Source organism: Typopeltis vanoorti, chromosome 19, assembly GCF_054136105.1.
Source record: "Typopeltis vanoorti isolate ZY-2024b chromosome 19, IOZ_Tvanoo_1.0, whole genome shotgun sequence".
NCBI classification, from domain to species: Eukaryota; Metazoa; Arthropoda; class Arachnida; order Uropygi; family Thelyphonidae; genus Typopeltis; species Typopeltis vanoorti.
Window position 1 is genome coordinate 60,707,481 of NC_143567.1, and position 144,179 is coordinate 60,851,659.

The 144,179-nt window shown below is 35.4% G+C and overlaps 1 protein-coding gene across 2 annotated transcripts; it reads right to left on the reverse strand.

The window, feature by feature from the left end:
* Nucleotides 1-12,500: 12,500 nt before the first annotated feature.
* On the reverse strand, nt 12,501-113,061 carry LOC150096162 (rhodopsin, GQ-coupled). 2 transcript variants are annotated; one of them, XM_090408927.1, is made up of 4 exons: nt 112,242-113,061; nt 56,695-57,108; nt 22,524-22,740; nt 12,501-17,186 (listed from the first exon to the last, which is right to left on the reverse strand). In XM_090408927.1, the coding sequence occupies exons 1-4, from the start codon at nt 112,761-112,763 to the stop codon at nt 17,047-17,049; spliced, it is 1,293 nt and encodes a 430-aa protein (XP_090265053.1). In that variant the 5' UTR covers nt 112,764-113,061; the 3' UTR covers nt 12,501-17,046. The 2 variants fall into 2 exon arrangements, with proteins under 2 accessions (XP_090265053.1, XP_090265054.1); XM_090408928.1 differs by lacking the exon at nt 22,524-22,740.
* Nucleotides 113,062-144,179: the final 31,118 nt, after the last annotated feature.

Sequence of the window (144,179 nt, forward strand, 5' to 3'; positions counted from 1 at the left end):
GAACGGGACTGCAAGGAATTAATGAGGCTAAAGATTTGGAGATTCTGGTGGATTGTAAGGTAAAATTCGGAGGTCATGTTGCAGAAGTGGCTAAAATAGCTGATAAGATTAATTACCTAGTTATTGAAGAACATGCTGACAAGCAAAGAAGCAGGTTATTGTACCGCTTTATAAGGCTTTAATGCTGCCCCAACTGAACAACTGTGCACAGATCTGGTCACCTGTGTTTCTTAAAGATGTGGAAGGGTACAGAAGATCCAGAAGCCAGTGATCAAGATGGTTATGGTTACAGATTATGCGTGGCTTTGACATGGAGATAAATTGAATATTTGTAAATTACCGAAATTGGTTGATAAGTGGAAAGTGTGGGGGATGTGATACAGACATAAGTTATGTAAAGTGTTTTATAGAACTGATACATGGACATTTTTTCAGTATGTGGCTGGTGTGGAGAGAACTAGAGAACTCGTTTTTTGTTAAGCACACACAACTACAGAACTAGTTGTGTGTGTGTACTTGTTCAAAGCGAAATATGACAGGTATTGTGAGAATGATGGTTGGGGCGATGAGTCTGTGTACTTCACGAAGATATCCATAAAATTAAATTAAAAAATGATGAAACCTCTTATTCCACAACCAGAGTAAGCCTGGTCGATTAGCTCTAACTAAGGTTTTGAAGACTGGTTTACAGCCAATTTCTATCCTTAGGCATTACAGATAGCTGGTTCAAGTGTTTCGATGATTTTCATAGGCATTCGGAAAGGAGGAAAGTGCTGCAGACAGTGTTGCAGAAAGTATCTGCTACCATCTCATAGTCCATGGCCTAACACCGTATTATTGTCTGAAATAGTGTGAGTACGACAGTCGATTGTCTTGTGTTGCGGAGTCAAAAACCGAGTTTCTGGAGGAAAAATCCTACTTGCCTGCGCCAAAGATCGACTATGTTATAATAAAATAAATTAATATGCTTTAGTGTTTCTTTTATTTTAATCGTGTTTTATATAATATAATATAATAATAAATAAACATGTTTTACTAATCGTGTTTCTTTTATAGACGCACAAGTAACTGAATGACTTCGATAATTTGTATCAACAAAACGGTTATGAACATATAATAAACTCTAAAATTATAACGAATTTTATTAAATATTATGCTCACATAACATATAATTTATATTTCAAAACAGAGCACACAAAAATAGTGTGCCTGTTGGCGCCTCCTATAACGTATAACGCAAATCAGAAACTTGCGGTGTGAGTAGTTAGTGGCGTAATTGAAACGTAAATGCCCTAATTATCTGTAATTATGTAGGCCATTTATACTTTATATATGTACTTATTTTTTATTGAAGGTAATTCTGTGCTTGGTAATAACGTCATATGTTTGCTCATTTTCAGTTAGCATATTTGTCTTGATTTTATAGCTTGAATGTTACAAGGATTATATTACATCAAAACGAACGGTGTTAACTGTGTTTAAAGTTGTTTGTTTATATGTAATGTGATATGCGTGAATTGTGTAAAATAAGTTTCGTATGATTAACTGGTTTTTGTTTTTTTTTTGCTGGTGGAAAAGGAAAGTTGGAATTTTGAAGATTATTGAACAACAACGAAAGAAAGTAGTGTATTATGCATCGAATGTGTAACTTATTTTCTCCCTAAAGTTATCAACGGTTTAATGAGCAGACGACTGTGTCAGATTTGTCTTCTATATTTCAGTGAACTGGGAATGATTTGACGCTCACTCTGGTAGTAAAGAAAGGTATTATTATTATTATTATTATTATTAGTTCGAAGTTTTATGAATTATTATATTATTACGAATTATTATTAATAAGTTTGTTTGCACATCTTTCATTAATTAGTTCTCTGTAAACATAAGATAACATATTTTGAATATATGACAATGGATATCTTCATAAAGGAAATAGTTTAGCAAAGTGTTTCTCAACGTGGGGCGTACGTCCCACAGGGGGGGGGGGGAGGGATAAAGGTTAAAAAACGAAATAGCGTAAGAAATTAGTGTTAATAACTTTTGTAGGTCTTGCAATTATTATGTTATGGATATCAAAGTGTTCTTTATAATAGTGGTTGTTTATATCTTTAATTTTGTATTAGTACAATGAGATTATAATGACAAGTTTGAATATGAAGGTAAATCAAAGAGTAATGGCAATTATATTTTTAATTAACCTGAAAATTTAAATGTCCAGATTTTTAGCATTATTTCTCATGATAGCCCTTATTTTTCGATCGCTTGTTATCCCGCTTCCGTAGAGCAGCTGAAAGAACGACAGGATATGCATCCTTCCACTGGAAAAGACCTCCACCTTCTCTCGATTCTTTTCATAACGAAAGGAATTTTTATATGTAGTTTTTCAAATAAAGGTGAGGTATTCAATCTTATATGGAGATAGTAGGGATTTTCTTCCAGAAACTCGTGTTTTTCTTCACACAAATAAACAAACAAATCGTCCAGAAACGACACATGATTAACAGACAAAACTACTGGCAGTATATGACAGGTTGCCCATGGTGTAGTGCAGACAATGGATAGTGTAGTGTTGTGTAGCGTAGCGTAGAGTAGCATCCCGTGATGAGTCCTTGGACTCCATGGGATATCATGTCAGTTATTATCGTTATTATTTCACTATGAGTCTCCGTGGCCCAGTCGGATTTAACAACTTGTTCTGAAACATCTGGGTTCTAATCCCGTCTAGCACAAGAAACCTTTATCAGAGCTTTTTAATGGGATGCGAGTTAGTCTGTCTCATACGGGGAGTGGAAGGGTTTCCTCCCCAAATCCCAGTTCTTCCCGCACGCAAACTGACCAGGAAAACATGCAATTTGTACACATGAATATATATTTATACATACGCCTAACCACCTTAACCAAAAATTATGGTTACGTAAACCAGTCCGGGGAGATGTGGGCGTTAAGGGCCTATAATTACCATTGATTGTTATTATTATTCCAATAGGCTAAGAATAACCTCTGAGAGAAATCTGAATTTACTACGAATTACATTTACTCTCATGGAGAATGTGACACCTTCTGATGACAGCATATTACTTACCAGGGGTATAAGCAGAAAGCGGGGTTGACGTGTGTGTGTGTGTCATGCGAATTGCAGTTCTATAATTTTGAGTTTTGAGTAGGATTATGCTTCTTTTATAGATTATATATTTTAAAAAAATATTAAAATAGATTTCTTAAAATTGTCTTCAGAAATGTACAGTACTGTATATTTATAGGAACCTTCCCCATGCAAATCATTCAAAGCAACAAAGTACTAGTAGTTTGTTATTTTAGTTATATTTTCTTTGCAGCTTTATCGCTCTCTCTCTCTCTCTCTCTCTCTCTCTCTCTCTCTCTCTCTCTCTCTGTGTGTGTGTGTGTGTGTGCGTGTGTGCGTGCGTGCGTGCGTGCGTGCTGGCGCGCACGCGCATGTGTCAAATTTTTCCTGAAAGTCTCTCTCTCTCTCTCTCTCTCTCTCTCTCTCTCACACACACACACACACACACACACACACACACACACACACACACACACACACACAACGCGTTTTCACTTAAATGCAAGAAGAAAATGTTTGATTCAGGAAAATAAACATTGAAACGTCCCCTTGAGGACACATGTCTCGTATATTTGTCAGCAGGTGATTGCTACACGACCGAAGGCTGTTAGTATTTGAAAAGTACTCTGTTGGTCATATTCGTCTCTCTAGAATCGTCCGAAAGAAGTAAAGTCGTCTGTCGCCAACAATCGATTAGAAAATTCCTGACAATCTGGTCAAGGTTTTTACTTCCACCGTTTATTGAAAGGCGACAATTTTCGCCTATTTCCGTGTTGTGTAGGTGTGACTACGGTGTGATTTGTGAAGGCGATGGCAGCTTTAAATGAGTAAGCATGGAGAAAAACTCCACAGTATTCGTGGATGACCTGCTTACTTTGTTCTCTTTGGGAGTTCTTTCTTTTTTCATTCGTTCACTTGGATTTCATGGATTTATTTCTTATTTCAGTTTGGAAATTTCATTTCTGTGTTCCATTTAGGAATAAGTTTGATCAAAATGTAATATTATCTTAGTGCCTCTCATCTGTCAACTGAGCTGCGTAATATTTTTAAATTTCGGGTTTGTTTATTTATTTATTTATTTTTGCATAGAATTATGAAATAAACCTAAATATTCTAATTTAAAATACGGATTTTACAATTCTGCATCGACTTATGTCATTGATAACAAATGATTTTAATCTTTTTCTAAGTGTTGTAATCTTGAAAGTAATATATCATAGTTCTAAGATGGGATGTTTGGAGAGGAGACGTGTTTCCTCTAGCTGCATGTACTTCTTTGGTGAATAAACGTGGGAACTTAGGTCTGTCAAAGCGAACTCTCAATATAGTAACAAGAAAGATATATTACGGACTGTTATAATAGTAGTATTAAGAACTAAATTAATGATTAGCATCGGTGGCGGCTCGTGGTTTGAAATCGTGGGGGTGCTGCAACTTTCGAAATATACATACACACTGCGAGTACAGTGTATACGTGTTTGGATAAAATATCAAAATTATGGTAAAAATTAAAAAAAATATATCAAACATGAAAAATATTGTTTATTATCGATAAAATTATACGGTTTAGTATAATTCAAAATTACTAGATATGTGAAGAGCCAAAGGCTTCAATTCGGCGACATATAACTTGTTTAAGTTAAGGGATATTACATCCCATATAGTTTCTTAGCCGAATAAGAAACTCAAAGAGTTTCATGCCGAATATAGTAGAAACTATATAAAGTTCGGCGATTCCAAGCGTAAGCAAATACCTGGATACTGCAGCACTGATCCCAAAGGGTAGTGCAAGCTGGGGCAACTCGTGGTAGAAGTGGAGCGAGCTCCGATCACTATTCTTGATATTTGCCCAGTTCACATTATGGGCAAATATCAAGAATAGTGATCGGAGCTCGCTCCACTTCTACCACGAGTTGCCCCAGCTTGCACTACCCTTTGGGATCAGTGCTGCAGTATCCAGGTATTTGCTTACGCTTGGAATCGCCGAACTTTATATAGTTTCTACTGTATTCGGCATGAAACTCTTTGAGTTTCTTATTCGGCTAAGAAACTATATGGGATGTAATATCCCTTAACTTAATCAAAATTACTTAAAAATAAAATCCATTATCATAACCCCAGTAATGTTCTAAAATTAAAAACTATAACAAATGTTATGTCTTTAATTGTAATGTCCAAATATTTAAAGAGACGGAGTAAACAATAATGATAAGCACTACGAACACTCTACTACTGGCGCAAACTGCATATAAACAACAGTGGAACTGCGCGACGGATAGTGGCGCATTACTCTAATAGCTCGCATCTCACCATGACGTGCATATGCTTGCGCGAGTAGCAATATGGCACTGTGGTAAACACAGTGCTGCTAGCGTCCTTCGCCCTCCTAAGTGCTACAAGATGGATTTTTATTATTTTTTATAAACATAAGAGAATTGTATAGGATTGTTAATGATAAAATTAAATATTACAAGCAAATATAAATAAATTAATAAATATATTTATATATCGAGAAAAATTGGGGGTGCTAAAGTTCCGCAGTGATTATGCACGAGCCGCCCCTGATTAGCATAAATTATTTCTGGTAGTTATTTATCATATTTAATGTTTATCAACCTAAGTGTAACTCTGTGGTCGGGAGAGAAGTAATGTTGATTAGTTCATGTATTTTGATCCTATTCTTCTTCTTCTGCAGCTTTTCCCACTTAAGTAGGGTCGGTGTTTGTGGTGAGTCTTCTCCACAACCTCCTGACTTGGGCTGTAGCCACATCTAACTTCTTCATCCTCAAGTCCTAATCCACCATCTCCCTCCACCTCTTCTTTGGACGTCCGCGTTTCCTCCTCCCCTGCACATCCATCTGCATGACCTTTCTTCCCACATACTCTTCCTCCCTCCTCATCACATGACCAAACCATCTCAATCTCGCCTTCTGTATCTTTGCTCCTAAGTTCGTAACTTTCACCGTTCCCCTTACATAGTCATTTCTCAGACGATCCTTTCTGGTCACACCGCACATCCACCTAAGCATTCTCATCTCCGCTACCTCCATCCTACTGATGTTATTTTTCCTCAGGGCCACAATATCCATAGCTGGTCTCAGTACTGTAGATTTTGCCTTTTAGATTGATCGGCATCCTCTTATCGCATAGTACTCCAGCCATCTCTCTCTCCAATTCTTCCATCCTGCTTGTATCCTGCTTCCCACTTCCTTCTCAGCCTCACCATCCCTCTTTCATTGTTGAACCTAAGTATCTAAAGTCACTGACCTATTTTGATCCTATCCTTAAAATAATTTGACCCTAATAAAATTACTATGTGCTTTTTGTACCAGCTGGAAATTGTAATAATTAAAACCATAACAAATTGTTTTTATAGAGACTTAATATGCTTCATCTTAAAATCGATACCACAGTGTTTTGATTTTAAGGAAATAAATTTGTTCTTTTTTATGAAAATAAAAGGTTGTTAAATAAATAATTCGTTTTAGTTTTCATAATTGAAGTGAAAATAGTTACTTTTAGTGTATTAACTAGTTACATGCATACAACTTTTACTATTTTTATCACCTATTTCGCTTTGATTAATATACTTATTGAAAACTGTCATCTATTCTTGTTTGGCAGACGCGATGCTGAAACGGCAAAGATTTTTTTCTAGAAACTTGATTTTTCAAGAATAGCTGTATAGGAGCTTGTTGCAATATTCTTTTTATAGTGGTTGACTTTTTTGCTTTTGAAAAATAATTGCAGAGCTGTTTTTTTTTTGTTGTTGTTTTTGTTTTTTTTTTCGTTCTGTTTTAATTGTTTAAGAGGGATGTTGCAGCACCTTATTTACTAGAGTCAGTATCCTCCCTCCCTCATTTCTCGATTCTACATTGTGAACAATATGTAAAGAGTAACTTGCAGATGGTCGATCAACTCATGCCGATCGGACTGTTGTTAAGATTTTTGTAATTAGGATTTTAGCGAACAAAAACTTCATACATATGTATGAAGTTTTTGTTCGCTAGTTCCCGTCATCATACACACCGGCCACTGAATTAGAAATATTTATGCAGATATACGAAAACGTCGCTTACTCAGCACATATGCAAAATACTTGGTCATGTGCGTCACCACGCGTTCTTCGCAACTATTTAAGAATGCTGCTGATCAGTAATCATCAATAGTGTTAATCACACTGGGAAAAACACAGGATCTTTCGGAGTTCGATAAAGTGCTTATTGTAGGTACCTGTCTGGCTGGAGTCACAATTTTAAAGACAGCGGGGCTGACTGGTTTTTCAAAAGGCAAGATATCCTGGGTGTTTAATCATTGGAAAAATAACCCACATTGCTTGTATAAGAGGCATAACTGTGGTCCTAAGACAGTCTGTTAGGAACTAGATCGACGTTGTCTAAGAAGGCTTGCACGGACAAACAGAACTTCCTTCAGTCATTGCTGTGTAGCTGAAGCATTTGACGAAATCTGTTCCCGCCCAGTATTTCACTGAACTATGCCCAGGGAATTGAAGAGGATTCGGTAATGGCAGTCTACTGCTTATACGAAAACGACTGATTTCTGCAAAGTTTCTAATTCAGTTGCCGGTATGTCTAGCAGTTAGTTGTAAAGAATTGTTCTGTTCTGTTCTGAAATAAACTTCATTTATGTACAATAAGTTTACTATTTTTCGTGGGTGGGATTTGAATATAAAAGAAAAATTAGGTTACCATTTAATTTAGTTCAGATGGTAAAGGTCCTTCAGTTATTCATTGCATAAAGTCATTTGATAAATATTAAATGAAAGAGTTGTTTATAATTCGTTTAAACCAAATGGAAATTCTTACATCTAATTCCAAATCATTGTTTTTATATATCTTTTTATTAATCTATTTCTAAATCTATCGTTAACACTTCGTTGAATTAGCTACCTTAGACAGCCATAGAGAGATAAATTAATCTTTTAATCTATTTAATAACATTTAATTATCTTATCTTTTTTTTTAATCTGAATTCTGCTCATCGTGAATAACACAAGTTGATGTTGAGCATATTGTTTGAATTTTCCATTCCTTGGACGATATACTCTGCTGATTACAAGTTAATTAAAAGAAGCACATACTGCTTTATTTCGATCATTCTCTCCATATTTTCATCACACAGCACTCGTTAGAAATATTTTTATTTAAATAAGAACTCCTATACCGATATGTTTTGTTGTCAGTAATCTGAGAATACATTTCCTTCAAAAAAGTAGCAATGTGTTTATAGTTAAAGACTAATCTAGTAATTTCAGTTGAAATTCAAAATTTAACTTTACATTATTATTAATCTCATATCAACAATTTTCCTCCAAATCAGTCTGTTACTTGTACGCACTCCGATATTGTCTTATCTAATATTTCGGTCTTTTAAAGCACTTTTTACTGTATCAACCCATCTACATACTGGTCTTCCTCTGAATCTCTTTCCTGCCATCTTGGCATCAAACACCTGTTTTGCGAACTTTTCTTCACCCATTCTATTCAAGCGCCGTACTACCTTTGCTGACACATTCTCGAATGCTAATAATGTGAAGTTACTTTCTAATATCATAATTTTTAATATGATTGTGCCATTGATACCATCCGTTCACTCCCCTAATTTTTATCAGAACCCTCATATCTGCGGTCGCTAGTCTTTGATCAAGTACTTTATTTCTAAACCAACTCTCAAATCCATAACTTAAAACTGGTTTGAACACGGTCTTATATACTGCTAGTTTGGTGTTCTACCCACCATACCAGCTTTGCTTATTCTGTTGTCTATTTCCTTGCCAGATTTAACTTGCCATCTTCACTAAAAACTATACCTAAATAGCTGAAATATTTTGCTTCTTCTATAGGATCTCCATTTAGAATGTAGCTGAAGTTTTCTATGCTTCTGCCTATTTTCATAGTTTGGTCTTTTTATTGCTTATTTTCATGCCATATTTGTTACAGTTGTTATTCAATTTAGTTAGTGAATCCTGGAGACTTGCACTAGATGTGTTTAGGAGTACAACGTCATCCGCATAAAGCAAAGAGCTAAGTTTGACACCACTTTCTTTCATAATGTGATCCATATAGATGACGAATAAAAGTGGAGATAATGCGCATCCTTCTCTTACCCCTGATTTTACACCATTCAATTCTAACTGCTGACTGACAAGTTAAATATAGACTATGTATTGTTCTGTATAATTTTCCATCCATATAATTGTAGTGCTTTTGAAAAGCTTTTCTCTGGGCACCTTGTCGTATGCTGCCTTTACCAGATCTACGAAACTTACGTAGATCTTGAAAATTACGCAGATCCTTGTCAAATTCCCACGATTTCTCAACTATTTATCTTAAAGTGAAAATCTGATCTTGACAACTTCTATTTGGCTTGAATCCAGCTTGTTCTTCTCCATGTTTCTCTTGGACTAGTTTTCTCAACCTCTTTTCAATTATACTTGCATAAATCCTGACTGAAACACTTAGTCGAGAAATTTCTCTGTAATTCTCACATCCAGCTTTATTACTTTTTATAAATGGGTACTATGAGAGATCTCCTCTAATCATCGGAAATATGACCTTCAGAACAGGCCCTCTGAATTATGCAGTGTACCCACTGCAAAACTTCCATACTACCTCCATACTTTCTTCTCCTCTATTTCTCGTCAAATATCATCTATTCCAGCTGCCTTTCCACATTTCAAGTTTTTGACAGCTTTTTCTATCTCAAGTATTCATATGTATTCCTCTCTTTGTATTCCTCTTGAAAATTTTCTAGCACAGTTCTGTCACTGCTTGGTTCTCTTAACAGTCTTTCAAAATAATTATTCCAAACATCTAGGATATCCTTATCTTTAGTTTTCATGTCACCTTTATCATCTTTGATTCCTTTTACCGTACCCTTTCCTCCATTTCTAAGATTCTTCAATAGCATCTAGAACATTTTGCCACATTCCTGATATTTATTTTCTATATTCTTACCAAAGTTTCCCCATAACTTTTGTTTAGCTACTTTTACGCACAACTTAACTCTTACATTTTACATTTTTCTCTGTATTCTTTTAGGGCATCTGCCTATTTATTTGCTAGGAATTGTTATACTTTCTTCTTTTCTAGAACTGCTTCTTTAACTTATTATGTCCACCATATGTTCTTATTCTTTTATCCTTGCAGACAATATCACCATCTACCTCCCTAGCTGATTCGCTCAATGTCTTCTTCGGAGTTTTCCACTGAGACTCCATAGTTTGGTTTTTGTTTTCAATTTGTTTCATTTTTTTCTTCAACAATTTACTTGTAAAAGCTGCTAAATTTAATTATTTTTAAAACTTTCTTACATACTCTTCTTTTCAATGTGATATCCATTTTTATCCTGCTTAGTACTAAGTAATGGTCACTTCCAATTTCAGGTCCTCTGTACACTCTTGTATTCTGAACCAGTATTAAGATATCACAAATGTTTAATTGACTAACGCACCCCACTTCCCGCCCTCCAAGAAAAAAGAATTTCCCGATACTGTCTTCCATAGTCTCCGCATTGCAAATACAATTGAATTTTTGGAAAGATTCAAGGAAATCATCCCAGGCTCATACAAACATGGGATGATTTCCCTCTCGGAATTTCATGTTTTTCATCCCTGATAGCATCAAACCTACAAGTTATGTAATTATTTTAGCATAATCTAAAATAATTAATCTCTCCCTCCATCTGCTCTCTGCATTTTTTTCCGCCGTTGTTCAAAACTGAAAAAAAAAATTGTTTTGACCTTGAATCCATTAAGAAGTATCTCAATGCATTCATTGAGATACTTCAGCGTCTTTTCAGAGCCTGAATTTAGTTAACTACAAAAATGTGGCAAACCAGACTTACAATATATATGCCTACTTTTTTTTAAGACATTTCCAACTGGAATTGAGAATTCCATACACACATAACAAGCCGTGTGTTAGTAAGTATTAGTATGAAATGCTGTAAGTAAGCATGTCTATTCATTTTAAGCAATTTAATTCGAAATTAATATGTGAAATTCGGTGCATTAAAAGATATATTAAGGTAGTGCTTAAAAATGTTAAAATAAAAATAAAAAATACTTAATACCAGTTGTAGCCACTTAGAAAATGAGCTTTACATATATCTTTTTCTTCACAGCGGAGGTCACCATTTCAACTACATTTCCCTTTTTGTGTATGTTTAAAATCCTAGATTTCATTGTTTAAAATGGAAAAAAAAAAAAAAAAAAAAAACGACGTCTCATTCAATTGTGATGTTTATGAGCAACTATATTCATTTTTTTTTTTTATGGAACTCCCACCCACGAAATGCGTGTACACCTATAGTACGTTGGTACTTTGGGTGGCCTAGAGACTTTTTTCTATTTTTATTAATTATATATACTTTTTGTTCTTTTATTTATTTTCACATAATCTCTAAACCCCGTTCTATCGACCAAATATGGAGCTTTTTCACTTCAAGCCTTTAATAAGCGAGACGGTGGTCTCACATCGGATGATCAAATTCATCTCCCACCTAAAGACAACCACAAACATCCACGCTCACGGTGGGATTGGGACCCACAGCGTATTGGTTGGAGAACGCATACGCTAACCACTCGGCCAACAGGGCCAGAAAATTTATAGTAGATTAATTTGCATGGTATATTACTTCCAGAATAGTCGATTACAAAATTAGAGTTTTTTTTTTTTTTCAAAACTAAATTTCTTTTGATTAATTCCACGGATATAATGACTCCAGAATTACGTTTGGTCGAGTTGAAGCAGCACAATGTCTAACACGTCAATAAATAAAACAGTATGTAGTAATCGTCTTAAAAGTCCTTTATCTCATAAGTTTAAACAGATATATTATTCTGCTAAAATTCCTAACTAAAGGTAAAGTATACTCGACAAGAAATTCTATTCCTGCTTTCATCCATATTTTACTCCGCGACTTACTGTTCGTATAATAAAATATGCGGATTTTATCACATGTTGTCATAATTATTCAATAAAATGCAAAGAATATTTACTAGGAAATTATGATTTTATTTTCAAACTTTTATTATTGCTTATCTAGATAACGTAGATAAAAACAAAAATATAATGTCTTGTCAATTATAATTTACCACTCATTCCAGCTATAAATAAATAAATAACAGTATTTCATAAATTCCAGTTCGAATAAAAAATAGTTGACCGTATTTTACGAAACAGTTACAAAAAAGAAAGTGGAGAAAAAAAAAGTCTAATTGAAAAGTAATAAGAATTATTCCTACACAAATTTTCGCTTTCTCAGAATATGTAGATAGATAGCATATGGTCCTGCATGATTTGTTTCTTTAATATATTTTATTGTAATATTCAATTTTTTTAATTCACACCACCACTATTTCACACAAATACTTTATTCAGATTTCTGTACAGAAAATAGCACCATCACAAATACGTATTTTCAGATATGAGAATGAACGAAAAACGCTGTTAATCCTGAATTACCCTAGCGGAAATTTCCTGTTAGAGGTCATTGTTTTTGTGTTAGATATTTACATGTGTTTGGTAATAAGGGAGCGCTGTTCTGGAGTTGTTTGTTCCAGTTGACGAAATGACACAAATAAACTTCCTAGCTCAGTTAACAGCTAGGTTGTTATACAAATCTTAAAGAAGCAGAACTGATAACAGTAAATTTATATGCACTTAATGTTGGCTGTTACTCGAACATCGGTAACTCGATGGAGTACAAACGAAATAATTTATGGTGGATCTCTTCAAGGGAATTAATTTATGGGACTGATTGTGTTTTCGCATAACTTTTGATGACACAAAACGAGTGCCATATGTAGCTTCATGACAAACGTTTGACTGAATAGTTCTCACAATTAGTAAGACTTGTTTCCAGTTCTGCGATGGGTATTGTTTATATCCTTAAGATTTATACGTTCTCAGACTCTCTCGTTCTCTATTCACTTTGAATTTACTTTAATTTGTCTGTCAAAATTTTATTTCAATTCTGGATGAGGTTGGATGAAAGCATATTAAAATAGTTCCTTCATGTAAAAAGAAATCGGTTTGGATTCCAGTGTATATGTACACAGGGTCGGGCCAGGGCAACGCGCTGGTACTTTTTTTTACAACTATCAAAATTTTTAAATTCATTATAATAAATTATAAGAATTATAATAATGAGACTTATCATGCATTTCCAGCTTTCGGTCAAAAAATAGCAGCTTGCCGCTCTTGTCATTTTCGTTTCAGAAAACAAGACAATCTCTCTGCCATATGGCCATCGCAATAATAATAATAATAATAATGCCGCACTTCGTGCTCTGGATTTTTGTTTCCAAGCTACAGCCCTGACGCTATTTCTTTTAGGACTACACCCCTGTATGTACACAAAAGTATTACACAGTGCAATATGACAGATGAGCAACAAAGCTCCATGTAAGTCCCCTCATAAAAACTATAGAATGAATTCTTGTCGGAAGGCTCTGATCTCAAATTTCTACGGTGTTTATTTTTAATATATTACTTAAATGAGAGTATCCTGCTAATTATTATTAGAACATTCAATTCTAGAAATGAAATCGTTTGAGATTCGGTACTTTAGCTGAGCATGATGCTCAGGAGAGCTGATATATGTTATAAAATGTACAGTAAGTTACTTATTTTTATCTCTTAAATTAATTTCATAGAATTGGTGAGCTATATGCTGATGATTAGGAGGAATTAGTGTGGGAGGCAAGTGGACGATATTTGAAATAAGTGTTGAGGAAGTAGTTGTAGGAACACCATAAGCAGAAATAATTAATTAAGATATGTGCAGTCAGTATAAGTATCGGACTCATTAAAAAAAAAATAATAATGACAATACTGTCACAAAAAAAGAAGACGAAATATGTGAAAAGAGATCAGGAGAGAATCCCAAGGAATTTTATAATTATTTTGTAAACGATTTTCATTCTACTCCTGTTTAAATGATTTAAATGCGATTCTTTTGTTTCATGTTTTAATTTTCTGTTCCTTTTTTTAAATGAAGGGAGTAAAGGATGATATATGGATCATCATCCTTTACTCCCTAGAAGAAGTGTATACGAATGACATATTGAATCATCTGACTACAAAGAAAGCTGTACAAAAATGTTATATTACCAATGATGCTATGAAAGAGTTACGAATTAGATGTACCCCTGATCCTGGCTGGAAAATCTCAGTGGGGAGAATTTCTGTAAATTGGAAAGAAGATAAAATTCCATCCCCAATTTGTCATGCAAAAAATCGAACGAGTGTGGTATGGACGGAAAGAACAGATTAATCTATATTTGTTACTGTACATTTAAAAATTCTGTAGGTGTGGAAAAATTAACTAGGAGTACAATGTAGGCCTCACTTGATATCAGTCATGAAGTGTCTGGAATTTAGCTATTGTTAAAAGTCGAGCTTGTTTAACCATCCTGATCATGTTTTATGAAAATATTACTAAAATCTTATAGAAGAGAGCTCTCTGTCTTTTGCAAAAGCTATTATTAGGATATCACAAGCACGTTTATTCTTAGGCCTGTCGAGTTGTGCGTGAAAAGGAAGCTCGTGAGGTTGGTTAAATAACAGGTACCAGAATGTGGTATATGCCAGCGCATTCTCGAGATAAAAAAAATAAATAAAAGACTTACCACTAAGATCAGTTCTATGTCTATTCTTATTTAATATACATAGCAGTGGGCGAGATGCTAGAGATGAGATGCTGCGGCTTTAATGTGTCTATGCAAATTTTGCTTACCACGAGTTTGGGCTGATTATAATATCATGAAACAGGAAGAAATATCAATGAAGTGAAGAATCTGGGTGTGTTGGTGCACAAGGGGGTTGATATCGATGTTATATATATAAGATATTGTTAAACAGTTCGAGAGGATTATGGCTAGAGTGATCAGAAGAAATAAAGTGGTGATTGCACTGGTTCCTCCTCATTTGTATTAATATGCCAGAGATGATTGAGGAAGTATAGAATAATTTTGAAGAAAGAGTTTTTTGGATTGTGACATACACCTTCTGCACAGAGACTAGAAGAATGTGGATTGCAGAATTATGAGTGTTTGGGTCAGTGGCGCACTCAGGATATAATCTTGAAGGGGGCCGAGTACTCAAGATTTAATCTTGGGAGGGGGGACGAACACTCATGATTTAATCTTCGGGGGGGGTGCGAGTGGAGAAGACGATTTGAGAATACACACTACGCATTGCATACGACCTATGACTGAGCATCTGCAGTGAACCCCAATACATGATACCCATGATTTCTGGCCAGGCTCGGGGAAACAAAGTATCGCTCGAGCACTATTTCGTTCGCCTTGCGTTCACAACTGCCGTGATTCCCGAGAGCCAAAGGGTATTCCCACCTTATGTGACCGCTAATTCATAAGTAGTATAGATATAGAAGACACGACACAAGATAAATAAAATAAAAAAAAGAATTTTAATTAGGAAAAGATTTTTTGAAAATTTTCCAGTCTTTTTTTCCTTTTTCTGTTTTTTTTTTTGAGGGGGGGGCAGCGCTCCTTGGTCCCCTCCCTGTGTGCACCAATGGTTTGGGTGATTTCATTAAAGTATAGGATAGCGATAGGAAGGTCTGGTATTTGATTGTTAGGAGTTGTACAGTAATATAGGGAATCAATGACGAGAATGGGTGGATTAAAAGTGATTTTCTGACAACATGGACGATAAGGTATTGGAATGCATTACCTGAATGGTGGTCGGAGGTGATGGTCTTCGGTGATGTATTCGAGACTAGGACCTGATGGCTGTTTGGGTTTTGATGACCTCGGGATGGGTTTCAGGCTCTATTATTATCGCATAACAATATGCGATATGAATACAAAATATGGTGTAGACTAAAAGTCCCCTTTTCAGCCATTAATATCTATCAGGTGTTCTAACTACAAAGCTTCCTTCGTTTTTAATATATACTATATGAGTAGAAATTGTTACAGAAAATAACACTTCATTATGTGATTGTGTATAAATTACAACCTCGTTTTAACTGTTTTATAGGTTATTCTAGAACTGGCAGAATTAACAGCTGACATGCAATAATATATTACATTTACAATTACATCAAGAAAATACAATATACAGCTTTATACATAAACCTTGAAGGTTACATGCTTTAGTAACAGATTTCATTTAAGTACAAGGAGATAATTTCATTTAAGATAGTTACGAGGCTGAAACAAGTGCCGCTGAGTTCAGTCAAATATATACACGCCAAATCCCAGAGAATGAACTGAGTATATTCGAGGATTTGGACTAAATCCTTTCTTTATCTAGAAGAGTTGATGGATTTTCTGTCTCCGTTTGTTCTTTGCTTTGCAGTTTTTCTGTTCACTATTTTGGTAGTGGTATTTAGTTCTTTTTTTTTTTTTACAAACACTGTAAATAAAATATATTTGTCCTTTCCTCGAAAAATTGCCAGCATTAAAATTTATGGATTTATTAGCTTAACACTAAGCCTGTTAATAATCGTTTAAGCTGTATACATAAGAAAATTTCATTAACAATCTCCACACATCTTTTATTATTTTTTTTCCCGATAATATGACAGAAACAATATTTCGAATCACACAGAGAACACTGACGCGCAGAGCAGTTCTCTCGATATCATAAGCAGATATCACACACACAAAAAAAACAACAACTGCTATATATATAGCAGTTTTGGTCTAGAACTACCACACTTTTTAGTTAATCATCTGTCTACACTGATGCTGTAATGATCTAGCAGAAACTCTTCAACTCAGTGAAATATGTACTCAAATATTTCATGATCAGATTTTCAAGTATTACGTGTTCAAGCATAGGTAAAAGTCCTTTCATTATAATTCCTTTTTTTTTTTAAACGTCAGAGTTGGAATTTGTTTAGACTATGGCTAGAAAGTAGGTCATGCAATATATAACATCGTATACGTATATATATTTAAATGTTGCTTAACGGCTGGATTTCTTTTGATCTTTATTTAATCCAGATTCTGCCACAGCTTTTTCTGGAATTCGAGTAAAATACTGGCACTTGAGAGACCATTTTCCGGTACTGCTGCGACTGGATCCTCCGGTCGTCCTTGCGGGATCTAAAAGGAAACGTTAGTAATTGACAACAAAATATTTATCTGCATATATGAAGCGAGCATCATTAAATAAATAAGTAAAATATTATACAGAGTTTTTACAAAAGAGGTATTTTAAATGCGAAATTTTTTTAAAATTTCGCATTTAAAATACCTCTAAATAACCAAATACCTCTAAATAACCAAAGCGTTGATAACTATCTAAGATTAGTTGTTCACTTGCTCAAAGAGATTGATTTATGCTCATATTTTATAATATATCCATGAAAGGTGCAGTCTTGTACATTAGCACTGCGGATAGACTAAGGTTAGATAATCCGGAAATCTTACTCGAGAGAACAAACACAAAACTTCTTCAAGCCACTTCTGACAACCAATAACTAAAGTGGTAGTTTCACACCGGATGATGAAAATCGTCTACTGCCTATAATCATTCACAAACATTCATACCCAAATTGGGATTCGAATCTGCAGCGCGTGGGGTGGAAAGTGGTTACGCTATCCACTGGACTGGCATGGGTGTCTATCCATTTTTAATCATCAAGCTGACGAACAGTTCAAATAACAACAACAAGAAAAGTTTAAACGATGACATACTCCACTGAAGAAACTGGCAATGGTGAGACATTTAAAGTGTAAGGACGCTAGAGAACACAAGAATTAGCCATTGTACAAAGTCTGCTTCCTTTCATGGATTTTAGGCAGTGGTCTATTCCGGTCTGATATCATCTCTTTCTTGGTCTTCCAATTCTTCTTTTTTCCATTTATTTTATATCCGTAGAGTATTTTGGCAGTCTGCTATTGTCCATTCCATTCAGATGGTCTAACCATTTTGTTTATATTTACTTATATAGTAGTGAATTGGTTTTATAATCAGGAATTGTAAAATTTCTGAGAAATTTCATTTCTGCTATTTGAATCCATTTTTCATTCTTCTTTTTTATGACCCATGTTTCATTTCAATATGATAAAGTTGATTTAGATAGGACATTATATTCTAGAGTGTTTTTGTACCAGGGATGGCTTAAATATATCGTTCATTATGCCATTTACTTTAACAAAATTTGATATTTTTAACGTCTATACCTTTTTCATATTCATATGATAAATCGCATCCCGGATATTTGAAAGTATTTAGTTGTTGTTCTAATATTTTATTATCTGGCACTATTTTACTTCTTATTGGGTTTTCTCCTTTGTCTTTCATTTTGATATTCTCATATTATTGTGTTCTGAATTTTCATTTAATGATTTTACTAATTTCTGAAGATCATCTTCTCGTGTAACTAATACAACTTGATCATCTGCAAATAATCGTGTATCTATTTTTGTGTATTTATTTGTACACCAAATGGATTATGCTGTTTCCTAGAGAGGTGATTGGGTACATCCTTGCCGTATTCCTCTTGATATATGTCTTTCCATTCTGCTATTTCTTCTAATTTGACTGCTATTTAATTTCCAGTGTATATCTCTTGAATAGACTGTAAGAGCTAGTTTGATCTATTTAGATCGGTTAATATTTTAAATAATTTTTGTCTATTAATTTTATCAAAGGCTTTTGTTTTTTCATAATCAGTGAAGATAACGTGAGTTTCTTTTTGAAATTCTCTTCTCTTTTCAATTAATAATTTTAGAATGAAAATTGAGTCTATGCAAGAACAGCCTTTACAAAATCCATTCTGTTCTTCTAGTAGTTTGTCTTCTGCAATACTGTTTAGTTTCTCTTTTAATATTCCTGCATATATTTTGTACCTGAGTTTAGCAGACTAATTTCCCTATAATTATTGCAGTCATCTTGATTTCCTTGTTTTTTTTTCTCATAAATTGAGATAACCAGTGCTTTTTCCCCAAGAGTTTGGAGTTTATCTAGAAATCAAGACCATGTTAAAGAATTTCAGTTCTTTCATTAAATTTTTCACCTGCACTTTTGTACAGTTCCATGTTTATATTATCTTCTCCTGGTGTTTTCCTATTTTTCATCCTATTTATTTTATTTTTTTTTTTAGTTCTGGCATCGTAATATTTTCTGTTAGATCATTTTTTGAGCGATGTTGTATAAAAATTTACTTCTTTATTGTCATCGTTCCAGAGATTTTGAAAATAAGTTAGCTACTTTTCTAAATCTATTGTTTGTATTTTTATCTTTTTATTTCTTTGTTCATGTATTTTATTATTTTATAAGTTATCGGTTGTGGCTAAGATATATTTCTATTTCTTTGTTCCAGTTTCGTAGTCTCCTTTTTCTATTCCATTTCCTCTCTATTCCTAACGTTTCTGTTGCTGCTTTTGTCAGTTTTTTCCCCCGATTTTCCCATTCCTCTTCTGTGTCATTTGATTCATGAATGGTTTCTGTTTTTAAATCAGTGCATTTTTGATATTGTGCCTAATGTGGGGATCTTGTAATGAAAAAATTTTGTAACTTGGTTGATAGTTATTTTCCACTTTATTTATTTCTAGCTATTTTGATTTAAATCTAAAACCTAAATCTAAATCTAAGATTAACTCAGCTAATTTATAATATGCGATAATATAGTCAGTAACTGACTTACATTCTCTGGCTGACCATGTATATTTATGTACTTCTTTATGTTTTTTTTTCATATTATTATAAATGATAAAATCTCGCAATTTGTGTCCATTTTTATTACATACAAATTGTGAGATTTTTTCATTTATAATAATATGAGAATAATGAGAATTTTACAAAGTCCAAAGAAGTTAATTAACTGTGCAACTACACCTTACACACTTTTTTTCGGGGGGGGGGGGCAATGAAGTGCGCATAGCAAAAGCAGCTCACTAGAAAAGAAGTCGCTGATTAATTCTAGAAATACTGAAGCTCAAATAGCAAGAGCTAACTTATGGGTTGGATGTATGCCGATCTACACATTGAACTTGTTCACTCAAAGAAAAAAGAAAAAAAAATACAATCGTTCGCAGTATTTATTTATCGATACACAATTATCACAACAAACAGAAATCACAAGTAGATAAATAATAATAATAATATTCGTATAGGGGTATTCCGCGCGGTTAGCCTAGTGGCTGTGCGCTTCGCAACCATATGCCTGAGGAAGGAGTGTCCTAGGTTCGATTCCCGTTGGTGACGTGAGAAGCTGAAGGATCTGCCATAGCCAAGTTAACCGGGCGTGGACAACAGGTTTTTTTCCCCAGTTTATCCTGGGGCTTTTCATCCCACCTTAGCCTCTGAACGGCTTGAGGTCCGATGATTAATAAATCCTCGACACCGCAAGATAAAAGAGGGTATGATGAGATGAGATTTTAATGTTTTCCATTAAATATTGGTATTTAAAATAACCACAGTGTTTTCTGGAAGTCCTTCACTTTCAAAAGTATTCCATACTGACAATTTGAAAATGCTATACTTATTCAGAAAATTAATGATGTGGTGGTCCGCCTTTTGGCGTTAGCGATGTCAACGAACACTGCGAATCCAACCAAAATATTTAGTATTAATAGCAGCTAATGTTTAGCTTCACGCTTTCTACACAATATCTGCTAGCCCCAAGCTGGCATTCTAGTTCATCCTATGTAAATGTCGCATGTCAATAGATGTCGGGCTGACAGCCACACCTTAAAGTTATCTTCAAACTAGTTATCTACAAGATCGCTTTTATAACAATTTTATCCTGCTGGAAAATGAAAAAACCCTAGTTCCTAAGAAAAAACCGTTTATCAAAGAATTTGCTGTTTAAGTGGAAACAATGTATGGCCCGTTAAAGGGAGATGGTAAATCCCGTTTTATTTTATAGCCGGGTACGAAACTCGGATCGAAATCCATAGAGTTTCATGCCGAAAAAACTATCGGCGAGCCCAAATGTAAGTAATCACTTGGGTAGTAATATTAATGTAAGGCCCGTTTAATCGATTGCCCAGATGCCAAATAAAAAAGGAATTAAGAAACACACTGCTTCACAAAAATGTAGTCCAAAATTTTACGTTAATTTTTGGATGATTTTTAACTTTATTTTGCGTTTATAATTTTTAAATTTAAAACATTTAAAAGAAGCCTGTGTAGCTCAGTGGATATGGCGTTTGCACACTACAGAGCTTGGCCGCACGAAGGAAGACTTGGTTTCGAGTCTAGTCGGCGACCAGAGGAAATTTTTCTAAGCCATTTTTCGACCGCTTAGTCGATCTCTGGCACGAGCAAGCGGGTTTTTCCTCCTGTAAACTCAAGAAAATCGACCGTAGAACCCGCATTATTTCAGACATTAAATATATTGTGTTAGAGTTAGGGACCACGAGATGGCGGCACATTTGAGCCGTCTCTCTTCACTGTGTACCGCTTAATTAGTGATAGCCTTGGGCCATCTATCTATCTCTGATTGGTACCAGTGGAGATTGAACTGCCCACTCAGTCTCCAAAAAGTTAGATAGGGCTAAATGGCCTCGCCTACTCCCCGTATACGGGAATAAAAAGGCGTTAGTTTATTTTTTTTTTATTTGAAACATTTAAAAGTTTAATTTTTTTTAATTTAAATTTACTTTTTTAAAATTCAAACTCAGATTTCACTAAATTTCAGTATGAATTTCAACAAAAAGATTTTTACTCTCCAGTCATCAAAAAAAAAAAAAAAATCAAAAATAAGAAACGAAAATGTTTCATGATAAGCAATACATACATTTTTTTTTTAAAAATATTTCTTTTAAAAATTCATTGAAGTCCCGGTAAATCTAGCCACTGAACCTCCTAAAGGTATATAAAACTCTTTCTTCTTCTGCCCTTTGCACTGGAATTGTCTAGTAATGCTATTAGCCGCGTAACCTATTCTCACGCGCATGATTTTATCAGCTGCTCGGTATTGACCAATGCAATCTTACTTTCTATTCACATCGTGAAATCTGAAATCTCATTAATAAAATATTAGTCACATTTACTGGCCTAGCTAAAGATGAATAAAAGTATTGGAAGTCATGAATGATGCCCACTACATGCTACCGTCTTAGTTATAATAAGTTTTCGTTCGTTTAAAAACAAAAGAGAAAGATAAACACACGTGTGCTTTTATATAGAAGATGATCATTTAGTATACGAATTACTGAAACACAAAGTTTGGATCACCATTATCGATCAAAAACAACTAGAGATCAACATTATTATTAATAATAAACAACTCGAGTGAATTATATTAATAAAACAAGACGTTGAAAAAAATCTAGTAAATATTTCTTATAAGCTCTTAATATTTCATTCACCTCCCTCATAACTAAAGTCTGAATCTGCTGTTGTCTCAAAGTCTATTTTGGCGTTGATTTAAATCTACTTTATTGTGTAACGGTCTCTTATATAGAATAGAGTTTTTTAAAACCTACCTTGAGAATTGGATTTCATAGAATCTCTGTCATCGGGAGGAAGGCAGGAGTAACACAGTGGTTTCAAGAGTTTGCAAAGACTTTTCCTGTGATGCCGTCTAGAGAGCACATACATAATGGGGTCAAGAGTAAAGTTGAGCGCCATACATATGTCAGCAATGCGATAGAATGGACGTAGCTTAGTGGAAGGATCTGTCTGTGCAATTATAATAGTAATCTGAAAGGGGAGAAAATATAAACACTGTAAAATTCTTAAAATATATGTAAAATAACGCTAATTTAAAAGTGAAAATAGTTTAAAAAATAACAGTCGCTCTCAAGTAATTCAATCATTGTATCATCATCATCATCATTTTTATCTCGATACTTTTTTAACCCTTCAATAGATGGCAGTGCCGTATACATTTTATTGAAACAATGCTATCGGGAGTAAGGCAGAATTTGGACGCCTGTTGTGAATTTTATTTCTTTTAATTTAATGAATGAATTAATTGATTTTGTTTTTGGGTGGTAGTATAACCTTGTGGCAAATTTTCTGATATCATAAATGCTACGATAATCATAAAGATTTGGTCTTCCGGGTTCCAAGGGGATGAGGAGGCTGTGGGGAGAGTGCATAGAAGAGTTGCAGAGTTGATATCAGGATTATAGAATGTAGATTATAAGGACAGATTACGGGTATGTGGATTGCAGACACGGTAAGCGAGAAAAGGCAGAATCATTAGAGACCTATAAACTTCCTAAAGGCCTTATGGGATATTAGTTGATGACGAAATGTTTCATTATATGGAGAGGAGACATCCGCGGAAGTCGAGTTTGTGTTCAATTTATAAAATGGGAAAGCTATCATTTTCTGGATTTTTTTTTTTTATGTGGTTGTCAGCGACGAAAGTCTTCTATAAACCTATAGCACCTTCGTGCCGTGGGTGGATTAAGATTTTTTTTTCTATTTTTATTGATTTTATATATTTTTCGTATTTATTCTTACCATTTTCGAAACCCTGCTCTAGAGTCCAGACATGGAACTTTTTCAACACATGGAACATCGTCCCGCTTATTGGAGGCCACTTCAGGCCTCCAGTAAGCGGGACGATGGTCTCACACCGGGCGATGAAATCCATCTCCCATGTAAAGAGATTCATAAACATTGATGCTCAGGGCAGGATTCCAACCTGCAATCTATTGGTTGGAGAGCGGATACACTAACCACTCGCCAACCTAGTTTTGTTGAGTTTCTGCTGTTTCCGTGAAGAGGCTTCGGTACCTCCAGATTCAAATGTTTATTAATATCCTGATATATTAACCGTACACATCAGCCACTGAATCTTTGTTTTTATCAGCTGAAGGACTTTCGGGGTACTTCATTTACCAAGAAGTTTAACCTTCTAAGAAGAAAGCCCTCGAAAGTTGTTCCACCGCTCATTGCCCAATCTTATTATCATTAATTCACATATATTGGTTTGTCTTGCGTAGTTTAACACCAGCCTTAATGCATGCATTGTTCTTGATTCTCGAAATCATGAAATATGATGCTCAGTGTAACACTCACTTTCAACGCCGATCAAGAATTATTGAAGCAATCCTATAAAACGTGATCTTGTGGGGTACAGAAGTAATTTGTGTAGTCATGACACTTCACGTGACGTAGCGTCGACGAATAGTTTGATTATCAGAAAAAAACAAAGTCAGAAACCAGTATCTCAGTACCAAAGGAGATAGTTGGTTGGTTGGAAAGATTTGAACGAATCCCTTCAAGAAGAAACTTTTACAAGTTCTTTTCAGCTGAATGTGAATAAGCCGGTCTTATAACTGCAGGAAGCTTGGATTTTTCATCGCAAAAACAGGCAAATCTATTGCAGAACGCGGTTGAAAACTTAATAACACTGGCATTATAGCCTTAATTGCTTCTTTTGTAATTCTACCCATTCCAATCCAATCTTTGGTGACTTGTGGGTAGTTCATAAAGCAGAGTCAATACCATTTTGAAACCAAGCCATAAAACGTGTATTCAGGAGGAGGAGCTTGGTCCATCTTTGCTAAGTTGCTCCGGTATGATGCCAGTTCTGAGACAGAGATCTTCATGATTAGCATTTGCACATTTCTTCTATTTTTATTTTATTTCAAATATATATTTTTTAGCTGTTGAACGAAGATCCAGTTCTTTACGAAACCATTATAAGAAATAATCGCATGGGGGGATTATTATTAAAAAGGCCAAGAATGCCCGCAGTGGTTCGCTTGTGGAAATCTGCATAAACCGATATTACACGGTCCTCAAATATCTTATGACGAAAGGCCAACATAATACTACGCAGTGAGGAATGTGGTCCCACTATCTATCTCTCGTTTTCAATGTGTGTTACGCGACATCATTTCATTTTTAAGCATATATCCAGATAATGTAATGTTTCTTCAAGGAATACGGGACAAATCAGCCTGGAGAGAACACACCACACTGTAATTTTTTTTTATTATATATATATATATATATATATATATGGTTTTTTTTTTTTTTTTTTTTTTTTTTTACCGTGAGTGGTGCTTGCAGCTCTGATTTAAATCTCTATGATTACTTCTTATGTGAATTATCTTAAGAACTAGGCCACAAGATGAGTTGCAACTTAGAAAGAGTTGAAACTTAAATAAAAGAGACAGACCGGTTGGAACTTTTAAGGGTTCCAACCAGTCTGCTTAAAAGTTCCAACCGGTCTGTCTCTTTTGCGCGATGGAAAGAATCCAGTTTCCGGAATAAAAATCCCTTCCATCTCCGTATGAGATCGGCTAGCTCACTTTCAGCTAACAAATTCTTATAAAGGTTCTCACATCGTAGTCTTTCCAACTTACGAGGTAGATATCGCTATGTATTTTCAAAATTATATTTTATTCTAACTTTAAGCTCGATCGTTTTTATAAAGTGAAATCAAAAAGTACTTATTTATATTTCTGATTTTGGATTTTAAATCAAAATTTTAAAAAATTGGCAACTGTTGTCTGCTAATAAAAATACCTCACATTTGTAGACCTTTAAAAAATCAAAATAGTACATGTAAATCAGAGTACACAGTTAATTTCGCAATGCATCATTCCTAACAGAAACGTTGGAATTTTCAGAATATACCGTTACCGCAAGTTGCTGTGTTATTATCTCATGGTAGGCCACTTCACGTATCCAATTGCTTATTAGATACGTGAAGTGGCAAACAATCATGTTTGGATGTCAGAGACAGGTTCCAGTCATATCTTTCCTTGCTCGCTAAATCCATAGTACTAATATACTATAGTTTTCGCTGTGAAAAATAAATAAAAAATGATTTGCAAAAATTAGTCATAAAATGTACGGGAAGAGAGGTGTGCTTTATTATTTTTGTTCCGGCAGTTAGCATAATCTGTTTCATCAAACATGGCGGTGAATATACAGCGTATATCTACAGCCGTGCATATCAGATTACACTACTGACGTCACTTCCGCAAAGATGTGTCTGCTTCGGTGACTGCAATAAATGTGATTGATTTTATGAAAGAAACATGAAGATATTTGTCGCTTTTGGTGCAACTGGCGCCAAAAATGACACTGATATTTTCCAGTAGCAATATTTTTAGTCGGTAAAATAACAAGCTTGTGGGCAGTGTTTTCGAACAACTTCTCACAATGTTTTTTTTACTGAAGGGGGGGGGAGTTAAAATCTCTTGTTACGTAATCATCCACATCAAAGTAACACAGTTGAAATTGTTCTCATCAGGAAAATGTCAATAATTTCCCTGTGAAAATGAACAAAACACCCCGAGTCTTTTGTTTCGTGATAAATGAAAAGGTAGAAATCAATAACAACACACCATGTAAAAGATATATAACAGCTCTTAAATCCTCTCGCAACCCTCTCAGGTAATATGTCTTCCTCTGAGTGATGAAACTAGCCCCAGCATAATCTGGTAATTATTCCGTGGAGACTACGCATCAAAATTCACCCATGGAAAGAGTCTATTTACAGCCACTGGAACGTTTTGTTATGCTTTGTGCATACTAATCTTCATTAACTGGAACTTATTTTGTATATTTTGACAAGCTGAGCATTATAGAACATCTACACACGTAGAACATCTACACAGAGAGAACATCTACACATGTGGGTCCATTTGGACTACGAATTCGGAATGAGAGAGGACAAAAGTTGATTGATTTCTGTAACAAGCACAATCTCATAACTAACACTTATTTTGAGCAAAAACCAACAGCAAGATACACATGGGAAAGTCCGGATGGAAGATACAAAAATCAATTAGACTATATTGTGGTCAGTAAACGTTACTTCAATGGAATACGGAACTCAAAGGTGATGCCAAGTGCTGACCGTGGATCTGATCATAGACTAGTCTTAATGAAGATGAATATTCGCCTGAAAACAATAAAATTTAAAAGAAGTCAACCCCTAAAATGGGATCTGCAAATGGTACAAAATCTGATTATAAAATCAAAATTTAATGAAAATATTTCAGAACTGCTGTCTGCACAGTTGCAAAACGAAAATGAACCCTCTGAGTGGAATAGATTACAAGCAGCTATCATAACATCTGCTCAAAACCACATCAATAAACAAGAAGAAAGAATGATAACTGAACATGGATAACTCAAGAGGTAATCAACCTTATTGATGAAAGAAGAACATGGAAAAGAGGAGAAAATGAAGAAGAAAGGTTAAGATATAAAACTTTGGATAAAAGAATCAAACAGTTATGTAAAAGATTGAAAGAAAACTGGATAAATAGGCAGTGCACTGAGATAGAAGAATTACAAAATAGGAACACAACCAGAGAAGCGTTTCTGAAAGTGAAAGAACTTAATGGAAAAACAAAACGCACACAGTCTAATAACATCGAGGACAAAGATGGAAACATACTCATTGATAAGGAAAAGTTAAATGGAAGATGGGTGGAGTACTTATGAGATCTCTATGATGATGATAATGGTAACATGTTGGATGATTCACGACACCTTAAGTTGAACGTAACAACAGATACCACTCTACCCACAAGAAATGAAGTAGAACATATAATTAAGAATCTTCCTAATAATAAATCCCCTGGGTGTGATAATATTCCGGCTGAGCTGCTGAAAGCTTTGACTGGCAATAATAACAACTATTTAGTGGAATCCATTCAGGACATCTATAAAACAATACAATTACCTGAAGTTTTTACAACATCTATCTGTATACCAATTCCAAAGAAACATAATGCACAAAATTGTGAGGATTACAGAACTGTGAGCCTAATATCCCATGCATCTAAAATTATTTTAACCTTCGTTAACAAACAAATTGAAAGAGCCATAAGCTGTGAATTGAGTGAACAACAGAAAGGCTTCAGAAGAGGAATGGGAACCATTAATGCTATCCTGGAACTAAAAATACTAACAGAAAGATCACTTGAATGAAATAGGAACATTTACATATGCTTCATAGACTTTCAGAAGGCTTTTGACCGGGTAAAACATAATAAAATGTTCAATATATTAGATAAATTAAATAGAAGATCATGTACTTAAGATTATAGAAATGATTTACACCAAACAATAACTGCATCTGCTTAACTCTGAGACTTCTGAAGTGAAAATAAAAAGAGGAGTTAGACAAGGTTGTATCCTTTCACCAAATCTATTTAATATCTATAGTCAGACAGTGATGAAAAAGATTGAAAAACAAAAAACAGGAATTAGTATCAATGGTATAAAATACAACAATCTTAGATATGCTGATGATACCATTCTAATAGCAGAAAACAGAAACAAATTAATCAAATTGCTGCATCTACTAATTGAAGAAGGTAAAGAATTTGGATTAGATATTAATGCAAAAAAAACAAACAAATTTATGAAAATCTCAAAAGAAAGCAGATCCGAGCCAGAAATATTCATAAACAATATGAAAATTGAACATACAACAGAATACAAATATTTAGGCACCTACTTTATGCAGATGGAAAGCAAGATAAAGAAATAAGAACAGCCATAGCTAAAGATGCATTCTGGAAAAATAAAGATATCTGCTCAGAAGTTCTGTAAGTATCGAGACAAAGAAAAGAATGATAAGAACATTAGTGTGGCCAATTTTCACATATGGAAGTAAGACCTGGATATTCAAGAAGAGAGTAAGGCAACAGATAATGGCTTTTGAAATGTGGTGCTATAGGAGAGCTCTGAAAATCTCATGGACAGCACATGTGTCCTACAGCGAATGAGAACACAGAGATCTTTATTACAGGAAATGATCCAGAGAAAAATAAGATTGGCAGGACATGTACTGAGAAGTTCAGCAGGACAGAGGATGTTAACAGTTTTAGAAGGAAAAATTATGGGAAAAGGATCAAGAGGCAAAAAACGAAGAACATGGCTTGAAGATATAAGATCATAGACAGGATCACATGGCTATGCAGAAACAAAAAGGAAAGCCACCAACAGAGAGAACTGGAAGGACATCGTGCTGCACCCTCTCACTGAGGAAGCTACATGAAGAAGAAGAAGAAGAACATTATACAAGCTTAGTAACTTTACAATTATTCATACTGCAATGATGCTTTTTAAGACATTGGAGGAAAATACCGCTTTCTTTAACTTCTTTTCATTTCATTATCGTCCGGTAACCAGAAAATTTATCCTCCTACATTCTGTTAAGCTCAACGAGTAGTCGACTTAAAGTTTGACCAAAGCATCCACTCAAGTTTCTTTTATACAGTTGTAATGGTAACTGCATAGTTTCAAGATGCTTACTCATATCATGCCTAACCAGCATATTAGCCAACCTATCTCGATCTCACACAGAACCAGAGGCGTAGCCAGAGAGAGACGGAGGGGACGGTCCACACTGGGCTGCACTTGGAACCTTTTTAAACTTTTGTTAATTCTAAAATACAGTTTCGAGAACTGATTTCCAAATATTGTAATACTACTGCGAATTTTCCTCACAATTACTGTAGGTGTTGCTAGTTGTGAGAGGAGTTTTTTTTAAATAAAATAGATTAAGAATTACCTACATTATTATGAAATAGACTTCGCCAATGTCGTGGACGATTTTGCTAACAGAAAAGCAAGAAAATAACATTTTAGAATGAAGAAATCAAAGTTTTACTTCAAAAATAAACATAGTGTTTTAATTTATTTCCCTATATGTCGTTTTGACTTTTTTTAGTTTATTTAAATTAAGGGGATATTAAATCCCACATTATTTCAAAGCCAAATAAGAAACTCAAAGATAGGAATCAAAGAATTTCATGCCGAATATAATAAACTATACAAGTTTCGGCGGATTGTAGCGCCGAAAGCACACAGTTCAACACTAGGGCAACTCGTTGCAAAGGTGGATAAAGTTCTGATCACTATTCTTAGTATTTCCCATAATATAAAACACATCTCCTAGGAGATGTACGATGTTCTACATTATGGTGGAAGGTCACTACCCAGACCGGTTTCGACCTTTATTGAGGTCTTAATAAAGGTCGAAACCGGTCTGAGTAGTGACCCCCACCCATAATGTATAACAGTATGCATCTCTTAGTGAGATGTGTTTTACATTATGGGAAATACTAAGAATAGTGATCAGAACTTTATCCACCTTTGCAACGAGTTGCCCTAGTGTTGAACTGTGTGCTTTCGGCGCTACAAACCGCCGAAACTTGTATAGTTTATTATATTCGGCATGAAATTCTTTGATTCCTATCTTTGAGTTTCTTATTCGGCTTTGAAATAATGTGAGATTTAATATCCCCTTAATTTAAATAATGTTACATCGCCGAAGTGAAGCCTATTGGCTCTTTATTTAAGTAACTTTTTGTAGTACTTTTGGTGCGTATTGAGAGGGGCGGCAAACTCAGGGATCACCCCGGGCGGCAAAAGCTCTAGCAACACTACTGCACAGAACAGACCTGATCAACCTTTACGTTTTCCCCAAGCTCTACAGCCTTATTTAAAACAATTATTTAACTTTTTATGGGTTTTTCTTAATACATAACTATGATGAAGCGTTAGATATATGAAGAGCCAAAGGCTTCAATTCGGCGATATATGACTTGTTTAAGTTAAGGGATATTACATCCCATATCGCTTCTTAGCCGAATAAGAAACGATATGGGATGTAATATCCCTTAACTTAAACAAATGATGAAGTGTTGATTTTTTAGCAGATCGTATAGATACTAGAGAGGAAAACGTGCTATACCAAGTAGTCCATACTCTACATTGTTCAAGTGCCTTAAAACATTTCCTTACTAAACACTTTAATGCAAGGAACGGTTTTTCATTTGACCGAAGAGCAATATAAACACAAAGTGGCCACTTTAGCAGGACACTTAATACTTTCCCGAACTCTCAAATTTCCAATATTCGCCTTGGCATTGATTCCACAAGATGTCTGAATTGCTCCGCGCAAAAGTACTTAGCTCATGAAGATAACATAAGGTCTCAATGTGATATACTGGATGTAGACAGATCGATATCCATGATTGCTTGCTCTGTATCAGTCCATAAAATGTTCATTGGTATTCAAATCATGCCATCGAATATTCTAATCAGTTCGATAACTCACTTTGTATTCTTGGAAACTGCTCTTATGATATGATAGGCCTTATCTTCCTGGGAATAGTCGTGTTGCAGCCAGACGTTGACTTCTACCAAAAGCCAACGTGTATTCCAGAAAAGCATAACCGAGAGTAGTAAACCATCTCCAGTGGTCCGCCAGTCGACATCCATGATTGCTTGCCCGTAAAATGTTCAGTGGGTGGTATTCAAATCACCCATCGAATTAGTCTGATGAAGTCGAAAATTCAATTCCTTATTCTTGGAACTATTCTTATGAGAGAATAAGCTTTATCGTTTTTGAAAAGAGTCATTGATTGGTATAAAAAATATATAAAAAAATACTACGTGCATTTCATAAAAGCATACTAGATTTCCAGCGGTCTGCCATATTTCCACTACATACTGTGTATTTAAGAAGAAAAGCCAAACGGCTATTTTTTTCTGGCGAAGTTGATAAATTAATTAAGGGGATAAATTTAATTAAGGGATTTTTATCCCCTTAATTTATACTGTGTATTTATTATTTGCTTCTTTCTCCGCATCTAAGTTCTTCGAACGCAATGAGATATACGAAATCTTGATTTATTGGAATAGCAACCTGCTTCCAATCCCATTCTTCCCTTTTTTAATATCAGTATCTCAAACGAGAGGGATTATTAGTGCCGTATGTAAGATGAAACAGAGGGTTGATAAAGAAGGAAGCTACGGATATTTTTCTTGAAAAGATGGAAACTGTGCCTATTGAAGAACACTTTGAAAGGAAGACTGTTCCATAACAAAGATAGATGGGATAAAACAGGAAGAGGAGAGGCAGGTTTCGTGAGTTTCCAGTTGGACTCTAAAAGGTAACTACTGCTCATTGTAGCAGGCTTAGTGTAAAACATAAGAATAAGGGACATCATTTCAATGGAGTAATGTCCATGAAAGTACTTGCAAAAAAACAACAACAAAAAGTTGAAGCTGGTCATCTGGAAATCAGCTGTATTGAGTCATTGAGAGAAAGAGAAAGAGGAATCGTTGACACTCTGGACTGCTCTCCTCTGGATAGCATAAAGAATCTTTACGGAGGTTTTGGTAAACCATAAGGGAGACAGAGAGGGGGGAGGAATCTAAAGATTTAGTAATGTGTGATGATTTACCAAGAAGTGCTAGAGATAAATATCAATCCGAGGAGGAGAGACATCTGATCCTGTCGGGTGATTTGTGTATTATTAAAGGTAAGGAAAAGTGAATTGAGATCCTTTTTGTGACGAAAAAAAAAAAAGACAAGATTGCATTATGTTAGCCTTTCTTTTAAACAAAAAAAGTACTTTGTTGACAAATTACCAGTTTCGGTGCGCCTTTGACCATTATAGATACAGTTGTTCATTTGAGTTATGACATCCCAAACGAACAAGAGAACTTTCCCAATAGTTCTATAGAGAGAGAAGAGAAAGAGAGAGAGATTGTTTGGTCGCAACTGTTTTCTAATGACATAGTAAATTGGTCCTAGTAAATTGTTGCCACGAGGGTCTACCGGTCAATAATATCAATGATTGCGTAGTACAGTACTGACTTCTGCTCTTTCTTGAGCCTATAGTCGTACCACTTTCAGAATCTTTGAAAATCGCATTTGTTACCCATCATTTATTCCAAAGTATTTTTAAGTGTTAACTAAAGTTTATCTAAAACACTGCACCTTTTGAAACAAACACGTGAATTTTGTTGACAATGAATCTGGTATCTGAATACTTTTCATTAATAATACTCGTATACGAGGATAGTCTCAAAAGGCCTCGACCATAGATGGCAACACTATCGGCAAGATTTTTTTTCTAAGTTGGTACATCTGTCATGAGCATCCATGTGAAATAGCAAGCCATTCTATCAAGAAGTTTGTTTTATACATCTGTCTGAAGCAAAAGTGTTGTCTATCCCTTGAAATGATATAAAATTGAGTATCATGCGGTTATAAAATTCTCTGTAAAAGAAGGTTTAACGCCAAAAGAAATTCAATCGAAGTTCATAAAAGTTTATGGGCACTCTTCTCCTTCATCTTCGACAATTAAGAAATGGGCTGCCAAGTTTAAACGTGGTTGTACGTCGTGAAGATGACCCACGTGAAGGACGTCCAAAAAGAGTTAACAACACCAGAAATCATTGATCAAGTGCACGGTATGTTATTGGATGACCGGCGAGTCAAAGTGCCTGAAATTGCTGAGACTATAGGCATTTCAAGAGAACGTGTAGGATATATTTTGCATGAAGAATTCCATATGGAAAAGTTTTGCGCAAGATGGGAACACGCTTGCTCACAAAACATGAAAAACGCACTTGCATGAAAATCTCTGAACAGTGCTTGGAGCGTTTTAACAAGAATAAAACTGATTTTGTGCATCGATGTATTACTATGAATGAGACTTGGATTCATCATTACACACCATAATCCAAAAAGCAGTCCAAACAGTGGACAGAAGCAGGTTGTTCAGCGCCAAAGAAGACAAAGTCGGTTCTATCAACAGGAAAGGTCATGGCATCGCTGTTTTGGGATGCTAAAGGCATTTTTGTTTATTAATTAAAAAGAGTAAAACAATAACCGGGGAATATTATTCCGATCTTTTAACCAGAGTAGATCAAAAAATTTGTGAGAAAAGACCCGGTTTGAAAAGATGAAAAAAATCATCTTTCATCAGGACAATGCACCTGCCCACAAAGGTGTTTTAGCAATGGGAAAATTAAAGGAATATGCACTATAAATTGCTGGATCATCCACTATATTCGCCAGATGCTCCTTCTGACTTCTATCTCTTTTCAAAACTAAAACTCTTCTTTGCTGGTCAGCGTTTTTTTCTTCGAATCAAGAGGTGATTGCAGCTGTAGAGGGGATATTTTGCAGATCTTACTGAGAACTACTACAGGGACGGGATAATGGCGCTGGAGCATCGCTGAAATAAATGTATTAGTCTGAAGACTCTAAGGGAGATTATGTTGAAAAATAAAAATAATTTTGAAATTCGGTTTTTCATTGTTAGGCCTAGAACTTTTCAGACCACTCTCGTATATTCATCGATTCCAGGCCGAGGAAGATATACTTAATTTCAAGTCTAGTCGCCGACTAGAGATCTTTTTTCTAGACCTTTCTTCGAGCGGTTCCCTAGTTAGTCGATCTCTGGCACGGGCAAGCGGATTTTTCGTCCCGTAAACTCAAGAAAATCAACCGTAGAAACCTACATTATTTCAGACAGTACCAAGAGATGGTAGCACTTGTTTTCCCGTCTCTTCATCGGTTGTCATTTATAATTAGTGATAGTCATGGGCCGTCTATCTCTGATTGGCTACCAGTGAAGATTGAACTGCTCACTAGTAGAAAATGGAACACATCATACGAAAGGTAGGTAAATAAACAGATGGAGAGAGAGAGAGAGAGAGAGAGAGAGGAGGAAGAAGTCTCCATCTTACCTTCAGAAACAAGTTTTTCATCAAGAAATCAAAGCTTAACTACTTACGATAGGAAGAAGAGCAAGAGAGAAGTTATGAGAACGGTAACTATGGATACAGTCGCTTGATTTCTTCATTGTTGTATTTACCAATGGAGCATCCAATTTTATTTTGTGTGCGCTGTCATTGCTTCTTCGTCAAATATTTGTAATTACTCGCTATGATCACATATGTGTCTAGTAGCGACACACGTTTATCATTACAGAGCCTAAAGGATTTGTTGACCTTTGTGTCATCTCCCAACATATGTGTCTCTCATCTCTGATCGCATTTCCTGAAGGTGTATCAAATCTTTTCTTCTACTTTCCAGCTTGACTGTAGATGTCCTTGCCTTTGGCAAGGACATCTATAGTCAAGCTGGATTAGTACAAGTATACAGTATAAACATGCTAACCCATTTTAAAGGACAGACAGAGAAGTCACATAGTAATACTATGAATTAAATAGTATTACTAAATTAGAAATCAGATGGGACAGCTATGATAGCGATGGTTTTCATAGAGTTGCATTTGAAGGTTTAATTATGATTTAATTATTATTAATACTCTGTTACTATTAAATCAAGATAGTGATCTCTGAATTTAAGTATAATATGTTTCCTGAATTGCAATTCTATTTCAAGTTCACACGTGCGATACATTTATTTCCGAAATTCATATTTTTCATCTTCAAGGTTTTCTCAGCCATCACTTATCTTACCCGCTAATTCTTCTCTCTCACCGATTAGTCGCTTTTTGGTTCTTTCCGTCTCGAAAGTGAAAACTGTGAAGATGTTTGTTCTGATATTTAATGTTAGGATGTCTCAGACTTAAGGAAATCTGTACCATCTTCTCTTTTTTTAACTTCTTTCGTTCGAAATCTTTCACTATATTGATCACTCTGATTCTGGTTTCACAACTATGATCCGTTTTGCATTATTTGACGTTATCATATGGTAAATATAATTTTTACTTTTTTAATTTTTTCCCGATTTGACTACTTTTTTCGACCTTCTGATAAAATATTTCAACTGATCGCATAACTAAGACATCACTGAATTCTAGATGTGTTGAAATCCCTTATTCTATATTCCATTTTAAATTCTAATCCCTCATATAATCTTTGGTTTTCCAAACAAATGTGCCGTGATTATCTAATATAAATAAAGATTTGGTGAATGGGGAATGGCGATTACCAATAATGATATCGTTCAAATATTTGATTAAGTGTGTCATAAAGCTGCCTTTTGCAATTTGTAATCTTTCCTTTGTAAAATTATTTTTTACGTACTCTTTTCCTTCTGTACACCAGTGAGTTTCTTCAGTCCACCATAAATCGGACCCACCGTTGCGCTGATGATAGTAAATTACACTCCCCTTTCTTCTTTGACAAACCTTCCACTACACAAATTACCAAAAATAATAGAATACTTATCTACATCTCCTCTAACAGCGATTTCAAAACCATTCTTCTAATAACCTTGTTAACTTCAATTCTGGTACAATTCAGTTCAGTTTTCCAGCGAAAAAGAAGCCTTTCCCTGTTCTTACCTTTGATAAAAATACCCAAATCTCGTGATATGACGCGATTTTTCATCCTTAAATCACTTCGACCTTCAGTCCTAGGCATAAACATATCACTAGTATGGCTTCTTGCTTATCAAAGAAATATGTTTTCTCTTTCACTCTGAAAATTACTTCACCTACGAACAATTTTCTAACTCTATAAGTCTCAAATATTTCCAATTACAGAATAATGTTATTCACAAGTGTAATGGCATTCCTCTGAATTCACTATGGGATCTGTCTCCTACTAATCAACTCCACTTGTTATATTATATGCAAAATTTATTTTTAAGATATTTGTATTATTACTATTCTTAATAATTGGCATTTGCAAGTTAGGGGAATTTGAAGACATTCCCTGAACCTCAACAAGCATAGCTGTATCACTTTACCAAAAATCTTAGAGATAGTCATTTTAAGATCAAATTAATACTTGTTAACCTTTCTCTTTATCCAACAATAGATGATTCCAAATCATCTATTGTTGAATAAAGAACTAAAGTCCAATTAGGACTTTAGTTCTCTGTGTTGTCCGTTAAAATTTTAAACTGTTCGCACTATGAACTGATTACTGCTGTTTGCGTTACTGTGACAAACTGTGTGTGCTTTGAAGGTGCCCGATAGAAAACCATCGAAATATCAGTGACTAAGGAAATATATATTTACTGTATTTAGGTTCTTATTAGCGTCTTGTGTTGTGAATTAAACCGTGATATTAAAAAATAAAATACAAAATAATAGGGTTTCGCTCATTCAGGTCGGTGATGTGGAACATACTTTTACGTTTGTGGTTACCTAAATAAAACAATATAGTATTGAAAATTCTATATTCTCTTTACTATAATACAGATGATAAATTAATATATGTAACCCATGGTTTCATCAAAAGAATTCCATGATGACTATGAAAACAGGCTGAGTGAATGTAATTTGTAGAGTCTGCTAAACAGACGGAGGAGATATGATATGATTGAGACATAAACAGTTAAGAGGAGCTTTTCAGATAGATCCCGAGATATTTTTTCAAGGTTTGAAGGAAGGAATGAAGGACATACAGACAACATGACATTCTTGGAAACTGTATAAAGGTGTCGTGCATGACTTTTTGCATGGAGAATGGTTAGCGAGTTGAATGTTTTGCGGAATGAGATGGTGTGTGCATAAACATTGAACCAATTTAAGATGAGGTATGATAAACATTGTCTCTGTTGGAATGCATCTTACTCTTGCCTCCCTCGATGAGTCTTGACTCCAGGAGGTGTTTGTATAATAATAATAATAATAATAATAATAATAATAATAATAATAATAATAATAATAATAACTTGTTAATAGGCACCTCATCTAAAATAGTTTATCTAGTCAAAGAGACGTATGCCCGTCCCATCCTTATCAGTCAGTGTCGGATGGTGATATTTCAACAAAGAAACCACCAAATTTCTTTGTTGGTTTCTTTCTTGAAACCACAAATTTCTTTTAAGTGTGCTCAATTTAAAGAAATTTGTAGGATTGAGAAACGTATATCTGGGAAGCCCTAAACCTCAGCAAATCACTGGTGAGCACTAAGTCATTCTTATGAAGTCCTATACGTTTTAGAAATTTGCTACCGTTGTTGGAAGAAGATACTTTCCTCGAGAGTAGTATTTTCAGAATAAGCACCATTCTGAATTGAAAAATGGACAAACAGATTAAACTGTCACATTTGAGGCTCTATTTTACTCACATGTATATCTCCCATCTTCCCTTTTGTGGATGAAACCAGTGCCACCGTTATCAAAATTTCGGCCGTTCGCAACGCTGCTGCAAGGCCGATTTCGCTGCGTGAAATACGCAGAAAGCACTCAACGGCTTTCTGCAAAAAAAAAAAAAAAATAATAATAATAAAATAAAATAAACAGAGCCATCTAAATGTGCCAGCTACAGGGGTGCAAGCAATACTTGGCCACCGAAAAATCAACAAATAAAAACCCAAAAAACTTAAGCGCCCTAAAGAACTGCATGGACACCCACGGCAAATGCTGATAACCCTCAGCACCACGATAATCTATCCGAGCACAGTGCCACGTACGCAAAGGTGGTGGCTTCAAAACCTGAACTCCAATGCCCAACTAAATCCAACAGTTTGTGTATGTAAAGCTGCATGCACAAACAATCCTTACTGCACTAGTCGATAGTTAATAAGCGTAGAAGGCCAAACTCTCTACAGATTGTGTTCTGGAATGCCAATGGTCTAGGAAATAAAATGCGCCAAGAATTTACGACTATAATGCTCAAATAATCCTTGTAAATGAAACTCACCTTCGACCAGCCGACAACCTAAACCTCAAGAACTATATTCTATACTGTAGTGAGAGATTCAACGCAGGGGGAGACGCACAGCCATATTTGTCAAGCTCAATATAGAACATAATGAGATTGTAAATCCAGTCACTGCTAACATAGAATTTACGGGAGTATGGAATTCTAATCAATAAACTTCAGCACATGGGAATGGATATAGGATTGGTTAGGTGAATAAGATGGTGATTGGTGGAGAGATATCAGAGAATAGTTTATTCAGGAATAGAATCCAGAAGAAGGCCTGCGACTAGTTGCGTGCCACAGGAATCTGTTCTTGGGCCGCTACTGTTTAATTTGTACATTAATGATATAAAAAAAGGATCTGACAGGAACTGTTTAGTTGTTTGTTGATGATGCAAAATTGGGTAGAGAAATAGTTAATACAGATGATGTTAAAATTTTGCAGGATGGTGTGGATAGACTGGCAGTCTGGACAAAGGATAATGGGTATCGGTTTAATGTGACAAAATGTAAGGTTATGCATTTTGGGATGAAAAGATTACCAGCTATATACTATTCATTGATGGAACTGTACTCCACGAAATTGATGAATCCAGAGATTTGGGAGTGTTAGTAGATAGGGAGTTCGAGTTTAGAGGACACGTAGCAAAAGTGGCTAAAGCTGCTCATCGAATTACTTGGTTACTGAAGAATACTTTGAGGAGCAGAGACTAGCAAGCAATTATTCCTCTTCGTCGAGCCTTGATAGGACCCATCTTGACTACTGCGCACAGAGCTGGTTACCTGGGTTTCTTGGCGACGAGAAAGAGGTGGAGGAGATCCAGAGGCGAGTGATCAAGGTGGTAGCAGGTCTATGAGTCTTAAGAGAACAGTTTTTTACAGAAATCAGTTGACAGACGGAAAAGGGCTGATATGATTGAAACATATATATTACTGAAGGGCTGAAGGACTTTTACAAGATTAATACAAGTAATTTTTTCAGAACAGGTCTGGTGGTGTGAGAACTAATGACATCCTTGTAAACTGAGCAAGAGTGTTAGAACTAGCTTTTCTGCCGGGAGAGTTTTGAATGAATGGAATGGGTTGTCAGAGTCTATTGTGGGTGCCATGACTGTGAATGAGTTCAAAGCAAAGTATGATAGATACCGCGCAAATGTTGGATGGTGCTTGATATGGTGTTTGGGTTCTCCCTCGATGAGTCTAAGGACTACATGGAGTAGCCAATAATAATAATAATAATAATAATTTTTTTTTTATAAACGACTTATTTGTTTTTACAATGAAGATGATAAGGTTTACTATCACACAGAGTATCTGCACACACACAATGAAAAACATATTATATTTTCTGTACAGTACGAAATTTCGATATACAAAATGCAGAGTACATTTTATAAATATGAATATACATTTTTTTAAACTAGCTAAATATGGATTGGCACCAATGTGCACACAATTCACGATACAATGCAGTAATGCAGCATACACACACAATTCAATAATAATAATAATAATAATTTTTTTTTTTTACATTTTATTGTCTCAGTATAAGTTACATACAATAATAATATTTACAGTATTTACAATAAGGATTATACAGAATTTTTTTTTATGTCTCAGATGAATTGCATACATAGTTGCTGTAGTAATTATATGTATATAATATTTATAACGCATTACAAGTGTGTATAACAGATACTTGCAAGTTAGTAATTTTCTTCCTTGAAGCTTAGCAGAGCTTATCTGAGGAAGATAATAGATAACAGAGGGTGGTGGTTTCATGGTTTTGTTCCTATAGTGGTCACAAGCCAGGTGTTGATTTTACTGTTTGTTGGTACGTGCTTGAAAGACTTCGACTGCTATTACAGTTTAACTTTTTTTTTTTTTTGTGCAAATAGGGTTGGATTTAGACATGGTGTGTTTGTTTCTTTGTGTTCTTGTAGTGGTAGTTTTTTGAGAGGGGGGGGTTGTCGTGGTTTGTGTGTGTGTGTATATGTGTGGTGGGGGAGAGAGAAACAGGAATTGCTCTAATTTTCATTCTCGCTATAATATTTATATAGTGCCTGTTTCAGCTCTCTGTATGTTCCTAGGTTTCTGTTGTCGAACGGCAGTTTGTTTATCATGTCAGGTACGTAGACGTTTCGGGTGGCTTTGCCGTAGTGATTGCTGTACTTATATGTTATGTAGTTTGTTGACTGTGGTCTTGTTATTTGATATGTTGTTCTGGTTACTCTATATGTTGGACTGTAGTAGTGTTTTAACATGACTGTGTAGTGGCGTAAGTGTTTCACCTTAAATATTTTGTGTTTTGTCCATGCTTCCTGCATAAGAGTGGGTTGTTATCAGAATATCAGTTTTATCATTTTATCTTGCAACCATTGTAGCCTGTTAAGTCTGTAGTCTGCGCAGAATGCGTATGATGTGATTGCATATCTTAAAATGTTTTCACATAATGCTTTATAGATTAGTATTTTTATGTGGGTTGGGGCAATGTCTTTTAATCTGTATAGTTTGCTTGCTATTATCCTAAGCTTGGTATGTAGGTAGTTTGTATGGCTATTCCAACTTTGATCTGCATCGAAGTGAAGTCCAAGGTAGCGTGTTGTTTTCACCTGTGTGATGGTTGTGATTTTAGGTTCTGCACTTGGTGTATAGGAGGATGAATGTTTGATAGTGAGATATTTAGTTTCTATGGGCAGGGTTTATGGGTTTTTGAATATCATTAGCTTTGTTTTTCCAGGGTTTATATATATGCCGTTTTCGGTTAGCCAGTTAGTGATTTGATTGATGTCGTGTTGCATATTTTTGTAAGCGATTTTTGCAGTGTTGTGAATGGATACTATGGCAGTGTCGTCTGCATACTGGAAGATTTTACTTTTTAGGGGGAGTTGGCTTATGTCGTGTGTGTATATGTTAAATACAATGGGAGATAGGACAGCTCCTTGCGGCACTCCAGGTGCCAGGTAACAGGTTACATGTATCTCTTTGCTGTGTGCTGATCCTATACGTGTGATGTGCTTTCTGTTTTTCGTGTATGCTTTAAACCACTGGAGTAGATGACCTCCAATTCCGATATGGATAAGTTTCGTTAACAAGGTTTTATGTGTTAGTGTGTCAAATGCTTTTGTTAGGTCAATGAATACCACTAATGTTATTCTGTTTTTATCCAATGCAGCGTTTATTAGATCTGTGAAATCTTCCAGGAGTGTTGCTGTTCCTTTATTTTTTTGAAAGCCATATTGTGTTTTGGGTATGATTTGAAATTTTTCAACGTATGTGGAGAGTTTCTGATGTACAATGCGCTCCATGATTTGGTTGATTACAGGCAGCGTGGCGATAGGTCTGTAATTACTTATTATGTTTCTTTTTCCCTGTTTGTGTATGGGTGTGATTAATGCAGTCTTCAGTGTTTCAGGTATGTGTCCCGTTTCGAAGATTTTATTTAACAGTTTTTGTATAACTGGAAGTAGGTTGGTTGAGTGTTTCTTGATGTCTTTTGGTCTGATTCCGTCTATCCCCGGTCCTTTGTTAGGATTAATTTGTTGAATTGCCAGTGATAGTTCTTCTTTTGTTACTGTGGGGAACCACATCGACTGGGTTGCTCGTGGAGCTAGTGGAGAATGTTCGTATGTGTGAGTAAAGGTTGTTTCTTGTAGCTTTTGGACAGAGTTCACGAAGTGCTGATTAAAGTTGTTTGCCAACTGTTTAAGGGATTTGGGGTCGCAGGCAAAGCTGTGTTTTATTGTTTCTGTGGCAGTGGTTCTGTGTATATTGTCCAGCATTTCATTAATCAGGTGCCAGGTTTCCTTTATGTCATTCTGTGCTGTTGTTAATTTGTTGCTGTAATAGTTTCTTTTTGCCTTTCTAATCTGGGTTGTTAGGAGATTCCGTTTTCTTTTGTATTCAGCTTTTAAAGCGATATTGTTCGGCGACTTCCTAAGTTGTTTCCATAGGGCATCTTTTCTTTGTATGTCTGTTAGTATGTCGTCTGTTATCCATGGATTTTGTTTCGTTTGGGGGCGTGTTTTTATTTGTGTTAATGCTTTGTTATATATTTTGTTAAATGCAAGTTTAAGATTATTATATACAGCTTCAGCAGAGTCTAAAGATGCTATCTGCATCCAGTCTGTTTTTCTGATTTCATCGTTCACTATTGCTTCGTTTACAATGCTATGATACTGTTTTGCAGTCTCAGTGATTTTTATGGGTTCTGGTTTAGTGTGTAACTGCAATGCTGTGAAATAATGGTCTGCTAGTTTGCATGTTATGACGGCTACTGTGTGGCTGTTTGGAGGGGCCCTTATAGTTATATGATCAATGCAGGTTGAGGTTGTGTTTCCTACTATCTCTTCTCGTGTATACGACTGTATGGATGGGGTTATGTTATATGCCGATAATAGGTCTAGGTATTGTTCTGTGTTGTTATTTATGTTCCTAATGTTTATATTAATGTCTCCTATTATTATCAAGTATTTTGAGGTGCCTACTTTCGTGGCTGAAAGCCATCTGTTTAGTTCTTCTAGGAATTTTGTGGTGCTTAAGTTGGGGTCTGTATATTGCGTTTAATATCAGGGAGTTTTCTTGTTTGATGTTTTTAATTTCGATGCATATGTTTTCTGCGTATTCTAATTTATAGTTTATTTCTGTTACTTCTAGTTTATGTTTGGTAAATATTATTATACCACCGCCTCGTTTTGTTTGTCTGCAGTGTTTGTGTTGTTATAAGTGTGCCATTTGGTAGGAGGATGCGTCTTCGTTTGTCGTAGATACTTCAGTCAGTATTAAAATGTCTATTTCGTCTATATCTTCCTTCAGATAAGCTTGCAGGGTCAGCCAGTATTTTTGAATGCTTCTGATGTTGATGTGGAGAATTGATAGTGCTTTTTTGGGGATTGTCAGTTGTTTCCATTCTGATATTGATTTCAGAATGTGGCAATAATAATAATAATAATAATAATAATAATAATAATAATCTTTCAGAATGTTTTTTCCTTATCTATAAGAATGATGTTTCCATGTTTATTTTTAATAACTGCTCCTTGTTTTGTTCTGTTGGCTCATTATTTTTATAATGTTATATGCTTTATCGATTCTCCCAGTCTTGGTTAAATCTTCTATTTCTTTCATCATCATCATCATCATCATCATCATAACGAACTATGGGCTCACTGCCCGTTGATGTCTGATGTCTGTTTCACTATCTTCTTCCACCTTTCTTTGTCCAGTGCACAGTGTGACAGTTTTTGTGCACCCATTCCTCACCAGTCTTTTATATCGTCTATCCATTCTCTGTATGGTTTACCTCTTCTGTTTAAACCATCCAAAATACCAAACATAAATGTCTTTATCTTCCAGTCCTCACTCATTCTACAGATGTGTCTAAATAATTGCAGCTTCCGTTTAATAATCTTATGCATTAGATTCTGTTCTGGTTGTATCTTCTGATAGAGCTCTTCATTGGTGATTTTCTGTACCCATCCTATTCTTAGAATCTTCCTGTAACAAGTTCTTTCAAATGACAAAATTATTTTTCTTGATTCCTTATTTATTACCCACGTTTCAGATCCGTACAGTACACCGCTGAAGATGCATGTTTCCAATACTCTTAGTTTTGTTTGCAGACTGATCACTTTACTTTTCCAGATGTTATCCATGGCCATCAGATTTGTTCTTCCCTTTGCAATCCCGATCTTTATTTCTTTTTTACAGTCCAAGTCATATGTCAGTTTACTTCCCAAATGTGTGAATTGTTCTACATTTTCTATATCAGTTCCATCCACTTGTATCTTTTGTTTGATGTTCTTCTCACCAAATACCATTGTCTTTGTTTTTTCAAAGTTCATAATAAGTCCAAATCTCTTCCCTTCCTCCTTCAACAGTTTCAGTGTTTTTTGTAGTGCTGTTTCGTCTTCTTCAATAATAACAATGTAATCTGCAAATCTCAGATTGTTAATTCTCATTCTGTGTACAGATATTCCTTTGGCATCTTCTATAATTTTATCCATTGCTCTTTCTAAATGTGCGATGAAAATGCTTGGTGATATTGGGTCTCCCTGTCTAGTACCTCTGCTTGTTTTAAACTATTTCCCCAAATTATCACCTATTCTAACTGCTGCAACTGCATTCTGATAAACATCTTTTAATATACTGTAGCTATTAGTTTTTTATCAATTCCATAGGATTCCAGAACTGCTAATGTCACTTTCTGGTCAATACTGTCAAATGCTTTCTGAAAATCAACAAAGCAAGTATATATGTTTTGGTTTTTTCTCCTAGCTTTCTCTGCTATTTACCTCATTGTTAAAATCTGTTGAAATTTAGTTCTATCCTTCCTAAATCCTGCTTGCTCGTCTGCAAGGTATGCTTCCAATTGTGTTCTCAGTCTTTCTGTCAATATGATCATCATCACTTTACCAAGGTGACTTATCAAGGCAATTGTTCTATAGTTTTTACATTCTAGCTTATTTCCTTTCTTGTATAATGTTACTAATATTAATTTCACCCACTCCTCTGGCATTTTCCCTTCTTTCCATACCATATTACATGGTGCATTTCTGTAACCATACTTTCACCCCCATATTTAATCATTTCTCCAGTAATGTTATCGTTACCAGGACTCTTGTGCTTTAGCCGTCCTATTGCTTTTTCTACCTCTCCTCTTAAAATGTCCATATCATGCTCATTACCTGGTGCCGATATCTGCTTCAATTCTTCAGTCAGTTTCCCAACGCTATCTGAATCTAGTTTTTCTTCATATAACTCACTACAGTATCTTGTCCACCGCTGTACAATTTTTTCTTTATTCATCAATACTTTGCCTTTTTTATCTTTACTTGTGGTCTGTTTTGGTTGCCACTTTCTATTAATGGTTCTGATCATTTTGTACACCTCCCTTGTTTTATGCTCTCCATAGTACTGTTCTATATTGTTGCATTGGGCTTCTAACCATTTCATCTTATCCATTCTGACTGCTTTTTTCACCTCATTACACTTTATTCTATATTGCTCTTCTATTTGTTCTGATGTATCCCTTCTTATCTTCAACATTCTTTTCTCCTGTACTAACTTCAGTGTTTCTTGTGTAATCCATTTCTTCTTGATGTTCTCTTTTTCTGGTACTGTGTCTTCAACTGCATCTTCTATCGCCTTCATTATTCTTTTCACTCTTAAATTCGAGTTTTTTTCTTTCTCCACACTTTTAAGTTTCTCTTCTAACACTGTTCTGTACCTTCTTCCTATTTCTGCTTCACTTATTCGTGCTGTATCTCTTCTATTCTGATGTTGGGGTTTATATTTCTTTTTTAATTTCATCTCGATGTTTGCAATCGCTAAACTATGGTCCGAGTTTATATCCGCTCCTTGAAAAGTTCGACATTGCTGTACTGATGTTATCCACCTTCTTTTAATCATAATCATATCAATCATGTTTTTGGTTTCCCATCATTTGATCGCCACGTCCATTTTCTACACTCCTTTTGTTGGAATCTTGTGTTACAGATCATCATCATCTCGTGGTCCACAGCAAATTCTAACAATTTTTCACCTCGTTCATTTCTTTCTCCCAAACCATATTTTCCCATGACTCTTTCCCAACCATCATTATCTATTCCAACTTTAATTAGCACATCTTGCTTTGGTATTGTTTCTGTTGTCTCTGTCAGATCTTTGTAGAATAAGTCAATATCCTCATGTGTGCTGTCAGATGTGGGTGCATATATCTGGACTATTGATATGTTGAATGGCTTTGCCTGAAATCTTGCTACTATGATTCGTTCATTGACTGGTTTGTAGCCTAACAGTGTCTCTCGAGCTCTTTTGCTAAGAAGGAAGCCAACTCCTGCTTCGTGCATGGTGTCATGTCCTGACCATATTACTTCGCATCCATTGATCTCTCCAGATAATGTCTATCTCATCTCTGCCAATTCTAGTATATCCCACCGATATCTCTTCATTTCCTCACGAAGTAGTTCTAATTTTCCTGACATCCAGAGTGTCCGCACATATTTCTTTGCACTTCTCTATATACCATTGTTCGTTTGCTTTGCATTTTTTTATTTATCATATGTTTAGTTTTATATATTTTACTTTATTATTTCATGTGGAGAGGTTTTGTATTCTCTTCTTTCATCTATTACATTTAGAATGTCTTGGGTGATCCAAGGTGTTTTTTTTTTTTTTGCTGTTGTTGTTGTTGTTATTGTTGTTGCTGCTGCTGCTGTTGGCCTGTGTTTTACTCCTGTGCAGTTTTACTCCTTTGATGATTGTCCTTAAAATGGGCCTACTTTCTTTCTGTGTTTATCTTTATTCTTTTTCCCGTTTTAATGCTTTTATCAGTCTTATGTTTATAGCGTCTATGGTTTTGCTGTATTTTCAGGTTATTCATGTCCTATTTGGATCTTCTCCTTGATTCTAACAGCATTTTGATTTCAAACTACATTTCAATGAAACCAAATAGTGGTCACTATCTGCATCATCCCCCATTGTAACTTTTGAACGATTTTACTCGATTTTTATATCTATTTCTTGTCATAATATAATCTATTTGTTGCCTTCCCATATCCCGTGGCATTTTCGAAGTATATCTTCTTCTTTTTGGTATCTCAAAACCAGTGTTGTTGGCGATTATGAGATGAAACTGGTAGCAGTTCTCCAATGATTGTATTCCAGTCGCCCATGACAATGAGATTGCCTTCACTTTTGAAGAGGTGTATGAACTACTCAATATCAACATATATATTATTATTGAATTTGTTGGTTTTTGCTTCGAGTTTGAGAGACACGGTGCTCCTCCTGTCAAAAATCCGAAAACGGAACAACGAGAGGTGATAAAAATTTTATCTGAAACTGGGAAAATCTTTCTTAGAAATATTTAATGGAGGGTGTACAGGAATGACTGCCTATCAGGTGCGTGAGTTTTTGAACGGTTCAGATGATATCGAGAAGCAATGCCTATTTTCCTCCCACATTCATGAAATTGTTTATGAATGAATTTGCTCCAGAGGACTAAATAGTACGGTTAACAGTCCATACTATCTCAATACCATGCAACATCTGAATCAACGCATGAGGTGAGTGGGAGTGGAGTAGTACCGAACAAACAGCTGGTTGTTGCGGCATGACAATGCGCCTGCACATTGTGCGTTAAACACAAAACAATTTATCGCTTTCAAATCCACCACAACGCTGCTCACCGTATTTCCCAGATTTGGCATCGGAGGACTGTTTTTTTTTTTTTTTTTTTGCTTCCGAAATTGAAAACGAAATTCAAAGGACACCGATTTGATTTAGTAAAAGTCATTCAGAAGACTGTGTGACGTCGAGCTCAACGCCATATCTTGAGACGGCTACCAGCGGCGTTTCGAAAATTTATATGAACGATGTAAACGTTGTATTTATACAATGTTTACATGGTGTAGTTTATATACTGTTTATAACGTTTATATCCTGTAGTTGCTCTTTATTTTTAGACAAATTTTGTCTTTTTAATTAACGTGCACACTGTATAGATTAAACTACACTCTCATCTCATTGGTATACAGTTTTAACCGCATGATGCATTGCCACTTCCGAGAACCACGACAGGTTACTAACAATTGCTTTTCGAACTGCTCGTGTATAATTCGAATTAAAATATATAAAAAAGTTATTAAAAGAGATTTGTTCTGATTTTTATTTTCAACAAAAATTAAAAAAAATAATTAAATCAATAGTTTGAGTGAGTCTGGAATTACAGACTTTTGTCTGTAATTTGAAATTCACCTAAAAGCCATCTTTTTTAAGTAAAGTTCGAATTTTTTCGGATATAATTTCAAGGCACCGATTTTAATTTTTAAAAAATTCACTTATTTATAGCATTGTTTTTGAACATGTGCACAAAATTTCTTGAAAATCAAAGCAACGATTCTTGTCAAAGCAAAGCAAGCAAGACTGTGGGTTCGAAACCCACCATGGTAATGGATATTTGTAATTATCTTTAGATTGGAGATAAATTTAATTGCCGTGAAAACTGCCACCTTGCTTATTGGAAGCTTGAAGTGACTTGAAAAAGATCGATGTTTGGTTTCTGGAACATGGTTTCCGAATTATCTAACTTTGAGCCTGTAAATATTCACATTCTTAATATGCTATAGGTTTTTCGTGCATGAGGATAACTTAAAAGAAATAAAAAATAAAAAAAGGTCCTCACTGTTGATAAACATATGTACCTACACACGTCCCCACACCCACCCCACACAATGTTCTTAATCTCAAAGTATGAGACATGTTCTGATACATGCAGTGCTCGCTCATAGCCCGTGTAATCAATTATGTGAAGCACCCTAATTCCCGTGCATACATGACGTTATCTTGATTTATTCAACTCTTTTTTTTATTGTGAGTTCTTTGTTCTAGCTGCTAAAGTCCTTCACTATTTTCTCCTCGTTTTCTGTTGTTTTTTTTCGTTCTTTTGTTCTGTGTTTCTTAGGTGTGTGTGTTTGTGTGTGTTTTTTTTGTTGAGCTGACGTTCTGAAACGTCATTATTTTTTGTAAGTTATTGTTAATTTTCATAATTTTTACTGGAACAAAGCTTTCGATATTTCTGGAACCTGTTCCGAAACTATACTGATTTAAAACTTTATATATGATCCTTAAATAAAAAATAAAAAAGGATCACTGTTGATAAACATAACTACAACACAACACCCACCCACACAATGTTCTTCTGGCGTTTCTATCAATATCATAATGGTTTATGTGAATCAGTATGTGTTACGTTATCTTCTCATATTGAGTGTGGTGACATGAAGATGATCTGTTTTTTTGTTGTGACGTTCTGAAACGTCACTTTTCTTATTTTCATAATTTTACTATCCAATGAAGATCTCAGAATTACACTGGAATATCCAATGCATGTTGATTCCATTCAGTATGGTTCAGTCCAGCTTCTCAATTCTCTGATGATGCATCATCGGATTTGCATTGCCCTGTCGAGTCATGTTCCCCCTACATTCTCAGCAGGATATGTTAAGGACAGGCGAGTATGTTGACCTAATTCTCGGGCAATTCGAGAATGCTCTTTTCCATGTCTCTTCCATAATATCTGGTAGCTAATAAAAGTCACTGTATGTCACAAACATTATCTCTTGTAAAGGTCAAACGATACCTTACCGATCTACAAACAGTGACGCAACATGTTTCAAGTTAACGTTTACAACTCCTGCGGCAGTTGCTTACGAAGGAGAGTGGGTGGATTGTTTAGAAGGGAATTTTTGCATTTAATAATGAAATAGCTATCAAGGACTTTCTAATTAGTAATGTGTGTGTATGTGTGTGTGTGTGTGTGTGTGTGTGGTCGCATCTTCATTATCCATAGTGAAGATAGAAAAAAGAATAATATTTAACATCTATTTTTGAATAATGCTTATTAAGTTAAACATAACGCACAGGGTTAACTAAAAGAACATTGCTACTAAAATAGTCGTCTGCTTTTTTTATATATATATCCTTTTGCGTCCTGCAAAATGTTAAGCAGATTAATTACAGAAGGAAGCGTCTAACCTCACCTGTTGATAACCAGCTTCATGGTTTTGTATTTCGATAACATTACTCACGTAATATTATCCGGTAGCACAGCTGGTAACTGCTTGGCCCTCTTGTTGGAAAGACGTATATTCAAATATCTTCACGGTACCAGAGAAACATTCATAGGGCCTTTATGGAAGTGAGTCAACAAACCTCATACAGAGGTGGCAGGGTTTTTCCCTCAGCAAAGCAGACAGACTGACTAGAGGACATGTGCATTGGCAGACATAGCAAACTATGGATATTGGATTATTCTTTTATTAAATAAATTATGTTTACAAGAAGCCGAGATATGTGAAGATAAGTGCCATTGGAATTAATGCGCGAAAGATGATGGGATAGGGACAATATTATCCAATATGTTAGTATTACACTTGAAATGTGTTATTTATGGTTAAAATGTTCGTACGTATTATGCACAGTTTGTCTAACATGTGCAACTTTCGTGAGTTTGGATGCGGAGGGGGTAATCATAAACCTATACTGGACACTATCGATCAGAAGCAGTCTTTGAATTCTGTGATGTTCTGAGTCCATTACATATTACTCTTACGACGAAAGTGAATAACGAATGGTAGCATGCATAGAAACGTGGATGTAGAACTTTCAATCACTAAAATAAAGTGGTAGAAACGGTGTTTTCGGATTCCTAAAATTTTAACAGAAACTCCACTTTCCTACTTGGTTGGCCAAGTGGATAGCGTATCTACTCTCCAACCTGCGGGTCCAAACTAAAGCTGTGGGCATGGGTGTTTGTGATTGTCTTTAGGTGGGAGATGAATTTCATCACCCGGTGTGAGACTACCTCTTCGCTTATTGGAGAAGCGGTTCGAAAAGTTGCATTTGATCTCTAGAGTGAGGGTTTCCGGACTATAAAAATTTAAATAAGAAAAAGAAACTAATATACTATATGGTACTAATGTACTATAGGTTTACCTTTCTTGGGATGACATAAATAAAGAGAAAAAATAATTGAATACCTCTTCATGCTATAGATATTATTCTCACATAAACACGAATTTTCAGAAAGTGTGACATCTCGATCTCCCTTGAGAGACAATGCGACAGATTTCCCCATGAGAAATGATTTAATGAAGAGAAATGTCCAACAACCGTGAAAGGTGAAACAGTCAGGGGGGGGAGAGATATAGAGGATTCGAACACCGAATCACGCAGTTGTGCAACCTTTAGATTAATGTCTTGAATTATAATTGTGATGGGTTGAAAATAAATTGTCTCTAGAAACTCTCGGGCAAAATATATAGATAGATAGATAGATAGTTACAAACATATATAATGATGATGTTAGTACGGAGTAGTTATTAATCTTGAAGATATAATTCTTTTCTTGGTACCAAATTTATAAAATTCATCAACTAACAGAATGTGAGACTTGGTGAGAAATGCGTTCGCTTTTCTTTCTCACTAAATAAACAGTTTGCTATAATAAATTTAGTTTAATCCTTTATCCAAGTGTAAGCAAACAAAGCTTGCGCCTGAAAATATCTTCAGGACTGAGGTAAGGTAGTGCAACACCAGGCAACTCCGAGCAAAGGTGGACCATGCTCTCATCACTCCTTGTCTCAGTATCTCCCATAATGCAAAGCACATCTCCTTGCGGACATGTATACTGCTATGCATTAAGGGAAGGGCCACTACCCAGACCGGTTTCAATCCTTATCGAGGTCTCGTCAGTGGGAGGCAGACCCAAACGTGGACTAAGGCAGAAGCAATAGGAGAGGTCATATTTATCTATAGGAGTTGTCAACAGGTGTACCACCTTATTATTGAATTACTCTGGATTTAGAGAAAGATGTTGGAAGTTTATTTTTCACTTGGTTAGACTATAATAAATTTAGTTTAATCCTTTATTCAAGTGTAAGCAAACAAAGTTGGCGCCTGAAAATATTTGTTTGCTTACACTTGGATAAAGGATTAAACTAAATTTATTATAGTCTAACCAAGTGAAAAATAAACTTCTAAATAGTTTGCTGTCATTACTCGATGAAAAGTGTTTTCCAGTAAGTTTTGTTTTGCTTTCGCCATGAATTGAAATGTGGAAAAGGACACGCTACGAAGATTGGAAATAATAGATAATATCAATAACCATGATCATAAAGCTGTGGCTGACAGAAGCCCTAAGAATTTGGAAAATAACGAAGATCAACAGGGGGGGGGGAAAGGCGGCTGCAGTTAAATTTTATCGCAGAACAAAACTCCAGCCAGTCATAAACCAAACTCTTACTTACCTAACTGGCCGAACGGATAGAGTACCCACTAATCAACGGGTTTTGATTTCGAATACTACTGTATTCGAAATCAAAACCGTGGATCAAGCGTGGATGCTTATGAAGGTCTTTAGATGGAAGATTATTATTTTAATCCTGTGTGAGACAACTTCTCTGCTTTAGTCTTCCAGTAAGTCTAAAGTGGCTTGAAAAACAACCATGTTGGATTTCTAGAGAGTTGGGGGGGTGGGGGGGTTCCTGGATTATCTAACTTTTAGCCCCATCCACAATACTATGTACTATAGGTTTATGGCCTTTCTTGGATAGAACCCACTTTTAAAAATTCACTTACATGAGAAGCATGCGTTTTCAGAAAATATTGACTAGATTACTAATGTAACATTTTTTTTAAAGGTGGAATGAATAACCTACAAATCATATATATGATTTTTATGTTACATTTGGGTGATATTGGGGCTATATTTCACTTTTCCATGTAAATCTTTGATGCGGTAAAGATGGCGAATTTGAGTTTTTCCACCTTAGAAGTGATGGGGATCTGAGACCGCTTCCTTGTTTGCCCTCCTTTGGCTGTTCTGGTTCTTCACATCAATGTATGTTTCAGTTAATGATTACCCGAATGCCTTCTGAAAAACTGGAAAAAGTCTTTGTAAATAGTAATTCTCAATATTTTTTAAAATATTTGTTAATTTTTCTGAATTTTTGCATCTTATGTCTGGATATTGAAATGATGAGTTTGTCTAAATCATTAAATGTTGTATAAAGCATTCCTAGTATTCAACGATGTCAAAAAAAAAAAAAAAAATTGGCTAATGCCTTTTATTCCCATATAGTGAGTAGGCGAGAACACTTTAGCGCTATCTAACTTTTGGAGACTGAGTGGGCGGTTCAATCTCCACTGGTAGCCAATTAGAGATAGCTGGCTCAAGACTAATTTAAGCAGCCCGCAGTGAAGAGACGGCTCAACAAGTGTCGCCATCTCGTGGTTCCTAACCCTAACACAATATTTTAAAATGTCTGAAAGAGTGTGGATTCTACGGTCAATTTTCTTGAGTTTACGGGACGAAAAATCCAAGTTTCCGGGAGAGGAAAAAACCACTTGCCGGTGCCAGAGATCGACTAACTCGGAAAGTCAAAAAAATGCTTAGAAAAAGTTCTTCTACTCGGCGATTAGACTTGAACTTAAGTCTGTCTTTCGACGGTTTAGCGCTTAGGAGTGTACCTGTTTAAATCACTTCCACTGATTTAAACAGGCTCTGATCACCAAAGGATCACGAAATAATATCTAATTCACTTAAAAGTCATTGCGTAATTTAAATCAAAACGCGTACTTAACTCCCAAGTGCTTGATATACACTGGAAAATAAACATCTTTATTAGACCCTTATTTCATTCACGTAGAATAAAAATGAAAGTTTTGGTGAATGAAAGTACTTGAAAGTACACTATGTTGACAAAAGTATTTGGACACCTTACGCGCCATGCAAATTTCGAATCCTACCGCATGCAAATATTCAGGGAGTGTCTGCGTAAGTCTGCTAATAAAAGGTGACATGTGCTAAATGTTTTGCACTGTATTCAATGTCAAGATGCCACTTTCAGCTGAACTGACAGACTTCCAACGTGCGGTAGTAGTTGGGTGTCGCATCACCGTGACATTGCTACCCGTCTCGGTATACCGAAATCCACGTTGCTTATGTCATTCGTAGATGGGAAGTTGATGGTACTACCACAGCAGGAAAACGCCATGGAGGCCACCGCCACTCACTGATCGAGATCTACGCGCTCTTTCTCGAAATGTTCGAGCATCCCGCGCGTCATCGGCGGCGTTCTTCGCAGCCCACCTGGAAAAAGCTGCAGGGACATATGTCAGCACTAGAACTGTCCCCAGAGAGTTTCATACCTAAGGTTTACATACACAGCAGAACTACTGCGAACATGCCCCCCCCCCCCAGAAACCTCAAACGACGTTTGTACTGGTGTCTTTCACACCGTTCCTGGACCGCTGTAGATGATGATTGGAAAAGAGTTCTGTAGAGCGACGAATCACGTTTCCAAATGTTTCACTCTAACAACTTTTTTTACCAATGTTTTTTTGCCGCAACTAGGTGTTCAAATACTTTTGTCAACATGGTGCATATTGGATATGAAAATTATATATTGTTGATAAATATAGCTTCATTTTGTAGATTTATGTTTGCATGGCCTAGTTGAAATCTAAAAAGATTTTATGAAAAAAAAAAATAAATAAATATATATATATATATATATACATCGCATCACATGCACTTAAATTTATTGTCCTGTAGAATATTCACCGCTAGATGAAGACCTCTCCTATATACGGGAGGGTTGGTTGTACTTCTCTCATGACAACTTGGGAGAGTGTACTATTTGTATGTATGAATGTGTGAATGAATGACACATACAAACTTCCATGGCCATGATGGGATGCGAAACCGCAGCCCACTGGCTAGAGAGCAGATACACTAAGCACTCGGCCAACCAAGACGGCTGCGCGTGTGCTCACACACACACACACAGTAAGGTAAACGTCACTCATGTTTTAGATCAGTTAGACCTATAGGATCAAGGGCCATAGAATTATTTTTTTGAATTTGAACAGAAAGATTGTCTTCGGGAAGACAGGCGTGTAAGTTTTTTAAAGTTTTTATAGCCAGTTCACCTACGAAATGTCAGGAACCCATAATATCATGAGCGTCCGCAGAGGGGCACTCCCCCCCCCCGGGATCTGCTTGTGAAAAAAAAAAAAAAAATTAAAAAACATTAACTGATGTAATTATTTGTCTCCAAGCTTTCCCCCCCCCCCCTGGAAAATTTTCTGTAGACGCCCATGCATAATATGTATAGCGCCGTATATGAACCAGAAATAAGCTAAGTAGAGTCTAGGAAGTTTCAGAAAGGTTCTTTTGTTACTTCATGCGTATAATAAAACAGAGTGGTCTTACGCTCGCTAGTAAAAATCGACTAGTATGTAGTATTTGTTGTTTTTAGAATCATGCCTGTAAATTTCGAAAGTTATGAGCATATGTGGAAGGAGGTTTGCGAACATCCCTGTCATGTGATTTGAACCCGCATCTTCTGTATGGAGAAGTGTTAGTCGCTGAGGTAACTTAACGACATTATTAAAATGAAAAGCTTACCTGACATCTCAGAGTTTAAATTTATTTTATTTATTTATTTATGCTTGAGGAGAAATATTTTCAAGCATTAGGGGTAGAATGAACAGAGATTAAATCATCATTTTAAAAATTCTTTACTTTTTAAGTTCAATCAGTGATAGCTTTAAATTAGGTACTTGGACCTTAGTTACGTTATTTGTATTCGTATTTAGGACATGTGTTGTATTTCTTAATAAAATTAACTTCTATAATTTTTTTAATATGACTCCCACCCATGAAAGGCAGCGAACCTATAGTACATTAATACCGTGGGTGACCTAAGAATTTTTGTTCTATTTTTTTTTTTATTAAAAAAAAAAAAATCAGCTAACGCCTTTATATTCCCGTATACGGGGAGTAGGCGAGGCAATTTAGCCCTATCTAACTTTTGGAGACTGAGTGGGCAGTTCAATCTCCACTGGTACCAATCAGAAATAGATGGCCCAAGGCTATCACTAATTAAGCGGTACATAGTGAAGAGAGACGGCTCCAATGTGCTGCCATCTCGTGGTCCCTAACCCTAACACAATATATTTAATGTCTGAAATAATGTGAGTTCTACGGTCGATTTTCTTGAGTTTACAGGACGAAAAACCCGAGTTTCCGGGAGGAAAAACCTGCTTGCCCGTGCCAGAGATCGACTAACTCGGGAACCGGTCGAAAAAAGGCTTAGAAAAATTTCCTCTAGTCGCCGACTAGACTCGAAACCAAGTCTTCCTTCGTGCGGCCAAGCGCCGTGGTATGCAAACGCCACATCCACCGAGCTACACGGGCTCTCTCTCTCTCTCTTTTTTTTTTTTTTTTTTTTTTTTTTTTTTTTTATTAATGTTATATATTTTCTGAATTTTTGATTCATTTTTCCTTAGTTCGGAAACCTTGCTTTAGAGACCAAACATGGTTTTGAATTTCATGTCTCCAATCCGGTGGATGAATTTCATCTCCCACCTAAAGACACAAACACAAACATCGAAAAAAAAATCACAAACATCCATGTCATGGCGGGATTCGGACACGCAGTCTGTTGATTTGGCAGCGCATACGCTAAAAACTCACCAAGCAGGCCGTCAAGTAGAATAATATAAAATTAATTTCGTCAAAAATTGTAATAATTTCTTAATAAGACTTTCGTATGTATAAGAAAACAAATGTGTGGGGGGGATGTTTTGGAAAATCTATTTCTACCGAATGAAAATCTTTTTCATCTTTTGATTATGCTATTTTTAGTGATTGTTTTTAAATTTCGAATTATACTGGACTTATTAATGAAAGTAATAACATTTCTAGACTTACCATTTGAGGCACCCAGCACACAACGAAGAAGACACAAAGCATCACCATCAGTTTGGCAAATGATACTTCCTCTGGTGTAGTGTGATTAAATGACAGTTCTCGGCTATCTCTTGACATGGTTGTTCTACCCAATCTGGCCACTGAATTGTTGCCCATCCTACATAGAACACGGACCACAGCTAAATTACAGCAAACGATAACAAGACACAGCACCATTCCAAAGGTGAAAACCAGGTAAGCGTATGCGATATCTCTAGTTGTGGTAGCGAAGCGATAACGTTGACAATAATGAAGAAGATTTGGGCTTTGGCTATCGTAATAGAGGCCAAATCCAAATAATGGAAGACAGACAACAATCAAAGCAACAAACCAAAGAGTGAAGATGGCGCGCTTGATGAGCTTGTGGGTAATATGCTGCAAAGAAAGAAATAAAAAAAATTAGAATAAATATATACAATTACCAGTAATAAGAAGTGAGAAACTTGGATGGAAATTCAGGTATATGCTGTGTACCGTCCCCAGTTTATTGTTTGCGTGTGTAGTGGATTTCCAAACAGAGTACTTGGGTGTACAACGTTGTATGTCTCAGAAAGTGTGGCAGAAACAAATTGAAAAAATAAATAAAAATCTTAGAAAACTTAAATTTCAAGACTTAAGGGAGATGCGTTCTTCAAACCGAAATTGATAGACGCAACCTTGTGATAGCTGCGTTCTCTTTACAAAGAAAAGACACTTCAATGGATTTGACAAATAACACGTAATGTAACTTGTATGAATTGCAATGTCCGCGTGGTTAGCCTAGTGGCTGTGCGCTTCGCAACCATATGTCTGGGTTGAAGAAGTGTCTAGGTTCGATTCCCGTCGCCGACGTGATGAGCTTAAGGATCTTCCTCAGCCATAGCCAAGTTAGCCGGACGTGAACAGCAGGGTTTCCCCCCCCCCCAGTTTATCTGGGGTTTTTCATCCCGCAAGCAGGCAAACCGGCCCCTTGAACACACACGGATCTACAGGCATAAATACTTAACCTCCCATGAGGGGGCTCAACTCGCCCCAATAGGGACGGGGGAGAAAAGGGAGGGAACTCCATACGAATAAATAAATAAAATAAATGAATTGCAATTAAAGAACTCTTTTCCGATAGCTGTATTTGTACATGCATTGTTTATGTTTACCAGACAATATTTTAAAAAGAGATGGAGATTAATTAGTGTTTAATTATATTGGTTTCCAACATCTAGAATAAGACAAAGAACTCGTTACAGAATCGATGACAAGATTTCAATCCATTCTGTAACACGTTCTTCTAGCATTAATTATCGAGCCCATTATCAAAAAAAATTCGAAGTAGTTTATTATTATTATTATTATTATAAACGCCTATTTTTCGCCTACTTTCGCCTATTTCCTTATAGGGAGTAGGCGAAGCCGTTTTAGCCCTATCTAGCTTTTTTAGATTGAGTGGGCAGTCCAATCTCCACCTCAGATAGCTGGCCCAAGACTGTCACTAATTATAAGCGGCAGTCGATGAAGGAACTGGTAAACAAGTGCTGCGATCTCTTGGTACCTAACCCTAACAGGATGTTATTGTCGGAAATAGTGTGGATCCTACGATCCATTTTCTTCAGTTTACTGGACAGAAAACCCAAGTTTCTGAGAGGAAAAAAAAATCGTTTGCCCGTGACAGAGATCGACTAACTCGGGAACAGGTCGAAGAAAGGTTTAGAAAAACTTCCTTCAGTCGGTGACTAGACTTGAACTTAAGTATTTCCACAAAGTGCATATACTTGAACTTAAGTATATGCACTTTGAATTTTATATGTAAGTTCATTTCTGCTTTTGTTTGATCAATTTTTAAAAAATTATTTTATGTTTAAGACATTTCTTATTATATTTATAACATATTTTAGTTTTTCCATACTTATTTCTAATTACATAAGAATAGTTACAAAACAATAATTATATTCTTAGTTACATTCAGTTTTGTACACTTATTCCATTTATTTTACTATTATTAATAATACAAATTCTTAATCATTTACACGCTGTTGTTTAATGACATCTTAGGAGTTCCTAAAGTTCACCTCCAGAAACTGTATTCCAAACTGATTTTGATTATTCTTTTTAGAGAATGCTCTCTCTCTCTCTCTCTCTCTCTCTCTCTCTCTCTCTCTCTCTCTCTCTCTCTCGCACGCGCGCACACACACACACACACACACAAAGTTCCTCCTGTTCAGCTATCTAGATGATTGACTTGCTTGGTTTGATGGAAAGTTAAATCCTAAGGCCTCCCATTCTTCTACATTGATCTTTATGAAAGGATAGAGCTCTTCATTGCATATTTAATGTATTGATGGAACTTTGTCAGGATATTTTCACTGCCTTTTCTTTCGTACATATGGTCACACCTGTATGACCAAATAGTATACATAGTTATAATAATTATGATTATTTTTACCCTACTTAGCTTCTTCTCATTTAGCCAAAACAGTACACTTTAATTTATTATTGGAATCGGTGGCCTCTATTGTTTCACAATACTCCAGATTTCTTCCACTTTTTTACAATAAATCATGTGGTGGAAGGTTTCTGATTCTTTACAAAAGGTTGCAAGGCCATCCAACGGTATGCCTTTTGCCACAACCCACATTTTGGTCGGCAAACATGCATATGCACTTTGAAGAAAATGTTCTGTAAAATGGACTAATTGGAAGTCGGAATGCATTTAAATTGGGCTTAGAATGATCTGTCCTTTTCTTTGTTCTCGGTGCTAAGTATATATAGGGAATGTGAATCTAGAAAACTTTGAATATATTGCTCGCCATTTCGTATTTAGTAACTTCTCTATGTTGTAATTTTCTTCTACAAACGGTCTCCCTCAATTATTTCAATGAACATTTTAGGTGGTCTTTGTTTAATCAAAAGAAGAGAACTAATCAGGAAAGCGTTTTTGTAGAAAGGCAATTGCATATCCATACTATGACTTATTATGTGCTTTTACTCCAGTTATGGCTCTGGTTATCAATTTTTTCAGGTGTATTGACTAGACGCAGACTTCCAGCTTCTGTTTCGTGGAAGAGTGTTGTAAGGAGCATTGGTTCATATTGTGAACCCCGTGAGTATGTTGCAAAGAGCCTATGTATTTTATCTGGCCATTGTCCGTTTGTATTTGGCCATTTGTATCACAGTCGAGAGACTAAGTACATATTACAAATCCTGACTTTACCTCTCACAAGAAGATACCTTCTTTGTATATTGCTTATTTATTTATTTTTATATAAATTTTATTTATATAATTTATTCTTTAATTTTTATTTATTCTTTACTGTCAAACTGTCAAAATCTTGCTTTTCTTTTCAACAAAGCTCCTGTGTTGATATCATTTTATTAAAAACTTCCGGCTAGTCTGAAACATCCAGTTTCATATTATTTTGTGGTTGAGTGTAGAAACAGCAAAGTATAATTTTACCTACTGGTAAATATAAGTTCTTACAAGCTTCCTCCTGCTGTAAGAAAATATATTTAAAAAAGAAAAAAGAAAAAAGTTCCAGTTCACTTCTCTTAAATCTAAGTGGGGAAGGAAACAAAAAAAAGATTGTCAAGAAATTTAACTTTATATTATCCTATCAACAGAATTTAATAGCAGAAGATTAAGTCAGGGTTCTCAGACCCGTGGTCCACCAATGGGCGGTCTGCCATTCATTAATTTTCGTGTCATCTGTCATTGGTTTTGTTTGTTAAATGTCAATTTTGATGTATGCCACGAGGGAAATGTTTAATTTACCAAAGTTCCTTATACAGGTATTTGTGCAAGAATTCTGAGAGTGCTACTAATGCACAGTGTGGGGGCAGCCAGCGAAAACAACTGAAAAATACTTAAACATAAGCACGCGTTTTAAAAGAGAGAAAGAGAGAGAGAGAGAGAGATCGTGTGATCGTATAGTTTTGTTAATGGTGGCTCAATGTTTTTGCTTATGATACAATGGTCTAATTTGCTATCGTACTGTGGTCCAGAAGAAAATAAAGTGTGTATTTGTGTGCATGTGTTTGCTTTTAATGGATGGGCTTGCTTTTAATACTTAAAACGTATGGAGTATATACCCTATTAGACAAATACATGTACATGAAGTTATGCACCGACACGCTCAAGGAAATTTTCATTTCGGCGATGGAGATTTCAAACATTCCATGGATAGAAATGTGCGTAGTTGACCTAAACACAATTCCGATGTTCTTTTATCTGAACAATGTCAAAATTCGTGGATCACGGAACACACGTTCCTTCCAGTATGCCCTCAAAATAAGCATTGGATGATGGAGATTTGGCAAGTTCTGAAGGAATGGATAACATATTTATCATAGTCGCGAAAAGTGTTTGAGAAGATTCAGTGCATTCCTATTTATGCTGCTATTAGCTATCTTGCTTGAAGTACCGTTCATCCAATGGCAAATTTTCTAGTCCTACAAAATCGTTGTTTTATTATCTAGCACGCCTTTCTGTTCGTTTTTAATAAAATAGGGTATGATGAAGTCATGCTCTTAAATAGATCACGGTTTTAATAAATCTAAAATTCGCTATTGCTTAACATGCCTTTTTTAAGACTGCATTTCGGTCATTTTTGGATTCATTTGAGAATTTGATCAATATCTTGAATATCATGATAATGGTATTAAATTATTATGATATCATAATATCTTGATAACCAGCATGTTTATATTAAGTGAACGCAAAATTTTATAACGATAATTCTGTAACTCTTTGTAGAATTCAGAGAAATTAGGACCTCCAATCTCTATATTAAAAAAAAAAAAAATTAAGGATGATTAGGGTGATTTTCTGTATGAGAAATCATAATATTATCCAGTTCTTCACCGTATTCATTCCATGATCATAATAATGGACATACAATCAAGTGTGACTCTTCCATTGTTTTTAATAGGCACTTCCCTTCTTTTGAAATAATAATAATGTTTGAGGAGAATCAATGCATCCCTATCTATGCTGCTGTTGGCTACCTTGCTGGAAGTATAATAGTAATAATAATAATACATTATTATTATTATTATTTTGTGTGTGGGTATGAACTGATAGTAATTAAAATCGAGATTGCAATTAGTAAATTAAAGAAGTCAGATGCGTACATTCCGATTGCAATATTCGTTTATCTTCCGAGAGATTAGATTTATTTATAATAAACATATAAAATTTACATTTTATATTTATGGAAAATAGATGAACTTTTGATGACCTGCAGGAAACTACAAAAACATGTCTAAAGTCCTCAAATTAAAAATAAATAATGATGAAATATTGACTATCAACCTTATTATAAGCCAGGACCTGTAGAGTGGTAGATGACAACAGTGCATTTATAGTAATATTGAATCTGACAGCAACGATTTCCAGTTGTACATTATTGCTTTAAGTATACTTGAAATTACTATAATGTGTTGTTGCGTGTTTTATATCTGGGCTTTCTACGATTAGCGAATTCATTTTTACATTTCGAACAAAATGGTATATAAGCAGTAGTCTAACAGTATTAAAAGAACTTTTTATGACAACCCCAACTAGAAAAGGTTGTAAATCTACATCACATTAGTAACGTGGGTTGGATAATCCAGAACCCTGCTCTTGAGACCAAACACGAAACTTGTTCAGGTCACTTCAAGCCTTTAATAAACAGGTGGTTGATTCACACTGGGGAGTCATAGGGCGAACCACCTTATCCTCGAAGCGGTTGCGGTTTCAAATCGTAAAAGGCCATGCCTAATACGAACGTAACGAGCCACTAGGCCTAATACGGGAGAGGAGGAGGAGATTCACCCTGAGAGAGAGAGAGAGAGAGAGAGAGAGAGATGAAAATTATCTACCACCTATGATATATTCGCGAACATTTCCTCAATGGTATGCGAACCCACAGATTGTTGGTCGAAGATCGGATGCGCTATTTAATCTCTTTTTCAATATATCCTATTTTCTCTCTGTAACTGTATTACGTACTATGTAATAAGGGGGGGGGGGACGAAATAGCACGCTGATGTGTTTGAAAATGATTTATAGCATTTGTAAGTGGATAGCACTTCCCCCTATTTTTCATTTTAAAAAAATTAATTAAATTAAGCGTAATTCTTACAAGATGAAGTCCTGATTACATAAATTTGCCTCCAAGTTCTGAGGAAGGAAAAAATCCGTATCTGAGGGCACATAAAAAAAAACTTCTAAAAAATGATTGGGGTGTTTTGGGGACGGGGATGTCGGGACTTGAAGTTTACGAGATGAAATCTCCCTCTTACTCTAACAAGGTAACAAGATACTCTAGTGACAGGTGGCGGAGATTGACGAACTGTATAATCATATGGTAAAGGGATGAGGTCTTAAGATACACCTGCCGACAGTCGCTATGCGGTGTTACTCGTCGCATTCCACTCTCTATTTGGCCGCCAGCTCTTTCTAGAAAACAAACTGATGGAAAATGTCTGGAGAGCTCGCCGACGCCTTGGCGTTGGCGTTATCTATCCCGCGATTCATTTTCCCCTTTCCCTACTCTTTTATCTGCAAAAGGCACGTGCACAATGTCAAGTTTTTCTTTTTTTAGCACTTTAGCAGAGTCCCTCTCTGTAGAATGGTGTTCTGCGAGTGTTGATGCCGAAGTAATTACGGTTATTAGAACTAGAAGTAGATGATAATAAGCTCGAGACACTATCATTACCCCTCTCCCCTCCTCATCCTCAATCTCCTTCTCATGTCCCCTAAGTCTAAACATGTACGTCGGTACAACACCATGCTATTCTAACGCCTAATATTACATTTTGTACACGTAAAGCTAGTCTTGAAAGCAAGAGGAATAGTCTGACCTTGAAAAGTCCTACGCTTCATACAAGAGAATACGACTTTAATGAAACTCAAGCTGATTGTGTCACACAGTAATCATCTTTGTGCTCGGGAAACCAAAGCTAAACGTGATATTACTTGAATGTCGCTAACATAAAGATAATTGCAATCTGCCTCATTTTGATCAAGTTATCAATGCGACGATTGATGCTCTTGTGATAGCCTCATTAAGTAATCTTTGCATGTCATCCTTTCCGTATATTCCGTGCCGTTAGGAAAATTAAAGAAACAGCAATTGAATTAATTCTTTAAGATGAAAACTAAAGTTTTGCACGTTTAACAATGATTATCTTAAAACTATAAGCCACATACGTAACTTATTATACCCAAAAATTTTCGACCACTCAAAATAATGATTTATTCTGTAACATCAAAAATAACATCAAAAATAACATATCGAAAATAACATCCTGTTATTTACGATAATATCATTATATATATTATGATAGCGTGATTTGCAATTATTGTACTTATGTCTGTTTTAGTCTTATTTTTTTATTTCGTTTTTTGATTGAAAAATTACGGGTGATCCAAACTTAGGTGTGTGTGTGTGTGTGTGGAGAATAGGTTTTAAAAAATTTAGCTATCGTTAATATCTTAAATTATGAGCGTTGCATGCTCGAATTAACAATTCATTTAAACCTTTTAATTATGTTTTGCATTTAATAAAAATATATTTTATGTAAAAAAAGTTATTTATGCTTCACCCTTGAATATCCTATATAAAGCTCATGATTAATAAACAGAAAAGTGAATGGTATTTGTTTAATTTAGTGTCAGCATACTTCTTACTCAAAGATTTTTTTCTTTTGTTTAATATTGCTTTGTGTATGCTACTTCATCGGGCATTTTTGCGCGATAGTTCTTATTGTTGACGATAGACAGGCATCTTTTAATAGTTGCGTTTTCTAAAAGAAGAGTGCTAAAAATAATAAAGATTCTGTTAACGGGCATTTTTCTCCTTAACTTCAAATATAAATAAACATGGCTTTGGATTAGCAAAAAAAAAAAAAAATTAATTAATTAAAAATGGGAAATACGAAGCAACTCCTTTTATTGCAAGAGTTTGAAAGTACTGCTTTGGAATAATGTTTGATAAATGTGAAAATAACGTACTTACATCTAGAAAATACTTTGCACGTTCCCGAATTAAAAGATTTTATTTTCCTACTGCTATGCTAAGTAATATTTTGGTCTAATATATTAATTATAACAAGAGATAATCCAGGTTTTTCAAACAGGAAGATTGACAAAATATTTTCAAAAGTTTGTAGAATTTGAGAAGAAGATTCATATGTTCAATGATTGAAGCGATAATTGAAAAGATATATAGTGCTGTCGCGGAACGTTTACTCCGTTATCGGGGTCGAAATTTAGTTCCACACGTGCCAGTTGGTTGTTTACTGGGAATCTGGAGTTCAGTCTAACTCAACCCTCCATTAGTTTTCCCAGAACTTGAAGATACGTATAAATATAACATAAGAACTTTCTGCTTCTGATAATCATTTCGGTAACCTTTGAAGCTCAGAGTGTGCATAAAACAGTCCACAGCTCCTCTTGTATTAAAAATAAAATAATAAAATAAAATCTCTCTCTATTCAATATTGTTCACATGTAAACTATTTATTTCTAATATTTACGCGATTTTAATTAGCAGAATTTAATTTTATAGTTCACTAGTTTTTTTGTTTTTTTTAATAACGTCGGAGTAATTTTTTTTTTATCGTTTTACTCTTAAAGACTCACGGGACCTATGTTCATATGGCTAAGGAATTTTTGATGTTTCGATATGGATTCGCGGATATTCCATAGCCCAGAGAGAACTGTTAGATAAATCTTGATGAAAGTTGGTTATGGAAATACTGAAATTATTCATTTTAATTTAGTTAATGTAATTTAACTTTCATTATATAATTAGAATCTAGCATCTACTATTATCCGACAACCCTTTGGTCGGATAATCCTGGGTTCGATTCCCGTCCATGACGCGACGAACCTTTATCAGGTCTTTTCACTAAAGGTGAGTTAGCCAGTCTCCTACGGGGTGTGGGTTTATTTCTCCCGAAATTCGTACATTTATAGTTCTCTCTTAAGGTGATTGGAAAGCGTTTTCATTATCTGACCTACGGGCTATGAGATGAAATCCACTGTGGTATGAATATTTGCGAGTCTTTAGGTACCGATGATTTTTATCGCCCGATGTTAGAGCATCATCCTGTTTACTGAGGCCTGAAGTGGCTTGAAAAAGTATATGCTAGGTCTCTAGAAGTTAGGGTTCTGGATTATTTTCTTAGTCCACCAAAGAAACACAACGAAGTTACCTTTCTCGGATTGTCATAAAATAGATAAATACGCTATATTAAAGTGATTAAATAAAACAATATATATATATATATATATATATATGTAGTTTTGTATCAAAACAACCGACTTCTACTCGGTTGTTTTGATACAAAAAGATTTAATGACTTAAACCGAGATAACTTATAAAATTTTAATGAGAATAATACAACTAGTTTCGGCTTATAACAGCCTTCATCAGGTATTCATTAAAGGAAGAGTATAGTAATAAACATTGAAGTATCTAAAAGACTGGGAATTACAGGTAAAAAATTGGCACACATAATTGAAACAAAAACGTTGTATTTTTAAGTTGTTCTAACTGGCGCGCTATTGTTTATTGCGTGTAAGCGTGCAGGCTCTCGTGAACGCCAATATTGAATAACTGCAGTATGGCTATCCGGGATGTTATAACTCAAATTGCTGTTTAAGTGTTCAGGATCCAGGATGATTTCCCTTGATTCTACAATTTTTCTCTCGAACTCATCACCACAGCGAAAATTATTTTCTGATTTATCCCAGCAAACGGAGTGACTTTGGAGATCATCATTAGGAATGTTTGAAAAAAGGACATGACTGGACAACGCAGTTGCACGTGATCTTTTATAGGAGATGTCTCTCTTATGCTCCTCTATACATTGTTCAATAGATTTTTTGGTTTGTCCAAAACAAGGGATATTGCAATCGCACCATAATTTATATACACCTGGATATTTTAGGTTGTGATGAATAGGTTTTGGATGGCTGATTAGAGAACGGATTTTTGGAAGGGTGGTGATTATATATATATATATATATATATATATATATATACATACATACATACATACATATATATATATATATATATATATATATATATATATATATATATATATATATATATATATATATATATATATATATATATATATATATATATATATATAATTGGATAGTGACGCAATCGCATGGCCACTTTTGCAGCAATCGAGAATGACGAGAAGATACGGACTGCTGGACCAGCGACCAAAAGACATTTCATAAGGTGGTAGTCGCGCTTCTCACATGCCTAGCATGATGACTATCCCAGCATTTGGGTCAGTGAATCTGCTAAAGAGATGAATCGCAGAAATACTGCACTGTATACAGAATTAGATTAATTTTAAAATTTTTAAGTCCCTCTAGTTACTATTTTTCAGTGCACGGTTTTTTAATTGACAGTTGTAATAGCTATACGTTATTTATACATAATATTCAATAAAATTCAATAGTTTTGCTTTTCTTCTACGAACATAACCTTAGTCTTCCCTAATAACTACTGTTCCTCAACCCGGAATTACTTTTGTCACCAATTCTCAGTCTGTCATTTTCCCCAAGACCCTTACCTCTTTGGATCTGAGTGAACAGTTGTGCATTTCTCAGTTTCCAAGTCCATAACCATATTCATTTACGTTGAATTGTATTCTCCTCTCGTCTATCCAAATAGCCACTCTGTTCAAATCGTCCTGAAGGGTCACCATTCATCTTCCTGATGGTTTTATCGAAATTGGCGTGATCAGCAAACGTTTAATTGTTGTATGTTAAAGAGTTATATATGAAGGAGGAAGAGACTGATTATCATAACCTCTCCCCCTTTGATATCTATTAAACTTCTATCCAATCTACTAACCAATTATCTGGTCCCATATAATTATCCTATTTCTAACTAACTTCTCGAACTTGAACTAATACTCCAGAAATGTAGGCTGTTCTGTAATGCTGTTCTCTTATACAACAGAACTACTTTCCGCTCCTTTGGGATCTTTTCATATTCAAGATTCAATCAGCCAGTTTAATGATAGTTTCGTATATGAACCTTGTCATTTTATGAATATTATTAATTACTCAAAATCCTTATTTAATGATGTATTGTCGCAATAAATGCAACTAATTTACTGCAAGTGCTTTTATGGAACTCTATATCATTACGTAATTTAAAGATATTTTCACTATCCATCAATGTAATTTCAAAAGATGATCTTTAATTATATTATATTTAATTATCTTATCTGCCGTGGCCAACAGATATTATCATTAGCATTGGTTATAATTATCGGAAGTTTTTTCATATTACCATTACCAGAATTTTTATTCGAGGATAATTTTATCAAAGAAGATTGGTGAGCCGCGCCCAGCCTTTGAGTGTTCACAAACAGTTAAAAATAGTCTTGTAGCGAACTAGCAAAGAAGAGAGTTCACGACGGGCAGGTTGATAGTAAACATGTCGACAGGAGGTCGTAGTTATATTCGACGACAGTGTCCTCGAGTACCGGAATTGGCTGACAGTGAATAATAGGACTGCGCACGTAGTTCTGTGGAAACTTTTGACTTGCACGGAAAATGTAAGAGTACAAATTGTAGCATCAGCATCTTTATGGGGAACATTAAACAGTTATACCCACTGAGATTCGAATGATTACCTCTAGTGTCAAGGGATAAAGGAAATATAGAAGGTCGCCTTCTTGTCAAAACTCTCTCTTGCGAACGATTAATTCTTTTGTGACTGACAGGGGTTGCCAATTTGCTCGTAATCTCTAGTTTCCATAAAAAGACCACTGGAAATACATTTCTTTGAAATCATGATTCTAAATTGGTTTAAATATAAATTAAATTTAGTTAATCTTTTCAAACAAAATGGACAATGACCAAAGTTCCTCACCCCCCCCACCCACCCCAAATCTTGTCTTTACCAGTCCAACAGATTTAATTCTGTTGAGGAAGAGAAAGAATCTTTTTGTGGGAAAGAAAAGTACCAAAAAAAAAAAAAAAAAACGTCGTATTCATGGATTTTTTTTTTTTTTTTGTTACCTCGTCTTTGTTTGAAGCCTTTCAATTTCGATTATTTTTCTTAGTTGGCGCTATTTCCGTAAACACGATGACGATTTCTAATTGGGTTTGCAGCTACACAACTGCACCTCTAATTCAATACGAAAGCGGGCGCGCGCGCGCGCACACACACACACACACACAAAAAAAGGGGGGGGGACGCTACCGATTAACGTAGTGGCTGTTATTATAAAGGTACTTGAGCACAGTTGATGTTTTCCGACATGTTTTTATATTTCAAGTGATGTTTTCCAAACACGGAAAGAAGACCAATAAAATATCGATTATGACATAGATCTTTCACCAAGTCCATCAAAACAATTCGTAGATTTTTTTTTCCCCAAATACAACTTGACCACTGTGACACAGTCTTCTCAATTTTCTCTAACTTTCCTTGTAGAAAGATTTTGATTCAAATCTTCTATGGCACTGCAAAACATTTTTATTCCTTTTTCAGGCAGTGCTAATTAGGGTGGTCCTAGGTGGTAACTTCACAATTTTCTTCTCATGGAAAGATGCAAATCGGCCCTCGAATACACGGATTTCATAAATAGCAGATGGGATATATGACTGGGCACCTTGTCCCGTTAAGATAAAGTCAAATGTCAATAACCTCTTCAACACCTGATAAGAGTAATGCGATAATTTGTATACTAAGAAGCGAAAAGGTCAAGGCTGTGATGGGTGACATTCGAGAGGTTAGAAACGTGGACTCCAGGAATGCTTCGAGATCCCGTACTTGAGTTGGAAAAAAATGCCTGAGTACCTCGGGGAAATACGATGGCTGATCAAAAACATACGGACGGATTTTTTTTTTTCCTAGGGAAACTAAAGGTACACACAAGTTACTTTCAGCTTCTCCTTCTAAATACGATAGCTATTCTGTGTTGTATTAATGTTGTTTATCTTCGGTGTTTTGAAATCTTTTCTCGGAGTGCCTCTCAGCCAGAAGAGGAAGAAGTCACAAACAGCCAAATAAAGTGAAGAATTATAGACATCTTATTAGTATTATATACTAGGTGATGGGAAAATAAATTAGGAATCTTCTACGGGATATCCTTGATAGGAATCATGTTATCACAATCATGTCATCGCATTGTTTGCTTTATGAGAAACCGATTATGACAAACCTAATGAGGTTTATTTGAATTTCAGAAAAACCTTTGATAGGTGAATTGATATGCTTTAGAAAGAGCTAATGAATACAAGAAGACTTTCAAATTTTCATTAAGAGGAAATTTAAGTTCAGCAAGACATGTACGTAGTTAATCTCAGGAGATTATATGTATAATTAAAAGACACCTCGTTCACATGAGGAGGTGAATTTTGATAATCATAAGCCTCTCGTTAGGTCAATATTGGAGCAGGCTCACAATTCTCTCATCTAGTTTTCTAGCGAATATCAAGAGAATCAAAGGGATTTAAAGTGTCACTAAGTTCGTGCAGGGATGATTTCAGGATAATTACCAGAATCGTTTGGTCAGCTATCGTTTGTTTAATTTATCTAATAGCAGACGAGAGATTAGTACAGTAAATATATGAGGAACAGACTCTAGTAGAGAGCATAACAAAAATATAATACAGAAGAGATCTACAAATACACGAGTTCGTTTTTACTGTTAGGGATAGAAGTATGCTAAATCAGTGGTGGCGAACCTATGGCACTCGTGCCAGATGTGGCACGCACGAGAATTTTGGTGGCACGTCAACGAGTTACAGGTGATATCCTTCTATACGCTTATAAATTATTCCACCTTTTTTTTAATTGTTATAATACGTACAAGTTAAATTTTGTTTTACAGGAGAGAGCAGCTATGAAGACATGAATTTGATTGCTGTGGTATTAATGAAAGATCACGCGACCCAAAGACAAATGGAACCAACAATTTTTGAGTTGAAATGCTAATTCTCTTCAACCGAATTCCACACCATCTGCAACTGTCATAACAACATTCACTATATGTTTCCTAGTTTTAAGACATTCACGACGGGGTGTCGTTTATCGTTCCGACAGAACTTCTCATTACCAGCGAGCTCAACTCCCACAAAGTTTCAACCCTTGGTTGATTTTTATTGCTGCTTGTCTGCGTTTGAGCAGGAAGGGGAACTCACACAAGCATTATATGGCATGTTTCAATTCGTGGTAGAATTTTATTTGAAATTAGCCTTTGTGATCTATCATAATGACATCGAGAATTTCAAATGCAACCAAACAAACACTTATTTCATGTAATTGAAAAATTGGACAATAGCTTTAGTTAGATGGTGTGTTTCCGGTGCAGCATATGGTTTTGCTTGCCTATACAGAGTAGTTTCTGTGAGATGAGTACGTGTGATTCATTAGTTAGCGCCGTTTTTATTTCAGCTGTCTCTAATTGCACTATTTGTTGAGAAGTATATTACACAGACAGCAAAAGCCTCTGTACCTTATTCAGGGATACAATAAAACTTTTTTTTTTCTTGCATCTACAGTATATAATGGCTGTTGGGGAGGGTGTGTTGTGTTTTGTGTGGGAGGTATATATGCAAAATATGCAAAACCTTTTAATTTCTTTTTTTCGTAAAGTGAAATCAGGGGTGTAAGTTAAACGCGAGGGCAAGTTATATTCGACGATAAGCGTTTGTCGACAAGTCGATGTCTTTCTGCTGCTTCCACTGCTCCGCTGACTTCTATGGTGAGTTACAATGCATAAATATTTTTCTCACTACCGTTTTTTTTTTTTTATAATCAACATCATTATAATCAATTTTATACTGAATAATATTATAAACTTTTGGTGATCAGAATGGGATATGTCAATGAAACTTACCACAAATTAATTTAATGATGTTGGCCTGAGGAAACTACAATATTGAAGCATTAGTCCTGTGTTTGATAACTAATTTAAATGCATATTTGTATATTTGTCAACATGCTACATCGTATACATTAAGTGTATTAATACTCTTTATGTTTATGCCATAATTAATTACTAATACTTATTTACTAAAATAAATAGCCAAAAGGCTTCACATCGGCGATACAAAATTATATAAATTAAGTGGATATTAAATCCAACATTATTTCAAAGCCGACTACAGAAACTATAGACGTGGTGGCGAACCTTTTTATGTCCGCCTGCCAAAAGTTTACAAATCTAGTTGATGACATGCCAGACACGTCAGCAACTAATTAATACAACACTAATTAATAATTAACATTAATTAATACAAAAATAATTGCAGAATTTTATTGAGACAAGTTTAAAAATTAACATAGAATTTCATAAAAATGAACTCATAATTTTACATGCACATTGTCGTATACAAATCAATATCAACCTTTTATTAATTTATCAATATCAATATATCAATTTATTAATGAGATTTTTGCTGCTGTACATTAGATGCCAAATGCTTTATATCAGGTTCATATTTTGTCACTTTTAGTAATACACACGCGGAACTGGATTCATCAGTCATTCTATTTCGAAAAATAATGACTCACAAGCATATGTAGAGGAGAAAATTGATAATATAGCCATCGCTAGTTTTTTTAAACAACAAAAGGTTTCAGGAATGGCATTCCAAGTTCTCACTATTTCCTCTTTTGCATTCTTTTTAATTGAGCCCAATAATCGATCATTTTCCATTATTATTTTTTTTTATAGGTAGAAATAAGCAGCGGCAAGTGCATTATTGTTGCGGATGTGCACTGTTTTGTTTTTGTTACTGTAAATGGGAATTATAAAGATAATTTAATTTAGGCATATAATAAAATGTTGATTTTTTTGAAACTATAAAAAATGCATTTGATTTAAGTTTTGAATTATTTTGTTACAGTTCTTCTGAACATGGCTGGCGAAAATAAAAAAAAATGAAAATTATCACAGTCAACCAGCAGAGAGTTCCAAAGTTGGTGGACTGAAGGGTATGACATGATTAATTAAGACAATAAAGCAAAATGCGTTTTATGTTCCGGGACAGTTGTGTGCAGAACGTCGTCAGTAAAACGGCATTATGAGACAAACCATTAATCGCTCCTTCAGAAAAGCAAGGACGAACAGAAAGAATTTATTGCTCTGGCAATTAAAAATAGGAATATCCAGTATAGGAATACCCTAATGAAATTTATCGGCAGTCGTTCAAATATAACTTCTGCTAGGTTTTTTTTTTTTTTTTGTCTCAAATGTAATTGCCAAACACGGGAAACCTTTTAATGATGGGGAATATATAAAAGAAGCATGGTTAAAATGTTCACTAGTTCTCTTCGAAGATTTTGAAAACAAGGAAAAAATTATTCAAAGAATAAAAGATATGCCTTTGGCTAGAAACACGGTGAAAGATAGTAGAAATGGCTAAAAATATAACTCATCAGCAAAAAACAGAAATAAAATATTCTGGTTTAATTTCTCTTTGTCTTGATGAGAGTACTGACATAACTGGATCAGCTCGTTTAGCAATTTTTATTTGTTATTGTGTTGGGAATAACATCAAAGAAGAATTGATAAGTTTAGCATCATTAGCATCAACAACAAAAGGAATAGATATTTGCAACGCAGTTGTAAATGCACTTGCTGAAAGAGATATAGATCCTTCCAAAATTGTATCAGGAACTACTGATGGTGCTCGCAGTATGACTGGAGAGGAAAATGGGTTCGTCAATTTATTTACCAAACGTATTGGACATTCAGTTCTGGGTTTTCATTGTATTATACATCAGCAGGTTTTATGCGCAAAGGCTAGTTTCAAGCCACTGGAAGATTTTATGAGCACTGTAACAAAATTGGTCAAATTTATATCGGCACGCGCTTTAAATAAACGAAAATTTATAGAATTATTAAGTGAGGTTAAACTCGGTGTACAATAGTTTACTTATGTGCAACAACGTCCAATGGTTAAGCCGTGGGAAAGTTCTTCAAAGATTTGTTGAGTGTTTGCATGAAGTGGGACTTTTTTTTACATAATGAGAAAATCATTGAAAAATATAATCAGTTAATGAACGTCGAATGGCTTTCGAAATTAATGTTTTTTACTTATTTGTGTTTATTTTTAAATGAATTAAATGTTAAACTGCAAGGTGTTAACAAGACACTTATTGTCATGTTTGATTTAATCAAAGCATTTGAAGCTAAATTACCAATTTTTAATCGTGACGTTATTTCCAATATCTTCCAATATTTTCCAAATACAATTAAATTCTTTGCATATCTTGAATCCCATGAAAAAACAGATCAAGTTGAATTGACAAACGAGTTTTCTACAGTTATTCGGTCGATAATCAACGAATTTTCTTCAAGATTTATACAGTTCAGGCAATTTGCAGAGACATCAAAATTTATTTTGCATCCGGACACACCCTCAACAGATAAACTCAATTTGAAGATTTTCGAGTGGCTGAATTTGGAAGATATAGAAATGCAACTAATCGATTTTCAGTTTAGTTCTATATGGAAACAAAAGTTTGTCGATTTAAGAAATGACTTGGAAATAATGGAAAATGATCGATTATTGGGCGCAATTAAAAAGAATACAAAAGAGGAAATAGTGAGAACTTGGAATGCCATTCCTGAAACCTTTTGTTGTTTAAAAAAACTAGCGATGGCTATATTATCAATTTTCTCCTCTACATATGCTTGTGAGTCATTATTTTTCGAAATGAATTTTATAAAAGACAGTTTAAGAAATAGAATGACTGATGAATCTCGTTCGGCGTGTGTATTACTAACAGTGACAAAATATGAACCTGATATAAAGCATTTGGGATCTAATGTACAACAGCAAAAATCTCATTAATAAATTGATATATTGATATTGATAAATTAATAAAAGGTTAATATTGATTTGTATACCACAATGTGTATGCCAAATTATGAGTTCATTTTTATGAAATTCTATGTTAATTTTTAAACTTGTCTCAATAAAATTCTGCAATTAATTTTGTATTAATCAATGTTAATTATTTAATAGTGTTGTATTAATTAGTTGCTGACGTTCCCGGCACGTCAGCAACTCGACTTGTAAACTTTTGGCAGGCGGACATAAAAAGGTTCGCCACCACTGTGCTAAATGAGCTTCATCAACGAGTTATAGAAGGAGTGTATTTATATACCTTTAAGACAGAATGAGATACTTTGTAATGGCTGAAATATGGTAATTAAAATTTTATGTATGATGACGATGATCTAATTTAGCATTGTTGGACAATGGGTTCGTGTATAAATATTATGTGAAAATAATAAAGAATGACAATGATTAGTAATATACAGAAATGAGCTAAACGTGGGATAGCAAATCATGCAGCTTCGTACTCATAGCTCAGTCGACACTGACGATGCCCTTCGGTTTAAAAGACCTGGGTCTGAATTCTCTGAACCTTTTATAATGTTTCTTTTTTCAACTAAAGGCGAGCTAGAAGAGTTTTATTATTATTTTAATAGATCTTCCTGTAGGATGAAACCCTTCCTGATATGGCAAGGGTTTCATCTCACAAGATGGACACCTTCCAGAAGAACACACGTAATTTGCAGACATAATACACTGCTTAATAGTCTTAATTACTTCGGTAGCCATTCCAAAACAAAAACGCAGTATATAGTCATCAGTTGTTCGATTTTTTCACAGGACTGAATTAGTCGATCTAGGGGAAGGGTTAATGTGGATTTGTTTTCCTCCAGACGTTCCGGGTTTCTCCCTCACAAACATTTAACCGACCTCCGACACACGTTTGGTATTTACAGGTACATGTAAGGTATCAATTGGGATTTGGTTAATTCTCAGTTCGTTTCGGCCTAGATGGACTTGTGTCTCTTGTGCCAATCATCATCATCATCATAATAATAAATAAATAAATAAATTAAGTGAGTGTGAAACCACTGGAATGCTGTCCTCAGCAAGAATTCCTGAATACTCAGAGGCTTGCAGTCATAGTCGTTCAGAAACTAGATGCCCGAGATGAATTGAAAGCGATCCAGATACAACTATAAATAAAGCCATAAGTTGATGATCCTTTTCTTTGATAAAGAAGATTTAATGCCTCAGGAATTTCTTTCCCAAGTACAGATAATGAATGTAATTAACATTTATTATCTGTATAATGACATTTGTTTCACTTAAATATCGTGAATCAAGTTAACGAGTTGCTTGGCATACATACTGTAATGCACACATTTTTCATGCATTTCTGTATCTGTCTTACCAAGTTTACAGCAGAACCTAAACACGGTCCACTTCAACACACCCAACACCTCCTCCTTCAACACAATGCTAAGGAGAGAGAAATGTTCTTGCACTAATCTTATCGAATACTCTATAGTATGTCATAGGATATTCAATAGATTTATTAGTACAGTAATACACGGGTTGGACTAAGTAGGATCAGATAATCGGAAAACGCTATTCCATAGATGGAAATTTTTAAAACCACTCGTCTCCAATAAGCATGGTAGTGGTCTTATCGTACAACGAAAATTATCTTCCACTTGAAGCCATTCATAAGTCTATGCTACAATGGGATTCAATCCCATCTGTTCATTGGAGTGTAGATATGCTATTAACTCAGTACTTACCAATACTGTTCATAGTTTCATTTAAAAAAAATAAAATCTCTCTGAGATGTTTTGGAATGACTCTGATTTGGAGTGTTGTTGTTGTCGAAGGTGAGGACTAATTTGTATTGTTAAAAAGAACATAATAAATATATTATTATTTTTACGGCTATTTTACCTGCTTTTGTTTTCCCAGAAAAAATACCTATAATAAATATATAAATGAAATAAGTCCACAAAGTTTTTGATAGGTCTTGATATTCAAGAACAACAACTATGTCATGGACAAATTCACAGTTCTTAAGTAATGGGAAAACAGACGACAGCGACACCTGCCGTTTTTATTTGCTCTTTCTGGCTTTTGAATGCCGAAAGCATTCACCAAACACAAAGAATAGCTTATCATCGGATACGAAGGCAGTGTGGCGTGACTCATCACTCCGCAACACACCCTCTTACTCCACAGTTCAGTTCGGTGTATTTTACATTGTCCCAGGGGCCTCTGTAACAGATGCTACCAGGAGTTTGCGAATAAAGACCGAGTCGTGATATTTTTAACGTATCTAGATTCTTACAGCCAACTATATTGTACTGTACTACGTTCGTTGACCTTGTTTTAAAACTGACTTTTTTCCCCCATTTCCCTGATCTGCAACGAATGTCTCCTTCCAAAGTCTCACACAGCAAATAAAATGTTTATGCAGTAATTTCATCTAATGTATGTTGAGTAGTAGTATGGTGCATACAACACCATGCATCAATGTCAGCGCTTTTTTCCAGGCGTGGGAAACAATCATAAAAATCGTATTTGTCAGACCTATTTACAAAAGGGATCTTATCATATTTATGGAATTATTTATTGAATTGAATTTGTTGAATTGTAGTATTTATTGAGGCGAAAGTGGGCTTTTCGGAAGCATTTTTTCACAGACTTTATATATGTCCAGATTTTCAGCCCTAAATTATTGTGACGATCTCTCTCTCTCTCTCTCATCGAAGTGTGATTTTAAAAATACAGATTACCGTCATTAACATCCTGATAAAAGTATTTTGTTTGTTCAAAAAAAAAAAAAAAAAAAATTTCACTTTCACTAAAATTCGGATGAATCCTAAATGAATATAAAAATGCAAAATTGCAATACATGTAATATTTGGAGCATACCGCTTATTTAGAAGTGCCATTAGTCGTTTTCATGTTAGAATTTAATAAACAATAAAAAATCAAATAATAATAATAATAGAGGAAATAATAATAAAAACTAGAGAAATGATAATAACATAGTGTTATTAAGACAGATTTTCTTTACTCTTTTTTTTTGTAATAAAAAATTGAAAACCTTCTCAAAAAGCTATAAGAATTTAAGAATTTCAGTTTTACATTTCGAGATAAGAAAGCGAGTAACATGAACGCAATGCTCAGAAAATATTATTAATAATATTAATCAATAATATATTCACTTTTTCATCATGAAGGTTATTTTCTTGATCATAAATTAGTAAATAATAATATTTGGTTTACCGATCAAATGTTAATCAATTTATATCAAAACTGACAAGAATAACTGTGAGTTATTCTTGTTAGTTTTGCAGTTATGCATAATTGTGAGATTGTTTAAACCTATATGTAAGTGCCCTGAAGATGCCAACAGATAAGTGTGGCGAAACTAGTTGGTTCAGTTAATAAAATTATCAACACTCGATGGGTAAACCAAATATTATTATTTACATATTCACTTTTTGTTTGTTGATTGGCTGGTTGGCGTACCTCGCGTGCATGTGTATTATTCCATAATATAAATCGTCATTATTAATTAACAATAAATAATTTTATTCATCAGGCAGATTAAGCAATGTATTTGTCTTGTTCTGTTTGTTCTCAGTTTTATTAATAAGAATTTACATTAAAATGACATTGATAACAATAAAATCAACTGGACACATACCGAGTAAATACCCCAAAAGAATATTGGCTAGAAGGTTCAGAAGAGTTAAGATTTAAAAACCAATGCTGCAAGACGGCAACTGCTAATCTACTGCAAAACTAGCATTAATTAGGGCAATTGCTGTGGTACTTTCCTTTCCATGACTTGCAATATTCAGATAAAACAATTGAAATTTGCAGCACTAACTCATATATTGTCTAGAGTGTGTTCTAACATTACACAGAACGTGTTTCTTATAAACCTCTTACCAGATTCAGGTCAAAGTCTGGCAGTTAGAGAAGAGGTCAGGAGGGTAGGGGGTCCTTGTAGAAAGAGGTAAGGAGGAGGAGGAGAAGGATCGGGGAAGTTAAGTGTTTGCAGGACTACACAGGAATCTGTTATAGTACAGATAGAGTCAGAATACAGAGGACTTACAGTACGGAGTAGGATTATTAAACGTTTATAGAACAGCTATATTAGGAAGCTTGGGCTGATGTAAAAAACGGAAACAACGATAGAGTTGATTATTCATGCTGTGCGAGAAACAATTTTGGAATGATAAAAATGATGGTATTTACAACGTTTACTATCTTCAGTTCTGAAGTGGATTTCCCCATGGCATTCGTAATTGAGTTCTGGTACGTCAAATGTAGTAGCCTCTAGCTACGAAGGTAATTTGGAATGGAAGAGTATGCAGTGCAATTTTTTTGCTTATTTTCCTTTCAAATAATGAATTACATTGGGTTGCAGGCAGGAGATATGTTTTGTTTGAACTTGAAATTATTATTTTTTTTTTAATCAAATGTTTTGGGTGAAGTGTTTTAGATGATAGAATATTTTCGGTTCCATTTAGCGTTTCAAAGTAAAGCATTCACTCAAGTTCAAGAAGTTCTATTGTAATTAATGACAGTGAAAAGCAGATGCTTTGAGCTGGGGTAGGACAATTAGGAACATGCCATCCTTAAAAATATTGATTCTTGTACAAATATCTGAGCGCTAGACCACATAATCATCCTGATCAGAAATATTCAATACAATAATGAAGTGTAATTGTAATAACTTGTGTTTAATAAGTTTAAATATATCTTGAACTGCATTGAAAATAAAATGGTGTAGTGTGTACAGTCTGCTCGCAGAAAAGCACTTGGAGATATCAACTACAGTAATCGTCGCTTTTCCTTGTAAACTACGCAGTGTCGTGGTATGTATGGTCAGTTTTTTTCCCTCTCACACGATATGAAGCTAATAGAAATATTTTTTTAAAGAAAAAGAAGGCTCCTAGTTACCATTAACAACACCGCCACTACTACTATTACAACATACTCACTTATTCACATATTGTACGTGTGTTCTACTTAACAGCTCGAATGTGTCCTCATGCGTATATTTTGCATCTGGTAACACGAGTTGGTAACATAATCATGCAAGACACTAATTACCAGAAGCATACTCCAAGATCCATAAAGTTAAATAATCGTGACTAATTTCCCCTTTCAAATAAATATTGTGCCACCCAGAGGGATAGTACCTGGTGAATGAAATGGTTGTTGTGACTCCGCTGGATCAACAGGCTAATAAATAGAGTACTGAAAGAATATATTACGTAATAATGTTTCCATCGTACGAACAAATGCACTTCCGGTGGTTTTTTATGAGAATCTGTATCAGTGTAAAGTATATGAGAGATTTGTTTTAGACAAAGAAGGTGTTGAAAGTTCAGCTATGGTGGGCTGCCTGACCTCATGCATGACTGGCGCCGGAAATATGATCGATTACAAGGGGCTTCAAGTAAAACGGGCACGCTCTGAAACAGGCTCGTTTGTTATGGAGTGATACTAAAAGTTGTGTTCGTTAGAAAAATACACAGCAATACGAAAGAAGGAAACAAGGCTCCCGACAGTTAGACAACATCTCGTTCAGGGTATAGAAGAGGATACGTTCTGTGCTCTGGGGAAATAGAAGACCTTGAGAACCAATGCCATTTATCTGTTCGCTTAATAAATTTTCATAGTACTTATGAGCATCTTAAAATGCATAATCCAAATGTGCCTTCCAAAAGACTTTATACAATCGCTTAATTTTCTAATTTATCTCACAGCTATATAGTATTCAGTCACAGAGAGGTTGTCTAAAGGCCTGGCTAACTTACTTTTTTTTTTTAAAATCACTCCCATATATGAGAGGTTGCAAGGTCTATAGCAAATAAATGCCGTTAGTCAGTCTTATGTAGACAAGTAAGACTTCCCTCTCGGAAAAAAATTCTGTAACTCACGACATGCAGACACGAATACATGCAAATAGATGCTAGTTAGGATTAGCAGCATCGTCTCTTGTCTAGAGCACAGTGAGAATGCACTCAACTTCGGCGATTGTGAGAGAAGAAAACTTTCTGCCTGCCGATTTAAAAAAAAAAAAAAACGGACTAAAAAAAGAGTGTTGAATGCGTTTTCCAGATATACGAAGTTCATTTTTACTGTTAGGATAGAACAGATACGATTTTAGCAGCAAGTTAGAGAAACGGTGAATTTATCTAACTTTAAGAAAAATTGAGATAGTTCTTATGGCCGGAGGATAGGTTAACTAAAAGTTTATATATATGGTGTATCTATTTAGAAGTACTGCCCATACCAATATTGTTATATGCCTATGTATTAATATATAAAAAAAAGAATAATAAGAAATTAAGAAATAAATATGAATAAGAAAAAATAATTTGGCCAAAAAACAAAAGGAAGGAGTTCGGTTATGAGTGAATATAAACAAGTCAGTCTCTACGTGGTCCGTAAATTTCGTGGTAGGAATATTGGTTTGGCCATATGTAGAGTTGGTTTTCTCCGGGTACTCCGTTTTTCCCCTTGCAAAAATAAACCCGATCTCTTAGTAAAAATTATGTATACATCCAGGTATAAATATGAATCTGGATATTTCATGGAATTCAACTGTTGCCTCCCTAGATGAAGGATTAAGTCGTCTAGTGTAGTCCGATATACTAAGAATTTCGTTAGAAGACATGATCAAAAGAACCATTTTATGTAATGTGCTAATATATACAGGCGGTACAGTTATTTCTGTTGTTTGATACACAATGTTGTTTAAACTTGTTAAAACTTAATGAGAAGTAAGAAATTACATTTACATAGAGCATGGAGGTAATTTGGAATGCAAAATAAAAATAAAAAATAATGGGACTGGAGGTAAAAGAACACGCTATTTTCAATCAGAGAAACACAAAATGCAGAGATGTGGGGGGGGGGGGGGGAAGACTGTCATAACAATGTAAGTAAATAAGATACTTCGAAAGTTTGGAGAAAAGATGAAAAATAATAACATAAATCGTATATTTAAAATACACGATTTATGCTATTATTTACGATGGAAAGATTGTTACGAAATATATTCTTTCAGTACTCTATTTAGTAGCCTGTTGATCCATCGGAGTTGATTCATCACAACAACCACTTCATTCACCAGGTACTACGTATATAAAAAAAAAAAACTAATATAGCAGTTATAAATGGTATGTATTTATGAATGATATAAACAAAACAATACGTAAGCACTAAAATGATAGTGTAGGAACAAGCAAACGATAAATGAAAAGTTGTGGCGGATGCCAGTAAAAGATCGAGGGAAAATAAGAAAAGGGCAAAGGAACAGGAAATTATAACAACAGTATTTATATTGAATACAACAAACGACATTCCGCCATATGTTTATGGTATTTGTAGAATTGAGCGCGGTTAGACGCCGTTAAAAGTAATACAGAAGAAAGTATAAATAGAAGGCTTTTAAAGAGGAGGGGCTTTATCGGGAAATCATTATTGCTTATCGCCCTACCCTAGTTTCCTTCCTTAAATAGAATTATCCTCAACATCCAATTTAGATATATATATATACTTTTTATTTTGGATATATATATATATATATATATATATATATATATATATATATCCAAAATATATATATATATAGTATAAAGTGATATATATGTATATCAACTACTACCGTTTCGTCAGAAATAGTGTCACTTGTCCATTCCTGCATAAAGTTAAGTCAGCAGATACTGTCGGAGGTGTGTATGTCCGCGCGTGCGTGCGTGCAGTGCAACGTGATAATGGACGGACATTCTTTGGTAGCGGCATAATAGTCACTGCAAGTATCACTGGCTCTAGCGTGATACTTGTTGGTGAGAGAGTGCCCAATCTAGGACTCAGTGGTAGATTCATTTGTTGTGTTCCGTAATTGGTTAAAGCAGCGCAGTGCAACATTGGCTGCAAAGGAATATATCAGAAAGAACAATGCACTGGAGTCACAATAGGAGCATAGTAGTAAACGATCTCATTGAGTTCCAGTCCTGGTAAGAAAAAGTAAATAAATAGCTATGAGGACAGGGAACATAGGAACATCAACGGTTGACACTTGAGAAATGAAAAATATGAATATGAAATAAAATCAGATATAGATGTAGAAGAATATTTCCGGGACCTGTTTAGCCAAGGGTTAGCTACTCGCTCTTCAAACAACAGAATGCCGGTTCGAATCCTGCAGATAATTGATGTTTATGATTATCTTTAAGTAGCTATAAGTGTCTTCAGGTGGTATACACACACACACACACACACACACACACACACACACACACACACACACACACACATATATATATATATATATATATATATATATATATATATATATATATATATATATATATATATATATACATATAGTCACATCCTAAATTGACGAATGTCTGTGTCCCCCCCCCCTTTGTGGCAAAGCCAGGGTATTGGAACAAGAGCACGAATCTATGACTATGCCCCCACCTCTTGCTGTGTGGTAGTACTACAGGCTGAGGTGGTAAAGTTGGGGATGTATGTCGCATTTGCGGGGATACTTTAACGAAGACGACTTTATTTGCTTCATTAGTTTAGCTGACACCAGATCTCAACAGCCGAGTCCTGTGAAATGAGGCAGATCCTGTTTGCAACGGGATCTTCTGCATTCTAATGTAAGATAACTGTCTGTGATCGTCTGAAATGAAGAAGCAAATCGCATCACTGTCGACATTATTTTCAATACAAGAAGAATTGTTGGTCGCATATTTTAGTACAAGTATTCTTACTCTGTACTGGTACACAGAATACTGTTATTTATGAATGCATTAAATTATTAGGTATTACTATATCCTGTGAAACATTGTGCACCCTTGTGTAGCGAAAGGATGCCGCTTTTTCATTTGCAGTAAGATATTGTTGGTTAAATCCATTAAAATTTCTACATACGTGAATCTCCATTCATATCCGCTGTTCACATGTGAATTTTTTTAATTCACCGTATTTTATTTATGTGTTATAAAGAGGTTTTTAATGTAAACCACTGTGCGATGCATTAAAATAAACGCAAAGATTTTAAATGAAATGACATTCCGAACACGCTGGATGAGGACGAGTAATTGTAGAATCATATGAATTGCAAGTAAGCGCCGTATTTTTTCGCAAATTCGATGGACATGTGTAGTTGTAATGTCCAGACAAATGTCATGCCTTTTTACTTCATTCTGATAGAAGTATAGAAGTGTCGTGATTGAAAATTTTGTTAAATGAAACTCCGTTAGAGATGTTTGTAATATTTTTTGGGTGGGGAAGAATTAAATCCTCCCAGACCTACCTATTCCTCCCCCGCAAAAATCTTCGGTATTCAAAATATTATTATTTTGACATCAGTGACTTAGTAAGAGGCCAAATAACTTGATTCCACTTTTTACTCTATCACCATAATTGACGTGTTTAATGAGAAATGATGAAAATATCACTTTGGGTTCAACTATTTGTTCGCAGAGATGGCCTTATAATAACAGCAGTAGCATTGGATAAACTTTAAAAGAAAGCTGAGACGTAGCAGAGAAACCTAGAACTAGGAGACACTCTATAAAGATTAATACGTGAACAAGCTATTATTAGCTGCAGGAGAAAATTGACAACATACACACGCACGCAATGCGATTCCTCAAAATTTATTTACTCAACATCACTGGCAAGGAACGTTTTTCACTTTTGCGAACAGCAGTTAGGTCTTTATGAAGAATTCAGGACAAGTAATAGAGAAACGTATTAGATAGATAGTAATAGATAGAGAAACGTTCCGTTTCTCTATCTATAAAATATGTTTGGTCTAATAGTTTAAGACGGATATTACGTCACAATTCACATAGTTTATCAATTGTCTTTCGGAAATAATCATGAAACTATTGTTATACTTTGTTTATAATCAATAATGTGATGTTTTATAATTAAATGTGTTGAAATACTTTCCAGAAATTTTAAAACAGCGCAATGGGCTCTTACAAATAGCCGCAACTATTACCACACGCGAGTCTAAGGACCAAGTGAATGATCTAGTGGGTCGATAATAACGTTGTTTTGGAAAATCTTTTTATCTCAATAATAAGGCAGTCTAAACATTAACATTGTCTCCGTGCCAGTTTGAAACTATCGGAGCATCTACAGCAGGGGTTCCCAACCTTTTTGTTTCCTAGAGCACATTCAAAATACCGGTAGGGCGACGGGCGCCATCTATTTTTTCAAGCAAATTTTTTGAATTCTTTTGTTAAATGAATACATACAAAGTTTACATTATAATCAAATGTTTTGTTACTTAAAAGTTTACATTATATAAAAATGTAAATATATATATATATGTAAGTTAGTGTGATCTTTGGCATTGCATTTCATTGGCCAGTGCTTCATAATTAGGAGAATTTGATGATATTCCAGTTCTTAAACTGGAATGAACAACTTCGAATGCGCGTCTACTTTACATTGTATGCGTTTAATACTCGTCATGTGTCATGAATGCATGCGTCATATAGCATGCCATGAATTGTTGCGTGATTATTTCAAACTATACGGCACACGGTTGAACAGCGGCGGGCACACACAAATTCGTCGACGGGCGCCATGCTGCCCGCGGGCATAGGGTTGGGAACCCCTGATCTACAGTATCATAATAACAATATTTTGGCTTTTCGTGCAGTCTTCAGACCGCAGATTGTTTACGGACTAATAAATTCTAAAACTTTCAATGCATGAAGGCTGAACATGTTGCCGTTTGTTATTTAGGATTACGGTCTAGGAAATTAAGGCTATGAGGCTAGTGTATTATTGTTAGTTTGCGCGCGCGAATGTGTGTGTTTTTGACTGGTCTGCCTGTCAAATTTTTTGTTTTGAGGGATGAAAAATCCGATTTTTCCAGAAGGAAACAAATTACTACCGCCGTATTTGAGACCAGCTAATTCACCTTCAGTTGAAAAGTCCTTGGAAAGATTCTTTGCGTTCTGGACGGGATTCTAGCCCAAGTCTTTTCCAACCAAACGGTATCGTTGATACACTAAGAGGTTGCACATGGTCTCTGTTACTTAGAAAGTATATTACAGCAGTAAGGCTCGCGTAGGAGTAGTTTAATCGATGATCTGATGACTTAGCAGGTGTTTGAATTATAAATAGGACAACTGTATTATCTAATGATCTGAATAATTGTTATCACAAAAGAAAATAAAGAAAGAAGTATTGCGGTTGTTCTGAATAGAAAGATGCGAGGTTTTTTATTTTTTTTTATTTTCTCACGAAACTGCAAGAAAGGAAAGGAGCTAAACTTGTAAAATTACAAGAATCACATCATCAGCAGTAGCTTTTAACAAGCACTTAAGCGCCCACAGCCTTCCGAGTATCCTTGGATTTCGTAACCGTAATACGGGGATAAGGCAGTTACCCCTATGTCCCGTATGTACTCTTGTCTGTAAATTGCATGTGTTCTACTAGCCGGTTTGTCTGTTTTGAGGGACGAAAAACTCGAGCTTCCGGGAGAATAATACCCTCTACTTCCGTATGAGACCGACTAACTCACCTTTTTTCGAAAGAGACCAGATTAAAGTTCCTCACATCACTGACGGGAATCGAACCCAGGTCTTTCCGACCAAAGGGCTTCCTCTATACCGACTGAGCTAGAGGCTCTTACGAAAAGAATTAAGATTCCTGAAATAAAATATATTTTGCTTCCATGAAGCATACCTGGATAGTGTTACAGCACTTAGAAACAATATTAGATATAAGTCAAATCTGGAAAAGAAGACTGGATAATCAGAGTGTGATATTTACAGTCTGGATGCCAATTATGATAAAAACTGAATTGCCGATATATACATCTACTTCTGATAAGTACAAAATGAATAGTTTTTCTTCTTTCCATCAGTGCTGGATATTAGCCTCCCCCCTTAACTTTCCAGCTCTGTCTGTTTTTAGCCACTATCCACCATCTCACGTCAACTCTTTGCAGATCATTCCTCCATCTTGTTCTTTGACGACCATTCCTTTTCTTGGTATCCACTCATTGCTTAATTTTGCCCAACTTTCGTCTGGCAGTCGACTAATATGGCCAGCTCATCTCCACTTACATGCTTTACAGCTCTTCACAAATATTAATATGCATATATTAAATAATGCATATATTAAAGCACTTTCTTTATAGGCATATAGGTAAATCTCCTAACAAGTAATCTTTAGATAACGAAAATGCTTTGTTTCCTTGTGTGAATCTTCTACTTATTTCTTTATCTTGTATTTCCTTAAAATTAACCAGTTGACCAAGTAAATCTAGTCTTACTATGCACTAAAAACTCTCTTAATATTTTACTGAAATTACAAAACACGATTCTGTAATTATTAATAATTTCTGTCTCGTTCATTGGCCATAATTTGGAAAACTCTGATCAAATCTAACTTTACATTAAACAGCAACTGTTATAAATTCTATGAAAAAGTCTATATATATTCTGTAAAGAAAGATACGTATAATAATTCATCTGCATGTATTGAAAGTGCTTTGGTTTCCAAAAGGCATAACAATAATTTTTTTGCAAAAATTTTGAATACTTCTTAAAAAAAATTTTTTTTTTTAAATCATCGTTCTTATTGCATATGATGTTGCATACTTCTTTTGTTCTAGGGCCTTAAGAGCTTTCACCAGGTCACTTTGAGATTTAATACATTGACATTTTCCTTTGTACAATAAAAGAACGCATGATTTACCATATAGCTCTCTTTAGATATTCAGATCTCTTGGCTTCTTCGCATTGCGAGATTTAACAGCGAACGTAGTCATGATAGTTTGTTTTTATTTATAAGATATTTGAATTTTATGTAACGACCTTAAATGGATGTCCTTATTCAACTTCTAAATCTGTCTAAATGACAACTTGCATTTCGGAATTTTTTTTAGCGCATTCCTAACAAAAATAAACAGTTTTGTAGCTGAAATAGGAGTATGTTGCAAATAGTACCGTTAACTTGACCACCGGAGTAATTATTACTAACAGTTTACTCTGTGTGACCTCATATATCACCGGACACTTGACAAAGGTAGGTTACAGAGGGGAAATGTGAGACAGCATCTCGTTACTAACAGAAAGCCGGCGCTTTTCTCGTCATCTCATCGTTATCAAGGAATGGCTGGAATTCACTTACTGAATACTTAAAATAGGCTATTTCTGATACGCAACTGGGACCTGACTCAACTGAACGACAGTATCAGTCTAGCCAGCCCAAGCAAATGACTTCGACATGAGGCGACCACGTTGTCCCACTTGTCAAAACGAATAACGTGCCCGCATAGTACTTCTGAGCCGTATATTACGGCTCTGGACACAGCTAAGTGCAGCCAGCACCTTTACAGTTTCTCTAGCTGATAAAATACTTGATAAGAACCACACAAGGACCAAACTCTGGACAATCTATATACAGGTAGAAAATGTAACTTACGAAACAGTTTTATGTTCCTTTAAGTGGGGGCAAGAAATGAGCCGACGAGAAAAGTGATATCAGCTATTAAATGACAATTAAGACCTAGCAGGCAAACTTTCATCACGTTAAGTGAAAGGTTTGAGAGTAAGAGTAAATTGTTTTAGAAAAAAAGAAAACAGTTCCCTAATTGCAAAGGAATGTAATCATTTATATTCATGAAATAATGCAATGATTTATGCTAATTACATAGGAAGTACCTCGGTTTAGAATTTCACACTTTATGCTCATAAGTTGCTAGGCAACAGTGTTGCCATGCGTACTCGCTTCTAAACAATTAACGTTACTGAAATTTTGTTTTACAAAACTTGTAACGAAGGATTTGTGACTTTATCAAGGAAATTATCGTTGTCAATTTAGTAGGAGCAAAAACCATTAATGTCTATTGCTGAAGTTTATCCAATTTTGAAATATGTAACTGAATTTGTGTTTTCTCCTTGGCGACCGTAACCAGATCTCATACATTCCTTGTACTTCCTAAACGTGATTTGTGGGTCCCTAATTTCACTTGTCATCAGTGAGATTCGCCCGGTACTTTTACTGTTGACAAAACATTAATCACTAAGCTCTGGTATGCAGCATCGCACAACCCTTACGTTGTAAGTGAAATGTCCATTTTGCATTTTGCAAAATGGATAAGAGAAACTGACTGTTGTAAATTGTGATACTTTTTTTTACTACACTCGATATGAGTGCCAAAAAATCGTGTCAGATGATGTCATCTGCAAACAGGCTTCAGGTATTTAAATGCTAATATCGACTTTTCTCCAATTCCTGACAAGCGTGAGGAAAGTATTTCAGGAACTAGCATCAAGTTTCAAGCGCAGTTTTTTTTTGTTTGTTTTTTGCCTTACCATGTTTCTTTTTATTGGCACGGTTAATTCCGGAAAGAATAATAGAAGGTGAATGACCTATACTCTCCTAAGGTCTCCATAACAGTAGTTGCCCTCTGGAGATATGTACCGACACCTGTGGACTATGTAGACAAATTACATTTTCTTTCATAAACGACTGGACTGTCATTTAGTTGGGGTGACGTCAAAAGAGGTGTGTGATCGTATAGATTGTGAGGTGATGACACTAAGATTAACGAGGTGGGTGGGTGTTTGTTAGTCCACTGACACCAACGGCCAGAGACCGATATTATACTGCTGCTATGGTAAGAATCTGTTCTTCCTAGTCGCTGAAGAAAGCGTTTTCTTACTGAAGGAATCTGTGTAGTGTACATGCCATATTTTTCTATAATGAACTGATTTTTAAGTCGCTGCTTTCTTTATTTCTGTTTACAGATAGTAATGAAGTCATCATACAAACTACTCGTGTGGTTATGGCTCTCTACGATGATTTCTTATTTCTTTAATTTGTAGTTTATTTTGAATTACGAGGGCTGACAAAATATACAGAATAATTTTGCAAAAATGCATGAAGCATTTCTGAAATCATCACTACTTAAAAATCCCGAACCTTGAGGTACTCGAGAAATGAGTGACAAAATTTTATAACTAATTTTTAACTATCAAATCATTTTATGATATAAGAGCTATGATCAACGCACATACAGGGTGTTCGGGATAAATTTGACATATTTATAATTAATTATATTTTTCCGTAAGTTACATGTATTAACACACACTTCTCTTCATTTAAAAGGTTGGACCCTTCTTCATTCATATACAAGATGTCAGAAAGGATGGATAGCTGGAACCCACCTGAATCATGGAAGAGAATAACTTGTATCATGATGATTCGTGCCGGCCATCAAAATAAGGATATTTCGACTGCTGCCCAATGCTCCCTGAATACAGTAAAAACAATCAGGCATGAACTAGAGACTTGCAATGGTGACTACGAGGATGTAGCAAGAAGAAAGATCCCTAGCAGACGATCTGATTGCGTTCGTACAGCAGAATTCCTCGCAAATCTGCAGGAACAGGTGTTGAAGAACCCTGGCATTGGAATTCGGGCTTTGTTCGTGGAGTTGCTAACTGTAGTCAAGCCCTGGATAACAAGGGTAGCCAATGGTAGGCCGTATGTATGGCAGCAGGATTCGGCCCCTTGCCACACCTCTGGGAAAAGTCAAAAATGGTTGTCTGAAAATTTCTACGACTTCATCAGTCCAAATGTTTGGCCTCCAAACTCCCCAGACCTTAACCCCATGGATTATTTTGTATGGGGCGCAGTTGAAAAAGACACCAATCGCACTTCCAGTAATACAAAAGCCCAGTTAATGGATAAAATTAAAACAGTTTTTGCGGCCCTTCCCAGGGAGACTGTAGCATCAGCTTGTTCGAGGTTCCGAAGCAGGATTGAAGCTGTGATCGATGCTAATGGTGGTTATTTTGAGTAAATCTTGTTGATAGTATTGTAATTAACTCTGCCTGTAATGTTTTTTGTCAATTCATTAAATTTAATAGATACAAAGAAGATTTTCTTTTTCCTTACGAAACTGTCAAATTTATCCCGAACACCCTGTACATATCCGACAAGTGTCAACTCAAAATAGTAATATTTTATTATCACACCTTTAAGTATACATTTGTCGTCTGTGTGGAGTTTTAAGTTGTAAGTATTATTCATGTGTTCTTTACAGTTGGATGTGACAACGCTACGGGTATTTGACATGAGTTTATGTTGACAATTCACCCTAAAGAATAGATCTGTAAATTTGTTTCTGCAAATCATTTTAAATGAATTTTCTTTCATTTTCGGTAACATATTATAAAATACCCGAAAAAAGAAAAAAAGAGAAAAAAATGAATAATTCCTACAATTGTATTTTCAGGTGGGCTTTTTGATTCTATTTCGTTATTATGTAATGATTTTAAATATTTTTTTATTATCCATGTGAGACTAGTTAATGAAGCAGACCTTGGATGAAAAGAATGATTTTTTCCCCATCGGAAATTTCAGTTTCTTTTACCCAAATAGGTAAACCAGCTAGTGAACACACTCACTTAATAGATTTAATACGACACTTGGCTAAATAATCCAAATAACTCATTATATTCTTAAATAGTTAGTGTTTAAAATGCAAACAGTATTTTAATTATTAAATTGGTGCATGAAATAGTCTAAAAAAATTATTGTGCAATTTTAATTTATGTATCTGAAAGTGTGGTTAGAAATAAAACTTTTAATCGATAAAGACCCACAGATATCAGAGCTGAATCGGCTCTAGTTTTTTTTTTTACTTCAAGATTAAAAAATAAAAATAATTAAATAGATAATAGAAAACTTGTATTTTCCTTTTATTATTATTATTATTATTATTATTATTATTATTATTATTATTATTATTCGTGACCCCTCCAAGGAGTTCGAAGACTCATCGCGGGAGGACGTCCACCCACTATACATCACATGAAATATATACCACTATATATTTCATGAAACAAAAACTTTTCCTACTAACGTAGTCGTTTTTTTTTTCCTTTTACATGAATTCTATCCACAAAAGATTATAAGCCTATAGTGCGTTAGTATCGGTATTATGAATGGGCTACACCGCGTTAGATAAATCAGAAAACACTACTCTACAGACCAAAAATTGGACTTTTCAAGCCAATGCAGATCTCCAGAAGTAAGGTGGTAGTAGTCTCGCACAACGTGATAAAAGTTATCTACGACCATATCGAATTAATCTCGTATAACTGTTTTATTTGGTGAAATACCTGAATTTCGAAAAGGGGAAAAAACTTTCACTACCCTCTGAAGCCTAGTTTACTCAGCTTTTCTAGGAAATAATTAGAAAATTCTTCTCTTCGTTTACTAAAAATCTTAGTCGATAGCTCTTTTCATTAAAAAAAAGGTGTAAAAAAACACTTCTTTTAAAAATAGATATTGGCTGATTTTTATTCTAAATAATAAATGATAAGTTTGGAATATTCTTTAATGCATTGAAAACTTGAAACGAAAATCATTGAAAAAAAAATTTGTTTTGCTCATTTAATTAAAAAAATTAGAATAAACGGATTTGTAAATAAGCAGTTTTATAATGTAAACATCATCACCAGAATCAAATCTCAATGACTTCTAATTCCAGTAATATATATATATATATATATATATATATATATATATATATATATATATATATATATATATATATATATATATATATATATATATATATTACTGCCAAATTTACGTTTGTGCTATTTCAGTTTCTATGGAGAATAAGGAACCGTGTAGTTTTTCATTAATGACTTTATATATATATATATATATATATTACTGGAATTAGAAGTCATTGAGATTTGATTCTGGTGATGATGTTTACATTATATATATATATATATATATATATATATATATATATATATATATATATATATATATATATATATATATATATATATATATATAAAGTCATTAATGAAAAACTACACGGTTCCTTATTCTCCATAGAAACTGAAATAGCACAAACGTAAATTTGGCAGTATAATTTCCGGCTTGGTTGGCCGAGTGGTTAGCATACCCGCTCTTCAACCCACAGGCTGAGAGCTGGAATCCCGCCATATGAATGTTTGTAATCGTCTTTAGGTGGGAGATGAATTTAATCACCAGTTGCGAGACCACCGTCTTGCTTATCGGAGGCCTGAAGTGGCTTGAAAATGGTCTCTAAAAAATAAATTAATTAAAAATGCATAAAATATAGAAAAACATCTTTAGTTCACCGAAGATACTATAGGTTTGCAAATAACTTTTCGTGGGTGGGAGCAACATGAAAAAGAATTCAACATTTTGCATTAATTTTGACCGATTGATATGCCTGAAGGGGGGGCGGGAGAACTATTGGTCCTATTCTCACAACCTTAAATTATGTCATAGTTCCCTTAAATTATGTCATAGTTCCTGATTTACTTTGCTATACCTTCTGTTTAAAATTTATTACCATTAATCCAGGCCTTTGACATTTTAGCTCCAATACCAGATTCCCAGTCTTGCCTTCAAATCCACAAGATTAAGAATCCAAATTATGAGGGAATATGAGCGAAAACTGCGGCTTAATTTAACATTCAGCTCTCCACCTTGTAAAACCATTCTCCCATATTACACTGGTTCATTTCTACCGGTTCATTTTTGCCTGAATTTTGCTCCAGTTTGTTTCTTTTTGCGAAGGAAAAATCATTTCACCTCGATATAAAATCGACTGACTCTCAGTTAAAAAAAAAAAACTTTTATTTCAGAGAAACATACCTTTTGTCAGCAACGAAAATCTAATCCAGATCTTTTCCAACCAAAACTTAGAATGGATAAGACTTGGATTTTCGATTTCGCCATTCTCCCAGCTACACTGTTTTAATATTCTCTTTATGTTTTATACGTGATAATCATTTATAATTTAGGGGGTTTCGTATTTTTGCATTATATAGAGATGTACTGATGATGTAATTGTTTTCGTATTAAAGGAGAAGTACGAAATGTGAATATGAGAAAATGAAGAGTTACTCATTATTGTGTGACTAGAACCTAATATATTATTAGCTTCTAGTCACACAATGTCATCATGAGCACAGAGCTACTTCTCCCAGATAGGTAAAGACTCGTTTGATCTAGGTCGCGAAAGGTAATTGAACAGCTGACGTCATTCGCCCAAATGGAAACCACAAAACATATATTATCATTTCGACTGTAGTTTCGAAAGAAATTACCAAGAAACGACGTGGTTAATGTAAGTGCGCAATTAACTTATAGTTGGTTTTCAATTGAATAGTTGCATGCCTTTAGAAAATAAAAATAAAAGGTATGTAAATCTAGACCAGATATTTTTACAACGCTTTATGCAATATTTGCATTTTAGAAACCTGTTGACTGATATGCCAGACTTTAATTGCATGCCCCTCCCCCCCCCCCATTAAAAATTGAAATATGATATTCTTGGTAAATGAATGCAAAGGAACGACTGATTTTCTGATGGTTATATGGAGACATTCAAGGGATTCACTGTGTGAAATTGCATTAATGAAAAACGAAAAGCCAGTAATAAAATAAATAAATAAATTTCGTATGTTCTTGTCAAAGAGATGCTTGATTCTTGAATGTGTGTCTCAGGAAAGGTTTACTATATTTTCTGTCTATTCTCGATTTTTTTTCTTTACTTTTTTATTTTATTTATTTATCTTGATTCGAACTCAATAGTGGTGACATTAAATTTCGTCACCGGTCATTATTTAGTTCAGGAGGACCCTACTCGTTTCAGCAAATTGATCGGAATCTGCGGGGATAGCTCAATGTCAAACTTAATTTGATAATGCACTACTGTGTTGGGCAGATTATCCAGCAAAACAATTTGTCAAATAGATCAGAAATTCCGCATAGTCCAGATTTCTTTTCTGGACTATAATCAATTATATGGTAGTTCATTACCATATAATCCTAACGATAGACAATCGTTTGGGGGGATCATTTAATGAGCTTTTTTCTCTCTTTGGGGATTATTTTCAAACCTTCATTGGATTCATCTAACTTTCAGGGGATCCACCGCATCACAGAGTCGCACAGTATAGTAGGTATAGCACTATACTGCGAGATTTTTTGTTCTGTTAAGTGGCTCCAAGGAATAGCATTTCCAATCTGAAATGGCGCAGTCGATTGGGTGAATCCAATCTTTAAAAACTCATGTAGCCATTCACCGCCTGATTCAGTGGAATGCTGGTCTCGGTGATCACTGGTGAGTGGCTTATGCGCCCATTGAGTAAATAATTGACCTCCTATAATCTCGCTCAATCTAATAAGTTATCCTTAATAATAAATGTATATAATACACGTTCATATCGTCAACTACGTAGGATTCCAATAATTTCTCTGAAACAAGAATTTTCTTCGTTTGAAGTATTGTGTTTTCCTTTTGGTCGTATTGTTGACCCATCTTGTCTACTGAAAGATCTGTACCTATTTTTAAAATAATATGACAAGTTAATTATTTTAAATAATTCTAACTTAGCCAATAATAAGCTAAAATTATTAGCTCCAACCATAGCAGTATATTTTATCAATTTCTGTTGAATGATTATAAACATGTAGTTAACATCGTACGAGATTCTTAAACACAAACGAGCTTCTATTGGTGTTTATAGTGATCTCTCGGCGCTATGAATAAAAAAATAAATAATAATTTCACAGAAAGACAGATCGGAGACATTAATCGAAACACAATTTATTGTTATCCTCACGGTCTGCCACCGCGAGGGGGTGTACTTGGCGAATACAATGAAGATATATGAACCATGCTCCCCGGTGCACAAAGTCAGCAAGACTGTCAACGGTCGCCCACTTAATCATTTAGCAAGGGTGGAGTTTTCGTTGTGAACACAAGAATCATTATAAATTGTGGAGAAATCTAGGAAATAGTAGAAGGGTTGTTGTCCTCGTAATGACAAACCATTCGTGTAGAAGCCATAAATAAGCGTTAGTACCAGGAAGTATGTAAAGAACCGAAATTTTGGATAACCCCATCTTGGCAGGTGACTAACCGTGTTCCGATTATCTTGTCTACTGTGACTGTTTATTTACCAGGAAAATTACTTCCCATTTGGATTCACTAGTGAATGGCAGCCATTTTAGTTTAATCTTTCCATGACTAGTTACAGAAACACGTAACAAGAGCAGCTGTTGCAATTAATATTACTGCATGCTACCATAATGGGATTCAGATAAATATCACATATCTTTATCTTGTTCCTAGTTATCTCTGTGCGTAGGAGGACGGTGGATAATTATGGACCCATCCCTGTTTCATAATGAGGGTTAGTTTATTACGTTCGACATTATTAACAAGAGTTCAGATTCTGTATGCATTTTCAAGTTCAAATTTATGTGTAGGCAGAAACTTCCCTTAATTGCTTAGTTCTTTAGAAGTTAACGTGTAGAATGGCAAACAAATTTTTAATTAGCATGTCACTACGACTTGCGGAAGTTTCATAATACCGCGTAAGTAGTTGCATGGCTTACTTGTAGTTTAAGTTAGAAGGCCATCTGGCGTTAAAATCAAAATTCATTTACGTCGATAAATTATGATAAATCTCGGTATGTTCAATGCCGATATATCGTTCAAAGATTTTAAATGGTGCATCTTCTTAACAGTTTGCGATGTTAAATAAACCCTCATCTGAGTTAAATAATAGCATAATAAAATAAAATGTCTAAATAATTATATTCAGTATTCCTAACTGTTATTAAAGAATCTTAACCCTGTCCCAATTCATAAACTCATTTTAATTAAATAATTCTGAGATAATTTTAACTGAATTGCAATTTTAAGGACATAAATCGAATTAGATACTCAGAGACTGAGACTTGCGTCTTCAGCATTTTTGTCGAGCGAACAAATTCGAGTTCATTAATACTTTTTTTCACCTACCATGTTTCCTTTTCGTCACTTTACCGTATTTTGACACTTAAATAAGGAAATCGCAAAGCGTATTGTATTAATTTTTTCTGATAAAAACATTTCTAACACACGTCAGAATTAGAAAAAAGATAGAGAAATAAACGAAGTGACCATACTGTGTCAGTCACGGAATATCGCAATGGCAGTTCACACCTTAATCTCTCGAGGTTATAAGCTAGTCTTTGGTAAGATTACAATTATAGAATTCAGCCGAATATTATTAGTGATTACTAAAAATAAGCCTTAAGTCGGTTGGACTGATTGGGCTCAATCGGTCACTTAAGCTTAAATTTCATAAAATTTTTAGATTTTGTTAACGAAGAAAGCAATAAAAAAGTTTTTTTTATTATAATCAATAATTATATTGCTTTTTAAGATTCTTTAGTAGTATATTTTCTCGATATCTAATTGTCTTAAGTTAGTGTCCCACCAGAATTATTCTAATTGAAGCAACACTTGCTATAACTGTGAATTATAATCGTAATAACTTTGAAAGTACCGCCTGAAAATGAAAAAAAAAAAAAATCTTTCTAGTATTTTATGGAAAATGAAGATAATATGCATCGGAAAGATCAGAAACGATGTTAAAAAGGCAAAGCGTTTTTGTAAAAGTATTTTTGTTGTGAAATAACAAATACTGAGAGACTATCATCCTCTATCATAAACAACAATAAAAACTAACCATCCTTGATTGCACCCAGAGGACGCAGTCAAGGCCATCAGGACACTCTAATTAAGCATATTTCGCTATCTTACTAATTTCTGCATTATTTGTCTTTATAATTACATTGTGATAGCTTTTGGTCTTGAGAATGTATCAGGTAACCGAAACGAAATATTGTAATAAAGCGCATGCTTGAAAATACAAAGAAAAATAAAATAATAAATAAAACGAATGTTTAAAGTTGAAAGTTAGATGATTTCACTGTTCCCGCCGTTTTTTTTTTTTTTCCCAGAAATCTTGATGTCATCTACGCACTTAATAAAATCATTGTTCAAAGATATGACATTTTTAGATTCTTGTTTTAAAGAATATTAATGCTCTTAAAAAAGTCGAACATTTTGTGTATAACTTCCACTCTTATTTCGCAACGCTTTTTAGAATGCAGTATCACACAGTTTGCTAGCTCGTTTTGCTAATGTTAGATGCTTGTAATATCCGGCGAAGACTAAATTAGATGCATCCTAGGAAACGTTGAAGGCGATCCCTAGCGAAAACTAATCAAAAATTAACGAGGTAAGAACCTTGCGAGTTAATATTTTAACTATAATCGTAGTGTTTGAATGTGACTCTCCTCTAGTCGTGTAGGTGTAAATTGTGATCGATTTTACAACATGCTCCATATAATCCCTATGGAAAGAAGTTACTAAATTCACCATTTTTCGCAACACATTACTCTGCAAATATAAATGTCAAGCTGAACAGGGTTTTGGATAGTATAGCTAAGATTTCTCAATTCAAGTTGATTTAGGCAGGAATAAGATCTAAAAAAAAAACTATAAAATATTCGAACTATGACATTCAAGAGATATATTTGATCAACGTTATAGAATTGCAATCTATTTGGAAATCGACATAATTAATTATGCTGCTTTGCAATATCAAATGTGTAAATTAAAAACAAATTCCACTTTGGTTTCCTCGTGTTTTATTTGCATTATTGTTTTTTACTGGTGTTTATGTATGTTTGTTTAATTTCGTTATGGCAAGTTGAAACTAATTATTTAAGACTGCTTTTGCTTGTTGATTGGGAATCTCCGTGAAAACCATAATGGCTAAATAAAATAAGATTATTGAGCGTTATGTATGTGTAAAAAAAAAAGTAAAACAAAGAAAAAATTATTATTTTTTCGATAAAGAATATATAAATAAAAAAATTAAATACTAGAAAAAGAATAAATAACGTTGCAATTGGTATTTTAATCTTTTTATTCAAATTGCAGCAAATGGCAAAAATCATGTATGAAGAAATAATATAGATGGACGAAAAAAAAAGGCCAGATTTCTCGCCAATGTTTAGACACTAGTTGGTATTGCGTTGTAGCAAGAGCCACCATCTGGAAACAGAATTCCATTTTTCGCCACTTATTTGTGTACTTGGAGATGGAGGAGGTCAAGAGAGACAGTAAGATTGCCTTTTGAATCTATCTTTTCGAAATAGTGATGAAATAATATGGAATGTATTGCATTTCTTGTTATTTTTCGGCTTTCACGGTGCTAACTCATCCTTAACTCCTTTCACTTTGTTGCGCCGAATAAACAAGGGAAAGCGATGGAGGGATGAAAACCAATAAACCGCAAGGAAATTCTTCGCCCTCGTTAACCGCTTAATTTGCTGCGTTTTAACCTTAAGTCATATAAGCAAATGCTAGTTGTCTTGGTAACAGTAAAAGGAGTCTGTTGACCTGCACTTTTCTCTTTGAACTCATCTCCCTCCCTCTCTCTCTCTCTCTCTCTCTCTCTCTCTCTCTCTCTCTCTCTCTCTCTATGGGTTTGTCTGGAATGAGTGAGTTACAGAGATCTTTACCAAAAGAAAGGATTTTTCGAAGTTTTGAAATTCCTCTGGGAATATCCTTGCGAAGCATTGGAAAAATTTCTTTGATTGCCATTTCTACACACTCACTGAATTAATTAATAAAATCAAATTATAAAGCAAGGAATGACTCAGAACATCGCTTAAATGTGTGTGTGTTCATGATATTAAGTGAATAATAGGGTAATACACGATCGATGCCGCTCTTAAAAGCATAATAACGGAAATAAGTTTGCTTCAAGATGTTTGCTAAATCGATTGTTTCCGAACTGCCATCTTCCTTCCCCCTCCCCCCTTCGTTTTTGTTGCAATATAACACCGGGAAAGCATTTTGAAAATATTTGCCCATGTTCTTTACTAAACGCGAAGGCCTGTTAACTTATACCCTCTATCAACTCGAGCAGTAATACCTAACAGCGTTGTCTTGCTTGGTCTTTGTGCCGATCCAAATGAGATCAATAGATCGAGCAAAATTCTCATAATAGTTGTTTCGTAAAGCCAAGAATAGTCCTCCATTCGTCTTGCACTACTTTTAGGCATGGAAAAAAAAAACATAAAGAGAATATTCTTGTAACAAAAACAAATAGCTCATTCATAAATTCCAAGAATAGAAAGGCGGAGGAAAGAGAGAGAAAGAATATCGGAGATAGAGGGAATCGGACACCGCTCAATTATTTCCTACTTAATGTTCTTCGTATCAGTGATAACACATTGATATAACTTCAAAAGTTATAGATACAGAGATAAATACCGATGGCGTTAACAGTTGGAAGTTTTAAAGGAGTTTTAGTACTACCACTACTACTATTAAACGTGAAATTTCAACAATGCATTGAGTAAATTAAATTATAAAGATTTTAAATTGAGAAACTCACTTGACAGATTTCAATCAGTTGGCGAAATTTTTGAAACAGAATAACTTGTCCTAATCTGTACTTTGTTTTCCCAACTTCCCAAATAGCGTTCAAAGAAATGGCGTAACTAGCACAACACCCGCAGTACTAGGACCCCCCGAGCTTTCTAGCTCTAATGAAAGAGCTCCCGAGGAGATTGTTGCACCCGGGTGGGGGGGGGGGGGGTCGAGGCAGTTACATCACTGCTTCATTAGAAAGAATTTTAGGAGAATATAAAGATCGAAAAGGTTTGTATAACATGTATTATTGTAACACGGTAGATAGTGGCCTCGCCCCTCTCCAGTGTAGCATGACATGTACAATGCCGAAGCTATGTGCGTAAATTTTACGCTGAATAACAAGTCCATCCACTACACTAAATATTACATTATATATAAATTATATTAATTAATTTAGCATGCGCTTAATTGCAGACAATAATAATAAAAAGCATATTTACTGAAAACGAATAGTTTAGAATGGATTTTTTTGTAATTTGAGTTATAATTAGATTAATAGTCTTGTAATTATTACATTACACTGCCTAACATTTTTTGTCGAACTCAAATTACTTTAGGTGATTCTAATGCATTTCGAGGTACTGAATTCAAATCTTCAATCCACTAAAATTCCATCACATAAGGGTTTTTTTTTCTCATTATGCTTTCCGTAGATTTTTGGGATGTTTTATCACGAACTAATCAGTAATTATACTAAAATTTTAAATTATTTTCACTTAATTGTCCTTTAGTGGCCATTATGACTCTCAAGATGTTTATGACTCTTCAGGAATGATGTTTAAATATGTCTGAACCTTTATTGCTGAATTCCTTGTTGTAAGAAACAAAAATTCATTTTATTAAAAATTTTGTTTTAAAATATATACAATCCATCTGTTTTGATCCTCGTTACAAAATCCGTGTTATCATATGTTATTATTAATAAAAAGAATTAAAATAAACACGTTTCTTAAAGTACAACATATTGTTATCTTAAGACCTCCATCCATGCTGAATCCGCCTACTTACATGTCTCCCGAAATCACAACCGTTGAATCGATCCGTAGTTCACAGCTCAAGAAATCTGTGAATAGGAACTGGCAGATCACCAGAGTATCTTCTAGTTGACTAAAAATAATGACGTTCGCTAGTGAAGTTGACAGCGTGAAGGACTTAACAAAGACAAAATGATAAAGTCAGTTACGATGATCTGGATAAGATTGTAGTCGAATGGTTTAACAAAGGGCATGCAGGACAGCTGTCATCTGTACTAAAGAGGCCGGCTGCAGAACGCAGTCTCAGCTCAATGATTTGGTGGGTACAGACTCTGCAATCAAGAGGGAGGTAAGAAGGAGGAGACGGTTAGGATTACCGGTAAAATATAGAGAGAATGAGAAGGAGGTTTAAGATTACTCTCAGAAGCTAAACATTTTAGGCAGCCTGAATCCGGTGCGGTCTGAATCCCGTTTTTTTTTCAGAAGAATCTCGAGTTCTTCAAAGACTAATTCGTCTTCAGTTGAAAAACATTTGTAGAACAGAGGAAGGCGAAACCAGTTAGATATTGCAGAGTGATATTAAGTATGGTCAATTTCATCCTTCTTTGGGATAATCGCGGATCAAAAACCAAATTCCAATTGCAATCGGGATGCGTGCGCGCGCGTGTGTGTGTTGTGGCGTTGTTACTTAAGCTCTTATTCGTCTAAAAAACTCCTCACAAAAAAGTACTATTATTGATTCATAAATAACCATCTAGGCCTGTGTAGCTCAGTGGAAGTAGCGCTTGCGTCCTCTGCGCTTGTTCGCTTGAAGTCAGACTTAAGTTCAAGTCTAGTCGCCGACTGGAGGAACTTTTACTAAGCCTTTCTTCGACCGATTCCCGAGTTAGTCGATCTCTGGCACTGGCAAGTGGGTTTTTCCTCCAGGAAACCTCGGGTTTTTCATCCCGTAAACTCAAGAAAATCGACCGTAGTATCCACATTATTTCAGACAGTAACATATCTTGTTAGGGTTAGGTACCAAGAGATGGCCACACTTGTTTGCCAACCTCTTCATCGGTGGCTGCTATAATTAGTGATAGACATTGGCCAGCTATCTCTGATTGGCTACCGGTGGAGATTAAACTGCCCACTCAGTCTCCAAAAGCTAGATGCATTATAAAGGCCTCGCCTACTCCCTATAAGGGAATAAAAAGCGTTAGCCGATTTATTTATTTATAAATAACCATCTTTGTATTCCTCATATGTATGTACTCTAAAAAAAATGCTGAATACACTGTGTTTCGTTCTCTACCCCCCTCCCCCATGTCCCCGAGTCTTTCGTAGCTCAGTCAGTATCGACAGACGATACTTCTTGGAAAGATCTAGGTTCGAATCCTATTTAGACGTGAAAAATCTTTAAAAAGGCTTTCTTTATCTGAATGTGAGTTAACTGGCCAGGTGCAATGATTTCTTTCCTCTCAAAACTTGGGTTTTTTTCATCCCACAAACCAACCAAAAGAACACGCGCAATTACTAGACATAATACACTGGACTCACAGCCTTAGTTGTTGCGACCGTAATAATTCCAACCAACCTAACCACATAATCTCTCTCTCTCTCTCTCTCTCGCAAAGAATAATAATGAAATATTAGATATGTCGCATATAGCTTCGGTCTGTTGTAGATGGTTTATAAAAGCGTACTTCCATATTGTTTGATATAGGAATACTTTTTATTAAGTATTTTTAGCACAAAATGGTCCGCACGGTTAGCCTAGTGGCTTTGCGCTTCACAACCATATGCCTGGGGAAGGAGTGTCCTAGGTTCGATTCCCGTCGACATGGCGTGGAGAGCTGGGTTTTTTTTCCACCAGTTAATCTGGGGTTTTTCATCCCGCAAGCAGGCAAACCGGTCCCGTGAATATACAAGATACATCATAGGATATAGTATGGCAAGAAAGGCAACAGGAAACCACCTTGCTCATAGTCACTTCCCTAGTATAGTAGCATTGCTGCCCCTACCATGCATATGGATGAAAGGAAATCATTCATTCAGTACAAAATGATTAGAAATGAATTCCATAGGAAAATAATATACTGTATATGTTTACTTGGTCAACAGCTAATCGAACTGTTTTTTTTTTGTTTGTTTTTTTTTTTTGTGCGTGCGTGCGTGTGTGTGTGTGTGTGGCGATGCTGAAGTAGGACCACTGAAATATGTGATCGTTAAAATCTCGTTCTTTCTCGTAACCTTGACATTTGAGAAAGAAAATAACGTGTTATTCTTGATAATCTCGCAATTTTTAGACATCAGGAAGTGTCAGGCGTCGCTTGGGGATGCCAACACACAATTCGAAAACATAACAAGACTTCTTTTTTTTTTTCTGTTAAGCGATATAGGCCCGAGAAAGAGACAGGAAATTAAGTTGACATTTCCGATGGCAATGTATGTCCGCTGATATTGTTTCTAAGGTGACAATAACAATAGCTTAGGAGATGTTTCTTACTTGTAACGATAGCAAACAACATTTTTATTTCGTGTTTTCTTGAAATAGACGAAATGGTTGTGGAGAATACATTCCCGTGTGTTTTAGTTTTACATCAACAAGATTTGGGTTGAAATATTTCACTCAAATTCGCAGCCTCCCAGAGGATGTTCTTACATTCCAATAGCGACTGGGTGGTCTCTAACATACAGTATTCATTATGGCCTTGGACAATTTTTTTTTTCGGGTTATAACACAAATTCTGTCATTACTGGCTAGCATCAAGATTCCCCATGAGGAAAGGGAACAGTAGGGGTATGGAATAATCGTCAGGTTAAAAATACTGTTCTCTTTCGGCATGTATGATGTGCGGACTAATTTATACTTGCTTAGTGCATTGGCCTTCTGCTTGGAGCAGAGCAATGAGTCAGTAAACAAACTTGAGATTGTGGATGCTTTGGGCTGATCGCTTGCCAGTTCAAAAGGTGTTATCCACGCTGCATAAGACTGCTTTTCTTCTATGATAAATGTGTTTTAAAATAATATCATTTGTTTGCAAACTTAAAGAGAAACATCTCTCTCTCGGCAAATACTTTTCGTTTGTCGTATTGGTTGGATAAAGTGAGGGCTACTTGTCATCTCTAACGATACTTGATATATAACAGGATTCGTTTGATATACTGTAAGTCCAGATGTATCAGCATTTATACACGGCCTGCATTGCCTTAAACAAACTACAAGTATTAATGCACATAAATCACAGTTTAATAAACATTTTTGCTTCGTTGTATCACTTAGGGAAAAAGCATGGGTAAAGGAAAATGTACACTGCGATTCCAGAACCTCTGTGGCATAAAAAATATATAAAATAAATGAATTCACATATTTTAAATGCGGTAAAGGCCTGAAGAATGATACATGGTATACGTGCCAAGCTACTCTCTATTTTGATACCTTTGTTTCACGGGCAAGGAATACCCCGTTTCTCACGAAAGGCATATTTTAATGTCACAAGCCATTCTTACACGCTTTACCAACTCATTCCATAAATGCCCATTTCGGTTAAGATTGACCTCGGTGTGCCGGCCACTCCAAGGTATTAATTAAGTGTTATCATCAAACCAACTCCTTGTTTACAAATTTATGAAAAATACCCCCTTGTGCCACTGTCTTGGAGATGTTTGCATGTCTCATTCGAAAGAGCGATCGTACTCTCTTCAATCGGAAAAATGTGGATTCCAATCCGCTCAACTCAAGGGCCATCGTTTACTTCCCGTTCGGAATGCATTGTGCTTGTGTGCTTAAATAAAACGGTTATCTATTTTTCTTCATAAACAACAGTAGATTCTCTCAGTTTTTTCCCAGGAAGTTAAACACTTCTTTGTCTTTAACGAAACGAAGCGGAGTTTCTTGGTGCAAGCCATCTACCTCCATCTCATCCCAACTACCTCAGTCTCCTTTGAAAAGGCCTGGAGAGTACCTTTCATTTTTAACGGATTCCAATTTCGTCTTTGACTGTAAAGCATGTACTGTTCTGATAAGGTCATAGAACGCAATCCGACAAACTGTACGAGTATATCAACAATTTAATTGACCGGACAATAACTGTTCGTTTTTTTTCGGCTTCTTTTTTGCATATTTGAATGCAATACATTGATATTTTTGCAGTGAGTTCCGGTTTTTTCTTAGACTTTTCTCTTTTAATATTCCAAGTCGATTTTTGTTAAGTTATTGTTTAGGATCACGCCAAAGCAGCTAAGACAATGAGGCGACTATATCGTGGGTAAATGTGCGTGTGTTTTGTGTTCTCGATCAGGGTTGTTGAATTTTGCAAGAATAAATCCCTAGTTTCTGAGATGAAAAAAGTATCCCCCCCCCCCCCCACACACACACGTGAGAACAGCTAACTCACGTTGATTGGAAAAATTATTAAGTAAGATAGCAGACTCTAATAATCATATGAATTCTGCCAGTGATTAGGGATAACTTTATTACTGTTGTATTCAGGTGTTTCTGACAATTATATACTAATTCGTCATAGTCCAGAACTCAATATAATGCGTATGTTGTTTGCAGAAAACCTTTTTTTTTTTCAATGCTTTAATACTTTAATTTAATTTAATACTTAAAAAGGGAGAATCTAATATTTTATTAATGTAAATAGATATTTGATGGACATAAAACTTCAATAACATATACATGCTTTGATATTTTGCAAGATTCCATGTATCCTCTATCCTTCCAATCTATAGTTTTCGTCATTTATCAATTTTTTTTCATAAAAACATTTCATGCTTTCCATTGGTATAAAAACGACTTTTTCCTTTGAGGAAGGTCTGATGGTTGGTGTATCCATTTTTTGCTTCGGTGAGCAACGAAACTTGGTTTCCACTTACCAATATACGCTTTGATAAAGTGAGGGCTACTTGTTATCTCTAACGATACTTGATATATAACAGGATTCGTTTGATATACTGTAAGTCCAGATGTCTAACTGTTAAAGGTCTCACAGAAGTGGTGACCACAAGATGACAGACGCATTTCATATCATCTTTGTATTCGAGGAAACGTACACTAATCTCCAATAAACTATCTAGTTTCATCTTATTTTACGATCTATTTATGATAAAGCAATGATTTTGGGAAGTAAAAACACAAACAATCGCGATGTTAATTCTCCCTTATCTTTCCTTTTCCGTAGAAAGGGCATGATCTCATTACGATCTACCCCTCTTTCAGGGAAGCTTCTGCCACAGATGTTTTCTAGTTAATCTCCTAATATACTATATTACCAAAATAATTGAGCATAAAAGTCCTCTACTAAAAATAACACAGGACCTTCGTGTGCCTCCCACGATGTATTTGGATTTATCAACTTCACAACAATGAACAGACAGAGTATCGGTTACATCATATGTGATTAGCACCACGTGGTGTGCCGCAAAAATATTATCTCACTTTAACCACTTCCATTGAAAAGAAATTTAATATCATATTGTTAGGACACGTTGCATTTGAAAGCTCACAGATGGCTCTAGCGTACGTTTTTTTTTTTTCAAAAATGACCATGATCAGCATTTATACACGACCTGCATTGCCTTAAAAAAGCTACGAGGGGCGGAAATGGAAGGACATATCTAAACAATCTTCAGTTTCCTGAAGGTGTGGGAGCCCTCATACATATCTTAGTAAACACAGAAATCTGTGGCGTTTGGGGGTGAGAAGCGCGTCAGGAGAATTCTACTAGTCCGTTTCGTCCAGTTCACAGTCATTTTTGGATAATCTTTTAAATACAAAGATGAATTCATAAATGCTTATATTCAGGGGAGAAAAACTATGAAAATTGTATCCAAAAATGCTCATACATCGCGATGATAAGTTAGGGTGTACAACATCATTATTATTAGTGTTTATCTTCAGTCATCCCAACTGTTCACCGATACTTAGTAATAATGCTAACTCATTGCACATTCATTGAGTACACCTTCACCTTAAGTAATGGGAATTAACAGCAGCTCAATACACAATAGTATGTTTCAAGTTGCCTTTCACTAACCATAAAATCTTAATTAAATCTCTATCCAGATATACTGTTTGAAACCCACGCATAAAATCAGACTTCCTTTTACGAATCAGATACATATATTACATGTTAGTATTTAGGAAGGTATAGTTTCAAGAAATATCTCTTGGGCATGATGGACATTGGGATATTCGATTCCCAAAATAGTGTTCTAAAACTATCGAAACGAAATCTTGCAACATTAGGTTCTTGTTTCGCGCTAGCTCCATTGTCTACGGCTATTTTCTTTAATCCAAAGATATGGAAAATGAAGTTTACTTTGGATGTTTTCACCCAATTCATTTCTGTTTCAGTATCAAATGAATATGCTATCTTTACGCTCAAAATATCAGTTGCACTGCTCAAAATACAACAGACGTAATTTTAATTAAATTTTAATTCATACGCGAATCATGAGTACAACGGAGTCTAAGAATGTTTGCTAATATTGGAAGTTTTATCTTATTAAAAACAAAATTGAATTACGAGTACAAGAAAGGCTATAATAAATAGTCATGTACGCACATAAAATTTAGAGGTTACTATACTGTACTAACCATATTCATTATTAGAAAAGACATACCATGCATGCAAGCTTTTCATTGCATAATTTCGGAGCGAGCCGTATTCATTTTCAAACCATTTCCTCAAGTTCATACATGAACTTGACACATCTCCTTACGTACTTTGCCATGCATTTCACTTAACAATCTCTCAGATAAGAATTACCACAATTATTACTGACATCCCATCATAAAGCGAATATTTATGATCCACAAAAGAGTCCTGTTGGTGTTGTAAACCAGCGCGGATGCTTTCATTCTCATCTAATGAAAAGAGATGGATTAGACAAAGGCAACTGCCTAGATATACTTGAATATTTTGTGCAAAGTTTTCCATGAGATAATCTCATCAACTTTTATTAAAGGTTTTTTTTTTCTGTAAACTCTGCTGGTAAACGATATAAATAAATCTAATAATCTCATTATTAAATTATTAGTTTTATGCCTCGTTGTTGATGGATAAAAGAGCTAACCAATTTTGTTCAGGAGTTCAAATAAGTAGTTCTGTTCGTTTTTATAGGTAACACTCCATAATGGCATTCCTTATTACTTATATTTAACCAAGCTCTTCTTGGAATGGATTCTCAACAGCAGTTATATTGCAGGTGATGTATTGTGTACGAATAATAAAGAAATCGGTTTTCGCTTTATACTGTTCGGTACAAGATGATGCAGGAAAATGTGTGGAGTCCTTTGTTCGAATTTCAGGCACTTTTGTGACTTCAGTCAATTAACTCAGCTACGTATAATAGTTGGCTTCTGAGAATCGTTTTCAAAATTGTCTATAGGCATTGGCTTACCTTATCTCTCTCGTTTTCCCGAGATCCGATAATTTCTAGCGAGAAAAAAAAAAAAACGTCAAAAGTTTGTCATCATCATTTTGGGAACAGACAGTATTCTTTAAGTTACTGTTATGTTGAGGAACGGCCGTCAATCTTCAAAATAAAACTGAATTCTTTTGATGTCGTTAGCAACATCTAGAGGATATTATTCGTTACGAAGTTCTTATTTTAAAAAAATGTGAAAAAATCATCAAAAGCCGAAAAATTACTGATTTTAATTATAAATAATAATAAAGAATAAAATAAGAATTATAATGCTAATTAAAAAGAATAATAATTATTAAATAATAAAAGAAACCCTCTCCATATATATATATATATATATATATATATATATATACAAGCATTTTTTTTGAAAACTTTCATTTTGAAAGGCTGAAAAAAAATTTATATCATTATTTTATAAATGCCTTGATATCCTTTACTAAAAAGGTGCGTGCGCGCGTGGAGTAGTTATCAACGTTTCTTTCCGTCAATAATAATTTATTATTTCTTTTAAATGCATCGGTGCGCCGTGTCTTCGGTTGTAAGAACTTAGGTTCGGATCACATCTAGAATGCGAGGAATAATTAGGGCTTTACTACTGAATCTTGGTAAGCTACTCTCATATGTTCACGCAAAACAAACTGGCTGGAGAGCACGAGCAGTGGACAATAATTGTACTCATTGTCTGCGCTGGTGCATTCCTAAACAACTCCAATAACTATTGGAAATATATTTTAAATTTTATTAGCATGTCCGCTCTCCAACCAGCAAGATGTGGATATGAATGTTTCTGGTAAATGAATTTCATCACCTGCTCTCTCTCTCTCTCTCTCTCTCTCTCTTTCTCTTTCTCTGAGTGTGTGAGAGAGAGAGAGGCCACCACCCTGCTTACTGGAGACTTGAAGCGGCTTGAAAAGTTTCACATTTAGTCTATAGAGCAGGATGCCGAATTTAAACTTTTCGTATACTTAGCACCGTGATTAGGCGAATGGTTCGATAATACGAACAGTGCAGAAATATATAAAACAAAATACACAAAACGCCAACTTAGGTGGACAATGATTTCCATTGTCCGGTGTGACACCATCGCTTTGCTTATTGGAAGAATGAAGTACAGTGAAAACATGTTTAGTCTCCAAAACTATCGGTTGATTTTATGGACGGGAATGCCATCAAGAAAAAAAAAATGTTTTTAGCACTGTCAATGCTTAGAACATAGGAGATTCAGGAACAGGGAATTTTACATACGGGTCCTTGCATCGGATTCACATATGGTGCAGGTATATAGATGTATTACTGTATGCAAATTATGTGTCTCTTGCCGTCATCCATCGGGTCAATAGTTTTTAAAAATAATTCAAATCTTAAAATAGAAAAACACATCAGACTCTGGTGGAGGAAAAATTATTCCAATTTTCAAGTCTTTCCAAACCATAAAAAAATGTCTACTACATTTGAGCTGAAACTAGTGAAAGAAAAGAAGAAACGAAAATCTCAGATGGCGTCTCAGAACGCTGACTTCTTCAAGCCTAAGATAATTCATACTTTGGAAGAAAGTTGGATAATCGTGACTTATAAGTAGAGAAACTTACCATATTTCAATAATATAACTTAAATAATTTTGGGAATATTACAGTCAGAAAGTTGTTTAACTATGATCTGTGTAACCGCAAGCCGATAAGAGGATGCTATCCTGTAGGGCGCTTACATTGCTTAACTTAGTGGTTTTAGTATGACCCTGTTGCATAATGATGACTTAAATTTGAGGTCTTCAAAAGCTTGACAGATTTATTCAACAAGAATGTAATAAGAATATGGTGGGAAGATTGCAAACCACTGACGTCAATGAAAGTGCTTTCCTAATTGCATGGAGTTGGAAATCATAGTTAATGAACAAGGGTATTAACGCCTGTCATTCTCCAATATCACATAATATGTCGAAGCCGCTTCTACATTTCCCCATAGAATAGACTGTCACAGAATATGTGGTCGTTAGTTACTATTTGTATACCTCAACGATACAAGTTGAACCGATTAAATTGTCTATTTATGAATTATTAGATCATAATTCAAGCCATGAAAGATGACTCGGTTAGCCTGACTAATGTGTTCAAACTTTTTTATATAAATAATGAAACTTGATTACTTTTTTCTCGGTTGCTAATATTTTTAAGTGCTAAATTACGTCTAATGGCAACAGGTGGATCAGGAGAAGTTTTAAAAAAATGTCATTTTATGACCAGAATGTTTATTTTAGATTGGGAAATAAATTAATAGTGTAGTTTTAGAAAGTGATGTGATTTCAAAAGCTGGATACGAGTGAAAGTAGGTTCCTGAGGGTAGGCACCAGTGATCACAAGTTAGGAAATGTATACAATAACATTGTATGTATATTTGCAATATTAAGAATTGCTTATCAACTGCTAATAAACATAAGGCGAGAAGATCAGTGATAGACTACGTTCACGGGATCCAGTTGTACTAAACAAAGTTGTATTCTAGTCCTCGTGTAAAGCGGTAGTTCCTGTTGTCCGCTTTCAACAACAATTTTAAAAAAAAATTATTTGTTTTTAACCGGCAGTCCTAAATGTTTAGTTGCGTCAAAATTGTTCCATCCGTTTCAAGTTGTTCGTAGATTATGAACAAACAGAGAGATATGCGAAGCTGATAGGTTCGGTTACTATCGCGCCTTAAAAAAATTGAAATAATAATAAAAATGAATTGATTATAGGAATATAATGAAAATAGGAAGTTAGTCTAACAGACGGATGGCAAGTTATAAGAAATAATTTGCATACAATATATGAAAGACGTTCCTAGCTTACTTTCTTTCTTTTTTCCTTATCCGAATGTAAAAAAAAAAAAAAAAAATAGTGAAATAATCGAAAAACATATGTAGCCCATAATGAAAAAAATGCTTCAAAAAATGCTTTATAATATTACCACACTTTGTTAGGTATACCTGAATAGAGGTGGTTGCTTAGCAACCATTTCTATTTGACAGAATAACTGGACTGCTCATTCTTTAGGGATACACCTACGCAACGAATGGCGTAAGTTAAAGGGTGTAGTCTTTGTGGGGGCTCTCGATTCATTAGAATTTGGAATTGACTTTTACACAGAAGGGTAATATATATTCATCTTTTTTTTTGACTGAAACCTAGAAAAAAGATAAGTTAATTTAATGGAGCACACAATATGTTTCGTCAAAAATGACCTCTTCAGATGTGGTAACACTTAAAGCAAATTAAAAAACCATAAAAACTGTGGTAATTAAATTAATTTGTTATCTATTTTCTCGGTTTCAGTCAGTCAAAAAAGATGAACATATCCAATCACCGAGTCAATGTAACTACTGATTATATATATATATATATATATACGATGAGTCTTTTGACTCCATGGAGGCATGAATAATAATAATAATATAAAAGAATTAAAATCAAACGTCCGTTAATACCACATTAAATATTTAAAATGCTATAATGAAAGTTAAGGTACATTATCCAACAGATTTCATGATGTTGACGAGAGAGAGAATTTCAAAACATATTAAAACAAACAAACAAAAAAAAAACATATTCTGCCAAATTCGAAAACAATAAGAGAAGCTAAGGGCTTAACTAGTTATGTAACAAAGATATCAGCACCACAAAAATACACGAACACTATGGCATGGCGTGGCGTGTCCTCTATCATTGAGTCGTTAAACTCCACGGAAGTCTCACGTAACAACAACAACAACAACAATATTAATAATAATGATAAATAAAAAAGTTTGGTTTTCAGGAGTACCGGAGGTTTGTATATGGTAAGTTTCTAGATTACAAATAGAGTCTATGAATATGTACTTATCCATTAGCCGCCTATTTTTCTCAGTTCAATAATCACCCATGGGAAATCTTAGATGTGTTAAAAGAAAACTAGCACTTACCTTCTGATAAAGGAACGGCCTAGTCAGTGCTAGCCACCTCTCTACTGCCATTACTATAGCAACACAACCAGAAGAAAGGCCAAAAAATCGAAGCAAAACTCTCATGACACAGAACCATCGACTGGTTACCCATTTGGATTTCATATACAGTTGCATATACATCAGTAAGAAAGAGCCAACGAGGGCCAACAAGTCATTACACGCAAGACACCTTACCATCAGCGTCTGTTTACGATTCCTAGGGGTCTCTCGACGTGCCATCAGTATCATAGCACATATGTTCGCACTAATACCAAACACATGGGAGAAAGTGATGAATGCCTGGTTTATTTTAGACAGATGTCTAACTGATCCTGTTCCGACCGTAGTCAAATTATTGGCGGCAGTGGATAGCATCTCCGAGCTCTGAAGGACATCGTCACTTAGATTGTAAATAGTCGATGAAATATTCCAAGCACCATCCCATTCTTCAAAGGATTTATTTAATATCATTGCGGCAATGGGAAACATTTGATCTGTCATCCCAAATAGATAACGGAAGCAGCCACTGGATGGACATACGTGTGATTTCGAAGTAAATTGACAAGCAGTTTAGTGTTAGAGGATTTATTCCAGTAACCAGTCATCCAGGATTGACTTTCAAGATCGAATCCTATTTAACGAGCGACCAGCTATCAATATTTAATTGTCCATCACAGCCAATCCCATTGCACAAGTTGAAAATACTTAGGAAAAATTTATTTTCGTTCTTCAGAGGAATATAGAAAAAAAAAAGTTTCCAAATCCTCACTTTAAATGAAGCCGTTCTCCGTTATAAAATATTTTCTCGAGTGTTTCTATCCTCTTCTTTACTGAAGCAAAAGTAGTCACACTCAGAAAAGTACACTAGGTGTCCGACCGCTAAGACAGTCCACTGCTAACTATGTACCCACCACGTGTTGCTCTTTTCTAATACCGTCAGAGGGCGCACTAATGTTAGCAGCAAGAGTAGAATAAGTGAGCGATAGCCAGTGATAGTCAGGCTTCCGCCTGCGTCGTCGATAAAAGTGAAGAGCATTAAGGGGAAGTGGATGTTGAAGTAAGTCAACACACACGAAGATGCTTGGTGAAGACAATTATTTTCAGCACTTCTTGACTTGTTTGGGTGATCAGACCTTCAAAATTTCTCACTTTTACAGCCAAAATACAACAAATTCTGCCGAAAAATTACTAACGATATACTCTAGATTATAACGGCATTAAATAAAAGGCGACTATATTACAACCTCTGTACAATGCTGATTTGGTATTTTTAAGTTCCTCTACTGATTCTACTGATAGTGTTAGTTAATTTCTGTACATAAATCATTTTTAACTGAACTCAGGATAAGTTTATTAATAAAATAGAAGAAGATATACAATTGAAGATAAGAAATATCCCACAAGATATTAAGGAAATCAAATAATAATAAAAGAGATAAGCAAATCAATATATAAGAGAAATACTGGATAGAACGTCATGATAATTTACGTATGATCCACATTTGTTAATAGAAACTGCTAGCGACTAAATCAGTATATATATAAGAAATGGAAACTACCATTAGCTGAGAGTATATATCTGTATGTTAAAAAGGAGAGCTTACAAAATATATAGTAAGATTTTATACTAACATCCTAAATAAACAACAAATATTGCAAACGCTTTGATCTCCGAACAAAAAAGATTTTAGACAAGAAAGGTCGTATATATAATATATAGATCTATATATAGATCTTATATAGATCTCATATATAGATCTTGTAAAACAAGTTATTGAAAGAAAGAAAAAAAGACGGGGATATAATTTGGAAATACGTTCAGCCTTCATAGATTATGAAAAGGTTTTGATGAGATACATTCTAAGTAGTTCCACAACTTCAAATTCGATTTCTTCAAGTAGCCGTTGAAGCGAAAAAAGTTGTTGAATTTTCTCTTTATATTCAAGAACCCTTATATTCTCTTCCATAATAATTCTGGTTATTTTCCTAAATTGAAGACGCTCCTCAAATATACTCGTTTTGAAAATGGTGGAGATAGATCAAAATAAAAATGAGAAAATTGTTCCGAAAACAACTTGAAACGTTTTACTATGACATTTCAAAAAAATAAGAAGAAGAAGAAGAAGAAATAATTAAATTATTTAAAAAAACTTGTGTTACATAAGAGGAGAAATGTATTGAAAGGAAAGAAGATTAAGTTCAGAAATAGCATATGAAAATAAAGTAGAGACTACAAACTATTTCTTTTTATGTCACTGACATATCACAATGGAGGCTGACTATGTATGAGAGACATACATTACCTATGTATGCCTCTCATACATGGTGATAATATCGGATTTTCAGGAGACTAATAGTAGTGAAGATAGACTATTGTATGAGATGTACGTAAAAGAAGAATGGATAGACTGAAAGATTGATAAAGTTAAAAGCAGTATTAATATAAAGGAAGATATATGTAAATATGTGGAGGGGAGGACTAAGATGGTATGATATGTGAATAGGATAAATGATAAAAGATGGCCAAAGAAAGTCTGAAAGTGGGAAATATATGGATGACCGAAGAAACGGAAAGCCTATGAGATAGTGAAAGAATGGAGTGAAAGAGCCTTTTATTGGAGTAGGGAGAAACGCTGAATAGGATTCAATGGTAAAAGATGGCTAAAGAAAACCCGAAAGTAGGGAGGCAACTGGAGGAAGAAGAAGATAAAGACATAGAAAAAAGTGGAAGAGTTAGATGAAAAAAGTAATGTTAAATTAAGCGCTATAACAGGATTGTATGGACAGAAAAAAGAGAGAAAAACTGTCCAGACGTAGATAACCTGAGCGCAAGGAGAAGCCTAGAGAAATAAAAAATTCTGAATTTCATGTTAGCAGAAGAGTTCCGTTCTGATATCAGTCATTTTAATTATCAGTGTTTAACTACCCAGAAGCATGCACAATAAATCAGTGGTATAATTAGAACTTTTTTTTGTTACAAAAGGACTTCATGGTGGATGTTCAAGTTCAAATAATGTCTTCTATACTGGATGTGTATTAGCAGAACAGCCAATAACCTTTTTTTGTATCATCGCCTGAGATATGTTTGGAAAAACAATTATGAAATGTTTGAGTGAATACGATTAGCAAGTACAGCGAGTGATTATTATGCAGGACTTTAATGATGGTAACTGTTTGACAGCAATAAATGCATTAGAGTAGGGGGGGGAATGAATTTCTTGAGTAGCTCAGGAACTGTTAGTTATCACAGTATGCTGGGAGGAATGTGAGGATTCCTGGTGATGGATTTGGCCATAACATCACAGGGTGTGATAGTGAACGAAGTTTCCAAGGTGCTTCCGGTTGGTGAGAGTGATCGTTTGAGGGAGTGGACTTTTGTCTGCTTCATGAAGAAAAAGGAATGTACAGAACTACAGAGCAGGAAGTCATAAAGAGACTTAGGTGGCGACAATTTGGACGCTAGCATGAGGAACTGTTTGGAACATCAGACTACATCCCAAGAGTTAAGAAGATAGAATAAATGAGCAATAAAATTTAGGCTGAAACTATGGAGGAAATATAAACAGGAGAGGGATAAGATTGGTATGATTAATATAAAGTATGAGATAAGAAAATGAAAAGCTTGGTAAAAGTCTTACTCGTAACGAAAGCTAATATTCCAAGGAATTCTTTCATGTGTCGATAAGAAAAGAGGGAAGTGGAAGATTGGTTCTCGTTACCACAGACAGTGGCAGAACAAATATGACAAACAATAGAATTGAAACATTTCATAAATACTTTTTAAAGGTGTTTCATAATGATAAACCGCGGTAGTAGTACAGGTCCACGACCTGTCTAGGATGGCTTTCATTTATAACAGTAAATGAAAATTGCGTATGTTCTTCTCGTTGCGAGATAAACAAATTCCAGAAACATATTTCATAACATTGAAATATAGTAACATTAAATAAGCAGATAGAGGGAAAGTGAATAAAAATTTGGTAATATAAAGTATTTTATATATAAACTAATCTGATGTGTGTAAATGAGTGGAATTATATAAGAACTACTAGGTGTTTCAAAGAAAATCCGCGAAGGAGTTAACAGTGCCTATGACTTTATTGTTCGGTGAGCATTTTTGTATTTATTAAGGTCTCAAAAGAGAAAAGAAATAGTACCGAAATATACATGCCCCTCACTCCTCCTTCCCTCAAAAGAAGATTATCTGATTACTAATACAGGAATATACAGAAGATAATACAGGAATAGAGTGTAAGGTTAAGAAAGAACATCAAGAATAAGGTTAAGAAAGAAAGAACATCAGGTTAAGAAAGGAAGCATGTTTCCTGGTGAAAACGTGGCTTTTTTTTTTTTAAATATTGCTTTAGTAATTCGTTTACCGTTTCTAACAATATGAAGATCACACAACTGAAGAAAGGAAAAAGTCATCTTGTTATATTTCCGGATTTTGCAAAAGTATTTCACTAAGTTTGAAAGATAAGTTAGTATTTAAATTGAAGGGAATATGAATAAGATAAGACTAGCTGATACCACGAATTGTGTATGAGGAAAGCAGCGTCTGACCGGGAGGAGGGAAGCAAGAAGCAGATGCCACAAATTCTATTCTTGGATTACTGTCATTTAAGTTACACGTTCAGTTCTTTGCTGATGACGTAAATGCCTCTGATGCATCTTCAGAAGATTTAAAAGGGCAGGTACTGTGAATAGAGGGGTGAGGATTTCGGTTGAAGGGACACGGTATATCGTGTTGGTAGGACTCTAGTAGCGAAGACATAGAGGATTGCTGGAATAAAAAAAAAAAGTCTTAGAAACTGTTTTCAATTAAAAAAACTATTGAAAGTTTATAAGAAGATAATTATAACCGAGATACAGATCTTTAAGGCCCGCGACCTACATAAACTGATTTTCGTAACCATAGTTTTAGAATAGGATGGTTAGTCTTATGCCTCAATATATTTTTGTGTAAATTACGTGTATTCTTTCTGGTTTTCCTGTTTTGAAGGATGAAACACCCTTCCAACTCCTGTGAGACTGGCTAACTTACCTTCAATTGAAAATCTTCTATAAATGTTCTTCGCATCCTAGATGGAATTTGAACCCAGGTCTTTCCAACCAAAGAGTTTCGTTAAAACATAAATTGATATAAGAGGGTTGGCAAAGATTTTTTTTACGGAGAGAAAGGATGTAGATTCCTTTTTCACCTTCCATTGATGACAACTTTTAACTATTCTTCTGCTTATATCCTCATCTGTGAAGTTCCTGACTAATTTCGTTATTCTTCCACTTCACTCCTACTCTCTAAATTCAATCCTTTTAGGAATACGGTCTGACATAGCTGCTTTCAATCAGTCTTGAACTTACTCCAAGGAGCTGTTCATCTCTGCAACACCTAGTTCCTCGCGCTACGATATTCCTTCGAGTTATCTCCTTAGTCTAACATAATCCCCGCATTGTAGTTCCACATATCCAGCTCTTCTCACAAGAAAATACACCTGCCTGCCTGGCTACCTCTCACTTCAGAACTACGTGATTATTCTCAACTACCGGAAGCAATGTGGATACCTCGTTTACTATTATATCCTGAGCCACTATTGCCAAGTCGAGCACTCATGTCCCTCTTGCTCCCTCCATCATATGCTAAATAAAGTTCCTTAAGCAACTCGAGAAACTCACCTTATTTTTCTATGCACTATTCATTTGTACAGTGATACAAAGCGTTTCCGCTTTCCGATCACTATCACCATAGATAAATTTTCCATGGTGATCAATCTTTTTTTCATCTGCTAATCTTTTCTATGTAATTACTGCTTAAACCCAACAAATTCATCTGCTATTGTTAAAAGTTCTCCACCTCTCCTTTTGTTATCCCGTTTGTTCTGAAACTGCTAAACCCTCCATATTCTATTCTCAACTCATCTTCTGTTAGCCACGCGTCCTGAGTCCTATCGATTCTATCAGTCGACAAAATTCAAAAGAAGGGGATGCTGTTAATGAAATCCTAATTGTTCTTCAGTTATTCGTAATACGTGTAGCATTCTTAAATAAACGCATCAATCTTTTACCTCCAGATTTATATATATTTCAAACAGCTACCGATATCTTTACCCAACTCATCATTCGGCTTAGTTGAGCTTTCCAATCCCTTTGATATTTTCTTATCTTTTCCTTCCTTAAAGCACTTACTTTTGGTTCTTTTGAGGCTATCCTTGTAAGCATCTCTTTCTGTAAAACAATACCCACCTACATTTTCCCTTGAGTTTCGGACAGCTCACCCTAATGCCATTTAAATCAACATATTTTTCCTTTCATCCAACATCTCTCTCTCTCTCTCTCTCTCTCTCTTACTTCCAACATCACTCAGAATTCTGTGCTACATCATTTATACTTCTCATATCATTTTATCACTGAAACTATAGCGAGGATAGGAAAAGAGTGAAGGAAATGGTAAGCAAAACCATTTCCTTCATTCTTTCTCTCCTCAATGTAGTTTCAGTTATGCTTCGGAACTCCTACTATTCACCAACGTCTACACTTTTATCTCTCATATATTTGAACCTTTTTTTTATTGACAGGCCTTACAGATGTTTTTTGAACATTAAAAGAACGATACCTGTGAGATGGAATTTTTATAGACTTATAAAATTCGACTGTAATTCAAATTGAATGCCTTGATGTAACATTTTAAATAGTTTGGTATAACAGTTACAGTCTGGAACACACATTTGGGATTTAAAATAATAATAATAAGACACATTGAAAAACTTTATTGAATTCAAAACGAAACTTCTGATCTTCAGATAGCCGCCTACTTGTTCTTCAATAATGTTTCAAAGAAGAGAAAGAAATCATCCACTTGGAAAGAATTCTGTCTTTCAATAGATTAAAAACAACTTCCACTTCTGTCGCAAGTTTTACATTATATTTTCGTTATGTTATAAAGGCTCAAAGTTACAATGTTATCAGTCGTTTGAAATGTTTACCTATATCGATCTGAAGTTTGCTTATTTTGCTGCGTGGCGTGAAAAATGTAGTCAATCTCTCACTGCTAAAGAAAAAATTAGCAACTTAGTAATTCAACCATTATCAGAGTGAATACTCGGGAAGAGTCATGTCTGACCTTGTTGTTTGAACACGGCAGAGGTGACGGGGTTATTTATTGACAAACTAGTGCTGTTTTCACTATGCTTTTGTGTGTCGGGGTTTATTTAAGGAAAACTAGTTCGAGGTTACAAGACCGTTTCAATCTACATTAATGTGACATCAATCACTTACTGTTACTTGAACAACAGGTCACCGACATACGCCAGTTTGCCATCCGTCTGGCACCAGTTTCGCTCCTCTCTCTCTCTCTCTTCCCCCCCCCCCCCCACCTCTCCGTTAATGTCGTGTGTGAAGTAAATAGCTCAGAGCAAAAGTTGTGCATCAACGCATCAGGATATAGATGAAGAACATAAATCTCAAACTTATTTGAATTCTGTAGTTTTTAAATTAAGGGCTTCTATGTAAATTTTGCAATTTTGTAATATTATTTTAAATCAGCCATCCACACTAAATTCTTCATTATTTGAAAAATAAAAGGCGCTGTTTTTATATTCATACATTATGCACATAAAAACAGCGAGTTTTAGGGTGAGAAGCTATTCAGGAAACCTGTTGAAATAACTGGATCATCAGCTTCCTTTATATAGTTTATGTTAGCCAGTTATTACAAAGCTGACAACTACAGAGTGTCATATGGCCGCGTGCTGTCACCTGTTTTTCGCCCTCATATACGGAATCAGATATTGATTATAAGTTATCCATGCTAAAATATAAAGTCAAGATTTAGTTTTTAGACATGTTAAACACTTTGATCTAACAGTTTGCATAAAATAAATTGTTCATTGCTGGTTGATTTGTACGTTGCCATTAAAAAGAAAGTAACATAAATAGAGCGAATAATATCACGCCCCTGGTGTTCTCTTGTAGTACTCCAGTTGAGTTAATTTTTATATAAATTTACTGCACATTGTGATCGCTGTTGCGACTTTTAATGATGTACAGCGTACTTTTTACCTTGGGATTGAATAACTGAATAATCAGTTTGGTATTTTGGTTTTCGATAAACATATTTCATCGTTACCAGAGCAAATAATAAATAAACACAAACGATTTTCTTTTTATCACTTAAATTGTGAGCATTTGGTAGAAGTTAATTTTTAAGTTGGTATTTATGGATATGTTATCTCTATATCTGTAAAATACATTATATTAGGAAATATTTTGTCACGAAATGACGTCATGAATATTACTTTTACATGATTTTCCAATTATGTAAAATATTTTTTTATTTTTCTCTGAAATAATAATGCAACTTATATTTTACTTATAAATTATCATTCAAAAAATGTTCTAAACTTCAAAAAACATAGCATATACCTTTCACTTTTCCATATTGTAATGTTACAAATACCTTATTATATAGTTAATACCCTTGGAGGGTAATGGATGGCAATGCTGTAGCTAATGAAGTTCTTAGGCTCGGCTATTGCTGCTACCCTCCTGCCATGATCAGAGCTTTAATTTAATAATAGCTCAATAACACCTTATCCCTACACTGTCCTCTACAGATAACGGGGAAGATGAAAAGCATTCTTGCTTCGCCCCTTTAAGCCAGTCCTTATAAGGACTTATAAGGAATTACTTATTATGTACTTAATAACTGAGGCTCAGCTATTGCCGTTACCCAGTCATGACTAGAGCTTTTAGCTCAATAACACCCCATCCACACAGATTTTCTTCATTCAGATGACGGGATAAAGAGTCAAGGACTCGGTCCATCTCCCAGTTCTTTTAAGAACTAATTACTTTATGAATGTAAATGTATAGGATGAATCAATCGACCGTGAGATGCGGTGATTGATTCATTCAATCCAATACCCTTGGAGTGTAATGGATGGCAATGCTGTAGCTAATGAAGTTCTGAGGCTCGGCTATTGCTGTTACCCTCCTGCCATGATCAGAGCTTTAATTGCGCAATAATACCTTATCCCTACACTGTCCTCTACAGATAACGGGGAAGATGAAAGCATTCTTGCTTCGCCCCTTTAAGCCAGTCCTTATAAGGACTACAAGGAATTACTTTATCTAAACTCAAAACATCCCTCCTCGAACAGAAAAACAAAAATGGCCGTATCAGCTACCTAGGACTGAACAATGCCGTCGTATCAGGACCCCGCCGAACCAACCCACCACAGCCGACATCGTTATCTTACACATCAAATACTAGTACGGCCTCCAAGAACTGAACGAATTATCATCAGATCACAACCCAATTCTACTTCACGTAGGAAACAAAGACCAACCCCCCTCCCCAATCCTCCATAGTCTGGGAAAAACTTAAGAAAGTGCTACCAGAACATATTGGTCCGGTTCCCCGCATAAAAATCCAAGGAAGAAATTGACATGGCAGTAATATTGCTCTAGTTCCCCGTATAAAAATCCGAGGAAGAAATAGACACGGCAATAAACAACCTCACTAACCAAATCAAGAAGCCATAACAGCAGCCACAGTAACCATGACCACCGACAAACAAAATCGTCTCCCAGAAGAAATCATGAACTTGATAAGAGAAGAAAAAGATACCACAACACACGTGCTCCCCAAAACAAAACATTCCTCAACAAACTAAACAAATCAGTCCGAGAAGTTCTCCAGAACCACAGGAATCAACAATGGGAAAACAAGCTCACATCCATCTCCACAGCTGATCATTCCATCTTGAAATTCCTAAATATCCTCAGGAACAAGCGCAAATCCCCCCCCCCTCCAAGCAGAACAACACCTAGTGTGCACAGACGCCGACAAAGCAGAAGCCATAGCAAGAAACAGAAAAATAATACAGCCCTTCAGAACCTAAACATCAGCCACATATACAAGTTTCATCGTAAAGTCAGGCTCACAATAAATCATCCTGAGGACAATCCAAGGCGTAATAGGACAAGCCCTATTACGCCTACCTCACCGACCGAAATAATCGGCATCATTAACCACCTCAAGAACAAAAAAAGCCCCAGGACCCGACGGCATCAACTTCAAAGTCATCAAGGCACTACCACGCAAATCCATAGTACATCTGACAAACATCATAAATAAACTCCATCCTCAAATGGCAGCACTTCCCTTAGTCATGAAAAATAGCCGGCATCATCCCAATTCACAAGACGGGCAAAGACCCACACCTACCACAAAATTACCGTCCCATCAGCCTGCTATCCAACCTGGGAAAAATAGAAGAGAAAAATCATCCTCATCAGACTTCTAAAACATGTAAACAAACTACAAATCATTCCACAAGAACAATGTGGCTTCCGTCAAAACCATAACACCACCCAACCGATCTACAGGCTGGTTGAACACATCACAGGATTCAATTGGAATCAGCACACCGTAGCCATCTTCCTAGACATCTCAAAAGCCTTCGACAAGATCTGGCACCACGGCCTGCTTTACAAAGTTATCATCTCAAACTTTCCATCTGATCAAATCATACCTCACAAACGGGAAGATGCAAGTTAAAATAAACGAAGCAGTCTCAACCCAACGGCAAATCCTGGCCGGGGTTCCTCAAGGATCACTGCTGGTCCCGATTCTGTTCAACATCTACATGGCAGACATCCCTCAAAATCCCGTCAGGTCTACCATAGCCCTCTATGGTAGACCTGACGATACGACAATACTAGCCAGATCCCGCCAACCGCATCTCGTAACCAAACAACTACAAGACACCATTCAGAATCTAGGAAAATGGTTTGCAGACTGGCGACTACAAGTAAACCCCCAGAAAAGCACAACCATACTCTTCACAAGAAGATAAGCATCCCCCAAAGGAGACGTCACCATATTCAACTCAAAAATTCCCTGGAAAACCGAAAACCGAAACTAAATACCTCGGAATACTCCTCAACAAAAGATTATGCTTCAACAACCACATCAAGATCACATGTACCAAAGGATCCAAAGTTATCGTCCAGCTGAACCCCTTGATTAACAGACACAGCAAAACTAAACCAGCCAGTGGTGCACCCAGAGAGGGGGCCAAGGGGCCCTTCCCCCCCCCAAAAAAAAAGAAAAAGTTAAAATACACTAGAAAATTTTCCAAAATACTTTTGCTAATTAAAATTCATTTTTTTATTTATGTTGTGTCGTGTCTTCTATTTGTATACTACTTATGAAGTAGCGGTCACATAAGGTGAGAGTACCCTCCCTATAGCAGTGTTTCTCAACCTGTGGTCCGCGACAATGGGACAGGTGGTCCACAGGCAGACTTAAATTAACCAAATAAATCTATATATTTTAATTATCTAAACGAGACAAATTAAAATTGAATAAGTAAAAATTATTGAAATAAAATGGATACTTAAAAATAAAATAAAAATAGTGGCAGAATGTTCATTCCATGAACATTCTGCCACTATTTAATTTGTAGCGGCAGAATGACGAGTAATAAAAGAGGGATTAAGCGAACAACAATATGGTTTTATTGCTTCCACTTTCCCTTTCTGTTTTGTCAGATTTGAAGTGAACATTTGTTGTCCACATGACCACATTTCAACCAATTGCTTGTTGTTTATTGATTTTTATTGTTGAAGGGTTTCCTCCTTCAACCAAAGCTCAATATATCTTCAGAAGTGCTAAGTAATACTTGGACAAAGTGTGTTGTGAGTTAACCCCAATATTTATATATTTTTAGGAAATCACGCGACTGAAAGATAAAAGCAAGCTGCCAGTTGGGTTGAAATGCTAACTCTCTTCAACTGAATTCCATATGTGAAACTGTCATAACAACATTCACTATATATATATTTCTAAGTTTTAATACGTTTACGATTTTTAACACCTTCGGTTGAACTTTATTGCTGCTTTGGGGCAGGCGAACTCACACATCTAATTAATAACAATAATTTTTAGTTAGATACTGTGTTTGCCGGTGCAACATATGATTTTGCTTGAGTCTAAATAGCATAGTTTCTGTATGAAAGGACATGTGATTCATTAATTAGTGTCGTTTTTATCATAGTTGTCTCTAATTGCACTATTTGTTGAGAAATATATTACACAGGCTGCTGGTACCTTATTCACTGACATAATAAAAGTACTTGTTTTTCTTGCCTCTGCAATATAGTGGCTATTGGGGTGGGCGTGTTGTTTACTATGGGAGCAAATTACTATCCCCTGCTCTGAATGTATTTCAGCTTTTTTTCATTTGCAAGGTATATGCAAAACGTTTTAATTTCTTTTTTCAAAAGGTAAACTCAGGGGTACGAGCTATATGTGTGAGAGAGTTATATTCGAGTAAGTATGGTATTTCAATTATGGATAAGTACATCGGTACCTTCTTTAAACGGAAAAATAGTTCGGATGACAGTGATAATACAAAACGAGTTTGTAATGACAGTTTGTGTGTAGTTTCTGAAGAGTAAAGAGGTCTTTAACGAATCCACAGAAACACAGTATTCCCATCAGTTGCAATGCGATAATATTAATACGCTGAACGAAAGGAAAGATTTGCTGACTTGCTGTACACTCGACCAGTGGATTTCGTTCAAAGGAACAAGATCAAGATGTTACACACAATGACATTATCATCATCTCAACAACCAATCATGTTACAATTCCTTATCTTATCTTGATCTTGTCAGAAGTGCATCCCATTCTAGTGAAGGCCTTACTCTCTCTCTCTCTCTCTGCAGAATAATAATAATTTTATTATTAAAAAGTTTTTATTTTAATAATAAAATAAAAATTTTATTATTAAAAACTATCCTATCCCAAAGGAAAAGCATTAGTAGTTCAGGATCAAAATGAATACCATAGAAAATTAACTTTAATGTCACGTGACTACTCTAGATAAGGAATTGTGTGGGTGTGCTTTGTTTTTAGATGTAGATAAGTGAAGTCATTTGTTGTTGTTAATAAGTGAAGTAATTTGTTAGTTGTAAATAAGTGATGTTATTGTTTTGAATGGAAAAGGGAGATATATTAGTGGATAACGATTCGTGTCGTGATTGGTGGGACACTTCTGACAAGATCAAGATAAGATAAGATAAGGAATCGTGACGAGAATGTTTGTTATTATCAGATATAGATAAGTGACGTAATTTGTTAGTTGTAAATAAGTGACATAATTGTTAGTTGTAAATAACTGACGTTATTGTTTTGAATGGAAAAGGAAGATATTAGTGGATAAGGATTCGTGTCGTAATTGGTGGGATACTATGAACAAAATAGGAGTAGGGTGAATGGGGGGAAGCTACATCAGTGTCTTGGATGTGTATTGCTATGAGTTGTAGATAAGTAAATGGTTTGCATATGGCATTATGGGTGATGGATATTGATAAGATAAAGTTTGGCATGTTTGGAATTTCGCTGGGGGCTCCCCTTCTGTCAGGGACATCACGTGGAGTGTTGAGTTCACGTATCACATTGTGGGTGGTATATATTTCGATGAATTCTTTCATAATTCATTGAAAAGTCATTTTTCTTGCAAACTATTGTTTAGAAAATATTCAGTTACAATACTGAAAGTTACTCATGATACAGTTAACAGATGGAAGGGGTCATTGAAACGTAATAATTATTTTCTTAAATTTTAGAACATTTAATGTAAATGTACATCCTGCTTCTTTGTGCAGATAGCAATTTATCTCTGAAGAAGACATTTCATTCTACCAAATTTGTTACAATAAATCTAGTCCGATTGAAATTAAAAATTTCATCCTGCCAGAGCGAAATTGCTAATATCATTTAGGATTTCTTCAAAACCGCTAACATGTTTCCTTACATATCCTAAATGAAAAACAATAATTATTATGTTTTCAGGAAACATAGGTGTTGAAGAATTTTAAGATATGGTTTTCCTTGTGATTTCCATCAGAATGCTTTAACATCGTTTTCTTCTAGGTGTTTATCAGAACTTTTCAGTCCCCCCCTCCCTTGTACAGCTTGTTACTTTCAACTGGTCCTTTCACCACACCACCAGTGACTTCCTCTTCTGAGATATCGCAAAGACACATATTGATATATCAACAAGTCCTACATGCTGATTGATATCCAGTTTACTATCCTATCCCAATGGCTTTTAACAGGCCTTTAAGGCCCACAACCTTCCAAGCATGCTTAGATTTCGTAACCGAAATATGAGGATAAGATAGTCATTCCTATACCTCTAAGTATTCCTGACTATATCCCTGTGTGTTCAGGGGTCCGGTTTGTCTGCTTGCAGGATGAAAAACCCCAGATAAACTGGCAGAAAAAACCCTGCTGTCCATGACCAAGACTGGCTAACTTGGCTATGGCTGAGGAAGATCCTTCAGCTCCTCACGGCGACGACGGGAATCGAACCTAGGACACTTCTTCCTCAGGCATATGGTTGCAAAGTGCAAAGCCACTAGGCTAACTGCGTGAATATCCAGTTTACTGAATTCCTCATTTATACTTCAAACTCACTTACCATCAGTGTTCCTCCTCCCTCCCACTGACCTCAAGTTCTGTAGGATGTTATTTTCACGAGGATGAAATCCTTTATGAAATGTTTATTTAACATCTCAACTAAACACCTCAGTGGATATCATTCACTGCAACCAGTATGCCCCACAAAAAATCGCTTTCCGAATGAAGTCGGATAAATAGTAGTTTACTGCATATAAGTTACCTGAAAGATATATCTCTCACAAAACAATTTAAAAAAAAAAAATTCCACACACATCTTCATCCCACATGCCTTATAATTCATTTTTCGGTGAACTGTATTTTCAATGACTTGTGATTTTTCGATGAATTGTTATTTTTCAATCAATTGCATTTCGATTAATTGTGTTTTTGATTAACTGCTAATTGGTGAATTGCTTTTTTTGGGAATTGCTTTTTTGGGAATTGCCTTTCGAGGAATTGCTTTTTCGATTAATTGTTATTCGATGAAATGATTTTCGATGAATTGATTATTCGGTGAATTGCTTTTTCGATAAATTGTCGTTCGATGAATTGAGTTCGATGAATTGTCTTTCGGTTAACTGTTTTTCGGTGAACTCTCCGGACACCAAAGGATCGCGTAGTGTTGCAATTGCAAAATCACTTTATGATGATTAACATTTATTTATAAAAGAGATTTCTGAATCTAGAAAGTAATTTTTTTTATAGCAATCATCAGTCATTCAGTTTGTTAGTGGTGGCATTGTGCATAATCGTGCATCGGTTATTGTCGAAGTTGGTTTAACAGATTCATCTGTAAGTGAAAATGAACAACAACAACAACAACACACAAGTCATGGCATTAATCTATGTGTTTCTCTTGTTGGTGTAGCTAGAAGCTCTCGTGACCCCCCCACAATTTTTACATTCTGAATGTGAAACTAAAAGCTCTTCTACCACTACTGACCCCTCACTCTACAGAGATTTTTATACTGTTTCGGTTGGCCAATTACGTAATTCTATCAAATATCAAACTCATCAAATGGAGCATCAAATTCGATTTCGTGATCTTGAACTCCTCCCACCAGAGTGTTTTTTTGAAATATTTCGAGATATGCTTAATGAGATCATTCAGCGTTTATCAAGTTTAGGAACTTTTCTCACATTCGGTTGGGCATTAGTGCATCCAGTTTAGAAAGCAATATTAACTTATCATTCATGTTGCTTTCTGAATTAACTATTCAAAGGATAGTTGATGCATTTTATGCTGTCGCCCAAACGAAATGCGGGGTTATTTTGGCAAATGATCTTGTTATTGCTGTCGTACTTATCAATATAAGTAACAATGGCAGAGGCAGATCTAATGTAAAAAGAAGAATGCTGCTTAGCCTGGATGAATTTGTAAAAATAAAAAAGCTATTGTGGAAATTACCAACAAAGACAATCTTTGCATGGCCTGAGCACTTGTTCTGGGTGTTTCATCACACGTTGATGATGCCCAGCCATACAGACAAGTGCGGTTAGATTGTAAAAAGATGCAAACAAAGAGGGCTTTAACTTTCCACAAAAATTGCAGCGGTTCCGCTCATTTCTTGCGGTATTGAAGAGGTGGGTCTTTTTCAAAAGCATTTGACTCTGGAATGCCAAATAGTAATATTTTCTGCTGTTGCTAATTTTTCTGTGGTGTTTTGGGGACCAAATGCAAATAAACAGATCTGTCTTTTGTATAGAAATTCTCATTATGATTTGGTACGTAGTGTCCCAGCTCTGTTTGGGGGGTGCCTATTATTGCCCCAGTTGTTTGAAAATTTGAAAACATTCACCAACTGTACCAAAACTGAAATGCATAGATGTAAAAACATATGCATCTGTTGTTGCACAAACGCCAATCATAGTGTGCAGAACCTTCTTTTGTGTGAGTCATGCAATAGATTTTTCTATGGCAATGATTGTCTGAATTTGTACATACAGAATAATATTTGTTCAAAATTCCATCATTGCAGCCAGCGTTTGGCTACTTTCTCTACAGATAAAAGCCATATCTGTCCACCTGAAAATTACTGCTGCCACTGCAAATCAGAGCACCCAAAACAGATGTGTTTTGTGCAAAAATCAGAGGTCTCAAATAAGCAGTTACTATGATTTATTTTGACACAGAAACTATTGCTAAAAATCATCGTCATGTTCCAATATTATGTATAGCTGATTTTGGTAGAAATGAATGCGAGTTCTGGAGTGAAAACTGTGTAGGTCAGTTCCTAGACGAGTTGTTTTCTGTCAAGAATATCATGAAGATTGATTAAGAGGTAGGATCTTCGGACACTCAAACCAAAATACATCTGTCAAAACAATTTTCGTGGTTTTGACAGATATTTTATTTTGGAATACCTTTTTTTGCAAAAAATTTTCAACCCATGTAGTATTTGATGGATCAAAGATACTTGCTATCTGTTATGACCCTTTAAACATAATATTTCTTGATAGTTTTCCTACATTAGTGTCCCTCTAAGAAAACTATCAGCCATGTTCGATCTCCCAGAAGTTTGTAATGGTTTCTTTCCTCATAAGTTTCACACATCTGATTCTCTGGATTATCTCCGAAAAGCCAGCCAGAATTTATGAACAAAGAAACTTGTACACTCACTCGAAAACAAAAATACTCATAAATTCGTACAGCTCACCCACATCGATCCGTTTCTCCATGACATTACAATTGCAGGAGTATGTTTCAGAGTATTTCTCCAGAACTTTTTAAAATGTAACACTTTGGCCATACATCCTGCTTGGGGTTATGGGGGGAATGTACAAAGTCGAAAGGCTTTGGCTTGGATCAAATGGCAAGAACAACAGAACAGCATAACCATACAACATGCACGTTCTGTGGGGGGAGTCTGCATCAGACCTTATTTTGTTGATGGGAAATGTGGAAGCATTTTATATGAACACTATGGTTGCTTCTACCATGGATGTTAGGAATGCTATAGAGCAAATACTTACCAACCATATAAAAATACAAACATGATCACCCTTTTGAGAAAACAAAGCATCGCAAAAACTATTTTCGTAGCAAAGGATTCGATGTGATCTCAATTTGGAAATGCCAATTTAATACAGAAATTTCTGAAAACACAACCTTGAAAAACTTTATTACTGCTCTTAATATTCCAGATCCCATTTTACCTCATAGTGCTCTGCATGGTGACAGAACCGACTGCTACAAAATGTATCAAAAATTCAGTCAGAAGGGGATGTTATTTGCTATTTAGACTTCAATAGCCTTTATCCATGGGTAATGAAATACCGGGTATTTCCTATGGGGCATCCCGAAGTTATTCTCGATAATTTCGACTATTCTCCTGGGGTATTCTTTGGTATTTGCCATGCAAAAGTGGAAGCACCTACTGATCTCTTTTTACTGGTTTTGCCCATCACGGTGAAGGAAAAATTAATCTTCCCCCATGTGGAAAGTGCGCTTCTGAAATGGCCCCATTATGCTTTCATACGGACCGATCTTTTACAGGATTTTGGTGCACTCCAGAATTAGATTTACCATGTGCTCACGGTTATAAAGTTATAGAATTTTACGAGGTATGGCAATTTTCTCAAAAATTTGAAAGTGAAGAAAACTACTTTGCTCACTACATTGATACCTTTCTGAAACTGAAACAGGAAGCACCTGGATGGCCTGAAGTTCAAAACCGACAGTCTTATCTGGGCGAGTTTTTGCTAAGGGAAGATGTTATGTTAAATAGTGAACACATTAGTAAAAATCCTGGTAAAGTAAACGTTCACTTGCTAAGCTTTGTTTGAATTCCCTATGGGGAAGGCTTGGTATGAGAATGTTAAGAACTCAGACCCAGGTGATTTCCTCTTATGAAGACCTCGTAGAACTTTCTTTAGATAACAGTAAAGTTATCCAAGATGCCAGGTTAGTTTCAGAAGAGGAGATGATAGATGATGGTTGTCTACTCTCCTATTGAAGGCACTGAGCCTGAAAATAGGAAAGGGAATGCTTTCATCTCTCATTTGTAGCTGCCTATGGTAGGATAAAGTTATATGAGGTCACGGAACCTTTGCAAAGACGGCTTTTATACACAGATACCGATTCTGTCATTTTCAGTGAAAAACCAGGCGAATACTCACCGTCCACTGGTCACTACCTTGGGGAGCTATGTGGTGAACTCGATGGTGACTTTATAGTTGAGTTTGTTACCACAGGCCCCAAATCTTATTCCTACAGAACATGGGAGGGGTAAGATTGTGACCAAATGCAAAGGCATTACTTTAAATTCTCACGTGGCCACTGATATTAATCTGGAATCTATGATAGCAGCAGTAAGGGGTGAGCCACAAAACATCCAAATTCCTGTACCATTTTCTGTCCATAGAGACAAATGAAGTTGTCAACTAAAACGACCTCCATAACAAAAAGATTTGGATACACTTTTGCGAAGCGCATAGTGTCAACAGACACATGCACTTTTTCCTATGGGTATTTTAAAGGATAATTCCTTACACATACACACACACACACACACACACACACACACACACACACACACACACACACATACCCACATCTGTCCCATAGATGGCATCTATGGGACAGAAAACTAAACAACATTCTACCTGTTGGTAAAAATCCATGATCGTTTCCGAACACAATAATTTGCAGTGTCTCCCTTTTCTTGTGCAGTTTTCACATCACTATTATTGTTACTATTATTTCCAAATAGCTTTTTTTTTCTTAGAATTTAAAAAGAAAAAAATTCGTCTTGGTATGATTATATGGTGACTGTGATAAAAAAAATCTTGATGGGTAGATTTTTTGATATTAAAACAAGTATCTATCTGTTTTTACATGATCTCTGATTATATAAAAATAATCACAGTCTAATTATGTTATCATTTTCGCTATGTTCATACATCCATTTACATGCATTATTTCCGGAGCCACTCAGTCAAGAAAAACAACATTCGTGTTGTCTCTCATAGAACTTTGTAATCAACTAATCAAACCACCGCTGGAGCGAATCGTTTACTGTTACATTGAAAATCAGGATAAATTTAAAAATTTTACCAACGTAGAATTCGTGAATGGTTTGAAGTTACCTGAATTTGATTCTAATGTGAGAAATTTACTCATATTCGATGATTTGGTTCACTAGGCTAAGGACAGCACCGAAATAGCTGATATCTTCATAAAAAGGTTCACATCACCATAACCTCAGTGTCATTCTACTGACACAAAATTTATTCTGTAAAAGAACACATTTTCGAACAATACCTCTCAATAGCCATTATGTTACTGCTTTCAAAAATCCCAGTGACTCTTTACAGTTTTCTCATTTAGCTTCCCAAGTATTTCCAGGACAAATGAACGTGTTAGTTCAGATTTATAAAGATGCAACACAGGAACCCCACTCATATTTAATTTTAGACTTTAGACAGGAAACACCTGATATTTTATGCTTAAGGTCACGGATTTTGCAAGGAGAAGAACCCAACACAGTGTTTATACATGAATGGCTGATAGACTCAAACGTTATGAATATCTAATCAAGTACTTATCTCATTCCTCTCCCAAACAAGCAAATGATGCTTTAAAACACTGCACCTACAGCCAAATCACTACACTCTGTGAAATCTGCAAAAATGTTTTATCTGGAAATATTCCCCTAAAAAACCATCAGAAGTCATGCCTACGAAGGGAAAAAAATTATGAGAGCACAAAGCAACAAATTGCTTCCCTTCATTATTAAAAAAAAAACTGGTTTTACAGCACGGGGGAACACTGTTCCCATTATTAGGCAGTATCATTGTTCCTTTATTGAGTTCACTTATTAGGAAATGAATCATATGTTTAAAAAATTTACATTCCTCCAATCATCTGAGGAGCGTGAACTGTACACACTAGATGATGAAATGAGTGCCATTTTAAAAATGAGAAATCAAAATCAGTTGAAAAAGTAAAAGCATATTTAGTTGTTTTGCAGAAGTATTTAGGTTTGAAAAACAAATCGGCTCACACAGAAGGAAAGCAACAGGAACATAGAATGTCACATCCAGAACCTACCTTGAACAAACCGAATACCCAGAACCATTCCCGTCAACCATCAACATCAGCCAGTCCCAGTGAGCCAAATGCTTCCAGTCCACTCCCTGCCCGCAGGAGAGCTCGAAGAAGGAGTACCAAATTCATCTCTTTATCTCCCGAAAGCTGCATGGGAATAAGAAACTGGTGTAGAAAAAATGGTAAGTGAAAAAAACAATTTTTTTTACTATTTTTTATTTTCAGTAAATGATCTGTAACAGAATAAGTTACTACAATATCATTTAACCACAAATCCTTAGAATAACATTTGCTAATAATATTTTGCATAGAAAGACCACGACATCTCAATATTAAAAAATATACTCAGTGCAAACCACTTAGCTTGTACAGCTACAGTATTATAATACCATTTATTAGTGTTGATATTCAGAAAGTTAACAATATCGCTTTCGGGTGGACGACCGAAGCTATCGAAAAAATCGCCGTGTTTGTCTTTAATATAGATAGCTTGCCAATGTTGTCCTGGCAACCAGGTCGGATCTGTGTTCACGACGAACATCGACTTTTGTCGTCTGATCGGATTTTGTGGCAATTCATCACGAGCACAAACTCCTAAATCCACTTGTCTTGTGGTGGGTTCTAACTCTAGTATGCTTACTAATTGTTTAGTGTTCATAGTCCAGTAACACAGAACGATCCTTTGTTACGGTAACGTACACTCAAATTCTGCATAAAGAACCACTGTGATGTTTCAGGAAGAGGTTGAGCAAATTTAACTTCGAGTCGCACACTTCCTCTTCTTAACAGGCTGACATGGGGGGGGGGGGGAGGCAACGGCATTTTGATCTGGCGATAAGTCAAATCCATAGAGAACATCATTTCCCTTTACCTATTCCTCGTAAGAAATGTCATTACCACAGTCTCTGTTCCATTTGCCTAGCGATGTGAACAGTGGCAAATAACACCTGCTGTAATGCCTTTCATTGAAGTTCGGAGTCAAAGGTTGTGAGGGATACTGAATACCGTCAGCTGTCACCACAAGAAAATTCAGATTGAAATGATGAAAATTAAATGGATTTCTGTGCCATTAAATCCATCACTAGCAACCAGTCCAATAATTAATCTAGATGGTATTTCACCTAGATACAGATTGTTTGGTGTGGCATCTGACATACCCTTGGGAATCGAAAAATAAGATACTTGCATTGATTGATGGGATATTCCATGTTTGACTTGTCTAACACTGACAGGTGAGCAAGTTGAATTTTGGGGTTTATTTTGACTTTGCAGACAAAAAATGTAGCCTCTTCAATTTGCACTTTAGCCTTAGCATCAGCATTTGCAGTCAGTAAACGAAATTCGGGAGAACTGCGAACCATACGAACACATACAGAAAAGTTGTTGATCAAGTACCGGTCTTGATGCATGATGTCAGCGTGTATTCGCCAAACCATCTCGACACTTTTCAATTGGTTAATTAGAGCTTGTTGTCTCATCCCACATTGACTTTTGGTAAACATATCACTAACATTAGCCACATCATCTTTAACAAATAGTTCATTTGTCAGTTGACTGTTTTTAGCATCTCTGTCATAATTTAGTAGGTTTTCAATATAAGCCCTATAAGTATACGTGTCTGATGCCACATTCACTAGTTTATCTTGGAGAAAAAAGTCAATTTGACTGAACAGGGAATGGAAAAAATTATTCACAACACCAACTGAAGAATCTTCGATAGGTTTACCATCATTGTCAGTGATGACACACGAACGCGTAGGTATGATTTTCCCAAATCCAAGTATTCTTCAGATGTGGTATGCAAAATTCCACAGGACCTCCACTGTCAGTACTGGATATTGGTTGGTAGGAGACATAAGAACTTCTTTCCACACACATGTTGACACGAGGGTGGGAAAAAAGATCTAACTCTGACATCATATCCTCAGCAAAAATTGTCATCTCGCTTGTGCTTTTTAATATTCATTTTTTCTTCTTGCTTCCTTGACCTCTCTGAAGTAATCGGCTCTGAGCCTTTTCAGATGCTCTGTTTATAAAGGCTCGACGTACAGTTATCCCTTCCAATACATCTCCTATTATATGCTGACTGGCTTTTAAGGCTTGACGACCGACAAATTGAGCTGCAGGTTTTAAAAGGGGACTTAGAAAGGAGAAGGCACGTCTGAAAATGCTACCTAACCCGTACTCACGCTGTATTGGGGGCCCCGTAAACATTTGAGCCCACCTGCCTGTATTGTGTAATATCTGAGATAATCAGTCATCCTTCACTTGTCGGAACTGTAATTTAACTATTGTCTTGCCGCCACGAAAGTGGAGCAGCTCGCTGTTGTCAGAACGAATTTCAATGCTAATTGACTGAAATGTTTGTTTTCGCAACGGATAATAATCAGAGTGAGCAAAAACGAAGGAACACTTGGTGCTGCACTGAACAACTCGTACACCCCTTAAGTGATTGTACCTTTCAGTTTAACACCAATCTGATTAAAACCCAGTAGAAGGCCCAAACCCGAGGCCTACTTGGGAAACAACAGGTTGTAATCTTTTGGGACTGTCAGAGAAATGGTGTTTCCAGTAATCACAGAACTCACATCAAACACTGCTTGAAGAAGTTCAGAGAGTGAATTGTAACTGCCATGGGGAATCTTGTACACATTGTAAAATCCTTCTTTAGACTTTTCGAAAACTTTATTTCCTGTGATGTTGTTGTTGTTGTCGATAGTGTTGACTCCTCCTCCTCCAACTCCACGTATGATATGAAACTCATCGTAACCGGAATCGATGTTATTAAATTCTCCCGGAAGATGAATTTCGGCAATAGCAACTTCCCATTTACCTTTAAATCTGATCTCGTGTGGTAATTCCACTTGAAATTTCGTTTGCGTGTTAGTAGGAAACATTTTCATACTGGCGTTACTGGGAAGGGTTAAGTAAAACATCTTCGCTACGAACCCAAGAATTATACGATGAGGAATAAACTTAACAAAATACTGAAGCATTCCTTTCTGTTTGCGGTGTTTAAATACTTGTTCGATTAGATCGTCAGGACTTTGATTTGATAGCGGAAGTTCATTGGGTATATTAGCCTTTTGCAGCTGAAGTTCATAGAAAGTTCCCTCCACAATCTCTCCATCCCAGTCGTGTAGAAATATTAATTTCTACACGACCAGGAGCAAAATGAAAGCACCCATTGCAGAAAGATTTATCAGAACATTGAAAACAAAGATCTACAAATGGATGACGTATACTAAAAGTAAAAGTTATACGAAAGTTTTGTCGACCCTTGTACATACTTATAACCTCACACCACACCGCACTATTGGTATGGCTACTTCGGAAGTTACCTTCACAACGAGGATCGTGTTTGGAAATATTTGTACGGAACCCCAGAGGAGACTACCAAACCAAAATTTCAAGTAATTGATAGTGTGGTTTTAAGTGATGATACCCACAAATTTAGAAAAGGGTATTGGGGTAACTGGACACGAGAATTGTTCACTATTGCTCAGGTTATTAATAGAAACCCTGTAGTATAGTGAACAATTCTCGTGTCCAGTTACCCCAATACCCTTTTCTAAATTTGTTGGTATCATCACTTAAAACCACACTATCACTTACTTGAAATTTTGGTTTGGTAGTCTCCTCTTGGGTTCCGTACAAATATTTCCAAACACGATCCTCGTTGTGAAGGTAACTTCCGAAGGAGCCATACCAATAGTGCGGTGTGGTGTGAGGTTATAAGTATGTACAAGGGTCGACAAAACTTTCGTATAACTTTTACTTTTAGTATACGTCATCCATTTGTAGATCTTTGTTCTCAATGTTCTGATAAATCTTTTTGCAATGGGTGCTTTCATTTTGCTCCTGGTCGTGTAGAAATGAATATTATGGTTCTTAAACTGCATGAACTTTCTTGTTGCAAAACTCTTTTCCTTGATCAGTGTTTATGTAACATGGCACTTCTTTAAAAATTGACTCGAAAGCATTAACAACAGCGACTGCTGATTTCGTCTTCAGTGTTTGAACCCACGCAAATCGGGAAAAACAATCAATGCATACAGGAAGGAAACACACGCCCCCATTCTCTTTTTGCATGTGATGACATATCTGCTAAATCACATGGAAAAGAGTGTAAAAGTGTCGGAACTTTGATTTGATTGCGTATAAACTTTCTTCTAATGGGTTTATGTCTTACATAAGTAGGCTGCGTTGCTAACCAACTTTTCACGGTTTCATGTGGAAAATTTGTATGTTTCTGTAAAGCATTGATCTAACTTTTTCATCACTAACAATATTTTTTTTTCTTTGCAGGTGAAAATCAAGAACTATCGCAAAGATGGAAGATGTTTGTTATGATAGCAGTACTATTTATACTTATGTATTTTGAACTGTCTATTCTCATCTGGGAAGCAGTATCAAAATCACCCAATCGCACATGTCTCATCAAAGAAATGTTACGACAAGAAAAACACCACATGCATTGGTGATATCTGTAAATTCCTATTTCTGCTTATTACATTGTAAATAATATCTGTGAAATAAAATGTGTAAACTTAAATAAACAAACGGTTTCGTTGATGTCTTATGCATATTTAAGTAAGGTCACTTTTGAAATCACAGTGAATTCACACACAATTTATTTATTTATTGAACTTCAGCTAAAAAAAATCAGCTAACGCCTTTTTATTCCCGTATACGGGAGTAGGCGAGGCCATTTAACCCTATCTAACTTTTGGAGACTGAGTGGGCAGTTCAATCTCCACTGGTACCAATCAGAGATAGATGGCCCAAGGCTATCACTAATTAAGCGGTACACAGTGAAGAGAAACGGCTCAAATGTGCCGTCTCGTGGTCCCTAACCCTAACACAATATATTTAATGTCTGAAAATAATGTGGGTTCTACAGTCGATTTTCTTGAGTTTACGGGACGAAAAACCCGCTTGCCCGTGCCAGAGATCGACTAACTCGGGAACCGGTCGAAAAAAGGCTTAGAAAAATTTCCTCTAGTCTTCGACTAGACTCGAAACCAAGTCTTCCTTCGTGCGGCCAAGCGCCGTAGTGTGTAAACGCCACATCCACTGAGCTACACAGGCTCTCATTTATTGAACTTTAAGATATTAAATTTAGACAAATCAAAATATTCGGATGAATTATGAATAAAATATGAATTCGAATATGAATAAAGAATAAAATATGTATGAGCTATAGGAAAAAAAAGTGTGTTTGAGGGACACTACCATATAATTAAATTATTCAGAAAAGCCTAATCACTGCCACCATCACAAGTATACTCTGAGAATTCCCAACCTTTAACAGGAAAGAAATACCCCAAAATGTATTGGAAAATTAGTACAGCCATCTGTAGACAACCGAAGACCAAACATGACGACAATGTCGGATGTGTGTCACCCTGGGAAAATTCCAAGATATCGTATCTCAAAAGCATCGCCCACACTTCCATAGGCAAACCAAAACACCACGTGATATCACAGAGAGACATATGTTCCCCAGAAATTTCCAAACACATAACGTCACGATTACTTATCTCTAAATATCACCCGCAATGTTATACGCGAAACCCAACACACCACGTGATGGCCCTGACAGAAGGGGGGCGACCTCCAGCGAAATTCCAAACATGCCAAAATTTATCTTATCAATATCCATCACCCATAATGCCATACGCAAACCATTTACTTATCTACAACTCATAACAATACACATCCAAGACACTGATGTCACTTCCTCCCATTCACCCTACCCCTATTTTGTCCATAGTATCCCACCAATCACGACACGAATCCTTATCCACTAATATCTTCCTTTTCCATTCAAAACAATAACGTCACTTATTTACAACTAACAATTACGTCACTTATTTACAACTGACAAATTACGTCACTTATTTACAACTGACAAATTACGTCACTTATCTACATCTGATAATAACAAACATTCATGTCACGATTCCTTATCTTATCTTGATCTTGTCAGAAGTGTCCCACCAATCACGACACGAATCGTTATCCACTAATATATCTCCCTTTTCCATTCAAAACAATAACATCACTTATTTACAACTAACAAATTACGTCACTTATCTACATTTGATAATAACAAACATTCACGACACGATTCCTTATCTGAATCTTGTTCAAAAGTGTCCCGCCAATCACGACACGAATCCTTATCTCTACCATAACCCATAATTCCATACGCGAACAAAACAAACAACATGACGTCACACACACACACACACACACACACACACACACACACACACACACACACACACACACACACACACACACACACACACACACACACACACACACACACACACACACACACACACACACACACACAGATGGTCCCCAGAAAAATTCCTAATTCCAAACTCATGACGTCACACACACAATGACGTCAAATCTCAATAACTAATCACGTCACAATTCCTTATCTTGATCTTGATCTAGTAAGAAGTGCATCCCATTCTACTGCCTTCATTTCTAGATAAGACAAATTCAGATGGTTTGGCTTTAAAAAGTATTTGTGCTATTTGGAATCGAAGCCGGTTAGCGACATCTAAAGAAATATCACGTAGCGCTTTGTCAACCGCCAGAAAAAAGTCCATTACTGTAATGACTTTTGGTGCCTTAGCACCAAAAAAAAAAAAAGAAAGAAAGAAAGCACATTTAATTCTTGAGTAATCGTCCTGAGATATTAATGACTTTTGACGATCTCCAGTGGATGAAAGAGAAGGGTTCATGACTACCAATAAGGTAATTACGATAAATATTTGTGTGATCTCTTCCCTCGTAGCGGAAAATATTTTGTTTGCAGAAACAGTCGAAATACGCTGTGCTATCTCTAATAAATATGTAAATATATATTAGAAATATTTATTAGAATACATCTTTAGTACACTAACACACTTTCTTAGCTCCACTGATTGCTGCTCTCCCAAGAAATAAATCACATCAAGTCCACCTTCCTTACTAATGGCTTTAACAAATCGTATGTCAACAAGTTAATTAATAATTATAGTTTCCTTGTCATTGTTTCTCATCGAATTAGTGATACAGAGCTGATCTGTCATGTCACCATTCCCTATTAAAGGCATCTCAGAAGGGAGATAGTCAAACTACTTAGATCCCTTCGCACTATATGTATCCTTCCATCATATCAACAAGATACAATCTTGTTAAAGTTATGTTTACTACAACCTTAATATCATTGGACCATGATGCTCTACATCAGAAACCGTATATTCAACGTCACTGTTGAATGTACAGTTTCTGTTTTGGTTGTTAATTTTGAAAGTTATAGTGAAGAAGTCTTGGTATACTAGGGCTAAAATTTTATACTAATAACAATATAAACGTAAGTTAAATCCGTTTTATGTTATTTATTAATCATCATGTCTTACGTTCCTATACGTCAAGTGATGTATGACCATGTTTCCATTCTTGCTTATTTTATTACCTGGCAACTGAATATCTTCTTATTTATTGCCCTTTATTTGGAAAGAACTGGGTTGGATTCCCATCTAGGATGCGAAGAACCTTTATTTCGACTTTTCAATTGAAGGTGTGTGTTAGCCAATCTCATATGGAGATGGAAATTAGTGTTCTCTCCCTGAAACGCGGGCTTTTCATTCATGAAACACACAAGCAGGTCAGAAGAACACATGCAATTAGCAAATATAATCTACTGACTTCATGGCGTTAGTTGTTTCTGCCATAATTAAAACAATGCATCTCATTCATATAACTAACCATGAAGTCGATGATGCTGTTGAATACTTGAATGAGAAAAAAGGACGATACAAAACGCTCACTTTACCATCCGACGAGTACGATGTGCTTTCTTGTTCAGTGTGGGGTTAGTGTTACCATATTCTTTAAACGACCTTGTACATGGCAACCTTGTTCTCAGGGGCTCACATTGGTGAGTACGGGCATGGCAAACCCGAGATACCTAAGCTAGGCCTGATCTTACTTCATGCAATATACACTTGGTATATCATATCTGGAGACTGGTCTTCTACTCTCCTTTCCCTCTACTCTCTCTTACTTCTTACCCCCCCCCCCCAGTGCTATTAGAGCAACTCGAGGGCGAGGAGGTGACTCTTTCCTCTCAAACTGTATCTCGCCTAGGATAATTAAAGCAAGATTTAAAACATTAATCGGATCACTAACTATTATTCAAATATACTCACCAACTTCAACATCATCATCAGAAGAATTCAGGAGTTCTATATAGATTTGCAAAAAACAGTACAGCAGACATCAAGTCAAGATCTCCTAATTGTAATGGGGTACTTAAATGCAAAAGTAGGCAAAGACTGGGATACCTGGCCAAGAGTAATCGGAAAGTTTGGGTATGGAGAAAGCAATGAACGTGGCGAAAGATTGCTAAACATCTGCTCAAATAATAGACTAACAATAACCAACACTTTCTTTAAACATCCAAAACCCCAAAGAGAATGGACATGGATATCACCAGACAGAAAAACCAAGAATATGATAGACTATATTATTGTAAACCAAAGATGTAAATCGAGTATCCTAAACTGCAGATCCTTCTCTGCAGATTGTGGATCAGACCATAAGCTAGTATTAGCAAACCTAAGAATAAACACCTGGCATTGATCAAATACATGCAGAATTCTTAAAAACAGGAAAGGAACAACTTTTGGAACCGTTAAAAACATTATTTGAAAGGATCTACAAAAACGAAGCAGTGCCTACTGATTGGACCAAATCAGTCATAACTCCTATATACAAAAAAAGGAGATAAAACAGAATGCAATAATTACAGAGGCATTAGCCTCCTCAGTATTCCAAGTAAGGTTTTACGAAAGTACTCCAAAAACAAATTAAGCCGTATATAGAACTGGCACTAGGAGAAGAACAAGCCGGTTTCAGACCAGGACGAAGCACAGTTGATCAACTATTCACTTAACACAGCTAATAGAAAAGACTCTAGAATACAACCAAAGTTGCTACATAAATTTCATAGACTTTCGTCAGACATTTGATTCAATCCGTAGAAGAGAACTATGGACGAATTTGGAATTCCCAACAAAACCATAAGAATAATAAAGAATCTGTATGAGAAATCTGAAAATGCAGTACGAATGGAGGACACCTTAAAGAACCGGTTCCACACAGAGAGCGGAGTAAGATAGGGATGCAATCAGTCACCAGACCTGTTCAATCTTACATTGGAAGAAACAACCAATAAGGCCTTAAACAATGAAGACACCGGAATCATAATATATGGGGAAAATGTGACAAATTCAAAATTTGTAGATGACATTGCATTACTTGCAAGCACAGAAGAAAATATACAGCGAATTTCTGATAAAATAAAGGAGGAGTGTATAAAATCTGGATTAAACATAAATATAGACAAAACAAAAATTATGCAAATAGGAAAAAGAAGCACCAATCTGAAAACTGAAATTGATAGTAAGAATCTACAGCAGGTAGAAAACTTCACCTACCTTGGAGGAGTTATTGAGTACAATGGTGAAATTATAAAAGATATAAGCAGACGAATCAATCAAGCATCCCAAACTTTTGAACGACTTAATAAAATATGGAAGTCAAGAGACATCAAACAAGTAACAAAAGTAAGAATCCATGAAACAACGGTCCTCCCAATACTCCTCTATGGAAGTGAATGCTGGAATCTCAAAAAGGCTGAAGAGAAAAAATTATTAGTTATTGAAATGGGTTGGCTAAGAAGATTACTTGGAGTATTTCTGCTGGATCGACTAAGAAACAAAGACATAAGGAAACGACTAAAACAAGAAATAACAATAATAGACAAAATCCAAGAAAGAAGACTGCGATGGTTTGACCATGTGACAGAATAGGAACAGAAAGACTACCATCTAAAGTCCTGAATACAACGATGGAAGGTAAAAGATCCAATGGACGGCCGAGAATTAGATGGATAGACAAAATAAAAGAGGACCTGAAAACCAAATCACAACAAGTGACACCAAACTGGACATAATTGTTCGGACTCTCTCGGGACAGACAGAAGTGGAAAAAGTTCATTCGGCCTCATCATCATCCACATAGATGGTGGAAGAGAGAAGAAGTACATGGCAAAGAATATATTAAATAATGATAATAAAAAAGAATCTGTCTAGGTACTCACAGCGGAAGAATGACGCCTTCTTGTAAGATTCGTTGCATCGGTTTATATTTCAGATGAAGAAATTCATCATGTCTTATTGCTCCTCTTAAGAAGTTATTCGTTATTTATTCATTTATTTATTTTGATTTTCATCTTGAGTTCATTAACAAAAGTAAAGTGCAAAATGTGAAACTGCATAATTTGCTTAAATAACAAGACCGCCAGGAACTTGATGAATAGAACGAATGCAGACAGTTGAAAACTATTTCATTAATTTTCAATTCATTGCCCCGAGATCATCCCATTATCTCTAATTTTAAGCTAGATATTCTTTTTCAACTGAATTAAGTCGTCCATTTCAACCCCATTGTCTATTTCGCTATTATTATTTTCTTTTACAGTGAGAATCTCATCCATGAAAAATTGTAGCACATTTAGTATCACGGATGGGATTAATGGCTACATAAAACTTTCTCTGGAGATCAAACAAAGGGAACTTTTTTGCAAACCGTTTTAAGCCTCCATTAATCCGAGTAGCGGTCTCACACCAGGTGGCGAAATTCACCTTCTCTTTAAAGACATTCACACACATCCGTGTTCGCCCCGAGATTCGAAACTCACACCCTGTTAGTTTGGAAAGTGGATACGCTAACCACTAGTCCAACCAGGTTGGAGAAACAAACCCATTCGGTTTGCGTCAAGTACGTTGTCATGGTAACAATTTTTACTATGGTTGATATAAAAAATCGAATCCCTGATCAGATGCTATTCTGCTCATTTCGAATTCTCTCTCCAATCAACATTAACCTGCAGATTCCAATCATGTTGCAGTATGGGTGTTTGTGACTTTTTCTGGTGATAGATAATTTTCATCTTCCTGTATAAGATAGCCTTGTTTGACTTGAAGTGATTCGGGTTGGGGGGGGGAGTTCCATGTTTGATCTGTAGAATAAGGTTTCCGGATTATCTAACTTTTAGTCAAGAGAGAAGACTGGGGAGATGGGGGGGGGGGGAGAAAAAAAGAAAGAGAGAGAGAGAGAGCGATGCGATCTGCTCATTAATTCCACAGAGAAAAAACTACTTCGATACATTGTGTTCTGTTACATGCAAACGTTTCCTCGTGATACATTAATTATTCTTAGATATATCAAGTTGCCGAGCTGGATACATATCAAGGACATTATTAACTTAAACACACACGAATACATGGGCGGGGGTGTAGTTCCCATTAGAGAAAGTTGA

What these genes read in the sequence shown, in the direction of transcription:
- LOC150096162 (XM_090408927.1), bottom strand. Translation starts at nt 112,763, where the DNA reads ATGACAGATCAAATGTTTCCCATTGCCGCAATGATATTAAATAAATCC. An exon ending in GGCCGTTCCTTTATCAGAAG is followed by an intron (nt 57,109 to 112,241) that starts GTAAGTGCTAGT and finishes CTTTCTTTGCAG; the next exon opens with CATATTACCCACAAGCTCAT. An exon ending in TGTGCTGGGTGCCTCAAATG is followed by an intron (nt 22,741 to 56,694) that starts GTAAGTCTAGAA and finishes CTCCCCTTTCAG; the next exon opens with ATTACTATTATAATTGCACA.